At 37.7% G+C, this 144,179-nt stretch overlaps 3 protein-coding genes and 3 long non-coding RNA genes across 24 annotated transcripts; 2 read left to right on the top strand and 4 right to left on the bottom strand.

Moving 5' to 3' along the window:
- Positions 1-25,514: 25,514 nt before the first annotated feature.
- Positions 25,515-127,812, bottom strand: mtRNApol (mitochondrial RNA polymerase). Of its 8 annotated transcripts, none has more exons than XR_006882082.2 (20): positions 127,549-127,811; positions 121,809-121,925; positions 107,412-107,602; positions 95,627-95,814; positions 84,952-85,352; positions 80,503-80,855; positions 64,398-64,673; positions 63,918-64,253; positions 63,652-63,822; positions 63,354-63,479; positions 63,089-63,289; positions 62,324-62,599; positions 51,280-51,525; positions 51,041-51,200; positions 37,682-37,946; positions 36,843-37,014; positions 28,997-29,088; positions 27,595-27,770; positions 25,910-27,440; positions 25,515-25,824 (listed from the first exon to the last, which is right to left on the bottom strand). XR_006882082.2 is itself a non-coding variant. In XM_046616178.2 (19 exons), the coding sequence occupies exons 1-18, from the start codon at positions 127,676-127,678 to the stop codon at positions 27,641-27,643; spliced, it is 3,831 nt and encodes a 1,276-aa protein (XP_046472134.1). In that variant the 5' UTR covers positions 127,679-127,811; the 3' UTR covers positions 25,515-27,456; positions 27,595-27,640. The 8 variants fall into 8 exon arrangements, 3 of the variants coding, with proteins under 3 accessions (XP_046472134.1, XP_046472133.1, XP_046472135.1); XR_006882083.2 differs by having other exon boundaries at positions 25,515-26,077; positions 27,196-27,440; XM_046616178.2 differs by having other exon boundaries at positions 25,515-27,456.
- Positions 127,813-128,918: 1,106 nt separating this feature from the next.
- LOC124213853 (uncharacterized) lies at positions 128,919-130,421 on the top strand. 4 transcript variants are annotated; one of them, XM_046615547.2, is made up of 4 exons: positions 128,919-128,968; positions 129,292-129,374; positions 129,582-129,774; positions 129,852-130,421. In XM_046615547.2, the coding sequence occupies exons 2-4, from the start codon at positions 129,310-129,312 to the stop codon at positions 129,930-129,932; spliced, it is 339 nt and encodes a 112-aa protein (XP_046471503.1). In that variant the 5' UTR covers positions 128,919-128,968; positions 129,292-129,309; the 3' UTR covers positions 129,933-130,421. The 4 variants fall into 4 exon arrangements, with proteins under 4 accessions (XP_046471503.1, XP_046471502.1, XP_046471500.1 ...); XM_046615546.2 differs by lacking the exon at positions 128,919-128,968 and adding an exon at positions 128,976-129,112 and having other exon boundaries at positions 129,259-129,374; XM_046615544.2 differs by lacking the exon at positions 128,919-128,968 and adding an exon at positions 128,976-129,112 and having other exon boundaries at positions 129,256-129,374.
- Positions 130,259-132,780, bottom strand: LOC124213799 (uncharacterized). Its single transcript, XR_006881975.2, has 3 exons — positions 132,435-132,780; positions 132,099-132,264; positions 130,259-131,952 (listed from the first exon to the last, which is right to left on the bottom strand). It is a non-coding gene; the product is annotated as an uncharacterized lncRNA (long non-coding RNA).
- LOC124213798 (uncharacterized) lies at positions 131,230-133,338 on the top strand. The gene is made up of 3 exons (XR_006881974.2): positions 131,230-131,428; positions 131,565-131,762; positions 132,025-133,338. It is a non-coding gene; the product is annotated as an uncharacterized lncRNA (long non-coding RNA).
- A 2,364-nt stretch (positions 133,339-135,702) lies between these two features.
- On the bottom strand, positions 135,703-141,086 carry LOC124214521 (THAP domain-containing protein 2-like). Of its 7 annotated transcripts, none has more exons than XR_006882135.2 (5): positions 140,862-141,085; positions 140,611-140,776; positions 140,356-140,539; positions 139,222-140,256; positions 135,703-135,868 (listed from the first exon to the last, which is right to left on the bottom strand). XR_006882135.2 is itself a non-coding variant. In XM_046616855.2 (5 exons), exons 1-5 carry the CDS (start codon positions 140,957-140,959, stop codon positions 135,858-135,860), a joined length of 750 nt encoding a protein of 249 aa, XP_046472811.1. In that variant the 5' UTR covers positions 140,960-141,085; the 3' UTR covers positions 135,703-135,857. The 7 variants fall into 7 exon arrangements, 3 of the variants coding, with proteins under 3 accessions (XP_046472811.1, XP_046472812.1, XP_046472810.1); XR_006882137.2 differs by having other exon boundaries at positions 139,620-140,256; XM_046616855.2 differs by having other exon boundaries at positions 139,966-140,256.
- Positions 141,087-141,421: 335 nt separating this feature from the next.
- On the bottom strand, positions 141,422-143,136 carry LOC124214522 (uncharacterized). 3 transcript variants are annotated; one of them, XR_011176681.1, is made up of 5 exons: positions 143,076-143,136; positions 142,438-142,680; positions 142,195-142,370; positions 141,881-141,991; positions 141,422-141,648 (listed from the first exon to the last, which is right to left on the bottom strand). It is a non-coding gene; the product is annotated as an uncharacterized lncRNA (long non-coding RNA). The 3 variants fall into 3 exon arrangements; XR_006882139.2 differs by lacking the exon at positions 143,076-143,136 and adding an exon at positions 142,788-143,046 and having other exon boundaries at positions 141,423-141,648; XR_006882138.2 differs by lacking the exon at positions 143,076-143,136 and adding an exon at positions 142,897-143,045 and having other exon boundaries at positions 141,423-141,648.
- Between the last annotated feature and the right edge of the window lie 1,043 nt (positions 143,137-144,179).

Genomic DNA, 144,179 nt, shown 5'->3' with positions numbered 1-144,179 from the left:
TTCAGTCCACCAAAGCAATCTGAAATTGACTATTCTCTCTAGAGTTTTATGATTGAGGAGCGGGAGATTGGTCTATATCCCTTAGATCCAGGTTTAGGCAAGAAACATACTATATAGTGAGACCAACCGTCTGGGAATTCACCCAACTTAAAAATTGGGTTGAAGAGGTAGAGCAGATAACTCAGTCCTTCCGGGGGGAAGTCGTCTGAGAACCTCGCTTGTGACTAAATCTATTCCCGGAGACGATCCAATTTTAGCAGCCTGTACTGACCAAGACAGCTCCTCTTGAGTAATGTCTGTGTCTAGTGTGTGATTGTGGTTTCCGAACTCTGCAAGAAAGTAGTTTTCGGATGCAAAAGGGACGGAGACCTTGCTGAATGCTGATGCTATATCTTTATCGTCTGGATTCTAAGTGAGGACCGTCTTGGGAAGGTAGAATTTCCTTTTAAAGGCCTTGATTGACCCCCAGACCCTATCAAGGTCAGTCTGCGGGCCAATCGAGGAGCAAAATTTTCTAAAACTGTTTCCTTTAGTTTCCCTAAGAAAATTTTTGACCTCTTTATCTATTTTATTGTATGCTTCTAGATTCTCCTCAGAGGAGTTGTTCCTGAAGCGCTTGGCCGCCAATCTTCTAGACGCCACCTTATTGGAGCAATCCTCAGTCCACTAGGAGGCAGCAGGAGGTGATCCTTTCCTCAAAGGAAAATCATGTGGGTACCTCCCTCCGGATGCCTGGAGGGAATCGTACATACATAGATTCAAGAAATTGATTATATAGCGAGTCTAAGTTGTTTGTCTCCCTGGATATACCTTTAAGCTTAAGGGTGAGGGATTTACTAAAGGTAGTCCATTCGACTTTGTTGAGGTCAAGTTTTTTCCTTCCTTGAAATCTATGGAGACTGACTCCGCCCCAGCAAGTGTGGGTGGGGATATGGTTGCTGCCTAATGGGTCTTCCGTTACTTGCTAGGAGATATCCGTAAAAAGCGATACTGGGACAAAACTCAGGCCCGGGACACTGCGTTTGTTGGGTTCTGCGTGGATTCTAGTAGGTGATCTATCATTTAAGATGATGAGATCGTTATTTTGTAACGCGTCCAGTAAGAATTTCCCATCTTGATTCAGAAGTTTACTCTCCCATGCAGAATGATGTGTGTTAAAGTCTCCGCAAACAAGGAGGTTTTCGAATTGAGTGAGGATTTGGAGAAGTTCCTTTCATTCTGCGCGCGTAAGGAATTTGTTAGGAGGTCTGTATATGTTTAGGATATGCAAGTGTGTACCTGAAAGTTTAATTTGGACCATGTCCCATTCCAGTTTTTCGGGCAGAGGGAGATGGTCCAGTCTTTGGTAGAATATTTGTTTTGAGATGAGGAAGGCCATACCACCACCCGAAGTGGGGGGCGGCCTGTCCCTCCTCAGCGTATTGAAGCCTTTACATATATACTAGTAATTAGTTGTCTGTCAGCCAAGTTTCTGTAAGGCAGATAATGTCGAAATCATAAATAAAACCTTCAAGCTCATTGACCTTGCTAGTGATACTACGGCAATTCCACTGTAAAATGTTTAGAAAGAGTACAATTTCTAAAATTTTCAGGTGAGTCAAAAAATTAACGACGGAGCCAGGAATCGAACCTGGTATCTGGAGATGCTTACTCCACTAGACCACCTAGCCGCCATAATGTAATGTATGATAATACACACACATTAATAGCCACATATAGATGTCTCATGTGCACATATCAACAAGTCACATACACAAGTCTTTAGATGTGCCTCTCGCGACGAATTTCAAATATATATGTAAAATGTTTAGTTTGTTATTCATGTTGGCTGTGGCATTGTCGCCTAAATAGCTCCTCTGAAGCTTTGATATTTGCTATAATTTGGTCGGAGATTGGGAATTCGTCTGCGATTCTTTTACACACGAAGTTGGTGAAATCGCCCAGGGAGTTTCGAATTTCGATCTTCACCTAATCCCTCATTCTCATTTCGGATTCTGAGATAAATGGGATGTCCTGAGATATGTCGAGTAGGTACTCTATGGGGGAGTCAAAGTCGTCAATTATCTCAACAGGAGTTAGTGTGGTTAAAATTTCACTCTCGACTGAGGAGGAGGTGAAGTTCCATATAGGCGTTACTCGGAGGAAGAGTGTTGGTCTGCTTGGCTATACTTTTCGTTGCAGCCGCGCTGCTCCTATGTGCAGTTGTGGACTGACATCTGTTTGGATCGGATGTGGAGTGGAGAAAAAAGGGAGATACTCTTTACTGTTGAAGAGATTGGACTGAGCGGGGGGATGATTGAGTAGTTTGGATGTCATTACCAATTTGTCGAATTTGTCATGGACAACCTTTTTTCCCCTAATAAAGACTGGGCCATTTCTGTCCAAAGCCCTGTGTCTTCCCTCACAGTTCACGCATCGAACATTCTGGGGGGACCCAGTAAATTCACACTGTTTCTGGTTGTGTAAGCCGCCGCAATTCACACATCTGCTCTTCCCCGGCACTGGGCTTCGACATGACCAAATCTCAGGCACTTCCTACACATTTTGACTGACGGTACATATGGTACCACGTCTCTGATATTTAAGAAGATCGCTTGTCGGGAATGGTGACGCCACGAAAAAAAACTTCAATACGGGACGAATGTTCACGTCTAGTACCGCCATCTTCGTCCCTGAATATCCAGTGGATTCTCTCTGTGTGCAGAAATTCTGCGCCTGTGTCTCCCAGAATGTCAAGGTTTTCAAGGATTTGGTCCTCTGTGAGGGATGGGTCCACGCCCCTGACTAAACCAACTTTGTAAATACATCCATCGAGTATATAAGCCCCAAGAGATGGATAACAGATTAATCCCTCGGTCGAAAAAAAATTAGCATCCTCGACATTGTTGAAGAAGACAAGTTGAAGAAGACAAGTTATGACAGATAATTCCGGAAGATTTGATGCTGGAGACGCCTTTTAGAAGGCCACTGCGCTTAATTGCTTTTGCGAAGCTCATAGGATGTATTTTACCAGCGTTGCCCCCTTGCCTGTCAAAAACTTAAACGAGAAGTGGGAAGCAATCTCCCTGTCTGTATGGTCAGAGCCCACAGGTAGCGGGGGGTCCTAGGGACATTTTCTGACAGTTACGATTGGTATTGCGTCGGCTGCTCAATTAGGCGGTAACTGCCAGCTGATAAAATTCGAACGACTTGACGCACGCGCATAAGGTGCGCACCTTCCTCATGGACACACAGTATATGTACGCGCGGACACAGCCTTATTACCCCGCCAAGCGCTGTTAGCGTGCTCCTTCACTCTCGCTAGCTTGCGTGGTTCGCACCTTAAAATCATAAACTTTGGCTTAAAATTACTCTGAAACGGTACGGTGGAGCGTACTAAACTTGTCAGCCAGGGTGGTTTCAGTCACCGTGTCCTTTATAACACACTCGGTTTTCATAATGATTCTAAGAAGCATGTTCAAGAAATTTACCAAAATGTCAATCTTGAGTATGTTGCCGGAGAATAAAGGATGAGAATCACGTGTTGAGAGTTGAAACATTGACGAGGAGTTTTTCGAGATTGGCATGGCCAAGCTCACTTGGAGTTCCAAGTAAAATAATGTAATTGAATAGAATATATTTTTTTAGAAGGATTGTAAGGATACGCATTTGGGGTAGAACTATCTTAAACATAAATTCCTATAGTACATAATATACGAGCTGATGTTTGAAGCGTTATTGCACATACGTAATTTAGCCCCCGTCGACGAAAAAATACACGTATTAGTCCAGTCATCTTAGTCAAAATAAGGTAAGAATCACGGGATTCGAGCTACCCAGCTGTATACTTGTATAAACTTTTATTTTGACATCCTAAAACCTGTCTCAAAACCTACATATTGTAAGGTGTCCGCGTCTGTCAAAAATTAAGGTCAAAGGTCACAAAAATCGATTTTTTGGACATTTTCTGCAAATATCTCGTTTCCTTTGGGGTTTACGCTATTTGTATTCCTTACAGAGATAGAGGGCACTGAGCGCGCAGTGTTTAACTATGTAGCGTATCATTTAAGGTCAACCGGTAGTCCCGATCAAAAACACGCCTCATAAAGTTTATAAATTATTGAGAAATATATAATTATTAATAATTTTAATTTTTTTTAAATATTACATTATAATTAATAACTTTTTTCATTAATTCATAAGCTATCTATTCAATAACATTTATAACTTATAACCTATTCATGTTATTAAAAAATTATCAAGGCAAATACTTTAATTACATTTTAATTATATTCTCATTTACACTAATTACATTTTAAGCAGAAAATAATTTAGTACATCTTCTTTAAAACCGCAAACTTTTAAATTCTTTCATAACGTTAAAAATTGTACCTGGGAATTATACGGACCCCTATTATATAGTACAAACCTTTCTATTTATAGCCAGTAGGGACAGATGTTCAACTGTATTGTATAGTTACGACCGTCTTCTTTTTCAAGGACCCACTTTCTACCAACTTCGGTTATTCGTTAGTTTAGAATCGTATCTTGGTAACTACGGACGTACTATTTCAAGAATTATGGCTGATTTGTGTTTTATTTCTATTTGTAATAACTCAGATTCGGAAGGTGAATTATTAGTTGAAGTAGTGCACGGTTTAAAGACTTTGAGAAATGCAAGTATCGAAAGAAACGATGGTCTCAGTGATCATTTAAAATCTGTAACCTCTGTAAAAGTGCATGAAAACTCCCGAAGTGTTTACATTAGTAAATACTGTATTCAAGCGGCAAAACATCTGTACCACGTAAAAGACGAAGTGAAGCGTTTGATTTGAAGAATCTGTGTTTATTTTGTCGTGAAACAGCTGATGAGGCTGCAGAGATAATGAAAAAAGAAAAGTACAAAAGCAAAATAAAAAAATTGCGCACTCTTGACTTTAAAGAATCTATTATCAAAAAAGCAGAAGAACGTGGTGATGATTTCGGAGAAATAGTAAAAAGTCGTGTACTTTTTCATCATGATTTGATTGCTGTTGAAGCTAAATACCATGCTCCTTGCTTCACAAATTTCTCAAATAAAGTATCATCATCATCGCCTCATCAGAAACCTCGTCAAGATAATCAAGTTACAGAAGCTATGCTTGAGATTTTTAATTACGTAGAAAATAATAACGATTCACAATTCACACTAAAAGAGCTTAAAGATGTCTTGACAGGGTATGTACCACATGATAAAGCTATTATTTCAAGACTACAACAGAAGTACTTGACCGATATAATAATTACGAAGAAAGTAGGTGCTTTTACTATCATTTCTTTTCGTGATGCACACGCCAATATTTTATCGAAAGCTTGGTACAATAGTAAAAAAATTGATCCCAAAGCAGAAAGGCTGAGAATTGTAGAAGCTGCTGCCGCTATTATCAGAGAAGATATCCGATCATCCGTAGTTGAGACCAAAACTTATCCACCTCCCAGTAAGATGTTGGATGATGTTAATCAAGAAATACCAAAAACTTTATTGCATTTATTAGAAGAAGTCATCGTCAAAAACAGGAAGGGAAAGGTTGATCATCTGAAAACAAAATGCACTTTAATAAGTCATGCAATAATGGCTGCCATACGGGAACGTTCTTGACAAAGAAGAAAATCAAAATTTGAACTTATAAATGGCTGGAATTTAATTTTTTTAATAAAAACATTGATTTGAAATTTATTTCTTTTTTATTTAGTTATTTAAGTTATTAGTATAGCTTTTATTAGAATTAAAATATAATTTAAGTATTTCCCTTAATAACTTTCTGAGTACACAAGCAGGTAAGTGTGATCAAATACATTGATACTTAATTAACAATAGATACGCAATTAAAAAAGTTATTAATTATAATGTAATATTTAAAAAAAATTAAAATTATTAATAATTATATATTTCTCAATAATTTATAAACTTTATGAGGCGTGTTTTTGATGGGGACTACCGGTTGACCTTAAATGATACTCTACATAGTTAAACACTGCGCGCTCAGTGCCCTCTATCTCGAAAACGATTCAACGTATAAAAAAACTTTTGAGACAAAAGTTGTAGAAAATTTTATTTTCTATAATATTGGTAATGAATACAAATAGCGTAAACCCCAAAAGAAACGAGATATTTGCAAAAAATGTCCAAAAAATCGATTTTTGTGACCTTTGACCTTAATTTTTAACAGACGCGGACACCTTACAATATGTAGGTTTTGAGACAAGTATTAGGATGTCAAAACAAAAGTTTATACAAGTATACAGCTGGGTAGCTCAAATTCTATGGTGAAACTATTAAAATGACTGGACTATATGTTCGTTGTGTTGGTTACGTAACGTGTTGTCTGATTAAGATTGTCAAGCAGTTAAACTATTGAAATCTATTAATTACATTTTATTTCTGCAATCTTAAAAACTACTTATCATTACGACATCAATTTTGCACAATTTACTGCAAAACTGTTGTTTTTATATAATGATTGTAGCAAATATAATTATTTCGATACTTATGGCAATTTTTGTATGTATCAAATCAATTTGTTTTATTTAATTCTGCAAAACATTTTGGCGACAATACAGAGAAATAAGTGCAGGCGATTTTAGGAAAATTATGTCACATTGAAAAGGCGAATCCGTATTATTGGAATAACGACTGTGCAGATAAAGATACGGTACCAACATTTACAGTCGATACGTAGTTTCACGTATTCACATCGTACCGACTCGGTCTCGAACTTCTATACCGACGCTACTTCGGTTGATATGAATGTCAGTACGAGCTCGTTAGGTAGAGTCAATAGAGCAGAAGCCTCCTACGCTCCCAGGCCAACGTTGACCCACTTACCCGCTGAAAACTGGTCACTATTTACCAAAGAGTAACCGTCTTTATATTCTTCAGTCGATGACTGAGGGGATTTTGCGTAATGGAAAATCATCGAGATAAATTCATCGTCAAGCGGCGCTGTCTGTATCCTTTCTTGCACGCGCAAGTCAATCCCGCAAGCGGTCGGTATGTAGAGGTAACAAGAACTGATGATAATGCGGAGTCGAATATTCTTATGGATAACATTATAGTGACGAACGGGAACAGACTGAAATTTTCATATAACCCCGTAAGAACACCGTATACTTTTCGACTGTGCAAATTCATTTGACAATGAGCCAAATTCAGAAATGTTAATACAACTCCATCAGATAGACAAAAATAATGCCATCCGAATAGATGCATAATAAACATACATCTGATCCATTGCAAATATGGTTAGAAATCGTTTCTTGATATAGTTGTTCCTATATGTTGTACCTTGTGTAATGTGTACATATGTTTAATACATAACTCATACCATTCATTGAAGATATATCATATCTTCAATCGCGCTCATACCTTCATTGCGAACACAGATGCAGATGACATATAAAAATAATTTCTCGAGTTACGTTAGATATATGTGGTTTTTTAAAAAAACAGTTCATTTGCATTGGAAAACTGAGACCACTCCACGAAAGCACTACTTGTAAATATTTTTTGGAAATTAGGCAACACTCGATGGTTACTAATGTTCAAGCCCATGATGTAAGAAATCCCGATGAACCTCATGCAATCATTATCTCAAGTGTAATGAAAAACGAAGTAAAGATGATCAAGGTTGCTTTTTTGAATTTCTACTTATATTACTTACAATTAGTTAGATTGCGACTCTGTCTGTTGACCCCCAAACACGAGATTGTTCAGAAGGTTATTACCAAGTAGCCCAGATTATAATTGTCCATATCTGTCCGCTCCATAGTACATTTGTGACAGTGCCCGTATTGATTATTGCGAATTTCGAGTTTGAGTATACGTATTCCCGACAAAGTCGATATTATTTTATCCCGGAATTACAGTTCTTTTCCGGTAACCTCTAATAATAATATTACTCAGAGGATACAATTGTGTAATAATTTCAAATCCTGAATTATGCCTGTGAGATAGTGGGTAATTTTTGAATTTTAATTCTTAAAGAAAATTAACTACATTATCATTGAGACTCTATTTGTAATAAGAATCCCCATACTGACTGGTAATTTGCGGACACCGAGTAAACTTTGACGAAATTTTTTAGTTTGAATAACAGGTAATCATTTTCTTCGGATGTTATTCATGAGAAAATATTTATTTTCTTCTATTTACACCAAGAAATATGGTCAAAATGTACGGAGTGTCGAGAAATTACCAGAAAGTACTGGAATTTTTGTTACAAGAAGTTTCTCCGTATATTAATAATGATATAATTAGCAATTCCGTTGTTGAGGACGAAAGTTGAAAGAGTACTGAGCGTTGTAGTGTAGAGGTTAAATTTATCAATTATTATGAATATACGTCAATGAAAATCATTCATTGACCAATTCGGTAGACAATTATTTAATTACTAGTTAAATGTTGAAAGTCTGAGAGACGGAAGTTACATTATCAATCTAATAGTTGGAACATGCAATCCAAATATACATAGACAAAAAGTTACATTGATAAATAGTATTCAAATAAGGTTTCGCCGATGAAAAGCAAATTAATAAGAATTGAACTTGTTTTAATGCTCGTCAATCCTTCGTTCCACTTGTAAAACTTTCTTGAAAAGGGATGTTCATTATTCACAATTTTAAATTGAATATAAGAAACAAACGACTAATATCACCCAAAGATGGATTTTCCAAATTTTTTTGCAATCAAATCTTGATGGATTATATACGAATGGTTTCATGTTGAACAGTTTATCGCTCGAATGAATGCGTCAAAGGTCGATGCAAGTAGTTTGGACACGTGCAGAGTTTGATATCTCTGTAAAAAAAAACAGAGAACAGGACGTAAGACCCTTCGGAAATTTCAAGAGTGTTCTGCTTTCAATATTGGTCTTTTCTGGCGTTATCACCAGCAATAAGTTGAGAATCGTATTTTTCGATTTTTCAATTATTTTTCAGTCATTTGCCGTAATTGGAGAATGGTGTGGCAACCCTCCGTTTCAAAAATCATAGCCTTGCTCTAGAAATTACTCATTCTTGAAATAATGTGGTTCGAAATTATGAGGAACTTCGAAACTTGCTTCGAAAAACCAAGTCCTCAGAAGATTGAAAATGAAAGGGTACAATCTTGGGATCGTATAGAGCTATCAGACGAAGCTGAATATTTAGAAGAATGAAATAAAGATGAACACCTTATTTAGTTCATTGAGATTTTAGTAAACAGTACTGCACGTGCACAATACTTATCTCCTTCGGAGGATATGTTTATATTGAATAAAGGAAGAGCGCTCGCGTGTAAGAATGGCGAATCTCGATCCAGAGATAAGGTATTAGACCCCTGTACTCAGACCCGAATCCAGGACAGATTTCGGGGGGGGGGGGGGGGGGGGGGGGCAGCTAAGTGTGGTAAAAGGGGGGGGGGGGGGGGGTACAAATGAAAAGAATAATCATGAACGTTTAAGCTCATGATAATTTTGAAACTTCATTTCACAAAAGTAATATAATATACGTAACATAGTGATTTTCAGAGGTATATTTTATTTACATAGGTATATTATTCAATAATAATACCATTTTTAAGGTAATCAGGTACAATATATTATAACACTTTGAATGTTTTGTACTTGCACAGCATACATATAACAAAGATTATTCATCAAGAAAATAAAATGTATTATGTTATATGAAAATAGAATATTTTAAACATTTAACTTTTAAAATTATACATAAAGATGTGTATAATAAAATCACCAGTTCATTTTATTTACAACTTAAATTCTAGTCTGTGTTCTCTAATCTGAGCATACACATCAATAACATTTTTCATGTCTATTATGTGGTCATAGTTAATGCCATGTGCATCAGTGCAACTCCTGTTAAGCGATCTTGGCCCATTGTAGATCTCAACCATGATTTTAGTAATCGAAGGCAACTAAAATACGCTCTGCAGTGGCATTAGAAATCGGAATTGTTGCAAAAAGTCGTTAAAAAAAAGTGTATGTAAGGGTGAGAGTGTTTATCACACATGGATAGCAAATCTAATATTGTTTGCAACCCTGAGTTATTTTTATTCTCTTGATATATTAATTTCCCAACATTCCAATTCTGTTGCGAGCTTCCTTTTAAGCTTATCAGCGGACTGATTGAAAAATTAAACGTACGTTGATGAAATGCATGGAAATTCCGGTTGATTTTGATTGATTGAGATTAATTCTGATTAATTCAGAATAATTTCCGCCCATTCTGCTTAATTCAAATCAATTCAAATTACTTTGAATTCTTCAAATATTTGTTTTAATTTTATTCAATACAATTAAACCATGTAATGCAATTCACTTCCAGTAAATTCTTATTAATCCGTGTTAATTTGAGATAAATTGACATGCCATTAACAATTCGCTTTTATTCATTAACGTTATTTTTTTTATAATTAAAACAAGTTGAATGGTTATTTCTTGTAATGAACTTACGAAAAAGTAATGCCAGCATTCATGCTATTTAAATTGAAAATTAAAATAAAAAAAGGAAAGTTTTTTTCTATACTTAATTAATCATTTGAATGAAAAATCGATTATTATGGAAGCCTAAAAAAACTATTACTCACCTAAAATTTTCGAATTTGCATTCTCTACGAATTTTTCTCGCGTAAAAATATGACTTCTTTATATCTATTTGATATTCGGCCGGGTCCGGTCTAAATGACTTGATACAGGAGTGTAATGAGTTATACTTACAAACAAGCCACGATTACACACTGTCTCCAAATATGCCTCTTGCGACGAATCCTTTAACTTCTACAGATACACGGCACACGAACCAAAACAAATTTCGAATACAGGTGATGAGAGAAATTAATGACATTGTAGTCAGGCGGCTAGGTGTTCTAGTGGAGTAAGTCTCCGGTAAAACAACTCTAGACACCAGGTTCGATTCCTGGCTCCGTCCTTAATTTTTCAAGTCACCTAAAATATTCGAATTTGCATTCTACATCAATCACTGTTGAATATGGAATTTTTGCTGTGCTTAGTGGGGGTATAGCGTGAGTCAGTTAGGATTGAGTGCTCGAATAGGTAAGATGTGTTATGTTTTACGCTTTTCTTTCTACTGGCGCGTTGCGATTGCACCATCTTTTCCGCGTTCGTTCGTGTGTGTCGAATTTCTTTGTCCGCGTAGTTTTAAGGTTCGGGCGGGTCTAGGTTGGTTGTGGGGGCACGGTTCAGCCTCCGGTGATCTGAGGTCATCCGTTCCCGGGGCGAGCATCGACGCGGTGACAGATCTTTTACCCGAGCACCTCAGCGTTGGATCCCCGAGACGTCGGGACCGCTGTTTGCAAGGCTGTGGGCCATCTGGGACGCTCCCCGTTACCCCGCTTCCACGTGACCGTCGGAAGTTGCGGCGTTTTTACTTATCTATATTTGGTAAGCTAGTTTTATGTTGTTGAATGATCATTCAATTTAATTGATAAGCAACGCACCTGCTAATTTATTGCTCTGTACTCTATCCATTTGATTTGTGTCTAATAAATATTTGACTTGCTTCGGCTTTTCCCTCTATCCCGCGAGGATTTTTATGCCGAAGCAAGCATCCTTTATTTCTCGTGAAATTGTGGGCTTTATTCATTCGCCCTCTCACTCACTCATCCCATCCCGATTAGTGTTAGAGAGAACTCTTATTAATGATTAAACATCCACCATCAGCCAGTGATAGTCTTGACGTTCTTGTGATACGTATAAGATACGTATCCCATATACATTAACAACCGGGTTACTATTATACGTGAATCGGAGTGACGTACTTACAACCTATAAATATGACTGATATACTCATACAAATATCCGTCTCAAAAACCTTCCGACAATACCTACTAGACTCGGTTAATAAACGTCAAAAATAACGTTTACGTGGCGAACATTCTGAAGAGTGTTATCAGTGCTTGATGAACGTTTTCTGAACTTATGGTTTATACTCTTTCTCACCGTTTATCATACTATCGTGTGTTTATTGGGATCAACCTCCTACTTTCAGTCCACCTTAGTCTCGTTGTCACGAACACTCCGCTTTCGCAAATAACCTAGAAAGCAAGTATTCCGATTGAATCTACGGGATAAGCCGATATTTCGGGTTTCCTAAATATCTGTACTCCAGGTTATTGATTATAAGAGTTGACGAGATATGAGTGGAAAAATCAATTAACGCGTAGTTATACGTATTCGTACGCCAAATGCGGTGAGCGTTACAGAAACAGGCCAGCAGGATTGCTATTTTATAGTCTGCCATTAAATGACCCTGCCCGTGTGTTAACATGGCCAATAAATATCGGTGTGTCTCATTTAGCTGAGAAAACCGAGGGATTCGATCGAATTCGAATCTGCAGTATGCATTTTGATCGCGATGCTTTCTTGCCAACCGGTCGACTGAAAAGTTACGCAATCCCGATTCCGTTCAAGCCACGTCCGACCGCGAGTAGCAGCACGAAATCTGCTGCTGTCTTCCGCGCAAAACGGTGGGCACGTCGGGCCAAGTCTTACCTTCAGGACATAAAAGACCAGGATCGCAAAATCGCTCAGCGTCGGAAAAAGAATGAGACGCTGTAAGCTAAGTTAATCGCGACCAAAACTAATTGTAAGTTTCGGCGTTGCGAAGATAAGTTGCAGGAAGGCAAACTTTCTGATAATAATCTTATTGTCGCCATAAGACAAAGGCTCGAAGGTCTCGTGCTGACCTTCGTACTGATGCAGTTGTTTCATGTATCAGGCGCGTCCTATTCAAGTGTTACGTCCGGCGTATGACTTCGGCGTACCTTTTTCGAAATCACAATATAACTAGGACTCTCAACACGTGAAGTGTTTTTTTTCAAAATTCCCGTTCAACGCTGTAACGAAAGCTACGGCCATAGATAACATTAAAATCTCGTATAGCCTAAACCGGCGAGTTCCACCCCTCCTGGCAAAAGTCACGTAGAGACCAACAATGATCCCTAGTATAATGTTCAACTTTGTTTCTTATAACTGGTATCAAGAACTGAGACGAGGGACTGCTGAATTAGCATCAGCAGCGCTCAGCCTGGAAATACCTCTCTTTTTAAGCCAAAATTATCATCAATAATTAGGATAAACCATTAACTTTAGAACCACCAAATTAAAACAGATTATCTGTTAAGATGTACGGATGAATGCGTGAGGATTATACTAATATACTTTTTGTCAACATCTTAAACGTATGGGCGACGAGATTGAGAATAGTCGGAACACCGTCGAAGCACTCGGAGTAACGCTGACCATGTGGATTCTCGCACTGGGAGGTCGCCCTCGCACCTCATTGGCTAATTACCGTTACAACTTACTGCAACTGCAGCTTCTTGGATCCTCAGATCCAAGAAGCCTTGTCTTTTGTCTGTCAAGTCGCGAAGTGCGTGGACGTCAACCCGTATTAGCCGTCTCGAGCAATAGTAGTGTTGGAAAATCTTCATTGGACCGGCCTAAAGTCTCGCACTAATTCGTTAAAACCAAGCATTCAGTTTATTCTTTCAACTGCAAGGACTCACTACCTCCTACGTTTCAATCTTTACTGTTCTTTACTAAATCTCATTATTTCGCAGTAGTATACCAAGGGGGGTTCTGAGAACAAACACCTTCTTTACCGACCGAGCCGCTCCATGCTCGGCCGACGAAGAAGCGATCGAGTACGGTGGAAAGATTTGGAATCAGCTTTCGAGAGGAAAATTCGTAATCCGTCACCCACTTTTTGAAATTGTTGAAATTTGACTGTCAACGATTTCAGAATTCCAATTGTAGTCAAAATTCTTGTCTTCTCCCCGATCGTTGAGGCGTTGTTGTTGCGTAAGATTCTATTCAAAAGCCTGATATTTTGGATTCCGAATCGAATCCATTTCTGAATCTCTGCTGTTGATGATGATTTGTCCAAGATCTTGTACGCCGATTCCATAATATCGATCAATCTCAAACACTTCGCGGATTCCATCTTGAGCTTTTTCCTCGCGTATACTTGACAAGTTGTGACTTAATGATCGTTTGCAGTGATGAGCGTCCTTTTTATAGGGCAGCTGTACGTATGTTTGTGTATGCGCGCGCACCTTTTGGCATTCCCAGAGCGATAGTAACCCAACACCGCAGATCCATGGCTTTGAATGTACCGCGGCTATCGGTCGACCTTGTATATCAAACCGACATCCGATTTTGGAATGTCACGTGGTTGATAACGTGGGAAAGCAATGTGGGGGTGGTTGATGTTACACATCAGCAGTCCTACCGTGGGAAAAGGATGCGGGACAGTAAAAAAGTTTTCACCCCTGCTGCGCCCTCAAGCCGGTACGGCAGACTGTGACGTCATCGCGGAAAAGGGTTTGAGTCTGGGGAGAATGTCGCAAGTCGGTACGGCAGACTGTGGCGTCATCGCGGAAAAGGGTTTGCGTCTGGGCTGCGCGGAGCGGCTCGGTCGGTAAAGAAGGTATTTGTACTCAGAACCCCCCTTGGTATACTACTTTTCGCGAATAGACATTTTTATAATTATTCCATTTTCGCTGATTAAATCAAGTTCTGCCCTGATTCGAAACAAAATCAGGTAATACTAAGTACTTATAATAATAATCATATAAATTATCATTCTAATTAATCGTTTCAATCATTTTCAATCTATAATATGGGGCTTTCCACGTCAGATCGACCTACCCAAAAACCTGACTCTCTTCGAATTTGTTTAAACTTCGTGAAAACTTTCTGTAACTCGAGATGGTTTGTGATTTTTTTAGATTTTTACTCGCCGACGTTAGCATTCGGTATAATGTGTGCGGAAATTGGAAACGTCCGAAGTGTAATTAAGTATTACTCGAAAACTATTGATTGTATAAAAAAAAGTTGCGTACGAAAAAGTTTTAGTTTTGAGTGAACCTCAACAACAAATTATGCAAAAAGTTGTCGGGATCGCCGATAGCCCGTAAAAGCTCAAAGAATATTAGTTTTTGAGATTTGTTAAAAGCGGCATATTTTTTCCGACCAAAATTTCAGAAGATGTTCGTTTCTTACTGTTCGAAAACTTCTGTAAACTTCATCATAGGCCGGGATCTGGTTTCCAATCTATAGCTTTGTTACGTCTGTGGATGTCGTTTATTCCCGAGCGGTAAGGAACAAACGGGTTCGCCTTCGCCTTTACGTCCGAAGACAATCAGAACTTGGGATAGGGTTAAATAATTTACAATTGGTGAGAAAAGTTATACGTAAGGTTGTTGAGTGTTGGAAAAAGACTTGATCGTATCGAACGCTGAAATAGGAATGCCATGAGGTCAAGAGGATTAGATGTAAGGTGTGCAAAATGGTGAAGAATAGAAGTAGTACAGTCGGCAAAAGGCGAGTGGCATGAGCCAGAATGGAAATAGGAGGACAGGAATGAGATCATAGGGTTACTGTAAGGATTGTGTGAGAGTGACGAGATGAGGGAGACGTGTGGCGATACACCGGACGTAACAGCCCCCCCCCCCCCCCCCCACCCCCCCGCCCTCCTTGAAGGAAACATTCGTTGAGGTATGGCGAGCGAATGTTTAGAATGAGAAGAAGAAGGGGATCGGATAGCCGGAAAGGATTGACGTCACTGATTATAATGTGTTGTACATAACTTTGTAATATGTTTGCTTTATAGTGAGTGAGTGAAGCTTACACTTGCGTGTGTCATCGTATTATTATAGATAATTAAGATGATTCACGATATGCATATGTGAAAGATGTGAATAAAATAGTTTGAGAATGTATGATTATAAAGTGAATATGTTTATAGCGATTCAGTTTGAAACGTTGGATATTGAATGATACCTGGATATGACAATAGATGTGTTCTTATGAGTATGTAGTTACATTGTGAATTAAACTTAAAGATTATTCGAAATATTTACCAGTACGAATTAGATATTTGAGAATTAATTCATGTGTGTTTACAAATTGGGTTTATACTAAAGGAAAGCAATGCAAATATTTATTGAACATGAGCTTAACCTAGGTATAGGTTGTGTGACATGGTACTACCAAATGCACGTCACAATAAGCCCCAAATAAGCGGAGCGGGGCCGAACAGTGCCGCGCTCCCACGAAATAACCCGAAACCGTGTGGCTTGATCACGCGGGCGAACACTCTAATATCGGCGACGAAAGAGAACGGACAACCCCTACGAAAGCGAGAATCGAGAGAGAGAGAAAAAGACACGAGGAGAACGACGACTTGAAACTACAACCGGACTACGACGCAACACCTAGGTGCATCCACGAGCTGAAAAAGCGTTAGACGCAGCCTTTGAAAAACGATCTGCCGATCCAGTCGACACTCCTTTTCCCAAGAACCATTCCTTTCCACACCCACACACACCTACACACCCCCGATAATTGTAGGTATAATTAATCTTAAGCGTTGAACGCTAATCGACCAGGGTGTGACTGGTTGCCACGCGGGATTATACATTTTGTGACCCTAGATTTAAGCTCGCTTGTTCTACAATATTCTACAAGATGATTCTACAATGAACAATGATTCTACAAGATTCACAAAGTTTTACCTCTAAACATCGAGTCTCACTCTCGCTCACAACCCCGTGTCTCGTCTTCCTCATCCTCATTCCCTACACTCGTTTCGTGCAAGGCTTACGCCCCGTCACAAATTGGTTGGATTGTCATTTTAGCGTTATTATGATGATGAATATTCGGTATAGAAGGTAGTATACCGGGACAATCTCTTGAAACTATACATATAACGCGCATGCGCCAAATAATTTAATCTCATTGGTCGGTGAAATCGCGCCGCGGTGATGTTTTCATCTGCTGAGCAAGGCGCCAACGTACACAAAATGAAACAAAAGCTGTAATTCTCTCGCGCGTAAAGCCGTGGATTGAGGTTATGCTGCTGTTTATTTTTACGTAGCGTGAATCGTCTAAGAAGAATAGTATCGTTCAGCAATACCGTGGTTGATTTCGGAAGATATTCAACCGACGCAATAAAGAATTTAACGGAAAAGCAAATATCAAATGATACAGAAATTGGGTGTTATTTATTGAAAGAAGAAATCTGAAATTCAACGTGAAATGTCATTAACAAGTGGGAGTCTGGACAAACAGAGGTAGGTAAGTAAAAACAATGTTTATTGTGAACAGATTCTTTATTTACATAAAATTAAAAATAAATGAATGGTTGAGACTCAGTAGAAGGTATTTCCAGAGTAGATTCGTTACGGTGCAGTGCTCCAGAAGTCAGTAATTAGTGCCGATGAACATGAAATAAATAAAAGAAATGAGTAACAAGGAATAAAGAAATTATTCATCTTAAACACGAAGCTTAGGAGGACAAAGAGTAGCAATTAACAGAAAACGTACTCGACGCAATACTCACAAAAACCCTCGCCGACATCATCGATTAGTTGACAAAGTTTTTGCAGCTCCACTGTACAACAATCAATGTTCCGTTAACAAAGAGGGTTCACCAGATATCCAAGAATAAAAAGAGAAAAAGAACAACAGTTAATATTACAGTGTAAATCATGCTATTAATGAAAAATTAGAAAACAAAACAATAACTTACAAGACAATCGTCCGATAACACTGGGAGACCAATCTCCACTCTTCTGATCACTCCTCGTCTGGCCATTGGTTGCCTTTCAAAAAGTGCTGCCTTTTTTTTTGCCTTCAAAAATACCGAAAGATCCTGTTTGATAATAATAGCTTCTAATATTTTCAGGTACGAAATAATTCATTGTCAAAGCGGGAATAAATTTGTCAGGCATGGAAGCATGTAAGTAAATTTCCAATTACGTGATCTTTGACAATGACAATATTTTAACATGGATTCAATGATAAAATTCCTTTTTTTTCAGCAGGCTCGAAGTTTAAACTTTAATTAACACGAGGAAAATTATGCCTTACCTGATGGTCAAAACGTTTAGGTGGCAAGGATCCTGGTTTCTCGAGCGGTGCAATCATTAGAACCATCGAACCTGGTTGTTTCGTCAGACATCAGGTGCCAGAGTGAATTTTATCAGGCCATCGCCACCTTCTTAACATCAGTTGAGGCAAAATTGAAGAGCGGGATATACTACAGATCATAATGGCTGAATATCCCATCATTTTACTTTGATCGAGCCAATAGCGATAAGTTTGTTACTTAACCGTTGCTGCCAATTCATTCTACCGAGGAATCATTCTGTGCACCATTGTAATTTAAGCATTATTATTGACCAGCATTGTTTTTCAAACTTTATACCATTTGATTTGGTATCTTATTTTGAAGCTTACTTTTACTCTCTTTGGCATTGAATTCAGATAAATAGTTTTTCAAGTCCTCAATTAGATTGTAGGGTTGAATTTTGCTAGGCAAACTGAATCAATCTAAATCTAGAACTGTTAAATAAGTTCAATTAAAAATGTCTTTAAATTTAATCTTAGTTGACGGTGTCATCTGGCTAGCTAGTTGCACGATAACTTGAAACCAAATTCAATTTTACACTCTTTCTAGGGTCCTACGCTAAGACTGAAAGCTTGTGAATCTCCATGTACCGCAATTATTTCTGCATTTCATGTTAGCATTATCTGGAGCAAAAAAAATCCCATTTTGAGATTGAAAATGGAACCTGAAACACAGAGTTATTCAGTAGCACGAATTGAAAACCAAGAATTTTATAATGGTTTCTGCAACAAAGGGACTCTTTCCGAATATCCTTGTTAGAAGGTGATGTTCGGAGGACTATGAACAAGATATTGTATTGGATTACATTATTTGGAAAAAAATCTTCATAAACTTCGTTAAAAATTAGATATTCATTTATTTTGATGGAACACGGGACACAATCTTGAATCCGATAAGTCAAGATCCTCGTAATAATGTTCTGACATTACTCTAAAACATGATTGTCCTTGAAGCTAATTGTGACATTGAGGCGCATTTTGAGAAACTTGATTTTCAACTTGTGTCACAGGATGTGATTTACGTTCCTGAGTTCTACGCTTTCGATTAGATTTTCTTTGTTTCGAACCGCACTGACATGAAATACAGAAATCATTTTAATAAATCTAATATTACTTGAATTTTCAATTTGAGTATTAGGTTCCCTTCATTTATTTAATCGAAAATCATTGAAAATTTGCGAAATGAGCTCTGATAATCATTAGAAAATTTTTAATAGTAGTAGCAATAATTTATTGATCGGAAAAAATACATTGACTATCGACTATTTGTGAATTTTGTTGAACCATTTTCGAGAAAAAAAAAGATTCACCATTCTGTTACAGATAGTGAGATATTTAAATTTCTTGAACGCTCGGTTTAATGTCTTATTTTCAAAAAGTGATAAAATTCAATATTACCACCTGAAATCACAAGAGAGTGAAAAAGTTCCTTAGTTGCTTGAAAGTGGCGATGATCTTTGTACGTGTGATAAATTGAATAGGCAGATAACAGTAAATATTAGAGATGTAATTATTTTGGCCGTATCACCTGTTGATAGAAAAAAATTTCATTGTTATTTCTAATGTACAAAATAATAAAAGTGATCAAATAAAATGTTCCCACCTACCTGCTGCGTTTCTTCCAAGCACCCAACATTTAAACAGATTTCTCATTTCAGTCGAATAAAGCCAATTTTCAAAGGGCATTAGCATCAACTTTCCGAGTCACTACCTCGACTGTTTGAGATTCTAACCTCAAAAATTCGTATGAACTACAACGCCGCCAGAAACAGAGTTTGACAGCTGAAACTCGGAGTGGCCAGCCTGCCCGAGCAGCCGATAAAACTCGCGCATGCGCATTATATGTATAGTTTCAAGAGATTGTCCCGGTATATCTAACAAAACACCATAAACCTTTCTCCGAATCGTTACAAAGAAATGTGAAACATCTTTCGACTCGTATGTAAAAATATTAATATGTAAAACTTCATATAAGGTTAATTTGTACGGATATTAATACTGAACGTAATCATAAAGATCTGATTAAAACTACAATAACACAATATATTTCTTCAATATCATTATCAGCTGTCTTTCGATTACCATATGATTTGCAACATTTCACATTAAACTAAAAGTATCGCCGTACAGGCATTTCAAACAACAACAACCCCGTATAAAAAATCCGATACAGACTGTCGGATCTCTGTCGGATTCGCCACAATTCGACACAGATCCGCTACATTTTGTACGTGTGCCGGATTTTTTATACAGCGAAACAGCTTGACGTTACGAAGAAAAAACACGCACATTGTTTATTATGTTCGGCGACACTTTCGCATATTTCCTGTACCGACGCGTCCAGCATTGTTGTGACTAACGCAACAACGCCTGTAACGGCACGCTCGACCGCCTTTTGTACCGTCCTTGTTGACTGATCGTCGTCGGCCATTTTGTGATGTACCCACGCCGCGCATACCCGAAAACGAATCCTAATTTATCTCGGCAATCCTTGTGAAATTGCTGATATACTTTATCGTATTGCGCGCATACACCTCTTAGCTTGTTAACAATCTAAACCGTGTTTTTTTATGTTCAATCACAAATCACACCGAAACCAAGATAATAACCGCCGCGTTCCCCACGCGCTACACCACGCCACGCCGTACCGTACGAATCTCGATAATAAGCCTTTGCAACGGCCGGCGTGATGCCAGCGTGACAAATACACCGTAAATAACCCGCCCGCACCGGTTTACAGAACGATTGATCAAGTTTTTCTACAAACACTCGCAATTTTTTGCAAAATCACCGCTGTATGTAACCGGCCACTGCCGCCGACGCACGACGCGAAGTATGTCTAGACGCAGCCGCTCATGTTTCGATCGCCACGCCTCAAACAGGCTACTTGCGTACCGTGGCCAGAGAGCCTGCAGCGCGTATGTACCGCGCCCGGTAAAGGCACAAAATGGCGGTTGAGCGGTACGTGGTGTACGTTAAGCGTTCGAGCATGGAGACTAGAGTAAAGTCTCCATGTGTACGGGGTTAACATTCGTGCGGCCATTTCAAAGGCGGATGCTTACGCAATTTTGTAATATAGATGTAGTGACTCGCGTATTTGTAAGAGAGCATTTTTCACTCGACCTGTTTACGTTTGGTATTAGCGACAGAAGTGTGTGCGGTGTCGTTATATATTGACTGTTGTTTGCTGTTTCTTCCCTGCTGACGGTATCCGACAGAAATGTGTCTGATCTGTGTCTAAATCGACACATTTCAGACACAATTTCCGAAGCGGTCCGGAATACGCTAGACAAGGACAGAAGATCGTGTACGGATCCTAGTCGGACCTGTCGTGAACGAAGTCGGCACGCGGCTCGACGCCCGAAATTTTTTAAAGACCAAATCATCAAGTCTGTCGGACCGTGTCCGGTTTCTGTTTCCGCGCCCTTATTATTCTCAAGTTCTTAGTCCAAATCATCGAGTCTGTCGGAACGTGTCAGGTTTCCACTCCCGCGTCTCGATTATTTTCAACTTTTTAGTCCAGATCGTTCAGTCTGTCGGAACGTGTCCGGTTTCCGTTTCCGCGGCTCGACGACCCTAAATTTCTATAAGTCCAAATCATCGAGTCTGTCGGAACGTGTCCGGTTTCCATTTCCGCGCCCCTATTATTCTCAAGTTTTTAGTCCAGATCGTCCAGTCTGTCGGAACGTGTCCGGTTTCCGTTACCGCGGCTCGATGACCCTAAATTTTTCCAAGTCCAAATTATTGAGTCTGTCGGAACGTGTTCGGTTTCAGTTTCCGCGTATCGACGACCACAATTTTCTAAGTCCGAATTGTCGAGTCAGTCGGAACGTGTCCGGTTTCCGTTTCCGCGTCTCGTCGACTAAATTTTTCCAAGTCCGAATCATCGAGTCTGTCAGAACGTGTCGGGTGGGTGCAAGTTAGATTGAGGGAATAGGTCGTTTATTAACACACATCATAATTAAACAAATCAGATCATACGTTTATTATCGTTATACTAGGCTTGTTACAATAAGTATCGGTGTCATTCATTAAATATACATATGTTTACGCACAAGAACCAATTGGTATATAATGATGTTTTAAGAAACAATAAGCAACAGTCAATATATAACGACACCGAAAACACTCCTGTCGCCAATACCAAACGTAAACGGATACACGCTGGAATCGTCTGTGTGAATGCCTTTGTCAGCAGCTGCCTCCTTCGAATCAATTGTAACCGTCCGCACGAGTTTTCACTTTCACTTCGCTTTGTTTGCGCTGTATGGACGCGCCGACGTACCGATCAACCGCCATTTTGTGTCCTTACCGGGAGCGATACATACGCGCTGCAGGCTCTCTGGCCACGGTACGCAAGTAGCCCGTTTGAGGCGTGGCGATCGAAACACGAGCGGCTGCGTCTAGACATACTTCGCGTCGTGCGTCAGCGGCAGTCGCCGGTTACATACAGCGGTGATTTTGCAGAAAATTGCGAGTGTTTGTAGAAAAACTTGATCAATCGTTCTGTAAACCGGTGCGGGCGGGTTATTTACGGTGTATTTGTCACGCTGGCATCACGCCGGCCGTTGCAAAGGCTTATTATCGAGATTCGTACGGTACGGCGTGGCGTGGTGTAGCGCGTGGGGAACGCGGCGGTTATTATCTTGGTTTCGGTGTGATTTGTGATTGAACATAAAAAAACACGGTTTAGATTGTTAACAAGCTAAGAGGTGTATGCGCGCAATACGATAAAGTATATCAGCAATTTCACAAGGATTGCCGAGATAAATTAGGATTCGTTTTCGGGTACGCGCGGCGTGGGTACATCACAAGATGGCCGACGACGATCAGTCAACAAGGACGGTACAAAAGGCGGTCGAGCGTGCCGTTACAGGCGTTGTTGCGTTAGTCACAACAATGCTGGACGCGTCGGTACAGGAAATACGCGAAAGTGTCGCCGAAGATAATAAACAATGTGCGTGTTTGAGACTTTTTCAAGTGATGATTTTGATACGAAATTAATGATTAAAGTTCAACATATTTGATTTCATTATTCGTAACGTCGAGTTGTTTGTTGTTTGAAATGCCTGCATAGAGTAAAAAAAATCCGACACAATCTGTCGGATCTCTGTCGGATACGACACAATAGGACACAGATCCGCAACAAAACGTCGTATCCGACAGAGATCCGACAGATTTCTGTCGGATTTTTTTAGCAGGGTTACTCCATTGTCGACGGTGAAAGACTTATCCGAGTTGGCTGACAATAGTCAAAGGCCGATATTCCGAAAACTCGAAAACATCCGATAATATTGCCATCTCGACACCACATAAGGATCATTAAGAAGCTGATCATTAAGAAAGGACACATCCGGCTGCAGCACTGTGGTTCGGAGAACTTATTGTGTTCGCTACGATCCAAATACTGGCTATTGAGTGGTAGAAGAGAAGCAAGGAAGGTCAAGAGTAGTTACTTTCAATGCTTCCGAAGTAAACCAAAGATTCCAGAAGTCATGATGGGAGATCGACCGAGCGAGCGTGTTCATAGATACCTAAGACCGTTCACTACGTCAGGCGTAGATTATGTAAGGCCACTGCAAGTACGAGAAAATCGTCGACGTGGTAGAGATCCTCTCTCCTCTCTCCTCTTCAAAGGAGAGGATCGCTGTGTTCACCTATTTCGCTATAAAGGCAATTCATTTGGAACTCCTCACAGAGTTAATGACAGAAGCGTTTTTGGCAGGTCCACGGAGGTTTGTTGCTCGCAGAGACATTTGCTCGAAAATTATCTCCGACAACGGTAGTAATTTTGTTGGAGCAGCGCAACAATTGAAAAAAGTATTCGAGTTTTTAAAAAACGAAAACAATGTGATATCAAAGCATCTCTCTCGTCAAAAAACTGACTGGAAGTTCATTCCACCCAAAACACCGCATTTTGGTGGTTTGTGGAGGACGTCCGTCAAAGCGACAAAACGATGTTTAAAGACGGTTACGAAGGGCATGGTTCCCACGTTCAAGGAATATTACACTCTCTTAGTCGAAATTGAATCAATCTCTAGCTTCTGACCATCGACTCCAATATCCAATGATCCTAACGACTTGACAGCTGTAACTCCAACCCATTTCCTCATAGGGGACACACTCGTTTTACCCGCACAGCATAACTTGTTGAGCGCGTGGGTTGTTGCAATGGGAACACCTGAAAAAAGTACGTCAGCACTTATGGAAGCGTTGGCACTAAGAGTATTATTAGCAACAACTGCAAAAACAAAACAAATGGTGGACAAATGGCGGAAACTTCGAGATTGTAACACTATTCCTACTAAAAGAGAACCATGTCCCACCACTTCGATGGACCACTTCTAATTTTCATTTAATTTTATACTTGTACGTTTGTGGCCTGGTCACCCAAACTTATCCGCGGAAACAACAGACACGCCGAACGGGTTGCGGGAGGGGGAGTTAATAGTGGACACCGCGGAGCCCTCGCCTCGGACAGAGAATGGAGTGGGCTACAGGCGCTCGGGACATTCACTAGCATTATACTGAATGCTCCGTAGTGTATATTATATTGTATATTGTTGTTCATTGTTGTAAAATTTATTAAGCCTGTATTTTCAATCATCAAAACCGACATTGTTGTTGATTTACGTAATTAAGAATTGCACAATAAGTGTTATTATTATTTATGTAATTATTTGTGATTGGTGGTAATATAATGTTTTAGTATCGTTTTCTACCTCAACACAAGTCGTTGGGACTCCGGAATTATTATTTCCGCACCCTTTTTTAAGTTATAAGAACTACGCTTATAACTTAAATACTTATCTAAGTCAGCCTAGTAGCTTTAGTATGTTTTGCTCTATGAAGGAATCGTTTATTTTCATGTTTATGCTAACGAGGTTGAAGTTTTGTTTGTTTTAAAGACGCTTAGCTTGGTTGAAGAAGACAAAATTGATATAACACTTGTTTCAATTAATGTGCATTACTATTGAAAGAGTATCTTTGAAGGGGGGCGGCGTATCGGCGAGTCCAGCGCCTCTCCTGGGAAAAAAGGTAGTGTAAGAACAAGATGACAAGAAGGAGGATGTAATTGATTAAAGTCTCTTATATATTTAATCAAAATTCAGTGTACATCAACCCGAACAGTTGTTCTGAGGCAGTATAGGTACGAAACGCAAAACAATACTTTCAGGGGTTCAAGAAGACAATGATATGAACTCAAAAATATGGAAAGAAACTTTTTTTTGAAATGGCTTTGCAAATTTGAGATTATTCAGGGAGTCTTTAGACGGGTATTTTCAATACGAATTGAGAGATTTAAAATAAGCTAGTACTTTGCTCGGTGTTTCTCGGCTTGTTCCTGGAAATACGAAAATAAATTGCGTTTTAACTACGGTTCGAAGTTGCAAAATACATAAAGGCGTGGTGTCCACGCCTTCGGACCGTGGACAAATTTATTTTATTTATTTTATTTTATTTAATAATTACTTACATTTAAGCACAGAACTTGTGGCTAGTTAATTTTGCACGAAGGAGAGGATTCTAATTCTACGGAACGGGCGGAAAAATGGTAAGCTCGTGTTGAATGTGAACAATAATTTTTATTATTTGCGTATATACAACGTGTGTACGCATCGACGATTGTGTATACAATACCCACGAGTCAAGCTCGCGACCGGGGCATATCGTCGATGATACGGGGTTTACATCATTAGGTTCACATTGTGTGGTCGAAGGCTTCGACGCTGAGCGCGATGTTTAAATTAAAGAATAAATTTACATTTTATCACGCATATAGAATACCACGGAGATCCTTAAGGCGTGAACACGTGGGGAAATTATTCATAGAGCTCAAACTCCAGAAACCGTCGATTCTCATTATACCAGACAGCTGTACAAAATATTACGTTTTTATACACAAAACCTACAGGTATCATGTAAACTGTTCAAAATAGCGACTTAACTGTAATAATTACTTTTTTGTAGCTGAAGAGGAAACCAATATTGCACCTTGTATAGTTGAAGGAAATCATACTTGGATGATCAACAATCATCACCAAAATCAGATCCAACACTAAATTGTGTTTGTTCTGCGGGATACGGAGGTTCGTAAAAGGATACAATTCACATTTTGTTTCATTAACCTGGTATAAAAAATAAGCGTGTTTAAGGATGTTTGGTGAGACAACAATAGACTGGATCGTTGACGTAGAATCCGCGAATTAGTGATGAATGACTATAGCGAGGAAGCGGGATGACGATTGAAATGGATTGTGTTTAATTATCAATAAAGGATACTTTATTTGAGGAAGATACAAAGCGATACGATCTGTATCGCAAGAGAACAGAACGAACACTCAGGATTTACAAAGCGAGAATATACATAGATGATATGCAGACATGATTTCGCAACAGTAGATAATAGGACAAAAGATACAGAGCTGATTTGTTTTGAGTCGCGACACGGGCAAGCGGCTCGATTTGAGGTAGAGAGGACAGGTAAACATTGCACGCAAGGGTGAGTACATATGTGAGGATGATTTCAAATGGCAAGTGAAATGCAAATATGATGAGTGCGAAATACTTTGGTGTAAACTTATACGTTGCTACTTTGCCGAAACAAAGGATTATGGTTTATTCAGTATTCATAAATGGAAACTATAGTTGTAGATTACTAATATTACCCTCCTTCTGAATTTATGGATCACTTATTAATATATTAATTTTGTATTGCGATGTTCTGCACATAAATTTGCCCTTGTTATAGTGGTGAAAAATATCGTAGAAAACTGTTTTTCCGGTTTATTTTCAGATATTTAAATGATTCCGTCACAAAAGTCGCAACTAATCCTTAACAATCCTTATCAATCAGTATGTAGGTACCCATACCAATCAATATAATGATTTTCGATATTTCAGAATATAAAAATGATATAGTATTAGTAACTGAAGGTGCAACTGTAACTGCTGGGATTTCAACCTCAGGTGCAGGTAAATTTATAGATTAAAAAAATATATATATATTAAATAGATACTGATATAATTGCTCCTATCAATTTGTGTACATGAGTTGCTCACCTCGCCCAACCCTCAGTGTATAACCACATTATATGGTCTGATTTGGATTGCTTCTCAAATAGTGGGTGTTTCAGTACTCCAAAATGTTGAATATGATGAAGTACAAACAATTATTGTCGTGATTAATTTTATTAAAGTATCATATAGGATTACAATATTTATTTGGACTACAACAAAAAGTCACATTTCTTCGTCCATAAATCTGCAATCTTGCAGAACTGTGTCACGATTACTATTCTGTTTTTCGATTCCACCTGCAAATTTAGACTTGAGAATGATCGTTGGAGATCAACTGAACTCGGGAACAGGATATAACGCAGTTTGCATCAACTGCGTTTGCGAAGTACCGCCAATTCATGCGTGTAAACGACTCACCGATAGCGAGTGTGACGTTACTGTGCACGCTACTTCGATTAATTTTTGTTGCAACTGAAAATTCATGTTACTATTGATCATTCAAATGGAAATTATCGTTTGAGATTTTCAACAATATTGAAAATAGTGAGACTAAAGTACAGATGCTATCTTTTATGTTTACCTAGATTCTTTTATCAATAAAGTAAGTGATCAATTGAAATATTACCTTTCACGTTCATTTTGTATGCTCTTTTCGCATAGGTGTATCATGTCTAACTGAAGAAGTACACAGAGGCCAAAACGCTTTTCAGATCGAACGTACCTTGTACCGGGACTTGTTTTAAGACATTGTTCAATTTTAATTTCTCAGATGCTGGTACGGACTCGTCATCACGTAACTCGCTAAAAATATGAAAAAAGTTTACGGTTTCGTATTTGTATAATATTTGAAACGAATTGAAACATTTTTTCTCTATGATGGTGGTCAATTCTAAGGTCATAGCTATAATTATCTGTTCGGAGGTGTTGACTATAAGGTTTTGTTACTTACTACAGAAGTTAACTATTGAAGGATTACATGAAATTTGGTGAGGGGTTTTTGGTATTTCACCTGTGTTTACGATATATATTTTTGGAAATTGAGATTGAAGACTATTATCACTAGAGGCAAACTTTGAGATTCATGCATATTTGTTGGTAGAAATTTCTAAAATAAATTAAATTGATAGATTTTACGAACGTGTAACAAAATCACCAGTAATAAACCATAGTAGAACAAATATTGAAAAATGAATTTTTTTTTCAAGCCTGTGTATTGCTGAATAAGTTCCAACTAGCGGCTAAATTTACCGCCGAAACGTGCTAAACTTTGTTCAAATAAAAGTATACGGTATAATTCAATGCTCATAATTCTATAAAAGTGTTAGAATATGATAAGATTTATCCAAATTATCAATTTTAGAGTTGATTGCTCTTGTCTAAAAACATTAGTGCGTGTGGCTACTACTATGGATAGAAAAAGGATGTGTTTATATGTAAACATGGCGATAAAGAATGGTTGAAGAAATTTTTTTTGAATTAATGAAATCTTATGTAATTCAACAAAAAAAAAGTTATTAGAACAACTATACCGGTTATTGAGTGCAAACACATTCATTTGAATCGACAAGATATTTTGTTCGTCATCTTAACACACCACAGTTGGTAAATTCAACAAATTTTTTTTGCATTCAACTGCTAGTTTCAGTAGCTGTTTTTAAGGTTTATTCAAATAATCCACTTTCAAGTTATTTGACTATAGCTTGGCCAGTATACTGGCCATGCGGCGGCCTAAAGGTTAAAAAAAAACCTATTGTATGTATGAGAATAATGTCAAAATATATGCAATACTGTATAATGTTCTGTACTGCATCGTATTATCTAATAGTACTGTACCGTTATCCAAACTTTCGTTAAAGTAATTATGGTTATACTTTGCAATTATGCATAAGAGGAGCCGAGTATCCAACGTCAGGGTGGCCACTCAATTTGGTTTAAAAAATTACCCAACTTTTCCACTTTATCCGAAAGAAAACGTTTGCATGGCCGACTACTGGTACAGTTACTCAACAATACAAGATCATACAAACCTTTCTTTGTAACCGAATCTTTCAACAAGGAAATTTGAAAGATTATGTAGAATTGGTTCAGAGTGCAGTGCCACAAACTGTTCACGACAAATCTGAAATCAAATTATTTTTCGTATGTATCAAACAGTCAGTAACAATGTAACGCGCTCAAGGCAATTGATACACAGGTTTTAAATCACTCTCAACACACAAAATACTTAATCACTCTGAGAACGTTACTTCGATTTTTTTTTTTATAACACCGAAAAAATGATTACTTTTGTAATACCACTAGAGTTCAGCAACTCATAAATGATCCTGTAGAAATGTCACTACATAACGCATTCCTAGAATCTATTGCTTGCCATCATCATAATGTAGACCAGTGTTTTTCAACCCTATTGAATTCTCGACCCCTTTACAAGTACAAAAAATCTGGCAACCCCCAAGCTCCATAAAAAAAACTATGTTAGTGACTTCAGAAGCGACGCATTTAATTTTCCATGGTAAACATAAAAACTACGAAGAGAAATAGGCTCCAATTAGAAAAAGATTTGATTATTTACGTCTCAAAAATACAGCCATGATTCGACAATTTATTGAAAAATGTTGTATTTTTATTGTAGTGTAAGACCTACAACCCTTGCCTTTTACTTTTACCTGGCTTGCAACCGCGACCTCTCTAGGACGCGCGACCCACAGGTTGAAAAACACTGAATATAGATATTGGGAATGTTTTGACTACATTTTTGAAATTATAACTGTGCGATTGATCAATTAATCGTAGTCTTCTGTTAATTATTTTTCCAATTAGTCGATTGATAAAAATTTGGCTTAATCGATTAGGGGAAAAAATAAATAACTGAAGTCTACGAGTAATCACACAGGCGTACTAGAAATATTTCGGAACATTGTGTACGATCCATAAAATTTGTTGACTTCATTACTTTCCGCAACGAAGAATGGAGGCCTATAGAAGCGTACGGCTTATGGGCCGCTTGAAGCAAAACTTTCTGCGACTCGTAAATCCGTATGATGGCCCTACCGTCGGTCGACAGTAGAGCCATCCGACGCTCGCCTTACGAAGCTCGTGCTCTCGGCGATTTGTGCTCGGCGTGGAGCCATGGCGGGGAGCCGCGCTGCTACATCGACTCTCCCCGTATTTCTCCGCTTCTCCTACCGCACCGGTTTTTTTTTCTTTTTTTTAATACATCAAACGATAGTATCTACACGCAATTAATAAATTGTGTGCAGATACTGACATTCGATTGAATAAAAGAAAAGTTTAAATAAAAAAAAAAAAAATAAACAACGAAGAAAAGTCTATAAAGAAATACCAGGAGATTAGAACTCACAAAACGCCGTATGGTTTCATGAGTTCGAGCAAGGTTCACGAAATCCATAAAAATATAGTACTATCTCTATTATGTATTCAGAAAATCTGAAGGAAAAATTGCAGTGCATGAATCGGCTGTCTCGGATATAAGAGTCTCATAGCCCTCGAGAATGTACTTGTCTCTCTATCTAATAAAAAAGTTTCAAACAAATGAACAGGTAGAAAAAGATTATAATAACAATAGTAAAAAAAAGACTATAATAAAAATAGTATAAAAAAGATTATAATAACAATAGTATACGCATGAAGTTGGCGGTGGGGTGAGATCCCGAAAACAAAACGAAAAGCATCTGGCAAACCCTTTGACAGCTGTCATCGGCTGTTTATGACAGTCTTTGACAAATATCTTTATAGGTATCTGTTTCTGACGCGCAAAAAATGAACATGCAAACGAAAATTATCAAGATGATTCCCGACGGGAATTGTCTTTTTCGCGCGTTGGCATATTGTGTATACGGCACTCAAGATCGACACGCAGAGGTGAGACTGAGTATCGTTTCAAATATAGTGGATGATTGGTCTACATTTGCGGGTTTCATTACAGGTAATGAGTCAAACGGTGCTGTGATTAGGTCACCTGGTGATTACAAATCACATATGAATAAAAATGGAATATACGGGGGAGAAGCAAAATTAGCTGCAGCTGCGGACATTTTTAAGATATGTTTAATCGTGTATCGCGAAGAACAAATTCATCCACACCGGATCGGATCACAAAATGAAACACAATTCTCGCTACTCTTCACCGGCGACGGAGACAGTGGAGACTTTGATGTCTTGCAGAACCAAAATAAAATTCAGATAGTGAGTAATAAGTATGAAAAGTAACAATCAAATAATAGTAAATCTAAATATATCACCAAACAGTCAAAAGGACAGCCAGGATTTATGATGACAATGGAGAAAGGAGGAGTTTCAAGCAGCAGACAAGGCGATGAAGACGGTGGATGGTCGGACGTATCACAAAGAAAAAGGAAAATAAAATTGTAAGTGCGAATAACCAAATAAGCCATAGAATAATAATAAACAAATATTCCTATAACCAGGCAAGAGGACGACCAGGATCTATGTTAACCACAAGAGAAAGAGGTGTTTTGCGGAGTGAACAGCAACACAAATATAGAGAAAAAAATAATATAAAGAAGGTGATTTTGGAGAATAACGGGCAGAGCGGTAGCAAAAATAATTCAGCAAGTCAAGGAGATAGATCGATATCAATAGAGAAGGAACACCAATTTTCAACCAACGAATGGAAGCTTAGATTGATGAAAAAAAGAAAAGTAAGCACAGAAGGAATTGAAGTGGACAGCAAGTGCAGACCTGTCATCTAATCAACATGAAGGAATTCGCCTGTCTACTAGACAATGCGTAAGGATATAGTGAGGCGCGAAGCGCCGAACAACGAGGCGCGTAGCGCCGAGATGGGGTTGGCGCGCGAAGCGCGCAAGGGCGAAGCCCCTAGTTCATACAAATTTTTAGTTCAGTGTACCGTTCAGAGAAATTATGCAAATTGTTAACTAACAAAATGCGATCTCTTTGAACGCTTGACATATTCATAGTTCAAAGCGAGGTGGAGAAGTTGCTATTTGCAAAAGATAAAAACCGTGATTGGTTGATTATGTTGATCAAAGCGTGATGGGTGCAAAATATAACATAAATTCATTATTCGGAACACAAAAATGTGTTTACTTATAATAAACACTACAGTCTCCTTCAGGTGAGTGTAAAGTTCTAAGGCTCATGCAAGTTAAAAAGAGTTTATTTACATTAGTTCCTTAGTAAAATGATTCGAAGATATTTCAAAACTGATTTAAAAAAATCTGACATCCAAATTGTTAACGGTGTCTTTCGGATAGTCGTATATGCGATAGAAAAAGATGCAATGTGACCGGAAGCTTGCACTTTTTTCTTCTAACCAGCAGTCTCGTGAACAATGGGTAAGATCAGTTCTGATTCACAATCCATTCTGTAGATCATTGGTAGCAATGGTATTACATAAGTATAGTATTGTTTAGAATTGAGGAAAGGTGGGAGAAGGAGAGACTACTCATCCGTATTTCGTCGGCTAAAAGGAAGAAGATGCTTCGGCTTTGATTTGAAATAAACTGATGTTTTGCGAGCGACTTTATTTTCCATAATTTTGATTTAGCAGCACGCGCGGAAAATATGAATTGTTAGTTTAATTACATGAAGAAATCGCTTTCAAATAACTGTATATTTTCATTTTGTGTATTAATTAAATTCTTATTCTTCGACTAAGTTATAGGATGGAATCATTGAAATGAGATCACGTGCGATTCAGGATGTTATCGCAAAAAAGTCAAATTGATTTGTTGACATTTTTATTTTTATTATTATATATGTATTGTAACGTGGCATTTCGATAGTCCGTTACAAACAGCTCTCTGAACCCTAGACGCTACCAACATTTCGGGGTTTCCGGTATCAAGTAGCGAGGCATTAACAAAAGAGCGCCAGAACTGAAGTCACGCATCCGAAATTCCGAGAGGCGACACTGTACCGAGTAGCGAATAAGATATTTTAGGCTTCTTGTTTTTTTGTTTCCGAGAACGGCATCAAGCAGGAAGTCAACAACGAATTCGAGGAAATTACGGAGTGGAGGAATAGCGACGATTCCGAAGGAAGGATGTCAAGGCTGCGGAGGGGAACCAACGAAGATCCCTACATCGCGAGAATCCAAGACGAACGCGATTCCCGCTAACGGCCGGCGCGCAGCAGCTTCCCCCGCTCACCCCGCCAACAGTTGACCCGCTGATTTGTGATGGACCGACTAACGACGAGGGAGCACCACCCAGCTTACCCCTGGGATATCATGGAGCTGCGCGGAGGTGGAAATTGCGATCTAGCGTTAAGTTCTGCGCCGCTATGCTACGACAGGTGCGTGTCGAGTTGCGCAATCTACGAAATCGATGACGGATCAATTATTGCGTATTGTGGTGGGTATGACGTCACGTAGGGCATAGCGTACCGAGATTTGAAATCATTCTATTTCTGGTGATTGTGCGAGGTAGTCTCTTTTTGGAGTTCTGCGAAGCAATGGAGATGCCTAAAAATCACGATGGGATTGGAGAATTTGTTGCGTGGATGTAGAACGGTAAACGCTGCTTATATTTTCGCCACTGAATTTCAAGAGTAATCGAGTAACGGCTTACTGAATAACGAATAGCCATTTTGGATTTGCATTTTCGAAAAGTACTCGACATTCGTTTGCCGATTCTTTCGCTTCGCGACCGTAGCCTGAGTTGTGCATTATGGAGTTGTGTAAATTTTGCTGTGTTGAGAATATTGAGTAGTCACTGTTTTGAGTTGCGTCGTTTTCGTTTTAAATTTTCGTACAGCCCGAATTCCGCTGTACAGGGTCGAGTCGCGGTATCGTGTTTTTCAGTGTCACCTCTCGTGTAGGTCGCGAATTGCCGAAATGGAGTGTTGAAATTAACGAATATCGTTTTTGAGGACGTTGAGAAAATTTGAGTTCGGATGCGTTGCGATTGCGTTTAGTCGAGTTGACGTTTAGTTGAGTTTGAGTTGAATTAAGATTGCGTTTTGGTTGTCTGGAGTTGCGTATCGTGCAGATTTCGTTCAAGTTGATTTGAGTACCACTGAGATTGTGTTTAATCTCATTATGATTTCGTGATGTTGAATCGAGTACAGGATAATATTTAGGACAGTTTAGATTGAGTAAAGAATAAAATAAGGTTCATCTTAATTCAAGTTGTCGAATTTAGATTTAAGTCATCCCGCAGTCATCCCGAAGCTCCGAGTCGCGGGTGATAGTGACAACGTCGTCTGTTTGGTAACCTGGCGACGCACCGTCAAGAAATCAGTTATAGTTTCGGTTTCGTAGCAATTATTGCGGTAGCTTGCGTATGTCTAGGTTTCGAATTGGAAGTTGCGCATTTGAGGTTTACCCCTCCCCTTTCCGCGGTACTGAGCTACCGAGCATATTAACCGAGGTTTAGCGAAGGTGAAAATTTCGAGGCGTGTTGACCACGCCAGGCACCGAACAAAATCTCGCGATATATTTTGTAAGATCTAATTTTTTCCAGCTTACATCGCGGGCCGCCGAATTATTGTGCGCGCAGTAAGTTCTCGGTCACTTCGCTGGGTGGCTGCGGTGCAGCAAAAATCAGTATGTGCGGTTCATTCTCTACGACTATGAGCATAGCACAACATGCCAAGATATTGAATTGAATTAAATGGTAGTTACAGGCAGCTTTGGGATTTAAAAATTTACACAGAACTTGAGAATTGACAGAATGTAACATAACTTGAGAAAATATTCATGCAATACAGAATCGTAACTGTCATCTGTTGTCGTCGAGCTTATACACGCATTGGAAGCATTCCAATGCTCGCATGCCTGAGTGGCAAAGACAGTAAAGGTAATACCAGTACACCCTGTCTCTCTTGCTCTGTGCCGTGATTGGTTAAGGGTGCGCCCTCTACCAGTTGGTGAGTTCTGATGTTGCCCATTCGCACGTGTTTCACAAATTATACTTTTGAGACAACTGTGAACGAAAATTTGATTTTAGAAGCACTGAAGGTGCTACTAATGGCGCATAAAATTGTGGCTGGGTCTTAAGCTCAATGGCACAGTGCGAAAAACAGATAGAGTTTCCAATTGGTTACACTAATAGACACTGATTGTGACTATACACGGAAAACGTGCACTGTTATACTTGTGTGCTGTGCTACTTGTGATGTCGGATACACTTCGGTTGCATCATGTTTTGCTGGTAATACTGGTAAAAGAATCGTGCCAGATTTTTGCCCTGAGTATAGGAGCTCATGTCAGTGCTGTGTAAATACGGTAACTTTCATGACCAAAGTTCCGATTGAATTTGAAGTATACTGCAAGGTAGTAGAGTTTAGTTATTGTAGAACAAATTGTTGTATACTAAATTAATTGTATTTTTTAGGTCTTTATAGAAGTAAATGCGACAAAAAATGCTACCGTACTAAAATCGTTACTACCTAGCAATACACCACGAGTTCCATCGTGACTTCAGTCATAGGGGTCGCCGTATACACCGTACTGATCCAAGCTCCTGCACTAGGAGCAAAAATCTTGCACCGTTCTTGCACCAATCTTTTCAGCGAAACGTGGTGCGTACAAAGTGTATCCAGCACTACAAATAACACAAAATACGAATAAAAATTAGCGGACAACTTCAGTGTACACCTGTTGTACACTGGTGTAACCAGTTGAAAACGGTACGAGTTATTTGAAAGCGAGTATGCACACAATTGAAATGCTATATTTCACACATTTAAGTTTCCTTTGGCGTATGCGCACTTCCAAATTAAGTTACCTAACCCTAATCTAACGCGATGTCAATGGTATTCTTTATCCCTCCTCAAATCAAACGTTTCTTTAAAATTATTGGGAAAAGTAGCGTATGTCACACGTGCGGGAAGTGATTACAGCGCTTGCCTTGGCTCATGCTGTGTTCATACGAGAACTCGTGTGATAGCAACACTTTCCTTCGCCTCGTGCCACGTACTTCGCACTCATATCCGTGTCGACATAACTTTCGCGGCCCACGCTGCGAACTTTACACTCATCGGAATTTTTTAATACCCATGAAGCGAGCATGAAGTACCACTTACCAACCTGGGCCACGTGAGCAGGAGTAGAAGTGAGCTGACACCAAACTTTTTGTCCCTGTGACGTCATGCCTTTTACTCCTTCGGGAGTAGAAGTGAGACTTTACGCCCGCTCAATAGGTTTAAAAAACGTCATATTTATAGCAACCATTCAAATATTACGCCTCGCCGTTTTTAGTCTGGACCCCCCACTTCACATAGCACCGCGCAGTTTTTTTTTACATCTCTCTCGATGTAATGTGATTTATTTCGTTCTCGTCCGCCCCTCTTCCCTCCTTCGTACAATTTGAAATTGGTTAAGAGTATTACAGACAATATTAATTGTCCGATCTAAAAACCAATAAATGTGCATAAAAAAGAGTGTGACATGACCCTAAAAATGTAACTCTCTCCCAACCCCCTGAGAGCACGACGTAATATTTGAATGTCCCCGTACCTGAGTTATATAAATTGTCGATGATCTCTCTCCCTAGCAGTATAATATACTATTTTAAACTAATAACTTTTTTTTCAGTGATTAAAAAATATTTTTGTTTTTTGCGTTATCGTATTGATTCTCTAAATGAAAATGAAAAAATTTCATCTTTAATAGAGATAATTGCATGGTAAACTATCTTTCGCCTTATCGAGATGACTTTGTACAGGAATCTTATCTTCATTTAAATAATAATACTTGTAATCTTGTACAACACTGAGGACCACATTTGCAACTGCATTGGACAATTGAAAGCTGCCATTGAAGAGTTTCTACTATTATTTTTTCAACATGGAATCTAATGTTGCGAGAATGCAGCATCATTTATAATTCTTCCGTGATTGCATATACATTTTATTTGTCCATACCTTATTCATTACAGGGACTGTGCAAGCATGAGTCCAGAAACAGTCATGCACAGACACGAAAGTGATTCCAGCGTGTTCACAATGCACACTTGTCAACATCATGTGACAAGAGTCTAGCGAATGAATGAAATTAGGTGGAAATGCGTTCTTTTGTTTCATTACATTCGGTTTACTGCAACACACAAAAAAACGTTATTAGCAAGTTTCAGGTTCAACATTCGTTTTCTCACATTAAGTAATGTTCATAGATGTCAAAATAAATGTATGTGTATGTAATAGGTTCTGATGGTTTTATGAATAACCTACGAAAGTAACTTTCCTTTTTTTGTTCTATTTGAATTTGCAATAATTGAATTGGCAGACAATGCATTTACAACAAAAATAGTTTACTGTCTACAAACTTTACTAGCAACAACATTAGATTTACTGTCTACAGTAATGAAATTTGACGTAAATCAATCCAGCTTTTCAATGAAATTGTCAGCATAATGTTTTTGCTGTTGCTGAAGCTCCATTCAAAAATGAAGTTCGCATGTGAAAGAATCAGACTTTTTTGCACGAAAAATGATGAATTATTTTTTTCAAGAAAGGTACTGCTGCAAATACAAAGGTAAAAATTAGATCAAAAAATTGATCAATGTGTGTCTCGTAAGCGGTGATGTCAAGAAGTCTGAAATTCGGAATGTTTTCACATCTTAAGTTGTTTGGTAATATGATAACTTATTAAAATTGCAGACAAATCGAAGTGATAGTAATTGATTGTTTGCTTATGATTGGAGGAAGTCATTCTGATCGTAGGTAGTTATTCGGCGATTGACATAATGAATTATTTCACTTACGTGAACATATCCATAATTAAATGTGCATCAGGTCTCTGGGCTTGATAATTTGTGTAGCCTTTACTGTAAGGTTGTACAACGGGAAGCCCCAAAGGTGTAACCCACTCCACATTCTCTGCGCATACAAGGGCGATATAACGGGCACAATCCGTCAACCAATCTTGAATTAATTTTGTGCTAGTAAACATTTCTCTCAAGCTGTTAAACGTCTTGATCACTAAATAACTACTTCCTCGCCACAAATATTCTTCGGAGAATTCAATTTCTGTAAAAAAGCAATTAAAGTAATGAATAAAATCAGGAAAGGTAAATGAATTTTCTATACAAATATACATGATTTACGTACGCAAAAATTGTTCATTTGTGACAAAACTTAAAATTCTATATCTTTGAAATCGAAAGGTGATATGTGGTTTTTACGATTTACCGTTTTATCCATTTCTCAAGTGTATAAAACCTAAATCTTACGAATGGAGGTTCATTTTCTTTCAATTCTTGAAGCACTTGTATACCTAATCACAAGAATCCCGCAATAATTTTGTGGAAATTGGGTTTCAATGAAACCGTCTGGATTGTTTATATGTTGTAGATCGTGCAATTCTGGAAAAAAGTCTTCATAGGCTCAACTCTCCGCTATGAATAGTTTGGGCGTTAAAAAAATCTTCATCCTATGCCTAGTATTCCTTTTTGCAAAAAACAAAAAAACTAAAAGAAAAAAAAAAAATAGTTATTTCTAATAAATGAAACTTATGCACGTAACCGGACATTGCCACTTCAAGTCTATGGACTCATCCCCTCCTCCAACCTCAATGATTTTACCTGTAGATGACGTTATCTGGTGGGACCTGGTGCAATTTTGACTCTCCGATAAGAAAATGGAGATGAACCCCCCCCCCTCAATTTATTTAAAACGCGGTGACGTTTTTTATGCTCTTTGATCTCCACTTTCCCATCTGAAAACGAAAAACACCTATTTGCATCAGGTCCCCCCAGATAACGTTATCTATAGGTAAGATCATTGGGGTGAGAGGAAGGAATGAGTCCATAGACGTAAAGTGGCCATATCCGGTTACGTGCATAAGTTTCATTTATTAGAAGTAACTACTTTTTTCACGTTTTTTTTTTTTTTTGAAAAGAGGAATACTGGATATCGGATGAAGATTTTTCTAACGCCCAAATTATTCATAGCCGAGAGTCGAGCCTATGGAGAATTTTTTCCAGAATTCCACGATCTACAACATATAAACAATCCAGAAGATTTCACTAAAACCCAATTCCCAAAAGATTATTGCAGGGTTCTCTGATAGACGCTTGCGCTCAATAAGTTACAAATATATCACGAGTCCACTAAGGAATCCTGATTACTACATGACGTAAGCTATGTAAAAGACTAGACCAATTACTTTATTCATACATATTTTTCTAAAGCACAGAATGTAAGAACTTCGATTGAAGTCTTGTATCAATACGATTGGTATACAGATTGCTGTAATATGACAAATTGAAAAATTTCAGATGCTCAGTTTGTGATTAAGGGGGTACATACACCTAGGTTGGTTAAAAAAAAATCGATATTTTAAAAAGGGACTTATTCGAAAGTACTATCCTCTGAGTGTCTAGCCTGGAGATTTTATAATTAAATTCGCAGTAATGTCAAAGTTATTGCGTTTTGTAACGGAACAGGTCAGCATCGACGACGGCACCAAAATACGGAAGAATGAAGTTGACACACCAAAAAAAAAAAAAGATCTCATGAAGCGTCGACATCTTCGGAAAATCCGTCATATGGCGCAGGAATCGACTATTTCATGAAAGTTTGAAATAATCCAGTTATTTCATTGTAGTCGTACTGTGGAAACTGTATTCAAAACTTCAAATGCGCTCTTCTCGAAACAGCGTTTTAAAACCGGTACCAGAAATATCTCCACGACTACTGGACTGATCGGGATCTAATTTTGCACAATTATGTTTCATACAATAATCTATCACTTGTCGAACCGTTTTTCAATGCCTGGCATAGATTTTTTTTCGTCATAAGTAGTGAACAATTTTGAGGCGAAACGTCCTCTTTTTTATTACAAAGACGACCATTATCCGAAAAATAGAATTTTTTTCTTTTTCAGATAAAATATAGCGAAGGCACATCTGGTACCGCAGTCGCTAGCAACAAAAACACGTCCCAGAAAAACGACTGCAACTTGTTTACCGTTTGAAATTTTCGAACCAAATTTTCACACAATATAGATAAACTCATACTTCAAAAGATATATAAATGGTTGTTCAATAAAACTGAGTTATAAAACGTATAAAATGTATAAGCACGAAACAAATTTTTAAAAATAATCCTAGCTTTAGGCATCCCAGGTGTATGTAACCCATTTTTTGGCCATTACTATGTAAAAAATATGTGCGACTATAAAATGTATCTATACAGTTTCAAGACAGCGAACAACTCACTAGTTACTAATTGTTAGATGGTGCTCCGTAGCGATTCTTTATGAAAATTAGCAGACCACTTCCTTGCCTTTACGCTTTATACGTATTATAATATGGCATTTTTCATGCTCGTTATAAACGGCTCTCCGAACCCTAGGCGAAACCCAAAATTAGAGAACTAGCGGTAATAATTGTAAAATAATTAAAAAAGAGACACATGGCGGAGACACCATCACGCCTATGAGGGATTCTTTATGAACCGGGCCACTTTTATTTTTCAATCTCTCCAATTTTTTTCAGAATCCTCAAGTTTGAAATATTAGTCAAAAGGAACGTTTATGATTTTTTATGGGGTCCGTTCAGGATTTTCAATTTTTCATTATGAACACTATATCTCAAAAAATATTCATCGAACAAAAAACACATAAAAATAAAAACTTTTTTTTTCCGCTTTATCGAAAAAAATCAACATCATAATTTTTTTGCATAAGGAAAATTGAAATTTGGCAAAAAAATGAGAATAACATTTTTTTAAACCTAATAACATACTTTCGATTTCGGTAGAAATTTTACAGGATGTCTGTCATCGGGTAAAGAGTCTGCGAAAAAAATTTCAGAATGGTACCTGTAATGGTTAGGATAAAAAAAAATAGAAACCCTGCGAAATCTCATAATAATCTCATTGTATACATGATCACTTGATGTGGGTTCTGGATGTCTTCATTTCAGTCTTCCTATATCTATGATTTCAATTTCTGACTTACAGCCTTCTGTTACTTCTTTGATAGAAGTCAGTTGGAATGTTTGTCGCTATCGCTTTTCTACACTGAAAGAAATTTTATTGTAATATTTGCTTTTCCCCATACACAAAAGTACAATAAAATATAGCATTTTACGGACAATCGCGGTACAGTCGTGAAAAGTACAATAGTGAGTAACGAAATGCACAACATTTATAACAATGTTTCAAAGATCATATAGTAATTCTTGCTTGTCAAGATAATATTAATATATGCGCGAAACCGCCAAATCGAGACAACGTTTTGGATAACCCATTCATGGAACTTTTTGAAATAATTCCAGGATGTAGTCCTCGATAATTGACATGTGCATGATTTTTTTTAGATTTTTTCCTCCATTATTTCGGCTGCAATTATACGGGACATTTCATCACATTTAATTTTTTTTTTTCTTCGTTCAACTTTTCGGTATTTTATAAGAAAATAAAAATATTATTAAGAATGCTTGTTTTTAGGAAATTTTCTCAGCTTTTCGAAAACAATATTGATTTTTTTCTCGAACTTGCATAAAGCTCTCAAAATTGAGTTTCAAATGTGAAAAGTTGCTTTTATGGTATTGCGTGTTACGTCCTCCGGACTTCTTATTCCTTTCCCACACTCTTAGTTACCTTACGCTCTGTAGTCTACTCTTATCGTCCGCGAGTCAGCAGATTCTTCTGTAACTCGCGGCTAGCTTGCCTTCTACATCCCACTAAACTCGGCAGATCCATCCTAGCGCTCAAGCAAGACACCTATCCCTCTAAACTAAAATCATACCTTTTTCCCTCGACCGACTTCGTTGCATTGACTACTAATAAACAATCATATACTTCAAATCGTTTACCTTCCCTTAATACCGATCCCGTTCTATTCCATTCGCTTCCTGCATTGGGAGTAGTAGCACGCGAGTGCATAGTCCACGTGAACGGACCCTATAATAGCCAAATAACACCTTGGCTGGGCGTGGAGTAAGCTCCGATTACCGCTCATCGGAGCCTACGCATTCTACTACGTGCGCATGGATTGACATTTTTTTCAATATTTTTTTCCGAAAGCTGAGAAAATTTCACTTAACATATGTCAAATTCAAGTTGGGTTCTCTGTAAATACGGCGAAAATCAATAAAAATGCAGAAATTGAATTATTTAGAAGTTTTATTTTTATGCATATTTGAAAATTGAAAATTAATGGATTCTTTTACAATCCACATAAGCTGTTAATCATTCAAGGTTTTTTCCGTCTGTTACATAGAAATACAATTTGATCATATGTTACCAATAACCCGCATCGGAAAATTGTTATTTGATTATTTATAAAATTTAAAAAAAATTACAATTTTTAAGAATACAGTTTTGAATTATTTAAAAATCAATTTTCTATTAACGTATCATAATATTCTCGTTCGTTTGTTATTTCTGTTGAATTTATTTCGTTTTCTTGATAAAAAAAATTCCCTTTAGTCAAAAAGATTTATTACTTTAGTGATGGAGCGCCTCAGCAGTTTAAGAATAAAAACGCATTTACAAATTTGTGTTATCATCAGAATGACTTTGATATCGAGGCTGTTTGGAATTTTTTTGCGACCTCGCATGGCAAGGGACCGTGTGATGGTTTGGCAGGGACAATCAAGCAAAATGCGAGAAAAAAATCGTTACAAATGGGCACGGAAGAACAAATTCTTACACCATATGGCTTGTTTAAGTGGGCAACTCAAGGTCTGCCACATATTGATTTTGTGTTTATCGACAATACGGAATATTTGAATTCAAAACCTTTATTAGATAAACGAGCATCTTACTCAAAAACAGTGAAAGGGACTCATGCGCTGCATTATGTTTCACCGATTCCTAACAACCTAGGTTCCGTTACAGTTAAGGACGTTGCCTATGCCTCGAAGAGCGCGCGCAAACAGAGACTCACGATTTTCCTTCTCATTTCCTCATTTTTGAAGATAATTAGGTTCTTAGGGGGTCATTTTGAAGGTAAAGGATAGATCTGTGTCGCCTTTTTTGCCGAATTTTCGATTTCGCTTTCAGATTTGCGTAAAACGTACTTGAAAGTACGTTATGTTTGAAGTGAAACACAGCGGACAGTGAATTTTTTTTCGCAATTCGGCGAAAAAGGCGACACAGATCTATTCTTTATCTTCAAAATGACTCCCTAAGAACCTAAGTATCTTCAAAAATGAGGAAATGAGAAGGAAAATCACGAAGCATAAAACAGCAAATTTTTCGCGCAAAAGGCGGGCGGCTGCTAGCGCCACGACTGCGTTGGCCGGCGACCATGCGAATTATAGGCGAGGAGAGTAGACTCAACACCCCCCACTACAATTCCCCTCCTTCGAATTCTCGTCGCTCGGCACGTGGATAGTGTTCCGCGCTTTTATTTTTGCTTGTGTTTTTCTACAGTGTTTTTTATTATTTCGAATCAGTATTTATTCCCGCGATGGCTAAGAAGAGAGGGAATGTGTCTTTGGAGAAGAAGAAACGACCCGGCATAAAGATTTTGGCTAAATTTCAGGAAAAAATGAGGTAAATCGAATTATTTATATGATTGATGGTGCACCCTCTCTGACTTCGAGATTCAATCACTTGAGTACGAACAATCGCAGGGCTTTAATTTAAGAAGGTACTTTCAAGAGCCGATAGTGCTGTTCATAATAGCAGTATACATTCATTCTCTAGTTTTTTTATACATACGAAAATATAAACTAGAATGCATTGTGACGTGTGGTACTAGCCCGGTTTGCATTAGTCGCTAAAATATGTCATCAATTTGTTACGTGTTCAGGTTAAATGATCGAAATCGATATTCGGCAATTAGCATGAGTGTTTACACTTTGTCGATCATAAGGAATATTCTTATCACTTATTGTGACTACCTAAGTATCCAAGGTAAAATTACAATGTACCTGACAGAATTTTCCATACAAAGTAAATACGGCGCGTACGTATTAGGCCACTAAAATACGCGCGTTTTGTTTTTAGAAATAAACTTGACGTAATTCTGGGGTAATCATACATGCACACATTACTTACAAATCAGCCACCTACAAAACTGTCATCAAATCAGATACTACTGCCAAGTATAATTTATTTAGAAACTAATGATGATTTGGATATACTATAACTAATGATGACAAAAAAAAAAAAAATTGAAATCAAAATTGAAATTCTAAAAAAAAAACATAAATTTGGATAAAAAAAAAAAAAAAAATTGGAGTACGTGGTACTTGGCGGGCCCATGCTTATATTGCCATTACAACATTGATATAGCTCGACTTGTATTTTCTTGTGCTTGTTTTAAAAAAGCCCGCCTTTACCACTATCTCCAGTTTTTTTTTTTTCAATAAAAATTATTTTTTTTTTCAATTTCAATTTTGATTTCAATTTTTTTTTTTGTCGTTATAGTATATCAAAATCATCATTAGCTTCTAAATAAATTATACTTGGCAGCAGTATCTGATTTTATGACAGTTTTGTAGGTGGCTGTTTTGTGGGTGGCTGTCAAATTAATATACTTGGCGAAAGGTTTTTGCAACAGAGGTGCTTTTTGGGGATATCAGTACTTTTTGTGGGATTTCGCTTGAACATTTAAAAATTTTGCTCGCTCGCTGCGCTCGCTCGATAGATTTTTGGGATACAGAATTAATATTTGAGACGAAAATAATCGGTGGAAAAGCCAAGTTAGAGCTTTCTCATAATTACATGTATCAGGTCCAAGGTTTTCTACACATTACGAATAGGAAGTGGTGCTATTTTATAGTTTGGACGTCAAAGGGATTGATTTTTGATAAAATAAAACGTGACGATAAATTCTGGACCGAAAAAATGGAGAATAAATGAGTAGATTTCTTTTACTTTTGTTTGTAACCCGAAATCGTAGATTCTAGACGCGCCCGACAACGCTCAATCCGCGAACCCCCTCAAATCATCGAAGCCCAGATAAGGCCGCGCGTAAGAAACAGTAAATTCACGACCGACAGACGACAAAACACTGTAATCTAAATATATGTACATATGTACATAAATATAATAGCTTTGTATATAGCTTACGTGCAATATTTCTGTGATTTATGTTTAGTTAGTTATATGTATTACTGTGCTAAAAATTTGCTAGTCATATCGTTATAATTATATATCTGATTATTCATTCCAGGAATACTTTCTACTTTCCGTACTACTTTCCATAGTTTGCGCTTTCTATAGAATTTATTTAGCCATATAATGTATACAATGCTCGATGCTTTGTTATATCAATTTTCTTTATCAAGATTACTGTCATGTTTCACTTATACTGTTTCAATTTAATTTCTATGAGATCCTTCTCATACAGATTTCGTGATTATGTTTATTAAGTTTAAACGAGTTCAATTTTACTTTTACCATTTTATATTATTTTTCATCATTTTGTATTTGTTTGGTGCAAACCCGATCATGGTTGGGAGGTAGGGACGGATTAGGCGGGTCTCTGTTTGATAGCGACCTCCACGTGGTGAGACCTGGGAGATTGATGATATTTTCGTTGCTATATCATGAATTTGCTCACAGCTATTCGTTGCATTTTCAATTTAAAATGACCTGTGACGACGTCTGGCCGGTATTCGTAAATAGTTACGTATTATTTTCGAGACTGTATTAGGAACAGCTCTCAGCCGATCAAGCTATGCTTTGAGCTGCCTCAAGACAGTCCTGCAAATCGAACCTGACTATGAATACCGGCTATTAGACTATTACCAGTCACGTGATCGCATAGCGTAGAAATACGGACGCCGGTGAATATAATTTTCGTTGAAATATGAAGAATGTATATCTATATCAACATACGTATAAGGAATTCTACGTCACGTCAATCAAAAAATGACCTCGTATTTTTTCAATCTATTCATACTTTTTTTCACATGAAATAAAGGTAAAAAGAATCGACACGCATTTTGGTGTTCGTCCGAATTATGTTTGTTTTCGAAAGTTACAAGACAATCATTCAATTTTGATCCAAAAGGAGCTCGGATATATCCGGTTCTATTCGACGTAAAGACATCATTTACAGTGCATTCGGAAGGTGAACGAATAAGCTTTCATAAAAAAAATGCAATGTTGAACATTATTGAAAATCCCAATTTTTATAAACAATTCAAATATTTGACGATTTTTACCTTATTAATGACAAGTTTTCGAATTATAAAAAAAATAGTTTCGGGTTCCTTATTAAATTCTGTATTACTAGTAAATTTTTCAAGCGGAATCGGAAAGGAGTCTACTTTTTTTTTCTATTATTCATTAGGCGCTGCGTCGTGCCGAGCGCGATACACTGGGCTGTTTAAAAGTATTTGAAACCGAATGCCCGTGAGGGGTGGAAGAGGATAGCCGCGTCACCCGCCCCACTCCGGGGACAGCTCGGCTGCTCCGTCTCACTTGTTTCTTTACCCTCTCTCTCGCCACGGTTAACGCGGGAAGCGGAGTAGCCCGCGCTTTCTAGCTAGGCAACGCCCTTAAGCCTATATCGAATTCGTCAAATTCTTCAATCGTGCAAGTTTTCAAGATGTAAATGAAAATTGTTTTGCTCACCGCAAAATTAAAAAGCTTCGATTTAACTGAACGAATATGTTTAAAAATATTAAAGCCTTATTTCTGATGTTATTATCCACGTGTGTAAATTGATTGAGAAATGATGATACTATATCTTAGAACTACAAAAAATAATTTTTTTTTGAATGTTGTAAATAATCGAATAACTATTTTCCGATGCGGGTTATTGGTAACATATGATCACATTGTATTTCTATGTAAAAGACGGAAAAAACCTTGAATGATCAATAGTTTTCAATTTTTAAATATGCATAAAAATAAAAATTCTAAATAATTGAATTTCTGCATTTTTATTGATTTTCGCCGTATTTACAGAGAACCCAACTTGAATTTGACATATGTTTAGTGAAATTTTCTCAGCTTTCGGAAAAAAATGTCAATCCATGCGCAATACCATAAAAACAGCTTTTCACATTTGAAACTCAACTTTGAGAACTTTATGCAAGTTCGAGAAAAAGATCAATATTGTTTTCGAAAAGCTGAGAAAATTTCCTAAAAACAAGCATTCTTAATAATATTTTTATTTTCTTATAAAATACCGAAAAGTTGAACGATGAAAAAAAAAAAAAAACAACTAAATGTGATGAAATGTCCCGTATAATTGCAGCCGAAATAATGGAGGAAAAAATCTAAAAAAAATTATGTACATGTCAATTATCGAGGACTACATCCTGGAATTATTTCAAAAAGTTCCATGAATGGGTTATCCAAAATGTCGTCTCCATTTGGCGCTTTCGCTCATATATAGAAATAGTATAATGTCATATTATTCTAGGAATATTTATGATTGTACCTTGTTTGTCCCTAAAATGCTATGCGGAAAACCAAATATTGCAATAAAATTTCTTTCAGTGTATGCCAGCGAAAGTAGGGGAGAAACGTTTCAAGGTTATGCTTCTACAGCTGCCTGTCAGTCAAAAGTCTATTAGCTTCGGTAGAGCTTTTGAACACAACCTCGACTCTGTTTATACCTTTTTTTCTAATTTCTAGTATAGATTTGTATAAATAGCATGCTCCCTAGTTTGTATTGGTTCAGTTCGTATTGTTCATTTTGATTTTTCTTACTCATATTCCGTACGGACCTTTGTTGTTGTCCTCATAGCAGTCTATTTATTGGCGTTCGTTTATTTTTAGATCTCGACCTTGACTTTGTTTCTCTGAATCTGCTATGGCGGGAAACTGGCTATTTGGCTTAGTATGGGATTTCCATGGGTAAAATTACTTTCCAAGGGTACATTTTTAAATAATTTTTTGCATCGTTACTGTTCAAGTCGCTTGCCGAGTGTTTCGTTTTATTTTGTGTCATATCTACTTCCATTTCTTCTGACGGTCATTCCCCGTTCGCTGGCTGTTCTCCCTCCATGATTCCCTCTCCACCTGTTAGAATGTTAGAAGTTCGCAGGTTTGTTTTCTTAAATTATACAGCACTCTTTCACCAAGCAAACAAGTAGACAATTGTAATTTAAATTCACCTCACCACTTTAAAGAACGGGATGAAAAGGAAAAAATCTATCTCTATACACTCCATTTTCTTTTCAATATTTTTCTGAAAGAATCGAAGAACTTCTCATCGTCAATCTCCTAGTGTTTAATGTTCGTACTCGAGTTAATTATTAAGATATGTAGCACCATGTGGCGCCATCTATCGACCTGGTTGGTAGCTAGCGGGCTCTAGAGAGCCGTCTCCGCGAGAGACGCCAGTTACTCCGGCTTCGCGCGAAGAGAACACTGACATATGTACTCAAGTTTTCTAAGTAAATTGTATTTATTATTAAATCTCAATAAAACACAGCATTTTCGCAATCCACCTCATTATTGACAAACCTACTCGAAGTAGTCGTTACAGATACTCTTTGTTGCGAATAGCAAGCTTCTTTCGTAGAAGCAACGAAGACGGAGTCCTGCAAGCTATTTGAAGCAACAACAGTTGGGATGCTCGATCGAGCTATCACTCTAACAACTAGTCGTCGCTAGTGGCGCCGCTGCTTGTGTGGCTTACGTACAGCACTCTGTGGGGCATTCCACGTTAAGTTAGCCACCTTCAGACCTCAATACCTTCGATTTTATTTTTCTTCTAGAATTTTATTATACTATGTGAGAGTAATGTCCCTGTTTTATTTCCCAGTTTTTCGAGCCGCCGTTTCCGAGTTCTTGCACGCCCACATTTTACAATATTCGAAATCCACGAATTTTTGATTTACGATATCTCCAAATTGAAAAGTCGCATCAACAAAAACAAGGAGGTGTTTGGATTTGTCTTGGATCTAACTTTTTGAAAAAAAAATGTTCCGAAAATTTTTCGCAACGTTTAGGCTGTCGTAACTAAGGTTCAAAGAAAAATATCAAAATTTTGTGAATTATGGAATTTTTCAAAATTTTCAATAATTTTTTTTTGGATTCTACGTATTTTTTTTTTTTTACATATAACAATGTTCCGTCCAAGATGGAAAATTCGATTCCCAGTTTCTATAAAATAAATAAACAACAAATGTGTACGAGTAATTCTACTACATCTACGAAACAACTAAATCTATGGAATTACTTGGGGCATTGTAAGCAAGAAAATAGAAACTAATATGCTAAAATAATATTCTCGTAATTATACTTGGTCGATAAGAGCCCCAATTATGTTTCTTCTTTTATATATTAGTATCCAGTCCGTAGTCTAAAGAGTGGTTCGAATTCAAACCGCAAGGTAGCGGATCATACGATATATATTTGCACGCAACCATGAAGATGAAGTCCTATAGAAATTGGGATGCTCGGACCTGTTATCACCCCAACAGCCAGGTGCCCCTAGCAGTACCTTTAATGAACTTTGTAAGGGAAGCGTCGGATGGCTCTACTGTCGACCAACGGTATTGTTTAATTAGGAAAACGGTCCGTCAACGAAGATGGAGTGCTATGAAAACGTACGACTTATAGGCCGCATGAAGCAAAGCTATCCGCGATTTCCAAGTCCGTAAGATGGCTCTACCTATGGACTCTTTTTTTTAAATAAGTTTTATTAAGAATAGAAACACTTCAGCGTTGGTTTCATTCAAATCCACCAAGCGCAGCAAGAAATCAGGAGGGTTGTTTTCACCACTCTAAACCGTTTATTAGCAGATAAGATAATTTTATTCCGTATTTCTCCCAAGATCTTTCGAACTTCCGTTATGTGTGACCTGACATTTGTCTTCGTGGTTTGCCAGCCTTTCTTTATATTCTTGAATGCTAGAATGAGTTTCCCATTGTTTGCAAGCAGCACATTTGAGTGATTTTATGATAATATCAACCAGTTGTCCTATGTTGGACCCAATGCGCGATGCGATATATTCACACTTCTGATAAGAAATTTTGATTTGGAAGCCGATCCACGTGTATTGTATCTTTCGAAATCGACGTTGTCTTCGCACTCTTTTTACATTTCGCAAGTGAGGAAATAGCAGTAAAATCGATAATAAAGTTTATCATCTCATATCCAATTTCGTTATTCACTACAAAAAATCAGCAATGCTCGTCAATTTGTTTCATGATGCAAAAGTTTACCATCGCTATCCTGACTCGTTATGTTCGTTTCTAACTTCACTTTCTGCAATTACATGCTGATTGCCAACAAATTTTCGTTTTCGAAGACTCTCCCCTGGAATTTTCATGCCAATCCTGGTTTCTCGTTCACGCACTTCAAAAATAAATTTCACTCCGTACTGTTTGCAGTTCAAACGCCTACTTTAAACTAATGGAAACTCCAAAATTTCGATGCATTTATGTGCATAAGGAAAAACTTCTATTTCATATGCACTACGATACCTGTTCATTGCAAGTGGTAAATAAGTTTCAATTCTTGGAATTACTTAGGTAATTTAATAAGCCGAATTTTAATCGGAGGATGAGTCACTGTAATTTAATTAAGAATTAAAAGAGAACTAATTTAGTTAAGAAACAAAAATTAAAAACGGGTCAAATTTCATTTTTATAGTTTTTCTTTTATCGCCATTATATTCCTCGCAAAAAATTGCTTACGAAATAAATTTACCCTCCTACTAACACTAAGGCGTCGCGTACCTGAAAACTTCAGTGTGCACGCTCCTTTTACAGGGCTTTAAAAGCAGCCAAAATACCAGAAATGCTTCAGCTTACGGTCAAAGTGCGACGTGATCGTACCTCAAACACGTACCACAAAGTGGCTGTAGATCGTCATAACACCAAATAGTTTACTTTGTTTTCCTATTCTTAATTATCATACCCCATTGTTTTTGTTAAAAGCTTTGCTGCGTGTTCGATTGATAAATTTTGTCACGTTTCGATGGAATCGTGTCGATCAATTGTGGATTAATCTTTACCCACGGACCCCGATAATCCGATATATCAAATTAAATTTTACTTAGTGATTCCAATGTTCTCGGTTCAAATTGTTTACTAAGATTTAAAGTTACGTAATAGGTAGTTAAAGAGATAGGTATTTGCATCTTGCAAGGGTTGGTTGATTATTGTTACAACCACACGAGTCAGTTACCGTTACGGTTCTTCGTATTCAAATGTTATGTGCAAGTAGTAAAATATAATTGACGCACCTTTCAGTTGTCTAGCGATTTGTAGTCTGGCACCAAATCGTGTTACACCATACACAGTAGTCATGACAGTTTGTTTGATGACTTTTCTTTTAATTAACCCATCTAGAACTTGTGCTATTTTCACTCCATTTTCCGCATCTTTTTGTCTCTCTTTTTCAACCTAAGCAAATGTATAACTAATGAAAAATATCTTAGATTATTATTGTAGTAATTAAACTACAATCAATAAATATTATTACCAGGGCAGCAACGGAGCTGTAGACATCTTGAGGTTTCGGCCGTGGAACAAGGTTAACACTTTCAGCTCCTTGTTCATCTCTTCCAAGTGCTGCATAATGTTGCAATCCGTTACAACTGCCATCTTGATGTACGGGAAAGTGACTAATATATTCAGACGGCTTTGGCGACTTCACAGCATTTGCTATTTCAAAACAAGCAGCTAACGTTTGCCACGGCTCTTCAGATTCTTGCCACCACTTCTCACCCTAAGATGAAGTGATATTGTCAATATGAGTCTCAGATTATTATAAAATAACTCAGGTATTCGAAGTGAAGTCAGTCACACTTGGATTCATTGGTCCATTCATATTCCATTGAATTGAACCTCACGAGAAACTAGCGTCATTACTTCTAAAAGAAGCCAGAGCTGCTAACGAAAATGAAAATCGACGACAGAACATCTTTTCGATTTGAAACAGATAAAAGAATACTTTACAGTCCAGGGTAGACTGTTGAACGGAAGTATTATAAATATACAGATTTTAGAAATAAAATCAATTATTGACTTTTGTGTCCACTGTATTAGATCCATTACTTTAAACTTTGAATTTTTAACCTTAGATTTGAAATAAACGACCCAACAAACAGTTATCGCACGAGTACATAACTCACAGAAAATATTTTAATGTGGTGAGGGGGCCTTATCAAAACGGTATGAAAAAAATATTTTTTTGTTTTATTCAAGACATCAATAATAATATACAAAAACGTTGTGATTTGTTTTCTTTTTCGCAAAATAAAAAAAAAAAAAAGCTTGAAAGTTCAGCTGTCACATCGAAATACCCCTTTAAAGATAACTAATGGATCGTTTGACTTAAAAAATGTTATGCACTGTTACATCCGGTGTACTGCAACACGTCTTTTCCATCTTTTGTAACCCCCTCTTACCTCTACTTGCTAACTCGTCTACATTCCTCGTAATAACGTCATAGTCTTTACCCTGTTGTATTACTTCTATTTAACCTCACGCCACCTGTAATCGCGCCTACTGCACTATTTCTATTTTCCATCATTCTAGATTCCTCCACCTTAACTCTGCTAATTATATTTTCCAGTATTCTGGATTCTCCCACGTTTTTTACAATCATACTCTTTGTCCTAAGACCACTTGAATTTTAACTTTCATTACGTAGACTTCTAATACATCTTTCATCAAGTATACGTCTAATCCATTCCCAACAAGTCAACTTCCATTCCAACATTCATAACTAATTCCAATAAACCATCATACATTCGAATATAATTTTCCTCGCGTCAATTTTTACTCTTTTCTACATTCCCTAACTCGAGAGCAGCGACGAGATCAAACTCAAAGCTATCCAAAATAACATCTTGGTTGAGTATAGAGACGCATTGACTTACTAAATTCTAATAATTTCTTACCCATTCAGAATTTTGTTACTTTGTTCTATTTTATATTTTTTGTAGCTAAACGAAACGCTTGCAGATTTGCCTGCCAATAACAGAAATTTTTTATACGGTAGTCTGCAGGAAGGTATAGAATACACACAATACATATATGAATTTTGTTTACAATTCAAGAATTTTGAAGCTCCTTCATAGGTAAATGCATTAAGCAGTTTATAACAGAAACTCGAATAGTTATTTTTAAATTCCAAGAACGACGTCCAAAACAGTGTTCCAAACAGGATTACGGGTACGATCGGTTACAGTGCAGAAACTATACGCGCATACTTTATGCGCGCGACACTTATCGCGCAAGTACAATTCAGCGACTTATAGAAATAGACTGTGCGGTTTTACGGGGCTGCTGAAGCCCAAACCAAAGGACAGAGATAGCTCTGGGACCGGCCCGCTCTATATTATACGATCGAATTAGTGTGGAGCAGATGCCAGGCGAGGAATGCGGTAAAGCAAGCGGGGAAGTATATTTTTATAAGTCTACGTGTTTCCCGCACCAAGTCACCGATTAGAATGTGAGGGCCAGCCCCAGCAGTTGCCCTCTCTCTCTCTTATACCGTTTCATTGTCAGCTCGGTGCATAGACCGCGCAGTCTGTCACTATAGTATTTCGTATTTCTGCTTTAAAAATGTACTTATACTTTCACAATCAATTATTTATAATAACAATAAAAAAAATAATGAATAATAATAATAACAATAATAATTATGAATAATACTTAAAAATACATATGCTCACCCTGCTATATAACAATATAATGAAATAAAATTCTGGTAATCGAAAATAACTATAGCGCCCGCTTCCAAATCTGCGCGGATTTACCGGTCTTTTTCGTTGTCTGCCACGGTGTTCGGGTCAAGATATTTGTCTGCCTTTCGTATATAGAATTTGGATGACTTCCTGTAGAAGTTTATTTTTGTTCCAACCCTTATAGTATGACGTAAGTTGGATACATTTTCGCGCGTCTTTATTGTTGTCTGCCGCCATTTTTCCAGCGACCGAGGTGTCTGCCATTTTTACTATTCAACTCAAAATATCATTCCCTGCTACCACACAAAAAATTAGCGCTATGAAATGACGTTTTTCAATTGATTTTTTTAACCCTTTTGCGCCCCTCCCACCGCGTTTTCCAGTACTGGAGGCCAGGCAGACTTCCGAATCAATTATCAGCTATGTTAAGAGAGTACGACAAGATGGAAAATATTGTTTATAAAATGACGTAACTAAAAAGTTCACCCGCTCTCCGTCTACTATAAGGCTATGGTACAATTACAGCGCAGCTTTTATCCGCCCTGAATCATCACGCGCAATTCATATTCCGCGCAAAAGCAATTACAACACAAATCATACAACTTTGTCGATAGTCATACAAATTAGTGGATAACAAAATGCCTTGGTAAATTCAGCAAAAAAGAATCAATATATTATTATAACGCAAAATTTTACTCGGTATTGTGGCAGATTCCCCGCAGGTAACTGATCGCGATTTCGTTGTATCGCATAACAACTTTCAATCGTGCGGAAAAAGATCAAATTTTTTTTTTATGCACTTCTTTACTGCGAACATGTACCAGACGAAGACCAGTAAGAATTTACTGTTGCTTCAACCCATCGCTAAATTTCCAAATTGTTGAATGCGCTGCGCCTGGTAACCGATTGAACGTGTTGTTCCATGGTTCCGCGAAATTATTTGTCTTATGAAGATCGGCTTCGACAGTTTGATACTGAGTACCCCAACACCGCGCTGTTATTCCGGTTTTACTATGGCCGACATAGTAATACCGGATTTAAAAATGCATGTAAATTTGTTATATCCGGTGTAATTCGCCATTTACACGCATTTTTAAATCCGACATTACTATGTCGACCACAGCAAAACCGGAATAACAGCGCCGTGTAAGCGTACTCACTGATTCCAGATGTTTGTAGGGTATAATGGCTGATGGTGTCACCCACTACCCATCGAGTGTCCAATCCACATGTTATCGATATAATAGTGGATGTCATACAACTCTTCGACATGTATAACGTAGAAATTAGAGTTTACTAATTCGATAACTTTCCGATAACGACTGCATTGACATTACTACAGAAATTTGCAACAACGTTCTATGGTAATTCCGTTGTTTCACAAGCAACCTTTTTAATATTGTCCAATACTTTGCACGCAGCCGCATCAGCAGTGTTTAGAAGTTGATTCTGAGTGCTCTATGAGTGATGATGCTATAGTTAAGGAGCTGGCTGCCAAAATTTCTAAATGATTTGTTCGTCTGGCAGACATTATTAATGTCAATTTTTGTACCATCAGAAACATTGAGGACCGCGTCTGCCACCTTGACAGGCCTGCGTTGTCTATTGACAGGGCTTAAAAAAATTGAAAAAAAAAGGTTTGCTAAATCATTTGTTCGTGTCTGCCTCTTGGACTGATGGTCAGAATCATCCTGAAAACGATCAAAATCCAGAGGCAGACATCCAGACCTCTGACTTTTGTAGTAGTAAATTTTTGAAGTTTTTTTTATGATTTAAAAAAGTGTACATGAACTTGTTACGGGGTAAAATGCGTAGGCTCCGATGAGTGGTAATCGGAGCTTACTCCACGCCCAGCCAAGGTGTTATTTGGCTATTATAGGGTCCGTTCACGTCGACTATGCACTCGCGTGCTACTACTCCCAATGCAAGAAGTGAATGGAATAGAACGGGATCGGTATTAAGGGAAGGTAAACGATTTAAAGTATATGATTGTTTATTACTAGTCAATGCAACGGAGTCGGTCGAGGGAAAAAGGTATGGTTTTGGTTTAGAGGGAGAGGTGTCTTGCTTGAGCGCTAGGATGGATCTGCCGAGTTTAGCGGGATGTAGAAGGCAAGCTAGCCGCGAGTTACAGAAGAATCTGCTGACTCGCGGACGATAAGAGTAGACTACAGAGCGTAAGGTAACTAAGAGTGTGGGAAAGGAATATGAAGTCTGGAGGAGGTAACAAAATGTTCGCTCGGCAGACTTGAATTGTTCGATTAAAAACAATGTGAAGGGCCACAGAAAAATGGTCTGCCACCATGGTAGCGCGAGTTGTCAATTGACAGCGCTTTAAAAATGTAAAAAAAAGGTGTGCTGGATCATTTGTTCGTGTCTGCCTCTTGGACTGATGCTCAGAATCGTCCTCAAAACGTTGAAAATCCAGAGGCAGACATCCAGACCCCTGATTTTCCAAAGGCAGACCATTTGAATATAATTTTTTTTTTAACTCTACGCTCGCGCCAAGCCACAAGTAAAAAATTCTGCGCCTACAAAATGTTAATGAAAATAATTAATGTTACATACAAGCAACTGATAGGAACAATTTTAAAAACGTATTTCAAATATTCGCGTTCTAAATCTGTTACCTGCCGTCCCGCAGGTATAAAATGAACTGTATAGTTTGTCTTTCTTTCTTAGAGAGAAGAAAGTGAGAACGTTATAACTCCGTAGAGAGTTAGGGCGTACCTATACATTATAGATATATGTGTAGGTATACACCTATACATATATAATAAATTTTTGAATAATTATTTGTTTAAACAATTTCTTAATTACTTTTGGGCAATATTATTATTGATGGTTGTTGTTCATAGCATGCCGAATGTTGCTGAATTTTTTCAGATTTTTATTAAGTAACAAAGTACAAAAAGTCTGATCGTATACAATTTTTGGCTTGGACGATCCATGACATACAACCTTAAATTTATTTGCGTCTTCTGACGTTGTAATAAACTGTTTTTTTTCTTCTTTTTATTGGATCCAATAAAAAACACTGAACAATATAATAATACTAAAACTATTATTATCAACAATAAATAGCCGTAATACCCACTTTCCCTTGATTCTGCGTGGACTTCAAAAAATGGTACACCTCAAAATCAGTGACCAAAATGTCTGCCAACTTTTTTTTGTATTCGGGTAGTCCTATTGAATCGAATGGACGCAACTAGAACGACGAACAAATCATTTAGTAGAGCTTTTACATTTTTACAACTACGTCCCGTGATAATGCAGGGCCCTGCATGTCTGCCTCTGGATTTTCAACGTTTTGAGGATGATTCTGACCATCAGTCTTAGAGGCAGACACGAACACATGATTTAGTGCCCTTTTTTTTCATTTTTGAAGCGCTGTAACTCAAAAATGCAGGGACGTAGGACCTTAATTGACTGAACCAAATCGATTTGTATTGATCTGAACTTTCATCCATATCGATATGAAAGACAAACAAATCATTTACTAAAATGGCAGCCAGCTCCTTAACTACTAAGTTTGCTTCTGCGGGCGCACGAATACACATCATATTTAATGCACTGACATACCGTTTACCTTCGTATTCTTTGTCTCAACGATACAGATATCCTTCGAAACTGGTTAAAATGTTGCCAAAGGCATTGCGGTGTATTGATCAGACACTTCCGTATTCAAGTGCTTGTCTTCGAACGTATCCGAGTGAACAATTTCATGACAATATGAGATTATACATGATTAAGAACATACGAAAACAACATATATGTCGTAGATACATGTTTGAAATTTACGTTGACCAATGAGTTTGAGAATTTCAATCAACGGGAAAAGTTGCGCGATTTATAATTATTTAGCAATAGTAAATATTTTTATATATTTATTGAAATTGTATTGTGAGTACGAATTGTAAAACTATAATCTTATTATTGAGTTTTTGGTGACCGTATTATCTATCATGCTCGTGTGAACTGTACAATGCATTAATAATCAAATGAAGTACATAGTTTAGTGTAGTACGTACGTTGTTCCACTAGTAATCCGAAAGTTGCGAGCAAACAACGGGGTTTGAGCCCGGGTTAGGAAAAAATAATGCGGTAGGTTTTCTAATCGATCTAAAATGCGCTTTCATCGATTGTAAGGAATGATAAGTTGTTAAGATGTTGTCTGTGCTCACAAAAAATTAATAACCAATTATACAGCCGTTTCACATCTATTTTTTCCTCATCCATTAAATTTGCAATCCATAATTGTAAGACTAATACCCAGATTTATTGAAATTACGGCACTAATACTAGTAAGTTTGCGGTAATGTTACAGTCGATTCAAAAAATTAGTTTTCGAAGAATACTTGAAAAAAGTAGAGTAAATTTACTCTTCCATAAGAGGATAAAACTTCTATTATAATTTTAGCACATTTCCATCAAACATTTTTAACAGTGTAGATTGTAGGTAATTGCTGTTGCGTGGTTGAATTTTGCGCGTTAAACGGACTTGCGCGGTGATGGCTGCAGCTCGGAAACCGTTTTCGCGATCGCGTCATCACGCTAAAAATGAATATTATACGCCCGGTAAATTTTTGCACGATAAAAGTCGGTCCCCAGAAATACCGCATTTATTATCTCTCAGCCCGAATCAGGAGGTGGCTAAATTATCATTCAGTTTTTAAATACTATTTCTAAACCTGACCAAATATTAAGATTACTTCAAGCACTCTCTCAATAGTGCCGCTACGGTACAAAAGGAGAAGCGGTTTTCCGCTAATTGGAGGACCCGCGAGCGTGCGAGATATTGCATTTTATGCGCCCCACCATTGAGAGTTACGCTTGACAGAAAAAATTGGTCTAGGGAGGGGTGGGGGACCGCAACCAAGTATGAAAGTAGAAAAGTGGTACTGTTGAGGGAGTGCACTGTACCTATGCATTTTACAAGGTTCATATTTGTTCTCACCAAACCAGGGGCGGTTTATGCACTAGGCTCGCTAGGCCCGAGCCTAGGGCGCCGTGGGCGCCGTGGCAGAAGGGGGCGCCCCGGGCCGGCGAAATTCGCAAGCTTGCGCGCCCCCTTCTCTTATGCACCAATACTAATCGTATGCCCATTGCGACACATCCTGGCGCCGTGGCAGAAGGGGGTGCCCCGGGCCGGCGAAATTCGCAAGTTTGCGCGCCCCCTTCTCTTATGCACCAATACCAATCGTACGCCCACTGCGACACATCCTGACAAGCGAATTTAAGTTTTTTCGTGCTCAATTCATTTTTGTTGTCAAACATTTCTGCGAACAAATTTCCCAACCTACAGTCCCTACATTGTAGTACAACGGACAGCTGGACAAATGAGCGTCAATAAAATGAGTGGCGCCAAGCGCCGTAAATTGACAAAAGAGAAAGAGGAGAAAGAGTCGCTCATAACCCAAAAAATTCCGCGAATTGATACTTTTTTCATCAATCGGGAAACAGTTCAAGAAACGGCGCAAACATCAAGTTCTGCTACAACTGAAGATTCGACGGGCGAGGTAAATATCGACGTACCCTGATAATTTAATATACGTATTAGACTGTTATTTGAAATTATTTTTTATTTTTCTTTCGTCAACGTTTGAATAAAATTTGAAATAATTAATTATCATCACTTGTAAAAGATGAATCTGGGAAAAAAATCCCGTGGATCCCAAACGCAAAAATGGCCAAAATAACGAGGCAACCATTCTAGTTGGTTCCAAAACCCTCATCAATGTATATTTCCTGTCTTACCATATCCTGCAATTTTTTCCCGCATTCTCCTGATTTCAGCAAATATCGCGTTTGCAAGTAGAATCTATTGTCGAAAATGAGAAGGAGGCTGAGGAGGAGAAAATAATCGACGAAGTTACGAATTCAGTGACTTCTGCAGCTGAAACTCGTGCCGATGGTCACGATCGTGATTTTTCTCTTGCTGACCCTGGTTTGTGGCCAAAAAGAAATTCAGAAATGATTGATTTCATTTTACGAAATTCGTTGGAGCAAGAGGATCCGAGATTGAAGAATTTTCGGGCTTCAAATCGCGTTTATGGGTCTAAAACAAGATACTGTACTGCGCAAATATTTTTTCAAAAAACATCAAATGGTGAAATGCACCGACGAGAATGGTTAGCATATTCGCACTCGAAAGGTTGCGTGTATTGCATACCTTGTATGCTATTCTCGACATCAGTAAACGCGTTTGCAGAAGGCTTCAACGACTGGAAGAATGATGTGCGAATAGCTGAGCATGAGAGAAGTCTTGGTCATCGAGAAAATACACAAAAGCATGTACTGCGAGGAAATTTATTGGGAAAGATTGATAGCAAGTTACATGTGCAATACATTCAAGAATGTAATTACTGGCGACAAGTACTGACTCGCGTTATAATTGCGATAAAGTTTCTTGCAACCCAAGGCTTGGCTTTCCGAGGAACAGAAGAGAAATTTGGATCAGTCAGCAATGGCAATTATTTGGGTATTCTTGAAGTGATGGCTCGTAACGATCCATTTCTCCAAAATCACATCGATCGGTTCGGAAATCCAGGAAAAGGAAACGTATCGTATTTTTCTAAGGATATTTGCGAAGAATTCATTGCGATGATATATGTTGATCTACTCAAAAAATTGATTTCGGATGTAAAAGCCTCCAAGTATTATGCGATAAGTGTAGATTCGACTCCCGACATTTCACATTCGGATCAGTTGACGTTCATTATCCGGTACGTGTGCAAAAACGGAGAGCCCGTAGAACGTTTTTTGCAATTTATACCTATTGAAGGTCACCGCGCGTCTGAGATAGAGCAGGCGATTATGCAGGTATTGTTCAACAAAGATATCGACATAAAGGACTGCCGTGGACAATCATACGACAATGCGAGCAATATGTCAGGCTGTTACGGTGGGGTACAAGCCAAAATTATCGAACGTAATCCTTTGGCGATTTACGTCCCGTGCGCAGCGCATTCCCTTAATTTAGTAGGTCAAGCAGCTGCTGATTGTTGTTCGAGAGCGACCAGATTTTTTATGTTCGTGCAACACGTCTACACATTCTTGAGTGCATCTACGTCCAGGTGGGGACAAATAAAATCGAAGGTCGAAAATCAGCCTGGAATGCTCTTGCCCAAAAGTTTGTATGGCACAAGATGGTCAGCTAGAGCGGAAGCATGTCGAGCACTCGTAAGATCGTGGAAGAGTCTGCGAGACGCCCTCGACGATATTGCGGAAAATGGTTCCGAAAAGCCATCCACAAAAGCCGAAGCCGAAGGATTGTCGCAACAATTTGGTTTGCTGGAGACCGCCATAATGGCTGTGACTTGGAGCGATATCTTGGAGCGTTTCGAAAAAACGAATAAAAGTCTCCAGCGCGTTAACATCGATTTGACAACAGTTGTACAACTGTATGATGCCCTCCAAGCATTTGTTGTCGGTTTGCGTGATCGTTTCGACGATTATGAAGAGAAAGCAAAGGAGCTATCTCAATGCAACGAATATGCGCATGAGAATCAACGACGCAGAAGAAGGACCGCTCGATTTGACGAGGTAAGCGGTAATGAAGCGATATTGGACGGAAAACAAAACATGCGTATAAAAACGTTTCTCATCATACTCGATCGATTGTCAGGCGAATTAGAAAAAAGAAGTCTCGCCTACAAAAATGTCAACGCTCGCTTTGGCTTTCTCAGTCGTTTGCCATCACTCACGGATGCAGAGATCATCACACAATGTGAAGATTTACGAACGACATACTCCACCGATCTCGACAACGATTTTGGTGAAGAATGCATACATTTCCGGAATTTTATCCGGGAAATCAGATTGACGGAGGATGAAATCAACATTGGGAAATGTTTGATGATCATTCGCGAGAAGAATATTGTTGCTACATTCCCCAATATGGATATCGTTTTTCGAATGTATCTCACGCTTTTCTCCAGTAATGCTACAGGGGAACGTTCCTTTTCGACGTTGAAAAGAGTGAAATATTATTTACGGAATACGATGGGTCAGAATCGTCTCTCTAGTCTCGCGTTTTTATCGTCGAATTCAGAGCTTGTTGATATGGCAGAGACCGATGCAATCATCGATAAATTTGCAAGATTAAAAGCGAGAAAGCGAACGTTTTAATCGGGTCCACTCAAACGTCAATATCGCCAATATAAAATATATATGTGCTCCATTCCTACCCACAAACCTACATAATATATGTATGATTGAAATTCTGTTTCCGTTAAATTATTTTTGAAATATAAAAATTATTTATTCTAGCCTATGCTTTTTCAACTATTTTATAGAGAGGGGAGAGGGGGCGCTAATTTCGTCAGGTCTAGGGCGCCCGTTTTCGTAAACCGCCCCTGCACCAAACATAAACGCATGGCACGGAAAATTGATGTTTCGAATAACAACAGCTCTGACAAACCAAAATACTGGGTTTGAAACTACTCAAAACCAAAACTCGAAACGTTTCGGAAATTCAAAAGTGCAACTGTCACAAATACGCAACTTCCAGAATAGAATCTTGAATTGTCTAAACCCTAACTAACAGCTCTACTGTACCACAAAATTCTAAAAATACCTTCATATTATAGCCACTAAATACAGGCTGGCTATTTCAGAATTTGACTTTTCGAGACTAAGTGATATCAGAGCTAAATTTTTCGAAAATTTGCACATTTGGGATTTCGCACCTTCAGGGCTTGGGGGGTCGGTGTTTCAGAGAACTGACGTTTGGGAACGTCGCTATTAGTAAATTCAAACTTTATTTTATAGAACTTGAATCTCACCACTGCTGGTCTAAAATTTTTATAGGAAATTAATATAACTTACCGTAAACGGGTTTTCTGCACTGTCTAAAATTTTTGGTAACAGCTCATTTGCATATTTCAGTCGCTCGTTATTAGATTCTCTTTTCTTAAGTCCTGTTATGTTGATAATATGGATCTTTAGCCAATCAAGCCCATCTGGACCTAAGGGTTTTCCTAAAGCAAAGACCATCAAGGAACGTGCCAAGTCAGAACCCAAATGATTCAGATGTGGAGGGACTGGATATACACGTCCTCTGAAATCTAAACTGTGTGGTAACCAAAATACTTGGCCCCTGAACTGCAACAGAGTAAAACGTTCAAATTTAAGTGAACAATAAGTAGTAATGCAGCACATAGCAAATGTGTTGCGCATTTCTCTCCAGGATTGATCACATTATCAAACAAAACAGTCCAGTTTCGAATATACATTTATTCAACTTTTTTTTATTTAGAGGAAGTGCAATTCCTATAGTTTGCCTGATATGGTGTGTATTTTTTTTGAGATAGTAGCACTAATTCGAACTAAAACTTCGTAGTTACAGATTTTTTGTTAACATTATCACTCTGGCAATAAAATATATAGTGAGCATGTTGGCCTACTCAATTAGTCTTTGTTCAAGTCAATTACGTTTTTTTCTCAGCATGTGTTTTTAATAGCTATTTCAAATGACACCGTTTTCATTTAATTCTCATTGCGCTATCCAACCTTTTTGGAATCTCCAGGGAAGGGGTGCTCCCCCCCCCCCCCCCCCTGCCGATGCCCTTAAAAGAGAAAATAGTTTCTTACGTGATTAGCCAAGGACAGTTTGTAAAGAGTATCACACCAGAGAGAGTACATATCTGATCTTTTCTGCCTTTCCTTCAGTCGGGCTTTCGAAGCCTTGACTCGTTCTTCCTTTGATGCATTCGCATCAACCGTTACAGTTGGGACTACGGGAGACTGTGGTTCTGGAATATCTAATTTTTTTGATCCGCCATTCTGGAATACCTGGAAAAATTGGGCAATTGAATGCGAACGCGTTGAAACTGCAAATATATCAATAAACGCTTACCTTCACAGCGATGTCCAAAACAGGTTGGTTTATTCTCCAGGGTATACTACCCAGTTGATTCAAACAATCTAGAACAGGGTATATCTGCTGTTGTGGTATACTTTGGAGTATTCGCCATTGCTGAACCTAAACTCAGAACCAATTATATTCCTTATTTTTATTACTTTATTTACAGTCCGAATGTCGCCTTGTCCATAGGACAAATACTATCATAATCGCATTTCTTAATGAAAGATATTTAACAATTTTGTGCTCAAGATATAAAAAATTAAGTGGCCTGTGAAAATCTACAACTTACAGCTTGGTAAGGCAGTCTTATAATTTTTTGACCAGCTACCAAGTATCCTCCATGGTGGACAGTATGCCAGGGTACTGGTGGAATCACTGATGGTACATCTGTGGTATCAAAATCCAAGGTATCGAGCTGCGCTTGTTTGTATATTCGTGACAAGACTGGATGCGGTTTTATCTACAGTATTAAATGTTTTATTTATAAACATGATCAAGCTTCGTAGGATTCTCTGTACAACGTAAGTTATATGAATATTCAGTAGATTCACTTACCTCTTGCGTAATTACGTATCGAGTGTTTCTAAAGACAGTGTAAAACGCAGGCAAATATCTTTCAGTTTTACTTTTGTTTTTTATACAATTGACATCAATTTTGATATCCCTCAAAATGATGTCATACAAAAATCGACCGAGACTTCCAAAAACAGTTGATGGCCACTCTGTAATTTGTATGTCTGTGGTCGGGCCACTGTGTATTTCTTCATGGAGGAGATTTTGCCAGATAGATCGTGTATTCATTCCGTTGTATCCGTTTAAATACCGATCACAATATTTTCCGTATATTCGGAATATCTTTTTACTCACGCCGTATCTTGACTTCATTTCAATCTAATACGAGATTAATCACAAATTTAATTAGTGATTTATGCGTCAAAAATAATTTGATGCTACGCACTATTGATGAAAATTTTTAGTTGGAACAATACAACTTATACGTTGAAAGCACAAGCCAGGTAATAGGAATATCATTACCTCATATTTTCTAAATATATTGTGGCCAAGATTTCGAGTCAGCGTGTTTAAAGAAGGGCTGAACATTTCGGAACCAGTAGCTAATCGTTTAATTTCTTTTGCAATAACATCAATGTAATGATGCTCATCCAAAACTTTTAGGTAGGGATATATATTTATTGGCCGTTGCAGACTTTCTCCTGTGGTGCATTGCTTTTTCAAAATATCCAGATCTCTTTGAAAGGATTCTGCAATGATACGTCTCCACATCTTCTCAGACTCCATGACTTTCTTTCTCTGTCCATAAAAATACAAAGAAATATTATATAAATTTTCATGGAAGTGATTGTTACAGGAAGCTAGAATACCTTTAATTATAAAATTGAACTAGAATTATCGGATGTGCTACAGCTGAGATGAAAGCAGACCATTAAAAGGATTGTCTTCAACTCAATGTCCGAGATTTGATTTTTCATACCTGTTGGTAGTGTGCGAAGTGCCTGATTCACGCATTTCGACGCGCAGTGTACGAAGCGAAAATGGGGGTACGAAAATCCGCACAAAGAGCAGATCGAGGATAGGGGATCTCTACGTGACGAATATTGTTGCATCAAAAACTTTACACTTACACGGACCGAGCGTGAGTACAACTAGCGCTACGAATGGTCAAATTTATCCCTATTGATGGGACTTACACGTCCGGTAGTTACTTATCGTAATTTAAAAAAAAAAAATCAAAAATTTATGTATAAAAAATGCTTTCTCCCAGTGTAAGAAAAGTGAAGGTTAATTGTTGCGCTACCAGTTGTTATAATAGTCTCAGAAATACCGAGTAAACCGTTATTTAATATCCCTATGCGATAGGGCGATTCATAACGATTGATCACTTTCGTGCCATGGCGTAGCAACGGTAATTTATAATTTTGCTGAGCCATTGGATTGGACAGGGCAAAATGCCCATCGGTTGGGATTAAATACGGCCGATTTGGCGCTGTCGTCAATTTCGCGCACAGTCTCTATACCGATCTTTCGAGTTTAGTCTCAGTAGTCAAGTTATTCTGTCCGAAAAGAGACAAAAAAATGTGAGTGAACAGAACAGGCTGATCGTTATATATTGTGTAGAGGGGGCTTAGAAAGATTCCCAAGATGTCCTGTGTGCTTTCACCACCATATTGAAAAAAAGGTAAATTTTCTTTTCTTGCGATAACTCGATCCCCGTCGTGATACAATAATTTACACCGGATACTTTTTGGTTACTTTTTTACGCTCTACAATTAGAGCGTAAAATTGAGAGATTGAAATTTAGCATTCCATTTTTTCTCCTTTCTCGTGATACATATCGAAAAAATGTTTCTTATCAAATTTGTACAGCAAGCTAAGTTCTACAATGTCATTTTTTTCTTCTAGATCAGTATTACCACTTTTAGCGTACTGCAAAGTCGGCAAGTTTTATAGCTCGCACGATGATCTGAATCGCCGACCATTTCATGGCGACCACCTTCGGTAGATTTGTAACTTTAGCATGTCAATCTTCATGCAATTTTATGAGACACGTAGCCTTGCGTTTTGACGAAAAACGAATTCTTACTTCTGTTTCGTCATTTTGAAATTTGGGAGTACCATTGGGAGTACCATTGGGAGTTCTGTTTGCCTGGTTGTATAAGCTTTGGAATATTCTAAAGAATTTCACACTCACTCCTATCTTGAACAGTTTCATCCATAACAGCTTGTGCTTGACCGAATCGTATGCTCTAATTCTGGCTACGAAAAAACAGAAGAATTCTTCGCTTGCCTGGCTTAGGCTTATTTGAATAATCGAGTTTACGGGGAAGACGTTGTGGATACAACATAGTCTTATACAGATGGATTGTGCGCTCTGTTCTCCGAGCTGAACTCTGAAGACGTGACAAAACGGAGAGAACAATAGCTGCGGGAATTTCCTCTCACTGAAATCGATGAGTTTGCAGGGGAAACACATAATTATACAAATATACCCTGCTTGCCTTATCGCTTTGGCCGCCTGGCTGCTGCTCCCTACTTTTTTGATCATTCAACAGAAAGAGGACTCCGACAGAACTAGCTCTGTCTTTCGGTCTTGGCTTTTGGTAAATGGTAAGTACGGTGTTGCCGTCTGGTGGTAGAAATTGAAACTACTCAAATTGGGTCAGCTGTCACGAACAGCTTATGCATAATAAAAAAATACTGAACTTGTATTTAATTATTTAAACCTTATTAGGTATTATTTGCACTTATTATTGATTTTGTATTTTTTCTATTAAGTGAACAAATTCGATACCACGATGGAAAATACCGTAGATACTACGGGAGCACGATTTTCTCCAAAAGAAAATAAAAGCAACATGTTTTGCTGTGTTTATGGGTGTAGTAGTAAGTCTTGTAAAAACTCAGATGTTCGGTTTCATTATTTTCAAAAACAAAATAAAAATTTTGTCAAGATTAAAAATGCTTTTGGAGTTGACGAAAAAATTGACTGTAGAAAAATATGGCAACGAGTTTTAAAAATAGACAAAGACATTACAGATTGCATGCAAGTTTGTTCATTGCATTTTAAAAAGTCTGATTATTTTTTACCAGGTAATTATATTTATTTTTCGGCTACATTATTTGATATTAATTTTTTTATTTCTTAAAATAAACTCAAAACATTATTTTGCTATGCAGATTTAGGTTCTAAAGGTAAAAGACGTTTTGAAACAAAATGCAGTACATTCTTGCAATTTGCGTCGTAATGATAAAAAAACAGAATGGATTGAAATTAAAAATAATGACAGAGAGGCAAGAAGATTACGAAGAGATAAAATATTTTCAACCAATCAACCTGCTTGTTTTACAAAATCGGATGCATCAACTAATTCAACTAATCTTTATTCGACTTATGAATCCGATGATCAGAGAAATCTTTGCCAGTTTTAGCTATCGCTGTAGTTATTTCATGAGGGTTTCCTCGAGTTTTTGATGATTGCAAACAATAAAACAGTAATTCATAGTATTCATTATTTTCATTTAATATTCCCGTATAAATTAAATGATTAGAATTAACGATTTGCTCTCCTTCAATAAAGTTCCGCCTTTTCGGTGTAGAACCCAAATGAACCAAAATTTCACACAACGACAAAAACATTGTACTTATTGTTCTTGTAAAAATATGCTGTAAATTTTTTTACATTATTCGACTCACTGAATTATAGGTCAGTGTATAAATGCATTTGTATCTTGATGGCTACTTCGTGACCACTGGTCCATCAAGTGACCCGAATTCACTAGTTCAATCTTTCGCCACCACTTGGCGTAGGTACAACTCCCAGTTACCATTAGCCGCCCCGCAAGACCATACAGTCTATCTCTATAAGTCTATACTATACAAGTTCTTCCTTTGCGGAACACAGTAGGACGAAGTCCTGAAAAACCGGATTAACTTCTATTTTCAAATATAAACTACCATTTGGCACCATTTTGTGCAACGACCCAGTTTGAGGGTTTTAGGTCTATTTTTTTAGTCTAGTCTATTAGCTTATGAAATTTACAAAATTCGGCTGCTCCCACCTGCTCCTTTGGCTGTAACGATTTTTGTTCGTAATTCGTGCACAGCTTGAGGGGGTACGCAGCATGTTACGGCAGGTTTTCAGTACGTACAATAGGAGACTAAAAACCAGCTCGGTTATTTTATATTCACATTGTTTATAGTAAATGTTATTAATAATTTGTGTTCAAGGTTTCTTGAGAAGCAGCATATGTATTATTGTTTTATCTGTCAAAAATTATATGAATAAATATTACGGCCACGTGTTTTTGTGACCTTAATATTGGAGAACAAACTTACAAATCGAATGAAAATCGCTATAGAAAAGCGTAGTTTATCAAATGAGTTAGATGGTACTTTATTCACTATGGCTTACGTTAAATATTTGAAGTTTTCATATGGAAATCAGTTTTAAATTCTCTGTGGATTTGCTAGAAGGTCTAGTATGGAAGCATTACTCTATATACGGAAAGAGGTTTCGAACATGGTGAAAGAACATTTGAAGGATGGATTGCCGCTTTATTGGAACATCTTGAGTTGCAAGTCGCGAGGAGAGGGGACGTTCGGTTTTTATATCGAACGATATAAAGCAATCCTTTTTAATGCTATTTAACACAATGAAAACAATGTGGCAATCGGTCTGTAGAGAAAAAAATAAGTTTTACAAGAAATATAAGTCGTGGCTTAATGTGCACGTGTCCTTTCCCGTATCTCCTACTTCTCAGGAGACATCGACCAATAAGAGTGATTGCCCTTCCAAAGAGTTTGAGTTACCAAGTGAGAGATGGAAACGGACGAGAACTGAAGCAGTCCGTGCAATGTTGACTACAAACGAGTCTCCATATGCTATTCAATGAGCCTTCGCTCCTCCGGACAATTAAATACTTCAAACGTTATGAAGAATGCAACACTGACGAGTCGAACAAGAGCTTCAAGTACCGAAAGACTTTGGAAACAACATCCGAAGTTACATCATCCACAGATGTTACACTTTTCTATTTGGTGGACCGTAAAATGTCAAAGAGTGACTATCGAGAACTGAGATCTCTGACGCATTGGGTAGCATCACGAAAATTTCCGTGGCAAAAGGAAAAAATCTGTGTTATTCACCCCGTACGGCTATGAGTATTACAGAGAGCGAAGCAGAGGTTGTGCGTGCAATTACAACTCGTATCTGTCGATGACAAATCGAATGCAAAAATTGTGATGTCGCAGAATCCTAGGCCTTCGTCTCCTCCATTCTGTAGACCGCTAAGATTACAGCTTTTGCACGAAAACATAGAATCGATTGTAAACGAAGAACGCTACATTAAAGATCAGATAAAGACACTTGTCCCTTGTGAAACAGTACTAAATTAGAACGGAATTTCAGTTGAATATAAATTGGGTTAACGATGACCGATGGGAAACTTTGCACCGCATTGACATCTTCGAGTTCTTCTTCTTCACTCTATGTTGCTACTTATGTGGAGCTACATCTTAAGATTTTATTAAGATTGACGCTTTTATACAAAGAAAACTCAACGAGGCCAATTTCAGGTTTGGACTATATATGTTACATGGGTGGATACGGTTTTTCGAATTTCGTTTGCAATTGTCCTAGAAACCGAAAATTTAAAAATCGCAAGCACATACTAAAGAAGAAAAACGAATTGTACAAGAGACCAAGAGCATTATTAAAAAGGCCTTCCGTACCAAATTAGGACTAATCGTTGATTATTTGAAGCCTGGATTCGGCAGTACCAATGATAGTAATGTACAGCTCGGCGCTTTTTAGAAAATTTAACTGTGTTTGCCATGATAACGGGGGTCAACGAAAATTTAATCAAACGATTTTACGTTATTCTGCAAGCTATTTCAAGCGGCCATGAGATGAATAATGACAAATTTTAAGAATATGCGGATGAAACTGCGCGACTATTTGCTGAACTATAATCCGTGGTATTCTCGGTGTACAAAGTTCTAATTCATGGTGCATAAATAATAGATAATCCATTATTATCCATCGGCCAACTATCCAAACATGTTCAAAAAACTGAAAACAAAGACATCAGAAGTATTCGAGAAAATTTATCACGAAAGTGTTCGAGATCCGAAGCAATAGAAGATGTTTTCAACTGGCTCATGATATAACATCTTATCCGTACATTTCAAGTTTCCGTAAATTACCCGAGAAAAAATACGCAGTTTATCTATGGCAGTTGTAGAATTGTTAATCCCAATGTTACGTCTTTCAGACCATAGATTCTTTTCCCACACTCTTACAATCACATCACCTCAGTGCTTTAGTTTGCATAACGCATCAGCGGAATGCTTCCTACTTCTGCACTGCAGCTAGCCACTGCTTCGCACGCTTCCCCCCATATACGCACACTCAAGTCATCCTTCATTCGGCCAACTTCTGAATTTACCTCTCTTCCCTTTTTCCTCCTTCACGTCTTCTCATTGCAGTTTCCATTGCTTTGACAATGAATCAATTATACACTCAATCATTCAACTTCTTAATGCAAGTTCCTCACATTTTCTCTGATCCTCGGATGCGGTCATCGATGGCCGCTCGTCGTGATCACTATTATAAACCTCGTAACACCAACGTCAATTACTACAAAAACTGATTCTGGTTTTGACGACGATTTTGACGAGGAAATTGTATTGAATTAATTAACTTAATAATAATTGTAACTTTTCACGATGTTTTTGCTAAAAGAGAAATGCTTTTTTCGTTTGTGTATCTAAATTTTTTTCAAGTATTGACGAATTGAATTGACCGCTACGGTCCCACCTTTTAAAAAATCACCTCAGAGCTCTGATATTGAACCAAGGCCTCTGAAAATACGTATCTAGGGGTTTTTTGAGTCGCTGATCACGAATATGAAGTCAGATTTTGAAAATTCAAAATGGTGGGTCCGCTATAATCGATCCAATTGGGCAATGTGACAATAAAATTTTCAATCACGTAAAATCTTACTTTATCAGGAATATTCCTTCAAATATACATTAGAAACGAATATTTCAGTTAATTTGAGATGAAATTTCAGATAATTAAAATCCGTTGTTCCTTATTATTATCATTGATAGATATATGTACGTGCGTGCGTCATAATAGGGATATTGAAAAAAAAACAATAAAAAAACACAAAAAACAGAAAAAGAAACAAAAAAACAAACAAAAAAGTGGAACTAGATGCTCTCCACGTCCTCGTCGTTAGTTCCGGGTAGGACTAAGAAAGAGACACGAATATAGACAAAGAAAAATAAGATGGCATTTGCCATCTTGGATTTAGAAATCATAAAGTTATGATTTCAGATTCGTGATCAGCCATTCGAAAATCCCCCAAATGACTAAATTCAGGCCAAAATATTGAGCAGAAAGATATAAGATATAAAATTTGACGTCCACCATATCGGATCCGCCATTTCGAGTTTTGAAAATCTAATGTCAGATTCGTAATCAGCGACCCCGAAAACTCCTGAGTACAAAGTTTTAGAAGAATTGATAAGTATTTGGAATTTCGCGTCCGCCATATTGGATCCGCCATTTTGAATTTTGAAAATCTAATGCTGGATTCGTAATTAGCGACCCCGAAAGCCTCCGAGTACCAATTTTCATCGAAATCGGTGCAGATGAAAAATGCATGACTGAAAGGGTTAAGCCACATAACATTCGTCATTATCTTGGTAATAAGATTTTGGAAAATGTTGACCTTGAATTTGCAATCATTAACCTCAATAACACCCTTATACCTATCATCATTGAAATCTGACGTAATTCTTTCGGATATGTACACTACATTAGGTCTACTATTTTATTTGCAGTATTTTTGACTTCGGATTCATTATCACCGACCTCGAAAGCCCCTGTAAACTAGATTTTGTTTGAATCGTAGTTCATTTGAGGTTTCCTCTCCTTTTTCAGGATTTCGTTCCATTTTGCGGAAGCCTGCTTGGACTTCTGATATTGCTTCGGTATTTTCGGCCCATTTCTCCAAACGGACCTGTATCTATTCTGAGTCAAAAGATCACTGCACCTACGAACGTTGATTGGAATGAGGCGAAACGATGCGTACGATACTTGAAGAAAACAGTGGATTATGAATTAAAATTGAGCAACGGGGATCAAAATTCTAAAGAACTGATCGGATTTGCGGATGCAAACTGGGCAGAAGACAGAGATGATCGCAAATCAAATAGTGGACACATCTTCAAACTCAACGGTGGAATCATCAGCTAGAATTGCAGAACACAGAGTTGTGTGGCGTTATCATCCACAGAAGCTGAGTTCGTGGCACTAGCCGAAGCATGTCAGCAGGTAACTTGGATTCGCAGAATACTAACGGATTTTGGAGAGCCTCAAAAGAATCCGACAATTATAAACGAAGATAACCAAAGTTGCCTGAATAATCGGAGAATTCCCACTGAATCACAGTGAATCCTAGAAACGAGCTTAAAGCTTCTAAAATACAGTAAATTTTTATAAAAAATCGTTGTAAATGTATGATTGAAAATGGCGACAGTTTGAGGTGAACATATATTTTTTATGCTCGGAAAAACACAACTTTCATGAAAATTTCAAAATGGCGAAACAAAGGTAAAAATTCGTTTTTCGTCAAAACGCATGAATAAGTGTCTCATGAAATCGCTTCAAGATTGAAATGCCAGTTACAAATCGATCGAAGGCGGTCACCATAGAAGGATTGGTGAATGCATTTTGGGCTTTCAACGTCAGATCGACCTGACCAAAAGCCTGACCCTCTTCGAATTTTTTTAAACTCCGCGAAAACTTCTGTTACTTGTCGAGAGTGTTTGTGATTTTTTAAAGATTTTTATTCGACGAAGCTTAGACATCAGCATTCGGTATAATATGTGCGGAAATCGGAAACGTCCGAAGTGTAATGAGGTATTACTCGAAAACTATTGATAACCGAATGATAACGTCTAAGCATCGTCGAATAAAAATCTAAAAAAAGAATCACAAACACTCTCGACAAGTACCTAACAGAAAGTTTTCATGAAGTTTAATAAGATTCGAAGAGGGTCAGGCTTTTGGTCAGGTCGATCTGACGTGGAAAGCCCCATATGCACTGGGCCAGAGGTATGTTGTAACAGGTTTAACGTTCTAGATAAAATTATTAAAATCTCATCTCTCTATCTAATAAAAAAGTTCTGAACAAATGAAACAGAAGTAGCAACAGGTGAAAAAGATTGTAATAACAATAGTATAAAAAATATTATAATAACAATAGTATAAAAAGATTATTATAACAATAGTATACGCATGAAGTTGGCGGTGGAGTGAGATGCCGAAAACAAAACAAAAAGCATCTAGCAAACAAAACTTCCTTTGACAGCTGCCATCGGCTGTTTATGACAGTCTTGGACAAACATCTTTACAGGTATCTGTTTCTGACACGCAAAAAATAAACATGCAAACGAGAATTATCAAGATGATTCCCAACAGGAATTGCCTTTTTCGCGCGCTTGCGTATTGTGTATACGACACTCAAGATCGACACGCAGAGGTGAGACTGAGTATGGTTTCAAATATATCATACTGGCAAACATGTCAGTAGAAGTAATGAAACAGAACTCGAGGAGAGTTATATCAGAGAAGAAATAGGTTTTTTCGGATCCTGTAAATCCTTGATTCGGTTAACCACTAAGTAAGGGCCTTCCCAGTTTCTTTGTAGTTTCGGACATCGTCCTTTCTGTCTTCGAGGTTGAAAGAGCCAGACAGAATCTCTGGGATTAAATTTCATATCCCTGGCTCGAATATCATAACGAGTTTATAATTTGTCTGAAGCCATAGAAATTCTACTTATAGCAAAGCTATGAATTTCTTCTACTATGGGGAAAATAATAACTATAGCAAAATAAGTCGCCAAATGCAATTGGGGATGCATGGCATCGGGGGTTTTGTACATGTGAGTGGATTCGTTTACGAAAACAATCTGAGCAGACCTGCATAGAGAGCCAATAGCAATGTCGGGTTGATCGGAAACAACCGATCAACAGTTGCAGACCTGTCATCAAATCAGCATAAATAAATTCACCTGTCTAACAGACACTGTATAAGGAAATAGTGAGGCGCGTAGTGCCGAGGTGGGGTTGGCGCGCGAAGCGCGCAGGGGCGAAGCCCCTAGTCTCTCTATCTAATAAAAAAGTTTCAAACAAATGAACGTAGAAAAAGATTATAATAACAATAGTAAAAAAAGATTATAATAACAATAGTAAAAAAAGATTATAATAACAATAGTAAAAAAAGATTATAATAACAATAGTATACGCATGAAGTTGGCGGTACTTTAGGATGTAAGGCGACTCAAAGAATTAATTACGCAACAAAAACCTTGAATATTGATTGAACTTTTTTTTATTCCATATTTTGAGAGCCAAGAAATACAGAAAAGTCTTGTTGGACATTTGAGTTTCCGAATTATATTTTCTATGTTATGGCTGACCAAAAATTGTAAGTGCAGATGTTGAAATTTTAGGGATTATACAATTGTGATCTTTTAAATTGTGTTTCCCAATCGGGTATGAAGGTGGAACGTTGTAATTTGATGTGTTTTGAAAAATAAAAATGATATAATGAATGTTCAGATTGAGACAACATTCGCTACCTAGCTTGTTGATATATCTCTTCTCCACGACTCTAATACTGAACGACTAGATTCTGCAAATACGATGCACTATTAGTGGTAATTGTCATCTAACAAAAACAAAAAAAAAAAATTGTAGGTATCAGCACACTCTATAAGTTTGATAAAAGCATTGTTCCGATATGTATCACGAGAAAGTTGAAAAAATGGAAAAACCAGTTCTCTTAATTTTTCTCAATTTCTTTCGATATTTCAACAATCAACAGTAAATGAAAAATGTATAGAACCTCAATTGTATAACGTAAAAAAAGCAATAAAAAAGTATGTAGTGAAAATTCTTGCATCACCTCGGGGTGCCGAGTTATAGCAAAAAAAAAAATGTAGCCACTTTTTCAAGATGACGGAGACAGCACATAGGAAATGTTGGTCGACAATTTGAGTCTAAGCACCCCCCCCCCCCCCCCCCCCCAAATCCCATATGTTATATAATAATCAGCCTGTTCGGTTCATTTGGTTTTAGAAATGTATATAAATTACTGGAATTTTGGACTACATGGAGATATGAGCTGTGCCAGGCTTCAAGGTCATCCGGACAGACACTGCAATCGCTAGAAAAACAAAGACGTCAGTTCGACTCTGCAAGTGATACACGCGACACATCGTATTTTTGTAAACACGTGCGTATAGGTCTGTTTTGTGAGTGGTCAGAGATAAAAGCCATGACAAGCCCTAAAAATTAGCTTTTGAAATCGAAGCTATTATACCGGAAGACGTGCTCGAAGTAGTAAATGATACACACTGGAGTCATTTCCGGCGAAATCTAAGCGTCCGCGTCCAAACAGTGAATTTAAAAGTTGGAAGAAACGAAAAAAGACGTCTCCACTCTCTAAAAACAATTGGAAAAATTTTGTAGTAATTTTAATAGTATTTTTTTGCGACCGGACCCCCAACGGGGGTTCTGCCTCCTGCGCCCTCACCAGGGGCGACACCCCTAAACCCCTACCGCACCCCGCCTCTCTTATACTTATATATACATTACACTTATATCACAATATTTCTTTCATGGAGACTAGAGGTAAGAAGGCCGAACGCATATGGCGGAATTGTCGAAAAGTGGATCGTGAAAGTGATGAAAGATCTTGTAGTTCGGGATGTATCCGCAAGCGATACCAGCGCCTGGTTACGAATAGGATACATACGTATTAAATCGACGATTCAAAATCACCGCGCTGACGGAGCCCGCAGTGGTAGCGCCGCCAGGCGGGTACAATCCGTGGATCGTTCATCACTTTCACAGTCCATTTTGCCAGCATTGCGTTCGGCCTCCTTACCTCTAGTCGCCATGATTTCTTTTTTGACTCTAGCTTCCTACCGATTACAATTTTGCACACTGAGTTAAAAAAAAGTAGTATACGATACATGTGTGTACACGTAATCTTCGTGCAATAATCAATTCACGTACTTCGCGCACTTGTATTGTAGTGTACTATGTTATTTTATCGAATAACTTTACGATTATATTAAACATAGAAAATGAATTTCTCACAATCACATAACTATGTATCACGAGTTTTCAGTGAAGGATCTCGACGCGAACGTTGTTTTACCGACAATCTACCGGCAACAGATAGATAACCGAAATTACAGCTAATGTATTTTTTTTATCACCTGCATAGGAAGTTCGACTCGAGAAAATTCAAAGCGTAGAAGTCTAAACTAAACGTAGACGTGTTGCTGCAATACAGCAGACGCGATCGTAGTCACGACTCATCACGTCAGATGGTGCTAGTTACACCGGTTTATAGTCTAGTCGAGAAGTGAGTTTTCTGCGAAAATTAGTTACAGGTCTCGTAAAAATATGAGCGATAGCTCATTCGATCCGGAATCACAACCCGAAAAAGGAGTTTTTTGGATTTTTTCTGCCGATAAAAATTACGATTGTTATTAACAATAAACTAAAAAAAAAAAACGCCCTTTCGTTTTTTGGCTATAACTCAAAAATTATAAGTGATAGCGAAATTTAAAAAAAAGATCCTAAAAGAGGAGGAAATTTCCGATGAAAAACTCCGTACTTCCGGAATTCTAGCTCCATTATTTATAATTTTAATTTAACGCTGAAAGTAGGCTTCCGCGCGGCAGTTTCAGCATGCGCGCGCCGCCACTATAGAGAGTACTGCACATATAATAATTTTTTTATGTCATTTAATGTTTTTTTAAAAATTTGAAAAAATTCAGGGGTCATCTAGAGACTTCAAAGAATACGGTCCCGTTGAAATTTTATGTCTATCTCAATTTTTCAAAAAGTTATGCAATTGTTAAGTAACTAACTTTTTCCGGGTTTCCGTTATTAAAGAACCCGGTATAAAAGTTTAAATAATAAACCTAAAAATATTTTGCTTCTTGGAGCCTTTTTTTATAAGCATGCTGAATAAGATGACGTCATAAAACTTTTATAAAATTTTTTATTTTGTTAATTATGAATTTTCACAGTAACAAAAAATGGAAAATTCAAAATATTGTTGTTAAAAAAATTTTTTTTTTAATATGTTAAGCTATCACTGATTTCAACTCTACTTCAGACATCAATCAATACCAGTTTTAATTTTTTTATGTCATTTGTTTATAAATTGTTTATAAACAAACTTATAAATTTACAATTTTTCAAAAATTTTTTTTCACCATATGGTTGTAATGTAGAAATAATGATTTTTAAAAAAAAAATTTTTTCTTAAAAACATTATCTTATTGTTGTTAATCGTTTGTCTCATTTTTTCATTACTTAAATAAATTATTAAGAAATCGTTTTTTTTCTAAAAATCATCATTAACATTTCTCAATAGAATAGCAAAAAAATTTTTTTTTTTAATCAACAATTTGTTCATTTATTTATTTAAAAATTTATTATAAACTATTTTTTTTATTTGTTATAATTTTTTTCTAGAAGATCGAAAAATTACAAAAACAGCTACCTGCAACAATATGGCAAAAAAAATTTTCTTCTATTTTTAAAAAAATATCTTGGTTTTTTTAACACGGCTAAGTCCAGCGCTGACTCGATTTGTTAACTAACAACTTGCTGTAACTTTGCAACTATTGCAGATACAGTTTTCGACCTTCAAGTCATTTTTGTGCAGCATGAGTTAAGCTTCCTAATAAAATTTTAACCTAACGTTTATCAATTATAGTTTACTAATTACACGCTTTTATTTACAAAAGTTTACATTGTCTATTCCTTACAACCCTTATATCTCATAAACAATTAATGTTACGACAAATATGCTTCAAGGCATTCTTATCACCCGATTATTAAACTATTCGAATATATTTTTTTTATATTTTTAATCTTATTTGTTTATGAGATTTTGGAATTTTTCTTAAATTATAACCTATTTTATGGTCTTCTTTTTGGGAAGAAAATTGGATAGAGGAGATGAGGAATAAATCGTCAAAATAATAAGCAATAGTTACGTGAAAAATCATCAATTTTTTTTATTACAGATGATAAATGTGTCAAGTTGTAAAATAATTGGATTAATCACTAATTATTTCTTCCTTCTGCGCTTTGATGAAGGTTGGTCGCCTGATGTGGATGTGGAAGGGGTTGATTTTTTGTGAACATCGCGAGATTGTTGATCAGTCAACGAGTTATTTTCTTCATTATTATCGGAGGTCTTATCTTATTTAATTAGTAAACTATAATTGATAAACGTTAGGTTAAAATTTTATTAGGAAGCTTAACTCATGCTGCACAAAAATGACTTGAAGGTCGAAAACTGTATCTGCAATAGTTGCAAAGTTACAGCAAGTTGTTAGTTAACAAATCGAGTCAGCGCTGGACTTAGCCGTGTTAAAAAAACCAAGATATTTTTTTAAAAATAGAAGAAAATTTTTTTTGCCATATTGTTGCAGGTAGCTGTTTTTGTAATTTTTCGATCTTCTAGAAAAAAATTATAACAAATAAAAAAAATAGTTTATAATAAATTTTTAAATAAATAAATGAACAAATTGTTGATTAAAAAAAAAAATTTTTTTGCTATTCTATTGAGAAATGTTAATGATGATTTTTAGAAAAAAAACGATTTCTTAATAATTTATTTAAGTAATGAAAAAATGAGACAAACGATTAACAACAATAAGATAATGTTTTTAAGAAAAAATTTTTTTTTTAAAAATCATTATTTCTACATTACAACCATATGGTGAAAAAAAATTTTTGAAAAATTGTAAATTTATAAGTTTGTTTATAAACAATTTATAAACAAATGACATAAAAAAATTAAAACTGGTATTGATTGATGTCTGAAGTAGAGTTGAAATCAGTGATAGCTTAACATATTAAAAAAAAAATTTTTTTAACAACAATATTTTGAATTTTCCATTTTTTGTTACTGTGAAAATTCATAATTAACAAAATAAAAAATTTTATAAAAGTTTTATGACGTCATCTTATTCAGCATGCTTATAAAAAAAGGCTCCAAGAAGCAAAATATTTTTAGGTTTATTATTTAAACTTTTATACCGGGTTCTTTAATAACGGAAACCCGGAAAAAGTTAGTTACTTAACAATTGCATAACTTTTTGAAAAATTGAGATAGACATAAAATTTCAACGGGACCGTATTCTTTGAAGTCTCTAGATGACCCCTGAATTTTTTCAAATTTTTAAAAAAACATTAAATGACATAAAAAAATTATTATATGTGCAGTACTCTCTATAGTGGCGGCGCGCGCATGCTGAAACTGCCGCGCGGAAGCCTACTTTCAGCGTTAAATTAAAATTATAAATAATGGAGCTAGAATTCCGGAAGTACGGAGTTTTTCATCGGAAATTTCCTCCTCTTTTAGGATCTTTTTTTTAAATTTCGCTATCACTTATAATTTTTGAGTTATAGCCAAAAAACGAAAGGGCGTTTTTTTTTTTAGTTTATTGTTAATAACAATCGTAATTTTTATCGGCAGAAAAAATCCAAAAAACTCCTTTTTCGGGTTGTGATTCCGGATCGAATGAGCTATCGCTCATATTTTTACGAGACCTGTAACTAATTTTCGCAGAAAACTCACTTCTCGACTAGACTATTAGCTGAGAAAACTGTTAGGAAAATACCATTTACTAACAGTTGTGTGATATCTCTGAACAGTTTGTGAACTGTGGGAAATCGTGTATTTCGCGCGTCCGCCACAGCGCGCGAAGACGAACTTCCCCGGAAGTATTACACAAAATAGAATACGATATGCGTGCACGTATGTGACCTTCGCACTTGCTTTTTGTTACCCTCGCTTCGCTCTGTCGACAAACTATACTTGTGCAAGAATCACATACTTTGCGCACTTTTATCGTAACATACTGTACTCATTGTGAAATTTACCGAAAACTCCTTGTATGCATCAATATACATATGTAGACGTTCAAGGAAAATTCTCCATTCGTTTATACAGTACTGTAATATTGTAGCAAGTGGTGCTGTGTAGAATAGAGTATATATTCGGATCAGAAAGGGAAAAAATATCAAAAACGCCAGGTAGCGTTAAAGGGGAACGCACAGCATTAAGATAACAAAAGCTGCAGTGCCCTAGATAAAAACCCTGGTCGATTTCGACATTGACGACGTATATATCTCCAAATACCGAACTCCACGTATCTCAAACACAAAAACCGGGAAGTAACGGTCCCATTCTACACACAATTCTGAACAAAAACTCTCAAATGCATTTTCATTTGAGGCAGGAATAAAGAAATGGCACGGATTCTACGAAATCGCAACAGTAAATTCGTAGAATTAATGCCATTTCTTTATTGCTGTGCCAAATGAAAATATATTGGAGTGTTCTTGTTCAGAATTGCGTATAGAATGAGGTTGTTAAGCCCTTTTTGCGTTTGAGATATATCGACTTCGATATTTGGAGATATGTAAATCAACGTCGAAATGGACTAGGACACCCCTTAATATTATTTCATGTAAAATAAATATGTTTAATAACTGACTTACACAAAGTAAAACTGTTGGTGAGGGTTCGGCATTTGTGGCGATGCTTTTCAGAGTAACATGACCAAGTGATTCAAGTTCCATTTGACGTCTAGCCATTTCAGACAATTCCGGTACTGAAAACAATCCTTTGGCTGGCGTAGTCTGCTGACTATCAGTCTTTGATATTTCATCGAGTAGATGGTTTGCGTAAGAAGTATTTGATTTTGTATATATTGGTTCGAAATCTGGGTTCAAGATGCGAATTCCTCGAAGAACCATTTCTCGTTGATCGTTTATGAATACTGATTTGTCCAAAACATCGTTGAAACTAATATGCCGTGTTGCCATATCTGATGAGATAGACTCCAGGTAACCTAAAGTGACATGTAATTGTTATATCAGCGGTAAGGACAATGCAACAATTGAGAAGATTCATTTCATACTGCTGTGAATTTCGTCATAAACTTCGATAATTTCAAAAGAAATCGTCGATCCAATCATACTCTAAAATGTTTTCTCTAGCAATTACATTATTTTTTAGTTAAGGATGAATGAGCCCAACTGTTGGAATGAAAATTGGGAAAAGACATAAGGCACCGTTCAAATATTAAGTAACGCCAATTTTTTAAAGTAATTACGCATCGTTAGTGATATCAGCAATTTACTGTCTACCGAAACATAAAATCGATCAAAATAAGTTCAGCACATTTTTCAATACACTGGGAGATATATTTATAGATGGTAGAGATTATAATGCCAAACATGCATGGTAGGGGTCAAGGTCAAATACTCCAACGCCAAGGGGTAAATAACTTTACGTATCTATTGAAGCTAATAATCGCAAAGCAATATCAACCGGAGAACCAACGTACTGGCCATCTGACTTAGGTAAAAAACCATACTTGATCGACTTTGCAATAATTGGAGGTATCAAATGTAATTATATCACGGCTGAATCTTGTTTGGAATGGTAAGATGACATTCACCGGTTATCATTGAGTTGAATCGTAAATACTGGAAATAAGGAAATCAAATCAACTTTATAATAAAAAACGGGCTCGATAAAATACAGGGAAATTATAGATAATAACCTTTTATGTAATATTCCACTCAACACAGCCGATGATATAGGAAATGCTATCGACCATTTTAACATATTATTACACACAGCTGTTTCTGAAGCTACACCAACCCTCGAACAACGATATTATACCCAAAAAATACAAAAATTCATAAGGGATACAATACAAGAGAAGAGAGAATTGAAAAAGATTTGGCAAGAAACAAGATCAAAACATGCAAAAACTGATCTCGTTAGAGCAATCAAAAATTTTAAAATACTATTTCATAGAGGTAAGAATAACAGTATTCAAGAATATCTGAGTAAATTATCGCCAACAAAAGCAGCAGATTATTCGTTATGGAGAGCAACTAAAAAACTCAGTAGACCACAAAAATTTATGGAGCCAATAAAATGCCGTAATGGTAAATGATCTGGATCAAATGAAGATAAGGCATAATGTTTCGCTGAAAATCTATCTCAGGTCTTTGAGGCACCAATCCAGGAAGATACAGATGAAGAAGAAGAAAATCCATTACACGAATATACTACTTATAGGTACTCAAGATGAGACACCAATAAAAAGCGTCAAAGTTGAGGAAGTAATCAATATTATAAAAACACTTACATAAGTACAGGAAGTTTCCTGATTATGACCAAATAAATGGAATAATGTGAAAAGTCGTGCCACTAAAATCGATGGGATTCATAACTATACTAGTCAATGTTTGTTTTCGATTGTATGACTTTCCTAATCAATATAAAGTTGTTCAAATAATTGTTGTTCCTACACCGGGTAAGGAGCCTGGATCGATAACACCTTATCGACCTATAAGCTTCTAACCTATATTGGCAAAAGTCATAAGATAAAATATTTTTAAAAAGATTAAACGAAGTTATTACTGGTAAAAAATTGATTCCTGATCACCAATTTGGTTTTCGCAACTATTGAACAGAATTACTGCAAAAATAAGAGATGCATTAGAAAACAAAATGTACTGCAATGCTGCTTTTCTAGATGTGGCTCAGGCATTCGGTAAAGTTTGGCACAAAGGTTTATTAATTAAGAAAGAATGTAAATTCGAAAAATTGGTGGTTTCGAAAAATTAACGACGAAGCCAGGACTCGAACCTGGCGTCTAGAGATGCTTGACCGGAGCCTTACTCCACTAGACCACCTAGCCGCCCTGACTCTGTTATCGTTAATTTCTCTCATCACCAGTGAATTCGAATTTGTTTTCCTGTGCCCGGTTTATGTGTGAATAAGAAGTTTCTTCTCTTCAAGCACTGTGTATATGGAGGACTATAATGTGTAGATGTTGTGTTTACCCTTTTGAATCCTTGCTTCCGATGAGAAGCCACGTAAGACAAGCAAAGCCGTCTAATGAATGATATGCGGATGTGCAAATCATTTTTTTACGAGAAGAATATTGTTGAAAGAATGTAAATTCGAAAAATTGGTGATTTCGAAAAATTATTTTATTAATTAAGCTTAAAAAATATTATTCGGAGCCTTTCTTTCTCTTTCTTGAATTCTATCTATTAAATCGAACATTCTAAGTGAAGATAAACAATGAAATAACTGAACTATTTCAAATCAAGGCAAGAATACCCCAATGTAGTGTTCTTGGTCCAATATTGTATTTATTATATACTGCAGACATACCAACTTCAGATGATATAAACACTGCTACGTACGCAGATGACACAGCAGTACTCTGTTGCCAGCAAACTGAAATTTTAGCTACAAACAAAATGCAAGGCTAGCTGAATAAACTAGAAGACTGACTGAAATTATGGAGAACCAGAGTAAACGAAGAAAAATCAAACCATATCATATTCACAATAAGGAAAACAATAAAACTGTCAATATTTATTAGTAAAAAAATCATTCCACATTAAATATCTGGGAATCTACGTGGATCAGAAATTAACATGGAGACCTCATATACCTATGGACTAAACGAAAACAATTGAATTCGAAATTTCGAAAAATATATTGGCTACTAGGTAGAAGATCAGAAATCACACTTAAAAAGAAAATCTTACTGTATAAAAGTGTACTCAAGCCAGTTTGGACGTATGTCATTCAACTGTGGGAATCTACATATAATTCAAATATTGAAATCTTGGAAAGATTTCAAGCGAAAGTACCGAGAGTACCAGTAAATGGTCCATGGTTCCTGACGAATCAGATAATCAGAAAAGACTTGGGAATACCTACAGTAAAAGAAGCGAGTAAGATATTTCGAGAAATATAAGGAGAAACTAGAAATACATCCGAACGAATTAGCAACATATCTACTTACTGAAATAATCAATGTTACAAAACTGAAGAAATACAAGATATTGAAATAATTAAATAATTATTCCTTGAAAATTCAACTGATAACTCAATATTTAAATAAAATTATATGTATATAAATTTTGAAGGAACACGGACCACTGGGAAAGAGTTCACATGATACCATGTCATTATTTTATACATACTTCTTATTGTCAACAGAGACAGATTGTAGTAAAATAAAGGATAGAAAAAGAAAACATTGAAAGTTTATAATAATACAGAGAGATGTACTTCAAAATGGAAAATAAGGGAAAGCCAAAATAACTGAAAAAGTAATTGCAAATATGGGAGAAAAGTGCTACTTTTGTCTTAAAGATGAGGGAAACAAATAAAGAGGGAATAATATGCCACTTTCGTTCCGTTTTCAGGTAAAAAAAAGTGAACATTATGGTTGTGTCGAAAATAAATACATTTTGAGCGTATATATCACCGCAAATTCCATGTAACTTTAAAGCAACGTACGATTGGTATCCTCGGATTGCGAGGGTTACGTAATATTTTAACGGCGCCATTTCCCCGTTCAAAAAATCTTCACCAGTGCCGTTTACGTCAATAATATTGAACGCAAAAGAAAAAACATTCTTACCATGTGACAGAAATGCATATAAGTAAATTCTAATAACACAAACTTAGGTATCAACAATATCAGGAAAGTATTTATTATTAGCACATTCGAAATTAGTAAACTCTGGTGTTTTTGATCCAATTTCAATATTTCTTTCTCTCGAAAAATTCTCAAGTACTCTTTAGAATGATCTGTCACCGAAGAATACAACTCAGCAATAAAAAGTCAAGCTATTATTCATATTTTTTATTTTCTGAGTTCAATTTTCAGAAAATCATAGTATATAATTGTATTATTTTAAGGGAACCCAACAAATTTTAAGATCTTGTGATTTTCCATGATACATTGTTAGATGTGCACTAAATACAGGTACCTGTAAAGTTTGAATAAAAAAAATTTTAACATCTCCCTGATTTAGGGATATACCCTATATATGTCTTCCACCCTGTATAACGGTGGAATACAGCGAGTCAAACTTGTGAAACGATTGAGTAATTACCTTGGTGATTTTGATGGTCTGCGATACGCCCCACACATTCGAATACAGCAGCGTACGTTTGTGAATTGGTCTTCAACGAATCCTGAGCTATGATTCGCAAAAACACTTTCAACTTCTCTAGGTTACCGACTGACGCAAATCCATGTAATATAGTGTTGTAGTGAACAATATTAAGACCTCTAAGTACATACTTCAAGTACTTTCCTCGTTTTCTATACCATAATAATGTGCGTGATGCTTCGGATGTCAATCCACAGTTGACGCAAACGTTCAGATATGCATGCAGGTTGCGTTCAAAACTCGTTTTTTTACCCAGCTCTTCTAATTCCTTAATTTTCATTTTCATATTCTCGTCTTTGTTGTGTCCATCGGTGTGAGCTTTTGATTTTTTCTCTTTCTTCCTGTTATTTAAACGAATTTCGAGTGAAACAGAACATACTTATCAAAACACGAATATAGAATAGATTAAATAAACATTCAATATTTAGAGTAAAGAGTATAAATCTTTGCTTTTATGAATAGTAGTATATAATGCAAATATATGAGAATAATACACTTATTAGGGTGGTCCTTGAAAAGGTCATTTTTCAATTTCGACTGTCCTATTCCCCAAGTCGGTTTCAAATCATTCAAAAAAAATTCCCAAATCATTTCAGATTTTTACCTCAACTCTAACCCTTCCCGCCAACGGGATGGCTTTCCCCATTTAAAATACACGTGTTTCTGACACATTCTCAGTACATATTTTGATGTATTAGTAATAATGTTCGAAAAAATCTGTAACTGCGAGGTTTTAGTGGGCATTAGTGCTACTACCTGAGAAAAAAGTCTCATCATTATACCAGGCAATCTCAACAAATAATTCAAGAATAATTTTTCAATTTTTCCAGATTTTTACCTCAACTCTAACCCCTGCCACCAACAGGATGGATTTCCTCATTTAAAGAAAGTTTTTCTGTAAAAAACCGAAAGTCAATTTTTCGGTTATTTTTTACGAATATTTCACCGAACGCTGCCCTCAAAATATACATGTTTCGGACACATTCTCCGTATATATTTCATCGTGAGAGTAATAATGTTCAAAAAAATCTGTAACTGCGAAGTTCTAGTGGGCGATAGTGCTAATATCTGAGAAAAAAGTCACATCATCATATCAGGCAATCGCGACCAATTGTACACCCATGAAATGTGATTTGTTTTTATAATTATTTAGAGGAAGTGCAATTCGTCTAGATTGTCTGGTAGGGTGATTTGAATTTTTCTCAGATAGTAGCACTTATACTCAGTATTTATATAATTTATATAAACCTCGCAGTCACAGATTTTTTTGAACATTATTACTCTTGCAATGAAATATGTATGAAGGATGTATCTGAAACATGTGTATTTTAAATGAGGAAATCCATCCCGATGGCGGCAGGGATAAAAGTTGAGGTGAAAATCTGAAAAAATGGAGGAATTATTTGGAACCGAATTGGGAGGTACGACAGTCAAAATTCAATCATGACCTTTCCAAGGACCACTCTAATATGTATAACATAGGGTGGTTCAAAAAATATGACAATCTGATTTTTTTCGTGCACGCGTTTTGAGAGTTTCAAGATGTAAAATGAATGCCGGGGTCGCAAGGAAGACGTATACAATCAACTTTTAGAGGTCGTGAGTGAGAAGTTCGTCGGGGAAGGTCAATTATTGATGGAAGTAAAACCGTTAGGATTCTTTTGGTGATGCTTAATACTTTTTTTTAATGTAAGTTTCCTTTCTTCAACTTTGATTATAAAATTAAATATAAATTCTCAATATATTTATACTCTATGAACACCTACTAAAGTCTTTGTAATTATATAAATTGTTTCTTCCAATAAATAGCCTGATGATGGCTGGCTGGGCCCAGCCGTAAAGTCGCCAAAGAATCTTAACGGTTTTACTCACATCAAAAACTGGCATTCCCCGACCAGCTTCTCACTCATGAAAAATGACATTTAATGCATTTCATATTTTATCTCAAGACTCGATTGACGGATCCTTATGAAGAAAATTATGAATATCCATTACCAAAAGACCATTTACGTGAATTAATTTGGACGCGAAGGACCACTCCCAAGGTGCCGAAAAACATTAATTTGAGTTAGAAATTGTTATATTTTGAAATCGAGTGGGTGTAACAAACATTTTTTTTTCTTCATTTCATTGCTTTAGGTGTAGGTATAGTACCCCCACGAATTATTACAGATTTTTGTGAGTGGTGCGCCACGTCGGAAATTGCGATTTTTGCACATTTTTGCCATTCTTTTACTATTTTGACCATGTCTTCAGGAAAAGTTGACTGAATATCCTTGGAATTTCGAGATTACACTTTCAAGTAATAATATGCTCAACATCCAGCCTCGTCACCTTGCATTTATATGAGAGGTTTGAGTCGGTGAAATGTCTTATGTCTAAGGTGAAAATTACATTTTTGTTCCAGTTTATTAACAACTCAAAGTAAATTAAGATGGGAATACCGATATTTCTTTTCTACTTGCACTTATTAACACCATTAATCGCAGCAGCTTGTCCCTACGTGCACCCGCTCCTTGAGAAATCGATACAATGTAAATAACATTTATCAAGGAAAATCCTATTCTAGACAAGAAAAAAAAAGAAGAAGAAGAAGAAGAAGAAGAAGAAGAAGAAGAAATAACGTCTCTATGCAAACCGTTCACAATCTGTTCCACGAATGGATTTGTTATAGATGTTCCGCGGAGTTTATGAACTTTGGGTCTATTATGCAAACTATGTCCTTTGCCTCTCCACCGCCGATTTGACGAGCTGTCCTATGTCGTTGGGTTTTCAGCGTATTCGAACCGTCCTTTCTTTCGTAGTATCGCCTTAGGCACTTGCTCGCAAAGAGCAGGACTATGGCCGGGCTGCGTGTAGGCCGTGTCCACGAAGAAAACCTTTGGAGCTCGGGCAGTCCAGCAGCCGGGCTTTCGACACAGCAGCCAATAAACTCCGATACTATGGTTCTTGTTTCAGGTTTTTTCTCTTCCGAAGCTGGTATTTGCGCATCAGCTTCGTCTACTGATGTTTGCTTCGGTCCATGTTCAGGCGGCATTTCGGCAGGCGGTGTGAGACGACAGCTTGGTATTAGTACGCGAATCTCTTTCGACTCTGTATGGTGATTTCCAATTCATTTTGAACCACGGTCGTCAACCGGCCAGCTATTAGCGCGGCCTGTAGCTCTAGACGTGGAATGGAGAGCACCTTTATCGTAGAGACAAGATCTTCGCTTGCCACTGATTTAACGTCCACGCGGCTATTGACGTATTGAATCCTAGGGTAAATCATGGCTGCGTAGGCTAATTTGCTAGCATCACAAAACACGTGGAGATTGTTCTTGCATACCTCCACATTACAGATCAGGTAGCAACGCGGTATTTCCACCTTTTTAATGGATGGAAGGTCATCAATCCACCTTTTCCAACTTGCGAAATCGGCGTCACCCAAATCCTCTTCTAATTTAATTCTACTGCGACAGACAGCCTAGCGGGTTGAAGACAGACATGAAGATTTGTAGCATCTCGCGTTTTGTGGGCCTCTTTTCAGTTGTGAATAATTTAGTGGGTATCATCGTAAAATCGGTCTCGAAACCGAACATATCCGTTCGTGGGTCCCAAGTTAAGCTTGGCACTCTTTCACAATGATACCGGTGTTCCTTTGCCGTGAGATTGACCGTCTTCTTTACGCGATCATGTGGCGATATGTTTTTCGAGACTACCTCACGGTTACTCACGTCCTGGTAGCTGCAACAGCCAAATCGTCCCACTAAAAAAAACCGAACGGGAGATTTTCTTACTTTTTTATCACTAATTTATTACTACAATACTAAATTTATTATCCCTACTAGTTCAGCGTAAGCGTCTTGTGGCGTGGCATTGGTCGAAGCTGCACCAGCCATATCGTAACTTGCCTATATTTCACACCATCAAGGTGTACCTTACGTCAAAATATTTTACTTTTTTATTACTTTTTGAGAATATCAACCTAACATAAGGAATGCTAACCCATAAGGGGGTCAAGAACCCTTATTCCCTAATTCCATAAATAAATCATCTTTCAGGCTAAGTACTGACAGAAATTGATTGCTCTTAAGATCTTTCAAGTTTCAAAAACCAAAGCACCTTTTGCCTAGGAGTACGTAGTTGTGTCGGGATGCATTTTCGGCCGTTTGGGGTGCAGTGGGTTGTGGTAATAAAATGACTGACCTCAAAAACTTCCGTTTTCACCCAATTCGTTTAACATCTTGCACGACTGATACATTTTACCCACCTATAGAGATCTTCCAAGTTTCAGAAACCTAAGCACCCTTTTCCTACGAGTGCCAGGAAGCATTTCTGCAAGTTTGGGGTGCAGTGGATTGTGCTAATACAATGACTGACCCCAATAACATCCATTTTCACCCGATTCCGTAGACATCTAGCGCAACTGATATTTTTTACCCACCTATGGAGATTTCTCAAGTTTCAGAAACCAAAGCACCTCTTTCCCAGGAGTACTCAGTTGTGCCGGAAAGCATTTTTGCATGTTTGGGGTGCAGCGGGTTGTGGTAATAAAATGACTGACCCCAGTAACATCCGTTTTCACCCGATTCCGTTCGCAAAGGGTACTTTGGTTTTTGAAACTGGAAAGATCTTCAGAGGTGGGTAAAATATATCAGTCGCGCGAGATGTCGACGGAATTCGGTGAAACCGGACATTGTCGGGGCACGTTTTTTATTACCGCATCCTGCTGCACCCCCAATAACTCAAAATGTCTCAGTGCACATAACTGTATGCCTGCAGGTGCGAACAAACGTCGAATGCAATCAATTGATTTACTCATGGAATTAGGGAATAAGGGTTGTTTACCTCCTTATGGGTTCGCATTCCTTATGTTAGATTGATATCCTCAAAAAGTAATGAAAAAGTAAAAAATTGTGACAGGGTACACCTTGATGGTGTGAAATATAGGTAAGTTACGATATGGCTGATGCAGCTTCGACCAATGCCACGCCACAAGACGATTACGCTGAACTAGTAGGGGTAATAAATTTAGTATTGTGGTAATAAATTAGTCATAAAAAAGTAAGAAAATCTTCAGCCTGGTTTTTTTTAATGGGCTGATTAGGCTGGTGCAGCTACCAGGACATCGGTTACTCGCCCAGCTATGCATTTTAAACCGGGCTGAGTCGTTGATTTTGATGACGTCCCTGGCCAATGCGATCGTCTCTTCTATCGTGTCAACGCTGTCCAAATAGTCGTCCATGTAAAGTTTCGCTTCAACAGCTGCTGTCCCCTTTGGTCTTTCATTCGCGAATTCGTCCGCATTTTTATTGTTGACGTAAAGTGCTGTTGACGGAGAAGATTTTACTCCGAAGATCAGCGACTTCATACGGTTATGAGCTTGCCATAGGAATCGTTGGACGTGTTGATCCTCTGGTCGTATTTTTACATGTAAAAACATATCTCGCACGTCTCCCTTTAGCGCTACTGATCTTTGCTTGAATCGTAGCAGCACGCTAAAGAGAGACGGGTGTAAGTTTGGGCCCGGCAGCAGCCGGTCGTTTATCCATACGCCCTGTGATCGGGCGGTAGCGTCGAGCACTAATCTAAGTTTGCCTGATTTATTCGGATTCTTGACCCCGAAATGTAGCAGATACCAGGTTGTCTTCGGGTCACCCTCCAGCTTGTCTACCAATAGAGCGTACGCACGGTCGATGAGTTTCTGCATTTCAGTGTAGTACGTCTCCGCGTAAGTCTTATCTTTGCCCAGTTTCCTCTCTAAGGTCATGAGCCTGTTATACGCGTTTTATCTGCTGGGCGGTAGCGAGGTAAAATCGCTTTTTCATAGTAGCCCGGTTTCCCAGCCGTTCGGTACACCGCGTGTCAAAGTTTCTATTAGCTGGATCACGCGTTCGTCTCGTCGGTTGATTCTGTCTAACCGCATTATTCCCAGCGATTTCAATTGAAAACTTGACTTTACTAATTCGTGTACGCGGTTATCATCCATGTTGTTTGACGCAAGGGAATCTGTTCGCAAGCCCGCCTAGCGTCATTACGCACCCGGATGGTGCTCCTCTGTTGCGTCTATGGGAGGCTCCGTGTAGCGTCCAACTCAATAGTGTCTAGGAGAGCCCCAATGAGTTGTTCCTCGAAACTTGAATATCTCTGGTGACTGTAAGAGGCCAATTATCTTGGCCTATAAGTATTGCCAGGGTGACGTTATCGTAAAAGTCTAGTATGACGCCGCCCAGGGTAATATCCTTTGCATCTTCCGATAGTAGGCTTTGACGCGGTAACGAGAGATTGGTGACTGTTCTCGCTCCCTTCAACGTGTAAATTTCTTTCTGCCATTTACCACGGACGTCCAGGCTCACGGACTCACTTGTGGGATCTCTTGTTTGTACTTCAACCACTCCACTTAGCGTTATTCTAATTCGTCGACCGTTCATCCATAAGCGCGTAAGTCAGTTTTTTTATTGATAGGGCCGATCAATGTTACTGGGAGTATTTTTAATAATTCTCTTCCTGACTCCATCACGTACGTGTTGCGTACGCGTTCTAGTCACATGTCCTGTGCCTCCCCAACTCTGGAACTTGTCGACCTTGCCCTCCTTACTGTCTACCGCTCGAGTAGCCTTTTTATGCAATAGGTTGCGGTCTGGTTTTCGGCAGTTACTTATGTTGCATCTTACCTTTGCAATTTTTTTTAGCATGGCCGCTCGATGGGCACCTGAAGCAGAGTTTCACGACCCATTTTCACCTATCCCCGACCGATACTCTCGCGGAATTTCTGCAGTTTGCTATGCCATGCCCCAATTTATCGCAAACCACACATGGGCTCGTCGGAATCGCAATTCCTCGTGATTCGACGGTATTGGATCCATGCGCGTCGCTTTTGCTCGCTTCTAAATTTAAGTGCAATACCAATAGCGCGCATCGCATCGGGCCTTTACGCCCACAACTTGCCCTTGTTGCCCTGTTTTCTTTGACATTTCGACTCGCAATGCTTCTCGAAACTCTCGTGCCAGCTCTGTACGCCAGCTCTGTACGCCATCTCTACCTCCCGCCGTAGGAACTGAGATATTGTAATGAGTCAGGGCTTCTCTAACGGTGAAGTACTCACATATCGATTGTAAAATAGCGTCAACGGGTGTAGCATTTTATCAACTATTTTCTGCGCTAGCTCGGGGCTATGAAAATAACCGATGTAATTGACAGCCCTGATAGACACCACACAGTCTTCTACCCTGGTCGACAACTCGAAGATATCTCCAGATTTCGTTCCAATTTTGGGTACGGCCCTCATATCCTCAATGACCTGTTGCACTATCCTGTCCGGGTTCCCGTATTTCATCTCCAAGAGCTTCATTAAGGGCTTGGCGCTCGCGGCCGTCAACATAAGCAACGAAGATCGAGTCACATAGAAGCGTACGGCCTGCAGGCTTTTTGAAGCAAGAAAAGTTGGGGTGCTCGGACGAGCTATCACCCCAACAGCTAGGTGTCGCTAGTGGCGCCTTTGCTTGTGTGGCTCACGTACAGCGCTCTATACTAATGCGTACAGTGTCGGTGTGTTGGCTCCGACCGGCGAGTTGGGGTGATCGTGATAACTCTCTATTGTCGACCGACGGTAGAGCCATCTTACGGATTTACGAGTCGCGGGAAGTTTTGCTTCAAGCGGCCCATAAGCCGTACGCTTCTATGTGACTCGATCTTCGTTGACATAAGCGAGTTTACTGTTGTCATCGCTGTTCCCTTCAAGCAATCGTATGATCGGATGATGTTTTCGGCATCGGTATATCCGCCGAGTTGGATCGACAAATCGAAGGTGTGTTTGAATCTGAGCCTCTCGCGAATCTCAACTGAAGATCGGTGGCGATTTAACGGTTGACAATCTGTGTATAGCTTGGTCCGAAATCGTGGGATTCGTATACTGATCCCGCTTTTCCCCACCGTTGCTGGCGCGCTTTGCTCCGATACAGCCGGTGTCCCTGCCTTGCTATGGCGGTCGTCTTCGTTCGCGTCGTCTAAGGTCATATACAGTGGGCTCGAGCTCGCATGATTGCCCGTCGGACCCCGCGTTGCTAGGTTTCCGCTACAACTTGACTTAGCATCTCCCTCCAACTGCTCCGCCAAGCCTCTATCATCCAGCTCGAGCTTAAGTCGTTCTCTCTTATCGATGGCTCTGCGTTTGATAGATAAGCGTTGTTCTGATGCGTCTAGCTTCAGCCGTCGTTTACAAGCCATTTCTGGAATCACACTTGTAGCGCGCAATTCACGTGGTGTAACGACAATAAGCGGTTGATGTGCGATCTAGGGGTTGCTCCCTTCTCGATGAAGTTGGTTCTGGCCTAAACGATGCTCGACGACCTCGTTATGCCCTTCTATTGACAGGTCCATGGGCGCTGGATTTATTTCCTCCGCCGCTATGCTGTCCCGCTCGTTGTCTTCCCTGTCTCGAGCGCGCCTTTGAGAGTGAAGCTGTGCCGGGTCAGTCACGTTTTCCCAGTTTCTTTTGTCCATTTCGCGAGCTGGGAGTCGTCGCACCATTCGGCCGCACGGCCATACGCGCACTCGCACAGGTGGTCGGTCATGCGGACGTCCACGCACCATGGTGTATCCGAGAACTTAGTGCTGGTCTCGTTTGAAGCACTGCACAATTATCCGACTTACACGCTTCGCACCCTTACCGTTCTGAATTATTTCTATAATTTCCCGGGTTTCGACACCACTTTGTTAATGGGTGTATCTGCTGCTCCGAGTACCGCGCACAGCAACTTGTTGCGCAGGGTGATAATTGTGCAATGCTCTCTCGCGCCGAGCGCTCCGATCTTCACTTTGATCGCTTCGATTGCCGGTGGCGCCCTCTAAGTACGAGACAGAATTGTCGCGCGTTTACCACATTTCGATAGTGTATGTATGTAGTTTATTCTTCCGACATATCGATCGAGGCAATCTCGCTCTTTATGATACAAAGTTGATTGTATACGTCTTCCTTACGGCTGTGGCAAACATTTTACATCTTGAAAATTTCAAAAGGCATTCGCGAAAAAAAATTGGAAGGTGGTGCTTTTTTCAAACAGCCTAATATACTCGTAAGATTTTCTTGCTGCAGTTGTAAGTATGAATCGTAAAATTTGAAGTTGCAATCATCTTATAACTAATTTTATGCCTACGTCTATGTACAATAGACCTGTTCTTAAGAAGGGCAAAATCGAATTTTAATGGTCTTACCCCCCAAATTGGTTCGAAATAATTCAAAAAAAATGTTCGAATTTTTGAAAATTTTTCCCTCCATATGTACCCACGCCTAGGAAGCCTTACTTTTTCCAATAAGAAAAGCATTGGTTTTTTGGAATTTTTAATGGTTTTTTTACCGCCGCCGTAATTATCAGCTAAAAAATCGCAAATTCTCAGAAAATGTTGACAGTTATGCTGCATTTTGTTCAGTTTTTTGGAATTCGATACAAGCATTTTTGGGCTAGATCGATCGACTCTTTTCCGCGTTTTTAGAGAATAAAGATGTGATCGATCTAGCCCAAAAATGCTTGTATCAAATTCCAAAAAATTGGACAAAAAGGTAACATAACTGTCAAGATTTTCTGAGAATTTGCGATTTTTCAGCTGATAATTACGGCAGCGGTAAAAAAACTATTAAAAATCCCAAAAAACCAATGCTTTTCTTATGGGAAAAAGAAAGGCTTCCTAGGCGTGGGTAAATATGGAGGGAAAATTTTTTAAAAATTCGGACATTTTTTTTTTAAATTATTTCGAACCAATTTGGGGGGTAAGGCCATTAAAATGCGATTTTGCCCTTCTTAAGGACAGGTCTAATATACAACCTCCTTTCTTGAGAAGGTTTGGCTTGGCTAGTCGCGATCAGCATGAACTTTTTGAGTTCGCTTGGATCTGGGTTTCACAGAACATTTAGTGTATTGAAGTTTTCGTTTGTGACTTTCCTATGAATAAAACTCAAATTTTTTTTGTGTGTAAATCGCATTTCACGATGACCGGCAATAAATTGTTGATCTTATTACAGAATTCACAGTGGTTCTCATTCTGTACCGCATATTTTTCCGCATTTATAATTATCCGAAAGTTTGTAATATTCAGCAAGCTAAATTGAGTAGCAGGTCTGTACGCATCAAACGGTATTATTTGCTTTGAGTCGTTCCGGGTGTCCTCTATTAGTCATGAATCTGGGTAAAGTATTAGAGAAGTGGAGTGAGTCCCTAGGGTTTTCTCCGTCGATTTCGTACAGGTGATTCGCATACGACTTACACAAAACATCTTTATGCACTTTTAGTAGATTGTCAAAAATGTCTGCTTTTCATAACGGTTCGAAGAAGGTTGGCTTGATTTGTTGATAGCAGTTATATTTTATTAACTTTGAATCATTATTCCTAATGGACATTGTTTTATAAAACCAATATTAGGGTATCGAACATCAGGTATTTTCAAAATATTAATTACCCAGTTTATGACTTGCTTGAGGACTGTGACAATAATTTATTATTCACAGCAATTATTAAACAACTAGAGGCAATTCTTGAATAACAAAAACGAGTGAATTGTGTGTGACGAAAAGGAGATCCCAGTGAAAATTAAGTGAACAAAAGTTGATATACTCTCTTCCACTATATATTCATACTTACTTTTTCGATTTCGTCGCATTGCTAGGTTGAGAATCGGTAGTGCTTCTGTCTACTGCATCTTGAGAATAATCTTCTAATGTGGTTAACACCAATGCATTCTTGATCAGCATAGTTTGATCCGAGGAACCGTATACCATATGGTCCTCTTCAATATCGTCGTTATGCAAATTACTTTGATAGCCTGAATCCTGTGGTGTAGATCAGATATGTTTGTAAATTTCATAAGTAAGACACTGGTAAATAACAGAAGGTATCGTCAAAAATAGTCTGACACATGAATAATTAGACAAAAGAAACCTAGTGAATTACTTGGATTGATTTTCATCCTTTAGACGGTGTAAAACTATTGTAGACACTCCGATTTCAATTTTACTGATGCATATTTTTGTGGACGTAAAACATTACTAGTGTTAGTGTTTGCGATTTGAGGTCGATAAAGTGGACTGTGATGAATCGATATGATGTGGAAAAGTTTCGAAAATTAAAATCTAAAGTTGAATTTGAAAACAAAAGGACTATCATGTTTCACTCGAAATGAGCAACAAAATTAAAAACAGATTGTGGAAGCTACGTTAATTTTGATCAATAGTTCATTTGATGTGACATAAAAGTTGTTAGTCAAAGACTAGAATATTAATTACAGACTTAACCCTTACTTGCCACACTTTTGTAGAATCACGTACTTGCCAGACTGAGGTGCTTCACACCCCGCCGACAAAAATTGTTATAAAAAAACTGTTGAACAGTTGGCTGGGGATTTTATCACGAGATAATTGTACACTGAGTATTTATCAAAGTATCATATTAATAAGCTACGAAGATCTCTTTGAAAATTCAAAAACAGAAAATAATGGAATCATCATTAAGAGCTTACTTATTTGCGTCTCATTTTAAATCGCTTTGAGCAATGGATCCAATTATTCAGAAGACCATTTTGTAAACGGTTAAATATAGTAGAGTGTCGATTAGATTATCTGATTGGGACCGGGTACCATTTGGATAACCGAACAGCGATATTCCGTGTGAAAGAGGTGCGCAAGAATATGAGGTTTGCTCTTCGAATTCGAAAAACTGAACGTCGAACTCATTAACCTTTAGACCGCCGGTGATTTTATTGTATATTCAAATATGTATACCTACATTTATATTATTTGACTACAGCTTATCCAGTATACTAGCCAAGAGGCGGCTTCAAAGTTAAGAACGTAAATTAAGAAATAAAATGTAAAATTCAATGCCGGGGCGCGTTCTTTTACGGCTTTGTGACGTGAAGAAATAAAACAGAAGAGTGAAGACTAGATGGTAAATGCAAGCGAGCGTGTACGTCGGGCATATCGGAAATCATTACATTACAAGATGTAAGGTGTCAGTTTGCCTATTCCAATTTTCCAAAATTCTAACTTTCACCGACAGCCTAAACCGAATAAAAAATCCATATGTTCGAATAACTAATCACTTCGAAAAACGGGATAAGCCAAGTCATCATGCCGATAACACCAATTAACATGAAAGAGTCTGGATTCTAAATGTAAAATTTTGACTTCTTCCACATAACTTATAGAAGAATAAATAGTTCCATTAGAAGATGTTTGCTTTTATAGAAAACCGAAACGATATTTTGGGTTTTACGAAAATTGAACAATTGAACAAAATTCAGTTTCGCATTTAAATATTTCAATTAAAGTGATTTAAGTGCGAAACTGAAGTTTGTTCATTTGTTATTTACAATAAATGTTTGAGAAAATAGATAATTTTTCTTAAACTCTGAAATATTGTTCTGGTTTATATTATACAAAAGCAAACTATATAATAAAACTATTTCGTCTTTTATTAGTTGGGTCGAAGAAATTAGACATCTAGAACCCAGACTCAAAATTCCTGTTGACCAGTGTTATTTACATCAATGTAAAAAAGACAAAAGCAAACTTTTTAAGTCATAAATGAAGATTTTGGTGATTATTCGATGTGTAGAATCATAATTTATTTATTTAAATATTAATTGAATTTTTTTTTCGACCTATGTAATCGATGTTGGGATAATCGACGTTCTATTGTATGTTTCGGTATTTGTTGATCATAACACAGTTCAACAAAATAAAAAAAAAATTTTAGCCGCCGTTGTTTTTTCCATGAATTTTAGTGTTTTTGAGAACGTAGAATGTACTAATAAAATCATGGTAATATAAGATTGGCTCTAGTTTATATGTTATTGTAGTATTGTAGGGGGGGAGGGGGTAGTTTCTGTAAGTTTTGCAAATAAAAAACGGAAGGTAGATAACGGAAGGACAAACGATATCAGGGTCGATGTGATAGTCACATGATGGCAGATTACTGCACCTCCGTTAAGCTGGTTATGCCAATATAGCATAACAGGTACATATAAATTGGAAAATTAGTTGTTAATTAAACGCTTTTTAACTACAGAAAAAAATGTTTCGCTTCACCCCTTTTTGAAACAACCGCGACAGATCCAGTTTACTTTTAAGGTAGCAGCGCCACGTAGTGAAAATAGTGCAGGTTAAGCTGAATTCAAAAAATTCCAACACAAGCTTTATTCGCTAATTAATAGCTGTGCTGTTAATTCAGATCAGTTTCGTCTCCCTAAAACCACCCTTACCCCTGATGTTCTACCACCCGCAACCAATCCATTACGCAAAACTTTTTGTACGTACGTAAATTTGTTGATATATCCACGCTTAAATTATTCGTTGATTAATCGCTGCGAATAGACGTTAGTCCCATTTTCCAGGAACCACCCCGTCGCCGAATATTTCACCCCCAGCCTCGAAAAATCAAACTGTTCACACGACGACCAGAAATTCAAAATTTTATCCACGCGTGAATTATTCACTGATTAGTCGGTGCTAATAGATGTTAGTTCCACTTGCCTGAAATCACCCCCTCCCCGAATGTTCCGCCCCTGACGTCGAACAACCAAACTGATCACGTGACGGTCAAAAATTTTTAATTTTATCGATATAGCCGATCAAACAGTACTTACACTGAGAGACCATCTGTGTGAATAAACGGTAAAAATACATTAAAGTTTAGTATGTTTTCAGTAGAACGTAGAGAAATCCAGATTTTTGTTCGAAAAATGCGTGTGCTGCATACTAATGGGTAAAATTGACATCTTCCTTTGAATTAATGAAAAAACCGTTTCAATGTTTAATATAAAATGTGGTAATATTTGACACGCGGCATATCAAAGTTACATAGCCACTGGAAAACACAAGTGATGTAGTAAATATAAATTAAACAGCGTTTAATTAGCGACTAACTTTCCGATTTGTATCTACTTGTTATGCTATATTGGCATAACCAGCTTAACGGACGAGATTACAGCTATATCAAGCTGGAACCGAAACGCCAAAAACAACGGACGCGGAGAATAATTTCGAAAAAATGTTGAGGTCGGAATTAGAGACTAATTAAAAGCTCATTAAGTGCCCTATCTTCAAATTAATTGTTCCACGTTTTTTAAAAAAGACCTGTGGCGGTGCCAACTCGAGATAAACCTGGAACCCCCACGCTAAAAACGAAGAGAAATTTTGAAAAACTGTTCGCGCCAAAATTAAAAGTTCATTAAAGACTCTAGGAATCCCTGTTGAAAACATTTTTTGAAAGCCAAGTCCTAGGGGGAAACCACTCCCGAACTCAAAAAATCGGTATACCTCTTTCACGGAACAAGTTACAGGATTCCTAGGTGCGTTAAATTAATTTCACAATCATAGGCTCTCTGCTGTACAGTTCAAAAGGCTGTGTTCCAGAGAATCCATTCAAATTTTAAAGTAATTCTATATTAATTTTTAAATTTCTCTAAACCAATGAATTGTTGAATTGTCTCGGATAACAGAAGAATTTCCAAAATCACAAGCGTCAGAATAGTTTACTATTTTGACGCCATCAGAAATCATGAAACCCCTATTCAATTCATGATCTCCGAGAATAATTGACATGGAGTGATTTCTGGTTTTGTCCGTAACTTTATTCCGGTGCATCAATATGGAGTGCTATTTGAATAGGTGTCAACATTATTGAAAACTGTTCGTCTCTCATAAATTTGTTGCAATAATATATTCCACCTGTATAAATCAGTCACCGTCATCCTAACCATATTTCACTCTACGTTAACTCGGTTAATTCCCGACGTAATCCCCCTGATCCATTGAATCGAATCCATTCACGAATCAGAATCATGAATCAGTGATAACTTATATTAAATATGTTAATAATAACATATCATTTATTAATGATCATAAAAATGCAGGTGAACGAAGGGTACTTCGATAATTCATTCGAATGACCTGTATTAAATTTCATTATGTATCAAAAACTCACCAATTTTACTCCACATCAATTGCTAATATTACACATTGACAATACTAAATTTCACAATAGGAAAGAATCAATTTTATTTATTCAACAGTTATATTAGAGAATCATAGAAGAATACCTATTTGTACACACCGCGTGTATAATTTCAGTAGACTGAGGATTGTGTGGAGGCGGCCGTGATTTTGGCTACCACGGCACCGCACACCCCAGGAAATATTTCAATCGAAAGATTTTTCCAAATAACCAAAACTGCTATTTTATAACTTTTCTTCTGTGGTGTGCACATTAAACGAAAATACGTCGACATAGATTCACAGCATGTGCTGTAAAACGATGGAAGCCATTACCCTGAAATCATACTCTGTTTTTTTTTGTGCTTCACAACAGGTAAGCATGAGCCGTTTGCATTTGCGGCATATTAAACAACTTAAAACTTTATAATACCCAAAATACTGAAAAATATCTCCTCGTTTCTTGAGCTCTCAGCTATAACTGAAAGTCGTAATAGTATTAAACAATCAATTTTACAATGATTTTCGAGTTTAGGGGTGGTTTCCCCCTCTTGGAGGTGGAGCATTTAATTCGCACGGGCAGTATACCAAGAGCCTTGAACCCTTTGAGGGGTACTAGGAGTATACTTCCTACCTATTTTATTTTCGTTTTCTTTTATTTCTTCGATGTTTCGTGGCTTTAACCTGTAGGTACTAAATCATTTTTTAGACTTAGGTTGGTAAATAATCTAACTATTATGAAGAATTACGCCACTGACTAGTTTTTTTGATGCTTATAGACAATCAATTAAAAAAAATCAATATCTTCTGAAAAAATCGGCTATTGGAAAACGGATAGAGCTAGAGCTCTGAAAATTTATAAGTCTTTTCTATGCCTAGTACTATTATACATATTTTTTTCAAATTTTTTGATAGGCCGAATTTTTCTAAAAAAAAAAAAATTCAATTTTGCTTAACCCCAAAACTCAATAATCAAATTTGACATACCCATGTTTTACGGTTCGCTGAGTACGTAAATAATATAATTGGCAAAACACAAGGCAAATGACGAATGATTCCATATTCCACCACTAGGTGGTGAATACGAACCCGCAATCAAAAATTAACTCTTGAATACTTACAACTAGAGCTATTGTCGCACAGAACTTTGTCTTTTCTTTACATTTTTTCCATTTGAGTGGAAAAATGAGAAATCATCACAAAACAAAAAAATTACAGAAATAAAAAAAAAAACAAGAAAAAAAATATTTAAAAAAAAACCAAACAAAAACCTAGTTTCTTCCCACGTCCACGTCGTTAGTTCTGGGTCACGCTGAGAGGGAGAGTAAGCGCCATATTTCATTTTTTATTTAGGACTTTGAAAATAATAGGCGCTATCTTGGATCCAACATCTTGAATGTTGCTGCTAATTTCATGTCAGATTTGTAATTAGCGACTCCAAAAACCCCCGCATATAAAATATCGCATAAATCGGTTCATTTTTTTAAATTTTGTCCGCCATCTTGGATCCGCCATCTCGAATTTCGCAAATCTAACGTCAGATTCGCAATCAGCGGTCCCAATAACCCCCGTGTATCAAATTTGGCATATACCGGTTGGTTTTGTAAAATTTCGTCTGCAATCTTTAATTTCGCAAATCCAACCTCAGATTCGTAATCAGCGACTCCAAAAGCCCTTTAGATCACTTTGACTTTGATGATTGGATTTTTTTGTTAAATGTGCCCCTCAAAGGGTTAACTTTCGAGTAATTTTGACGTCTATAGAAACTTGTTCCGTCAAAGAGTTGCGCCGATTTTTCGAGTTCGAGAGATGGTCTCACCCAGGGGTGCCTTACAAAAAATGTTTTAAACATGGATTCTTTGCGCCTTTAATTCTGGCGTGAAGAGTTTTTAGAAATTTCTCTTAGGTCGCGTGGTTTTTGGCGTAACGGTTTCAGGTTTATCTAGAGCTGGTACCACCACAGGTTTTTTAAAATAAATGGAGAGCATTTAATTCGAAAATAGAGCATTTAATTAGACATTAATTAAACCATAATTATTCCGTAGGAGATTTATCGGTTTTCGAATGAGGCAGTTCCAGCTTGATATAGCTGGACTCTACAGAGACATAGTTCCCAAAAATCTTAGAGAGCAGTGTTGGGCGTTTTTTTTTAATTCATTATATTCTAATTACAAATTACAAATATAATTAGTATCGATTTTTCTTCTAATTGCAAATATAATTACTCTCGCTTTTGTTCGAATTAAAAATTACAAATGTAATTGATATCGACTTCCCTTCTAATGACAAATTACAAATGCAAATAACAACGATTTTGCTTCTAATTACAAATTAGAAATGTAATTATTGTTACGTCCGGCATATCGCCACACGTCACCCTCATCTCATCACACTCCCACGATCCTTATCAACATCTCATTCTTGTCCTCCAATTTCTATTCTGACTTATGCCACTCGCTTTTTGTCGACTCTGCTACTTCTATTCCCCAACATTTGCGCACCTTCCGTCTACTTTGCTCTTACCTCAGTATTGTTCCTATTCCAACGTTCGACACGATTAAGTCTATTTCAACACTCAACAACCTCACGTATAACTTTTCTTCCCGATATTGTGAACTACACACTGCGTTTAAACTATTCCACAAATTCTTGAAACTAATATATAGTTGATAGCTCAAACATCCCAACCGTTATTCAACCCTATCCCAAGTTCTGGTTGTCCCCGGATGTAAAGGCGAAGGCGAACCCGTTTGTTCCTTACCGCTCGGGAATAAACGACGTCCACGGAAGTAACATTAGTATCGATTTTTCTTCTAATTACACATCCTAAATGTAATTAGAATAGTTTTTTTTCTGATTACAAATATATTAGCATTGATTTTTCTCACAATAACAAATTACCAATGCAATTAGTAATTTCGATGTAATTAATTGCACAAAGTAATCAGTAGGGCCTAACACTGTATAAGAGAAGTACCTGAAAAGTGTCATATATTATATATTTATTTCACTTTTGTCTGAATAAATTAAGCATAACTAAAGCCAATGATACTATTTTTTTTTAACTTGAGATATTTAAAAAATTTGACTTTTTCATCTAAGTATCGCGTTTTTGAGTCATACATGAAAATATCGATAAAATAAATAACTAGAGCCAATTTCGAAAAAATACGCCTACTCCTAAGGTCGTTGACATCAAATCTTCCTAAGACCAACTCAAATATCAAAGACAACAAAATCACTGTTGATCAGTGTAATGAAAATCGATGCAATGTTGTAAGACTAATTTTTCCACGATGCCAATCCATCTAAAGAAAAAAAAAATGTTTCAGTGAATTTGTAGACTATACGTGTTGTTGTAGGATCTTGGAAATGTAGGTCATTAATTTAACAACAAGTTTTTGCTGTTAACGTTTCGACTCTGATTGGAGTCATCCTCAGGATAATTTAATGCATCTATTGAAAACATCTGATTGTAATACATTGTTGGTACCGGGTCGGAACAACATTATGATATATAATAAGAAATTACAATAATAATAAAATTAACAATGAACTATGTATATAGAAACAAAGGGACACTAACCTTATATAAAGTAGTCAAATTTTATAAACAGTGAGAAGTAATTTGATGAAATAATAACGCAGTTATAATGTTTATTGTCACTTTTTTCTTACATTCTTTATCTCCTGTCTCCATGTTTTATTGATAGTTAAAAGGCGATCTGGTCAAAAGTAGTTGCCACAGAGAAAGATGGGCTTTGTTCATAACATTTCTTTGATTCATGGCGTTACCACGACGAAATTACTCAGAAGATGGATGTCCACTTCAAAGAAACTAATAGAAATGAAGAATAGAAGGATCTTTTTACCTACGTGTAAGAAAAAAGACCTGTTGCCTACACATTTGAAATTCTCAAAATTTAATCCTATTAGGTTAGGTTTCATTTCATCTATTTATAAACATAAATTCAAATGCAATCTACGTAGTTTTCAATTAAGTATTTTAAATCTAGAAATAAGCGACACTCACTCCACTATCATTAAAACACAAAGAACACTTGACAACCTAGATAAAACAATTAGAGGAAAAAAATTACCGTTAGACATGATCAATGAGTTCTATAGTTCACAAAATCGCAGCTTAGAAAAACAATTCCAAAGAATGAAAGCTTCTAACATTAAAAAGTTGAAAAATCTCTTACAGTCAAAATCAAACTCAGAAAGAAAACTAAACAGCTCTGACAAATCAAAATGGTTCGTAAACTTAACGAATGTCACTATACCTCCACAAGTTATTGAAACTATAAGTTTGGGACCAAAACATGGAATTTCCATAAAAATCAATGCAATACCTACATCTAATCTCATAGCTGATTTTGAATCTTACGCTCATAAAATTTCTTTGATGTCACGCAATCGAGCTAGAATTGATTTTTCTAATAAAATTTCCAACTTTAAACACAATCCACGAATAACAGGTAAATTCAACACCAAAGCACTCAACGCTATTAAAGACTTCCGAGCTTCTCACCCTGGTCTGTTGGTCTTAAAAGCTGACAAAGGTAACGCAACCGTTTGTATTACTCGTAATGACTACCGAACGAAAATGTCACAAGAACTATCAGAGGAAAACACGTATAAAATTGTCAAACATGACCTCACGTACACATTACAACAACGGGTTAACACACTAATGAATAGTTGGCAACAAAAAAATTTAATCACCAGACAAGTCAAACGTAGTATCTATACCAACAACAGTGTGCCACCTAGAGCTTATGGCTTACCTAAAATTCACAAAATTGATGTCCCGGTGAGAGTTATAGTGTCTTTTTTAGATAGTCCAACTTACAAATTATCCAAAACTTTAAACTCATGGATAAAAATGGGCCTAAAAAGACCACCTTCACATGTAATAAACAGCTTTAATATGGTCAACTCCATCAAGGGATTCAAATTACCACCAAATTACAGTTTAGTGTCCCTAGATGTAATATCACTCTACACTAATATACCGTTGAACTTGGTTATTGATTTGATAAAAAAACGTTGGCGTGAACTATCACCGAACATCCCTGTACCACTTGAACAATTTCTTTTAGCTTTAAACATATGTTTCGATGCTTCTATTTTCAAATTCGACGATAAGATATTTTCTCAAATTTTTGGATTACCAGTGGGCTCTCCCTTATTCCCAATACTAGCAGACATGGTCATGGATGAACTTGAAGACCACTGCACAAAAAAACTGCCGTTCTCGTTACCGTTTTACCTTAGATATGTGGATGACATATTAACAGCAGTTCCTAAAGATTACATCCCACAACTATTGAAAATCTTCAACAGCTTTCATCCAAGATTACAATTCACAATAGAAATTGAACTTAATAACAAAATCAACTTCTTGGATGTAACAATGATCAACAACTCGTACATCATTGAAACCGATTGGTTCCATAAAATCACGTGGTCCGAACGATATTTGAACTTCTATTCACATTATCCCAGATCGTACAAAATCGGCACAATAATTAATCTAGTTGATAGGGGAATAAGATTAGCCAACAGTTGTTATCACGAAAAAAATCTCAAATTAATCAAAGATGTCTTAATTAGGAATGGTTATCCGCCGGGCCTTTTACATAGAATCACCAATCAAAGGTACAAAAAAATCTGTGAACAAGACAACAATAACTCCTTAAACCCAACAGATAAAGACAACTTAACCTTCATTTCTATCCCATACGTTAAAGGTTTGTTTGAATCACTAAACAGAACGTTTAAAAAATATAACGTACAATTTGTAGGAGAAAATGTCAACGACTCAAGCTTGTTTTTTGATACAGGGAAAGATAAATTACCACTGGAAAAACAATCAAACTTAGTATATAAAATCTGTTGCAAAGATTGCAAAAAGCCATACATTGGACAAACTAGCCGTTGCTTAAATGTAAGAATCAATGAACTTAAAAACAACTTCAAAGATTCAGACGACCACTATACGGCTTTAACAAAACATGCAATGTCCTTAAGCGACCATTTTGACTTTGATAATGCTAAGATATTACATAAAGAACCTCGATATTATAATAGACTAGTGTTAGAAATGTATAACATCGCCAATCATACCAATTTTGTCAATCTTAGACAAGACATTGAAAATTTAAGCGAAATTTATATTAAATTAATCAAGGATATGAAGGCTTAGGCAGTTCAACGACCTCTTCATCATATAGTTAAGAACGACCTTCTCAATTATCTCACACGGTTACACATCTAATCACTCCTCTGTCTTATCTATGTTCAATCGGCGTAAGAAACGGTTTATTTTATTTACTCATATCCTTCAACTTTCTGTCGTCAATATTTATAACAGAATGTTATTGTATTTGAAAAATTGATTGTTTATATTTTAATCATCAACAAGGTATTCGTACGACCTTCTTATTTGTGTGATGTGAACGACCTCCCACTTAGCTCACACGTTTATATACATATTTGTTTACTTTCTTCTTTTCATCCACACTCATTCTCCACAAGCAAAGGGTTTATATTCCACCCACCCACTGTCTCCAACCCCTCTCAGTAACGATCTTTAGACAGAGTAGTTGCCTTTTGACCAGATCGCCTTTTAACTATCAATAAAATATAGAGACAGGACATAAAGAAAGTGAGAAAAAAGTGACAATAAACATCATAACTGCGTTATTATTTTATCAAATTACTTCTCACTGTTTATAACATTTGACTACTTTATATAAGGTTAGTGTCCCTTTGTTTCTATATACATAGTTCATTGTTAATTTTATTATTATTGTAATTTCTTATTATATATCATAATGTTGTTCCGACCCGGTACCAACAATGTATTACAATTAGATGTTTTCAATAGATGCATTAAATTATCCTGAGGATGACTCCAATCAAAGTCGAAACGTTGACAGCAAAAACTTGTTAAATTAATGACCTACATTTCCAAGATCCTACAAAAACACGAATACTACAAGGTCAAGATCATTTTTTCAAATTTGTAGACTATAGTCTTCGAAATGAAACCAGCCATCGTAGTTTGTAACTCAACGACCGTATTGAGTTTTTAACAATTTTGAAGCGACTTGAAATCGACTCAGCATCGACAGCTGAAATTTTAATTATAATTTTAGTATTTTTTATTTTTTTTATATTGAATGAGATCGTTTTAGCTTAAAATTATAATAATTTAACGAGTACTCAATGTGCGACTAACTCGTAAAGAAAATTAATAAAATGTATCGATTTTTAAACAGCCATCCTTCATAATGAAGACATGATTGATCATCTGCCCAAAAAGTTTTTTGCGTAGACATAGACAGTTTTCATTTGTTTGGAATCAACGGAGGAGTTACTTTCTGACAACTAATTGCTATATGCAGGTGTATAAAAAGTGGAAATACCTCAGATTCTTTTTGCTCCATGTCTTGCTTACATTCTGCATCAACTGTCTTGGAACTCGGTAGTTTATTTAAACTGTTGATTTTGTGAACTTGATCCAATCTGATCTCAGGCTCATTAGCAAGTTTTGATACACTGACAGCGTTCAACTTTTGGACGGTAGCTTTTGTATTCGTTGTTTTCTGACCGGATACTGCAATAATAAAATCATGTAAATCATTATCTGATTCCTCTAGAACAAGTTCTGAAAATTCACACTCGTGAGTTTAATCAAAATTTCAATTAATTGATTGATTGGTACTTTGAATTAATAGTTTTTTTCAACGAATTGATTAATCGACCCTTTCAACTTATCATTTCTATATCGATAGCTAAATCGGTTGATTAGATAAACAGTTAATGATGAACAGACCTAACGCGAAATATAGCTCACGTCTGTAATGTTAGCAGAACCATGTTGGAAAAATCGAGCATTACAGATACCATAATTAGGTGCTCTTTAGGTGCTAATTATTTGCCGTAATAAAAAAATAGGTGCTCGATTCGTTACCTATAAGAAAAGAATTTTCACTCTTAAAAATTAGGTGCTCGATTCCGTTACCGATGAAAAAGAATTTTCATTCTGAGCTGCTGACGAAATGTCATGCTGGCGGCGCATATTCTAAAAACGCGGAATATTGGCTATGGCAAAAATTGCTTTACGCAAGAATTAGGTGCTCTTTAGATGCTAATTAGGTGTCCTATTCAAAAATTAAGTGCCCGAATTCATTATCTTAAAAAATATATATCCACTTCGAAAAATCGTTAAATAATGACGGTAGAAAAAAATTGGTCTACTCAGGAATTGGGTGCCCTTTAGGTTCTGATTGGGTATACTATTAAAAAATTAGGTGCCCCATTTTCTATCAATTGCAATTGTTGTTTACGTACGGTTGCTAACGTAGAGTCACCCGCCTTGTGTTTTTTTTTTTTTTTTTTGGGTGACTTTTCACACAGAAAACTGCTGTGAAAAATATTCAATTTTTAGACAGTTTTAAATTATTTAATTTCGAAATAATGAAGGTATCTCAATATCCATATTTTCGTTTCTTCGAATGATCATTTGAAGCTTAGGTAAAAAGTTGTAAATCTCAAACTCAATTTTCATAACTTTTAAAACGTTTTTTGACAGATTAAAGTTTGTTTCAGACCAGTCATCCAAGCAGCTTCTTACTAATGATTTGACCAAATCGGAGAACTCATTGTTTGTTTGTTTTGTTGAATATTTCCCAAAAAATATAAAATTTGAGAATATTGATGTGCGCTGGGCTGAATCCGACGGCAAGTTATTAAATAAATTCCACTAGTACAAAACTAAAGTTTTCCAATCAGTTTAATTGAAATAATTCCGAAATAAGGGCTGTTAGCATAAAAATGTACACGTTTCTTGTTTGCTACGAAATTTCCTACAAGATGAAATGATTTCCAAACTTATAATTTCAAAATTAGAGATAAAAAATCGTTATTTTAGCGGCTTTGAAACAATATACAATTTCAAGAGATGGTTTTGAAAATCGTGGATTGAATGGTTCATTCCATCCCTAATCTATTTCCAAACCCCCATCCTTCTGCGTTTATTAGGTTGTGCAAGATGGGTGTTTGAACAAAAAAATTCAAATTTTCCAATCCGAGGTCCAGCATGAACGGGCACCTCCGTATAGGTCCTAATTTCTTGACCTAGAGTAAAACATCCAAATTTTTACAAATCGCCATGAAAATGATTTTTTCTGATATGTATTAACATTTTTGATTTTTTGAAAAATTTAATTTTTGTAAATCCTTGAATATTTCTGTTGCCTTTAGGAGTACAGAAATTTGAGGGTCAGATATGGATAGTGTTCGGTCGAACGAATAATCAGAGGTGCCCAGGCACGAATGGTCGCTCGCGCGTGTATACGAACACATGCGTCGCGCGGCCATAGACTTATAAGATAAACTGCGCGCTCTTATGAGCCGTTTGAAGACTCTCTCTGTTTTGTCTTGCATGTGTTTAGACGAGCATGAAGGAGGAGGGAATAGCGCGGGCCCGGCCGCGTCAGTCAAGTAGTCGAGCGACTCGGGGTCAGTCGTTCATTCTTTTTGGTTTTCTTTTCTCTGTGCGTTTCCGGAGAGATGGATAAATCTAAGGGGTCTCACTGCAATTCGATCGGTACTCGGATCTTGTGGTGTCTTGTATCTTCAAATCCTTCCTGATTGTTGCATGCTGGGGAGCCGGAATAACCTCGTAAGTACACTAACAACAAGCGCGGTACGTCCCGCCAGGCACACCGGCGCAGCCCGGTTGTACCAATGAGCAAGCGCAATGCTTGACGCAAGTAATCTACCGATTGCTTGTACATACTTGGATTCACACAAGGTAATCCTTCCGGTACACCGAATCAAGCGGTGATACCTGAGCACAAGCGCAATGCTTATACGAAGTCGCCAGCGACTTCATTTACCACGATTATACTGCACGAAACTGTCAAGACGCCCAGCGCAACTATATATAAATATAGAGATTCAATTCGGATGTTTCAAACGAAACCAGCAACCAATACAACTACACACACATATATATATATATATATAATGTCTCATAATCGTAGATTTCACCTCCGAAATAATTCAGTGTGCGAAATATATTTCATATGATAAATATCCTATACACATTGTAAATTCAACATTTGCGAGGGGTTTTTTCTCTGAGGTTCATACCTCAAAGATTTTTCTCTCTGAGCCATAATAAAACATAGAACTGATGGCTCAAAATACGTGTTTATTTCATTTATTCCTATTCCCTAGATCCTTGTTTTCTAGAGTTGGAAATCGTGACCAAATTAAAAAATACGATGCCTCGTTTTTATTAAAGAGGACGCGCCCCACGAAACAGATAGAGTTCAGAATCCCGCTTATTTTGAGAACAATACAAACATTATACCTCCGTAAAGCTGGCCTCTCCCACTTACTCAAAAGAATTTGAAAAACTCATAGATTAAAGAGTTATTTACTAGCTCTGCAATGCCTCAAACCGCGGTTTTTAAACTTGATCCTGTTACGAGAAAATCAATTTCGGAAAATGGGGGGACCAGCTTACCGGAAAGCTTGCCCCCCTCCCCCCAAGAGTAAAAAAATGTTGTCAATAATTTTGGCCACGTGAGAATGAGGACGTAATTAGGAGCTCCTGATATACGTTGGATACAATGTCGTGGATACAACCCCTATAGATGTATCCACGCCCAATCGCGATGGTAGGAGAGAAAAAAGATATTCAAAATGATGAGTACTAGCATGTTGTGCGACTTGTAAAAAAGAATTCACTGCGTTGAATTTTCAGGTTAGTTTTTTGATGATTGGAAACAAATCGGAACAGGGGGTGTTTCGGGGGCAGTAGGTCAAAAATCAAATCATACATATCCTGTTAGCTCTTGATTCGCTGAACATTTTGCCGTAAAAAAAAATTCACTGCGATGAATTTGAAGGATTTTTTTGTTATTATTTACTAAGGATTGAAAATCAAAAATTGTTAGGCGCTGGTATTTAAAAGCTCTAAATAACACAATCAGCACCCAAAGAGCACCTAATTCTTGCGTAAGGCAATTTTTTCCAGAGCCAATATTCCGCGTTTTTAGATCCTGCGCTGTTAGTATGACATTGCATCAGCAGCTCAGAGTGTAAATTCTTTCTTATCGGTAACAGAATCGAGCACCTAATTTTTAAATAGGGCACCTAATTAGTTCCTAAAGACCAACTAATTCCTGCGTAAGGTTCGATTGACAAAAAATTCGAAAACAACCTAATAGGAAATATGTTTAGTCATCCATGAAGACGATTGCAGGTATTTGCACAAACGAATGTATATGTGTATTTGTGCGAGGACGAGTTTTTTGTAAGCACGAATCCAGGTGAATGACTTGACCGATTTGACGAAAACTGGAGACAGAAAATTGAAGTATTCTAATCATAAGCTGACCACCTCAGAAAAATTGATTCGGATTAAAATAGGGATTTAGCGCTCATTAGCTGCTGATATGTTTCCCCATTCCCGAGTTTGTTCCTCGAACCACTTCGACAGAATCGATGACGATGCCAGGTAAGATAAATCGAGCATAGCATTATGAATTTTGCACCAATATTTTTTATGTCTGACACTGTATTTTTGGGAATTTTTTCAGATTTTTCGATTACGGCCATCGAGGTGTTCCAAAAAAAAAAATTTTTAAATTCATGACGCGCTCAAATTTATTTTAAAAAATCTGAAAAACATTGTAATTGCTTGATAGAGTGAAAGTAATGATAGGAAAAATCGGGAACCAGATTTGAGGGGTCGAGGGTCAGACCCAGGTCGAAATGGTATGGAATACCTCGTATATGTATATGTCAGAGAAAGACCGGATGACACTCTCAAACTACGTGTTTGGCGTGTGGAACGCATTTTGAACCACCGTTTATTAACAAGACAAAACTGGAAACTTCAACTAACAGAACTTTTGAAAGAGATTCAATATTTTAAATATTTGATCGACACGTCACCCTACTGTGCCGGCATCACCATCATCATTTTCTTTTAAATTATAAAAATAGGGTATTTTACGATTTCCGGGATCTCGCCTATTCATAGCAGTTTCGGATAGGAAATTTCCTCAGGATTACGGCAGTTTCAGCCGGGCGCGTCTCCACCTAGCGAATCGAAGAATGCTCGCTGTTCTTAGTTCTCTAGGAGCAGAGGGTAGGAGTGAAATAAAATATCTCCCGCGGACAAAACTCCCCTGTAAAGGGTGTGTCATTTCTAACTGACCCGACACGATGATCGGTCTCTGCTGTAACCCACTGGGAGTGTCCGTGCCCTGTGTCGATTATTTCCGACGATGCAGGCCACGGCTGATGTGAGCTTGCTCTACCGACGTGTGAATTACAGCAGCAGATCAGGAGCCAGTCACCTCGGACCTTGATCAGGAAGTACGCAGTGAGTGCAGACATCGAAATCTGCACCGCCCCGAGCGAGTCCAGTCCGTACGTGTGTCCCGGGACTGGCTAAGTGTTGACTAGGCCCCAGAATACTGAGGTCTGAGTAATATCTCCGAGGGTGTACCCGTTCCTAGTTATAGCAACCCGCTCCTCTCCGTACGATGCGCTGGTAAAAATAAAGTGTAAGCACATTAAAGGAAATATATAAGAGTCAAAACGGGCCTCATGTCCAACAAGCAGCGATTGAAACAAGCGCTGAGATGAAGAGGAAGCAAGCGCTGGAACGCTTTGAAAAGCTGACCAACGAGTTACAGGAGTTCGTCCAATCAAAGGTCAATATCCACAAGGAGATAAAGACCAAAACAACCGGTGTAGCTAACGCCCTTTAAAGGTTCATTAATCTTGATGATGATTGGCAGGAAGTACAACGGCGCGCTTCCCGTGTTACACCGGAGAGAAAAGACGCCTCAGCACTACCACCCAGCCAATTAGCCATTGGCGTAGTAGAAAAAATGGATACTAGAGCTGAAGGCGATGACAGTGAATCCAACGCCGGAGATACAAGCGATACCAGGTCTGGAAAAAGGAAAGAGCGAAATTCTCCTGATTCAACAGACAAGCAGGCGAAAAAAAAGAAGTACTCAGGAAAAAATCCTCCTCAAAACGAGGTTCTGAAAAACGTTGGACAGCAGAAGGCGTTTGCCTGGCAAGTAGTCCAAACAAGGAAGGTCAAGAAAAAACAAAACAAGGAACAGGCTCCAAAGCAGCACACCTAGCGACCACCAAAGGAGGACCCGCCGGTGTATATGCCGAGAACACCGCGGAAATTCACCCGACCTGATGCACTGATCATCCGTCCAGTTGAAAAGGATAAGTGTACCGAGATACTCCGCCGGATCAAAAAGGAAGTTCATGGTGACGAGGTCTGTTCCACGGTAGAGAAGATCAACAGGACCAGGACTGGAGACGTGCTTATCACGCTTTCAAAGAAGAGCACCGACAAAGGCAGAGGGCTATTGAAGGGGTCCTAAAACAGGATGCCAAAGTCATAAGGCAGGGGCCTCGAGACGATCTTGATATCCGGGACCTGGACGACACTATGACAAGGGAGGACATACAGACAGCCTTGCAAAAGATAGGTGGAGAGAACTGCGAGATACCACTTGCGGCAATCAAGATCCGTAAGGCCTATAGAGGTACTCAAACTGCCTTAGTAACACTGGCAGTACCAACAGCTCAGAAGGTACTTGGCGAGCATGGCAAGATCAGGATTGGTTGGGTCAATTGCCGAGTGAGATCAGTGAAGAGACCCACGCAATGCTACAAATGGTGCCACTTCAGGCATATTGGGGCCCAATGTAACAGCAAAGCAGACAGGTCAAGAATGCATTAAATGCGGACAAGATGGTCACAAAGTAGCTGATTGTAAGAACTCAGCTAGATGTGCACTATGTGCTGAACATCACGGCATAGAGAATACCGCCCACCATGCCGGCACTAGTAGATGCCCGGTATTCAAAGAGGCACATCTGAAGATGCAAAACAGACGAGCATGAAGATATTACAGCTAAACCTCAATCACTGTGAGGCTGCGCACGACTTGCCCACGCAGACTATGCGCGAACTAAAGCTAGATCTAGTACTTATAGCAGAGCCATACGAACACCTGAGCACCCAACCTTGGGAATCGGACAGCACCGCAAAGGCTGTCATCTGGTCTTGTGAAAAATTTCCATTCCAGAGTGCGGTCAATAATGGAGAAGCTGGTTTTGTAGCAGCATGGGTGGACGGTATTTGTTTCTACAATTGCTATGCACCGCCTAGTCTCACGGCTGAACAATATGCAGATTTCCTTGATCGACTAACGGAAGATGCGAGACAGTACTCTCCCGTAGCAATAGCCGGCGATTTCAATTCCTGGGCGGCAGACTGGGGAAGCAAGGTCACTGATGCACGGGGAAAAGCACTACTCGAGGCTATGGCTACACTTGATGTGGTCCTACTCAACATCGGAGATACACCAACGTACACTAAAGGAGAAGCAAGCTCAATTGTCGATCTTACATTTATTAGCAGCAGTTTAACTAGAGGAAGCTATTCTTGGAAAGTAATGGACACCTATACAGCCAGCGACCATAGGTCAATACTCTAGGAAATATCGACTGGCCAGAATCCCAGAAGAGCAAATAGGCAAACCAACACAGTTAGGTGGAAAGTGAAATCTTTTGACTCAGGTGCCTTGGTAGTGGCCTTAGACAGCGACCCGATCACCACTGGAAGTGCTGAGGAGAAGACGAAGGAACTAATGAGAAGAGTTTCCCAGGCTTGCGACGCTACCATGCCTCGGAAACGTGGCATGAATCAAAGACCTTCGGTGCACTGGTGGAACGACACCATTAGCGTTCTTCACTCAGAGTATCTCAAAAAAAAAAGACTATCCCAGCGTGGCTATCGACGACCTAGCTCTGCAAAGCTGGTTGCAGAGTACATAAAGGCACGTCGGAATTTTAACAAGGCCATCAAAGACAGCAAGAGACATTGCTGGAAGGAGCTCATCGACGAAGTGGAAAAGGACCCATGGGGAAGACCGTATAAAGTGGTAATTACCCACCTGAAACGCCAGCCAATACCGTCACCTACATGCCCGATACTCTTACAGAGGATCGTTTCTGCGTTGTTTCTACAACAACGTGAGTTTAGCTATCCACTAGTGCAGTGTGAGGAAGAAGACATTCCACCTGTCACTTATGAAAAACTGACGGAAGCCTGTAATCGTGGTGGGAATAACAAAGCGCCGGAATTGGACGGAATCCCAAATATAGCGCTGAAAACAGCTATCAAAGCAGCGCCAGCATTATTCCTAGACACTTACAACTCATGTCTTGATGAAGGAACCTACCCCAGAAAGTGAAAGCAACAAAGACTTGTACTGCTTCCTAAAGGGAAGAAGCCACCAGATGAACCGTCATCTTACCGACCACTCTGCATGTTGGACACAGCAGGTAAGATACTAGAATGCATAATCCACCAGAGAATCGAAGCAGTGGTCGAGCCTCTCCTGGCGTCTAACCAATGTGGATTCCGAAAAGGACGATCAACCCTAGACGCTATCAATCTTGCCGCCAACAGAGCCAGGGATGCGATCGGAGGGAAAAGATGGAAAGGAGGTACGAAGAAGTACTGCTTCGTGGCTACACTTGACATCAAGAAAGCCTTCAACTCCGCTAACTGGGACTGCATCATGCGGGCCCTCGAAGAGAAGAACCTACCGGGATACCTGCGCAGGATAGTAGCTAGCTACTTTGGAAATAGGGTCCTGAAATATGACACGGAGAATGGCCCAAAGCAGTATGATATTACTGGAGGTGTACCATAGGGCTCAGTTCTGGGACTTTTGTTATGGAACATTATGTATGATGGCCTACTGAGACTGACATTACCAACGAATGTCGAGCTGGTGGCATATGCAGATGACGTAGCTGTGGTGATCGTCGCTAAGCACTTTAAGGAAATAAACCTGGCATTCGACATCACGTTCAGACGAATAAACCAATGGATGGACACGGTGAAGTTGCAACTAGCCAAACACAAGACCGAAGCAGTGCTCATCACCAGTAGAAAAACAGTGGAAACGATCAGTTTGGAAGTTGGAGAGCAAGAAATCACATCGCAACCGTACATCCGGTACCTGGGAGTGATGCTTAATGCCCGACTCAACTTCAAGCAGCAAGTAGAACACGTGAGTTCCAAAGCATCAGTCGTAAGAGCAAGCTTATCACGGTTGATGCCGAATGTTGGAGGTCCGAAGCAGAGTAAGAGGTTATTGCTGTCATCAGTGATCACATCAGTGCTGACCTATGGGATACCTATTTGGGCGGATGCCTTAGGAACCCAAGAATCGTGAAGGAAAGCAACACCAATACATCGCTTGAGTGCTCTGAGAGTCGCCAGTGCTTTCCGCACAGTTTTTGAGGATGCGGTGTGCGTTATTGCTGGAGCTCTGCCTATTAAAGTCCTAGCGGAGGAAAGACGGACCCTTTACCAACGAAGGGGGTCAACTACACTGAGCCCTGATGAACTAAGAACAAAAGAACGGCAACATAGCATCGCTCGACGGCATTCGCAGTGGGCTGCCGCAATAAACGGTAGGTGGACGCACCGTCTCATTCCAAGGATCGACGCTTGGCTGAATCGGAATCACGGTGAGGTCAACTACTATCTAACGCAGATGTTGTCAGGATACGGCTGCTTTCGAGCATATCTTCACTGCTTTAAGCACGATGATTTTCCGGAGTGCCCGACCTGTTCAGGAGTCCCTGAAGACGCGCAGCATGTGTTTTTTGTGTGCTCCTGTTTCACTATGCTGCGAGATGACTTGGGACCTGTCCTCGAACAGTGAATTCAACCTGAGACATTAGTAAGTGCGATGCTTACATCGAAGGACGCCTGGAACGCGACCAGCGCATTTGTGACGGAAGTGCTCAAAGACCTGCGCTCCACGGAAAGAGAGAGAGCCAAAACAGTTATGCCTAGAAGATAGAATCAATGACTTCAACAATTAGGAGAAAGAGCGAGAGCTAGATCCTCTCCATGTGAAGTAATGCCTAACGGCGGTTTCCGCGGGGATTGAGAGGCCAGAGAAAGAGGAGGGTTTTAGTCGGTATTAATATCTTGGTCCGACATACCGGACGAAACACTTAGCCTGATGATACGTAAAAGTATTTTCCAAACCTCTATATTAAAAAAAAAAAAAAACACACACACACGCACGCCCCCGCCCGCAGGCACGCACACACACACATACACACACAATAATGTCACCGTCGCTGAATCCATAACTATCCGAGATTCTATTATTTTTCCGAGTTTATAACGCGCCGAATGTACGACGAATAATAATTATACATTCTACAAAATAATATGGAGTTGTTTTGACTAACAAAAATTGATACAAAAGAGAAATAACATAAAAATAAATTTGGTTCAAACGTTAAGCTGTCCTGGCTTATTTATTATCGCCTTTTTTCCCGCTTTTTTTAATCTATTGATGAATTTGGTCGCTTTGACTCGAAATTATCGTGTATACTATTCTCCTCTTTAGTCAGGCGGGTGCTTTACCTCGGCTGCTCTACTCTTGCAACTATATCTGAGTCAGGCGGCGCTATGCTCGACACTGCTCCTAACGTCCGTCTATTGAGCCAGGTCCGGTCTTTACTGGAACGCTGCTGATCGGTACTGCTCAGCGTGGTCCTTATACCGTGTGTCCATGAGGAAAGTGCGCACCTTATGCGCGTGCGTCAAGTCGTTCGACTTTTATTGACTAACAGTTACCGCCTGATTGAGCAGCCGACGCAATACCAATAGCAACTCTCAGAAAATGGTCAGAGCCCACAGGTAGTGGGGGGTCCTAGGGACATTTTCTGACAGTCGCGATTGGTATTGCGTCGGCTGCTCAATCATGCGGTAACTATCAGTCAATAAAATTTGAACGACTTGACGCACGCGCATACCTTATGCGCACTTTCCTCATGGACACACGGTGTACTCGGTCTATTATTCCGATGTTGTCGCCTCGTCGTGTGTAGAAGTTATCCCGCTCATGTTAGGTTGGTTCTGCTATGTTGATCTATCATGCGTGTATTCGGTTACGTATACGAGTATGTCGTGTAACCGGTACGTTGCAGTATATATAATATGTAGATGCAGCCGTGATGGTATTACAGCCTATATTCGGTTCGTAACCTGTCGACCACGCATACGTAGGAAAGATAAGAGAAATGAAGGGAACTAATATTGAGGAGTTGAATAATTATTGAGATAATTGATTGATTGTGAAAGATCTGAAGAGTACAATGAGAAGATGTGGAGAAATTAATTGTAGAAGGAAAAAGGCGAGAGATCAGTATAGATTCGGAACGAAAGATGAAATTTAGATGTTGGTCGAATAAAAGATGACTTGAGAGTGCGTATATGGACGAAAGGATATAAGAGGTTGACTAAGTTGGTTGGCTAGATGAAGTTACCTAACTAATGTTACTATAACCAAACATGCTTAGAAAAAATCGTTACTTCGAACCTTTAGTAATGTCTGAAATTTAGTAAGCCGTGATAAACATACCATACTGTTATTCTGAAAAAACCGACTTCTTGAAGTAAATTCAGCAGTAAAGGGAGCATTCTACTAACTTGGTATGGGACCCGAAGTAGTGAGGTAATAATCAGAAGAGAATGCAGGATATGAGATAGCTGTGAGAGTGTGGGAACAAAATCTGAGGTCTGGAGAACTAACATGTATGATAGAGACAAAAAAAAGTTTGAAATTTTTTTTTGTAACTGCATGGGAAGTTCGACATCGTGCAAAATAAAGGGTGCGCGCTATGATACGCAAGTCGACAGATTCCACAACAGTTCCAAAACTGTTAGGTAATGTTGAAAAACTATGTGATAATGTTTATTCCCGCACACTAACCTGAGCAAATCAAACGTAAATCGGACATGATAAATCGTGACTACCATCACGTCTGCTGTAACTACGTTTACAATTTTCTCGAACTTCCCATTACAGGTGTTACAAAAAATAGTACACAATACGCGTGCGAGTACACGACCCTCGCACTCGTGTTTTTGTTACCCTCGCTTCGCTCGGCCAGCAAATTATACTCGTGCAAGAATCACGTACTTCAATTCTGAGTACATAACTAGTTAGCACAAATTCAGCACAACTCAGCACGATCAGCACGATCGTAACAATTGTGAAATTTTGGAAGTGCTTGGCTGGGTGCTGATTATTTCGTTTTTTCTTATATTTTTTTCAATATTTTTCCGGTACGTTCCGATTTTTTATAATTTTTTCGAATACACAGGGTACAGCACAAGTGCTGGGCTTATCAAATTATCAATTTCCTCGATTTTTTGATAAACCGTTGAAGTTAGGAGAGGCGGATCCACGGCACAAGTAAGCACAAGTCTAACATAACTCAGCACAATATTTATAATTATTATTTTCAAAAAGTGCTGGGCCTCACACACATTCTAACCTCGCGTTCATCTGCATCAGTGGAAAATAAAAGAAACACTGATGGATGTTTAATTTTTTTTTTTTTGCCGAGCCCCCCTAAGCCCTCCACCGAGGGCTTCGCTTCCTGGACCCTTTTGGTTGCATTTTCAAACTTTCCTACCTATACTATTGAATTCTCCATATTCTATTCGCTCCGAGTTCGCTACGTAGCATAACCTAACAATATGTAATTCGTAATTTCAAACATGCGTTTTCACTCGTTTTCAATACATTTGTCGTAGAAAATATCGTATGCACCATGGGAAGGAAGTATTTCTTGTTTCGCACGATATTCGCAGAACGAGTTGTGAGTCGAGGACGCGATCAGCGCTCGACAAAAAACGCCCTCTTCCTTCCCTAGACGCATAATATACTATTATATTATTTTCATGAAAAACAAAAGTTATAATTTTTTTTTTTTAATTAATAAATAAAATCAAAGCAATATGATCCTTTATTCAGAAAAAGTAATAAAGAGGAAAAAGTATAGGTTTTTCGGTGAAACATTGAGAATCGATTCATTTTCTGTAGAATCGCAAGTTCAAATTAAATGGGACGTGACAATTTTTCATGCCCATCATTTGGTTGTAAAAGCTTGTAAGTTTCAGACTTTTTCATCTTACATTTCCGAAATCATCGCGGGAGCTTGGCGAACAGACCGATAGACCGACAGACACACGGACATTTCTCTAAAAACCTGTTTTTCGGATTCTAGAGGTTCGAAAACGTAAAGATTCGGCGAAATTAGAAAAAGTGATTTTAGACCGAAACCAATACTTTTCTTACATCACAAAGGTGATGAAAGGTAAAAACCGTCATATATATCGCTAATATTTGTCGCATTTCTTTGTTTATTACAACGATTTTTTCCTCATTACCATAAAACAACAAGGCAGCTAATTTAATTGTAATTTAAACTACTAATTTTCAACTCAACAGCCATTTTATAAATGTAAATATACACAATAACAATTTGATGATATCGTTTTCATGATTTAAGGGGGGAGACCCAGTAAGCATTTTGAAAAAATCGATTTTTTTCCATTTTCTAAAAGTACAATATTTCAAGAGTATTTTCCGAATAATTACATGCAAATCGGACCGTTATTCGCGAAGATATATAAATTTGAAGGGCGCCGTGTCTGACAAAGCTAACCGGCGCTCCCTCGAAAATACTCGAGAGGCAAGGGTAGCTCGTCATCAACGAAAAATTGCTGCAGATGCAGCTAACAAAGCGGAGGAATGCGCAGTGTATGGCCCAGAAATAGACGATTCAATGAAAGTCACAAAATAAATTTTTATATCTGCATGCAAATCGTACTCAAGACTTTAAACGCGTTTTTCTCGAAACCATGTTTTCGACGTCGATGATCACTGTAACTCGAGAACGACTTTACCGATCGGTTTGAAATTTGTCTCACTTATTATATACATAGTTGTCCTTCGGATGAACGAAGGATTTTTTTTTTCTGGACAATTATTTTTTTTTATAGCCAAAAATGTGAGTGAAGTTTTGTTCAAAACAACACTTTTGACTTTCAACGTCCGCTATTTTCTGAAAAATTGAAATTTTTCGAAACCATTCGTTCATGTGGAGCATTATATCATTAACTAAAGATCCCCCCCTCTTTTGTTGGATTCAGATGATCCATTGTAGCGCGAGAGTGATCACCGCAATGCCCTTTTTTTTGCAGACGTCTCGCCCATTGCCTTCTACCGGCTTATTTTTAAATATTTGTCTTTGAAACAATTGTAATGTGTACTTTAAATATATATCTTTCATATGAAAAAACTGTTGTTAGAAATTATTTTGTCGTTTGGCCAAAAAAAAATTCGGAAACAAAGCCTTTTTTTGGGGCGTTCCAACTGGGTCTCCCCCCTTAACGTACTCATTAAGAAACTGAAAAGGTTTATCCAGTCAAACAACACTATCATTTTATGATTATTAATTAATCAATTCTTCATTTCTTTTTGATTTCGATAAGTTCTTTTATCATAAGCGGCGTTTTTCAACGAGAATAGTTCAAAACATAACGTTGAAGTTCGCAACGTTAAAATAACGAAATATTGAAGAAAAATCATTATTCACAGATTCAGAAATATTTTAAAGCAGACAAGTTAGCAAATTATGAGTATTTTTTACTTCAGTGTAGCAAAATAATAATGTTTCCCAAAAATACATCGTTACACAAGTGTTACAAACTTCACTATCATTTAAACACATGGTTCTTTTGAAACGTTTCTTTGGCTTGACGAGTGGAAATTTTTGAAGTCATAACAAATTTTCATAGTAGCGATAAAATTATTAATTCAGAAAAGGCTATGAATAGGAATGAAGGTCCAATAGGAAACTTACCTTCCAGGAGCTCTGCATACTTTTTCTTCTTATGTTTAATCTTCTTTGGCGTTGTTTTATCCGCAGTTGCCGTATTTGTACTTGTCGTTCGACGATGAAGAGAACCATTTCTGAAATCTGTCCAAAAAATATTCAAATGTTTTACATATGTAGCATTTCAAGTTTAGTAGACTACGTTTTCGAATGATCACCACCGATTTCAACCTTTACGGATGATCAGCTATTAAATGCCACTTGTGTATGTAAGTCTCAGAACCAAGCTAACGAACACTGCGATTTCGCTGGCTGTCTACCGAGGGTAACAGAAATGCCTGTATTCCTTCAGAATATCCAGGACATACGTTATGCACATTTTTAGATTTCTTTAAAAATTAAAAGAAAAAATTTCAGAGTGGGTTGACTACTTAAAGAAAGAAAACTTTAAAGACAGCATTTTTGAGTATCACTTTGATGTTAGGTAGAAATATGAATAATGGGTTCAAAGTCTGTAAAATTAACTACAAGAATTATTGTAAACAATTGAGCATTCCACAATGAACAACTGAGAAGACGTGATAGCTGCGGAAGAAAATTGTTAAATATGAATGATCAAAAATCTAGTTTGAATATATGCACCAAAAAAGAGCAAGTTTAGCCTTGTGCGATACATATCGATCGAGTACCTGCTTACCCTCACTTTTCGATCTAATTGTAAGTAGCAGCGTCGCCAACCCTAAAGAAATTTCCTTGGATCGAAAAAAATTAGAGTCCGTTCAAAGATAAAATAAAATTTGTTTTCTTATTAAAAAATATTGTAGTTTAGGCCGAAATCTAGATAAAAACAGAAGATCTATGACGAAATCTCAAGACTGATAGCAAAATATCTAGAAATCAAAACAACAGACTAAAAGTCAACCAATTGTGAGGTTCCTCAGAAAATATTCACCAATTAGATAGCGCCTGCAATTTTCAAACGCACTTATTTGACAAGTTGGTAATTGAAAATAAAAACATATTATACAAGTAAAAGTTCCTAATATCGGTATATTTACAATTCAGATTGTTGTAGGATATAAACCTTTCTGTGTTACCTCGTTCGGTAATTATCATTATATATTTATAGCAAAGTTCTCTACGTTATAAAGCGAAAAAATGAAGTATATCATGTATTTCTGTATTTATTGAGTTTCAATACCGTCGAACATCACTGTTGAAAATGTGAAATATGAAGAGTTATTGTGGCACCAAGTAGACATCTGAAGAATTATTGTAGTGCCATCTAAATAAGGAATCTAAAGAAATGTTTGGGAGCCATTTAAAGAAATATTCGTCTGATAGGTTGGCTAGGCTGCCAAGTAGTAGCGTTTCGATATACCGTTAAAAGAAAAAGAAATGTAAAAGACTGCTCGTTCTGAGTTTAATAAAGTAATCTGTTAATAATAATCTTGACATCCTGCAAGATTTGTTCTCAAAATATCCACGGACCTACAACAGGTTATGGGCCCAGCCTCGCAGTGTGATATTTTCGGGATTGCGTTCTGTTTTGCACCTAAATTTCGAGAAAATACTTTTTGAGGTTATCTGGCCGCGTCTAAGAGGAGATGATCGAAGAAAAAAATGGAGAACGAATCAACTAGAATAACTGAATTAAAAGGCGTCGAGAACTGGTCAACCTTGAAACTTCAAGTCTCTTTATTGCTTAAAGCTACTGGAGCTTATGAAGTAGCTTATAGAAGTCTAGCTCAACCTCAAGCTGAGGGAGAACGATCTACACGGATCAAAAAGGAATTATCAGCTCAGAAGATTATTGCTACCAGTGTTGAGGATTCGCCATTGCTGCATATCATGAAAAGTAGATTGCCGGCAGAAATGTGGAGCAAACTTCATAGTATATGTATATGAACAACAGAATCAGACCGGCATACATATGATGCACCAGAAGTAGTATCAAACAACGAAAGATCCGTCAGATAATATGGCAGTCCATATAGCAAAAATTGAAGTTTTGTTGCATAAACTCAAAGCATTAGGTGAAATCATTTCTGATTAAATGCTCATGACCAAAATTTTCATGACTTTACGTGCGTCTTTCAACTACTTCCTCACAGTGTGGGAGTCGACGGCTGAAGAACATCGCACGCTCAGTAATATGGCTCAAAGGCTGTTGGCAGAAGAGATCAGAATGAACACTCAAGAGGAATCTGAGAGTCGAGCATTCGCTGCGTCAAAGCAGACAGGCGGATCTGAAAGGTACCAATAACCTCGCCCCGAAAACGAAAGGACCAACAGAGATCGGAGCACAACCGCTTCAAAACGCAAACCAGGTACTTTTAATTATTGCAAAAAACCAGGACATAGGAAACAAGACTTTTTTAAATTGAAGAAAATAAATGAAATAACAGAAAAAGAAGAAGCTTTAATTGGCATGTCTTTTACTACGTTGCAAGCTGAGAGCTCGAGAATATCGATCTGGTTTATAGACTCTAATGCGACTGATCATACGTGTAAACAGAAAACTTGGTTTGGTGAATACGAAGCATTTCAGGATCCATGGCCTATAAATCTAGGAAACGGGCAAACTATACAGGCGAATGGTAGAGAAACTATCAGTCTTAGCTTTTGATGGAAATTACTGGAATCCCTAGCACCCCAGGCTGGAGTGCCTCTTGTTCTAGAATAACATTTTAACCTTTTTTCGACTGGAGCAGCTCTGGATAAAGAAATGCGACAAGTATCAGACGCAGAAAGCTGTGAGGGGTCTAACCGAATAAGCATGTCAAAAATGCCCCCGAAACTTTTCAGCTGGGAATAGGGGCAAAAGATATGTCATCCAAAGGAACACATTTCAGCGAAATTTGAACCTTCTAATGTTCCTATTTATTGCAGACTGTCAAGTAGTGCATTTTGGCGTTTTTCCTTTTTTTCTTCGACCTCATTGGAGCTATCGTACTAAAAAAAAATCACAAACGCGGAACTGGTCAGAATACGTAAACAAAGTATTTTTTTAACCCATCTTCGCGTTAATTCCGAGTAGAAAAAAATGAAGAAGTTTTCTTTTCCTGTTTTCACTATGATAAAATAAACTTGCACCAATCATTATTTTTTAGAAAGAATATGAGCTCAAAGTACAGAACCTCTAATTTTTTCAGATTTTTCGCATTGGTGCGCCATTGTCAACAAAAATAAGAACGGCATTTTTTACTATTTTTCCGGGGTTGTTCAGTATCTGGGTATTCTATGGTTGATTTATTTCACTTCCAGGCATGCTCCTCCAAATTTCCGGGATGAATTTTCGATTCAGAATCCTACGGCTTTGGAGCAATGCAGAGCAAGTTTTCACCTGTCAAAAATAAGCTCCCCGTCAAGTTTTGGTTTACGTTTGAGCACTATTCATTTGACAGCATTGTGGTTCTGGAGCAATGTTCGGAACAACTAGAGCAGCTGAGAGCAACCGCGAAAAAATCACTTTTTTAAAAACGGGGGCTGGTGTGAAAAATGGTTTTTTTATGTTTATTTGTTCAATTTTGGGTTTGCCGAAATACTTTTGTGGAGCAATATAGAGCAACTTCGGAGCAAACCAGTACAACTCTTTAAATTCGAAAATTTTGAAAATGGGCGGCTAACATCCCTTACTTGCCCAGAGGACTCCATGAAATGCAGGGCTCTAGGCTCAGCCCAACGAGCCCATGCGAAAAAAGACCCTGTGCGACTTTTTGATACTTTGCATACATCTAAAATAGCATTAGAGAGAGCACTGTTCTCAGTATTCATTGAGACAGCAGTACCCGCGAAACACTACAGTTTTTCCATGCTTCTTGACTAAAAAAATGAGTAAATGATTTAATGAGAAGAATTTCACACACATGGGGGCCATTCAAGAATTAGCTAACTCATTTTTTGCAAATTTTTGCATTCTATCTTTAGTGATAACGATTGGTAAAATTTACTTGTTTTGCGCCTACGTAAAGCTGCCCCCCCCCCCCCCCTACTTGCTCAGAAAAATTTGAAGAAATGGTCGATTGAAGAGCTATTTATGAGCTCTGTAATGCCGTGAATCGCGATTTTTTAACTCGTTTCTGTTACGAGAAAACCAATTTTGAAAAGTGGGGAGGCTTACCGAAAAGTTAGCCTCCCCAGAGTGAAAAAATTTTTTAGAATTATTTTGACCACGTCAGAATTAGGAACTAATTAGAAGCTCTTGATGTACGTTGGAAACAAAGTCGTAACAACAACCCCTATGGATATATCCATGCCCAATCGCGATGAGAGGCAAGACGAGAAAAAAAAAATCGAAATGATGAGTACTGGCATTTTGCTTCATTTATTCATAGCTTTTAAATACCAACAGTGACAATTTCTGATTTTCAATCCGCCCCCCTTTCAAAATTGATTTTCTCGTAACAGAAACGAGCTCAATAATCGCGGTTTGCGGCATTGCAGAGCTTATAAATAGCTCTTTAATCTATGATTTTTTCAAATTTTCTTCAGCAGGTAGGGAGGCCAGCTTTATGGAGGTTTGTTTTGCCCACTACTGTTTTTTAACGTTAGGTAACGCTTCTGGAAAAGTTTATTGGTCACATCCTGATCAATTTATCCCTACTTTATTAAATATTAATTATTATTAATTATTAATACACATTAATATGTTCAGTAAAACGTGAATTTTTTACTCATTGAGTATCAAATACATTATGTATTACCTTTCTTCGTAAATGCATGCAATAAACATTATATTTGCTAACATATTATTGAGTCATTCGGGATTTTTTTTCGTTGATACATGCCTACTTTGGTGGGATACTTCCATATAATCATCCCCCAATGTTCCCCGGATATGTTCGAATCATGGCAACACCACTATAGTGGTGTTGCCGGCCGTCTAAATGTTAATAACATCTCCTTTTAGGGAAAATTTTTTATTTTTCTCAAGCTTTAAGTACGTACATCCAATTTCCTAGGTTAGCTAACGCTTGCCTGGAATGCCTACTACTATCGGGTAACATTTCATAACATTTCTCTAAATGGCCTACCTCTGTTTTATCGTTACCCAATACTTGAATGGCCTTTAGTACGTATTATTAAAGAACGATATTGCATCGCAGTTGGATCTTTTGGATGAAATTTCTCTAGTACTGTTAATGCTTAAAAAACAATGATTTTGCATTTTTGAATAGCTGCTTGTAAATTAAAACTTTTAGTGCCTAAAGTTAATGACGTTCGTTTCTCAGTTATTTTTTTCAGGCATATATAACAAGTCAACATTACGAAACATTGACACGTTATAACCCAGATTTTATAAAGTCAATTGTAGTTTTGTAAACATTATATACAAAGTGAAACAAAGGAAGCACAGTGGGCCATATTTGCTTCGACATTGAATAGTACTCAATACCTTAGTTGAAACAGATTCATCAAACTGAACTTGACTCCAGTTACTATGTAATTACATGTCTCTACCTATTAGTGCACTCTGATGTGTCTAAGAATCTCAAACAAAGCACCTGATAATGAACGATCAAATTTTGTATACAAATTAAAATCAAAGACAATTCAACACACCGGGTGAATATTAAACTTATGATAAAAAAAAAGCGCGAGGTCTAATCAGGTAGTTAGGTTAGAATCGGTTGGTACATTCGGGAACTTTACAGATTCAAAGAGGGGTGAAAATACATTTCGAAATAGTTATTCAATTTAAATGTGAGTTAAAGAATGTGAAAATTGAAACATATATGCATGGAAACTCCAGGTTTATACGTACACGTGATTGGCTTCAGGTGATGAAAATTGCAGAACGAACAAACGTGATTATTTTGTTGTAAATTTATTTGCACTGTCGTGAGTGACAAGTTCTGTACAGGTATCGCATAACATCTCAAAAGCCTCAACATCTTACTACTGTGTGTTTAATTGTGTTTATTATTTATCAAATGAATAAACTGTTCATTATTAAAATCCACGTAGCAAACCGATCGACAACACGCACTGGTTACACACGTGCAGTAACCATTTTGAATCGTCCATAAACACCATCCCTAGCCATACGGAGATAGACTACGAGCTCTATGCACTAAGCTCAAGCGGTCATAAAACAGAGAGATCAACAACTCCAAGCATCCTTCTCACTCTAATCGGTGACTTGGCGGGGAAAACACAAAGCTCCGATCCGACGGAGAGGACGAAGCGTAAGCTAGGCTTGATGGCGAGGGGTATGCGCCACAATCTTATATACAGGTCTGGCAACTTCTATGCTGGGAGCCACGATTATTCGCGTCGCTCAGCCAGGCCAAATTTCGATTCTAGCGGCACCACCAGTTGTCTAGTTACCAGGATAACAAAAACCTCAATAAATACGATGAGTGAGCGTGAGTAAGCGAATACCCATATACATATATGCGAATAACACGGTCTTGTCTGGACCTCCCCGGCTCCGCCGCGGCTGTTGATAAGTTCGCAACGAAACTTGTGGCGACTAGTGAACACAAAAATTGCTTGAATAAGCGACCTACCCCCTCCAATGGAGTTGCCAGACCTGTATATAAGACCGTGGTATGCGCCTTGGGGAGTGTACATGTCATGGAGCCTAGAGTAAAGAAGCCCAAAGGCTTATAGTAAAAGCAGCCCCCTGACACACGCTGCTAAAAGTGGTTCGTAAAATGTCCCTCGATTCTGCCGCCAATTTCCAACACTAGTGGCGCTAGTAGTTGTCTGACAAGCTTGCGCGCTGTCAGCGAGGGCAGCGAACGTGTCAGAAGTCTACTAGCTCCACGTAGAGGAACTAAAAAACGAGGACAAAACGCGTATGTCCCTCGATTCTGCCTCCAATTTCCACCACTAGTGGCGCTAGTAGTTGTCTGACAAGCTTGCGCGCGCTCAGCGAGGGCAGCGAGCGTGTCAGAAGTCTACTAGCGCCACGTAGAGGAACTAAAAAACAGGGACAAAACGCGTACAATTTTTTAGTATGCGAGCAGTGGCGAGTGTCAGGGGACTGGTTTGCCCTGATGCCGAACGACGCATGCACGGAACGAGTGCCCCCTGTTCGAGCCAGTGCGCACTCAGTGCAACCAGTGGAGAACGCTATATTATAAACGTGGACCCTTTGCGTGGACCCTGAAAGTGGTGAAAATTTGGGTTCGAAATGGAGCCACGGGAAGCGCTAGTGCTGCGAAGATAGGAGATGGGTTTGCATTTACACGTCATTCTTGGCTTTTCGTCTTTGCCCGTTTAAACGAGTTTTTCAAAGATTTTTTTATTGTCATAAAAATCAGCGTCGTAAGGTGTAGTGAGTAATTGCCCCACACTGTATCTAAACACGTGAGAAAATGGTATTTTTTAAATACATATGCTATTTTCAATACTTTATCAAATTGTAATTTACGGATTGAATAAAACGAGCATGAAAGTGAGGTAAAAATTCATATATTGTCATGTGTAATCACAAATTTTATTTTGAGTTTATTTCTGGTAGCAGAGTCCACAATGGGGAAATATTGTTCTTACCTAGGCTGCCCAACTGGGCGAGATGCCAGTAGAGAAAACTGCAAGCGCTTCGGACGACGGCAGCTGTCTGGCTTCAAGGTACCAAAGGTAAATCTCCGGTCACAATTTTTTCTCCTTGTGAAATGAGTCAACGCGTATAATTTGTTGACGAAATATTAAGTTATTGCATACCAATTTTTGCCAATAGAAGAAAATATGTTTGTTCAATGACTTGGCGTATATAAAATTTTGATCCGCTTTGTTTTTACCTGTATCTTCATATTAATTACAATAAAATTTTTGTTTTGTCTGTAGAATATGCAACAACGATGAAGCGAAGTCCTTGGACAGTGTCTCGACTGATCATCTGTGCATCCTGTGGTGCAACCAATTAGTTGAGATGGACCTTCGGGCGCTTTTTGACTGTGTGGGTACAAAAACTCGTCCGCCTAATATAACTTACGACTTGGAACGGGAAATTCTTGCCCTCGATTGTTATTTCCAAAGCGTAAGTTGATAGTTGAGAATTTTTAGGGATTCTTTACAAGCTTTTACAATCATAACGTGATGTTACAATGTTTCCAGCATACATTCAAAAAAAAGTCTTCCATACGAGGACAAGACGAAACTCGAGCCCGGAAGCGAATAGATCGAAGACATCATTAGACAATACACTTGGAGTCAGAAAGCCGTTTTTCAATTAGAACATATCACTGATTGAATTGGGTTTCATAGATATTTTCAAAAAATTGTCACTCGAGAACGGGATGGAACAAAAAATGTAAAAAAAAAATATGCTAGCCTCTATTAATGCGAGTGAACGACATACAAAATTTCGAGTCAAATCGAAAACGGTGAGGGTCGGAGCCTGGTCAAATTCGGGTGGAATGCTCCATATAAATTATTCACCGAGGAAACATTAGTTTTATCGCGTCGGCTAGAAGAACAATTGAGTTCGTCGGGCCATCCGGAGCTGGACAACTCTTTATGATAATGCGGTAATTGTCGAGGGTCTACGATGAAAATTTCGCTCGCGGATGAACTTCGATTTAGGTAAAAATCGATTTATTTCCAAATGTTCCGCAGTTTATCGCATTAATAATATTATTTATTGTTAAAAAATGTTTGTTTTATTGTTGGAAAATGTTTGTTTCCTATCTGTACGAAAAAAATACATTCCTATTGTGCAGTAAATAATAATGTTTTAATAAAATTGTAATGTTTTGTTGTTTAAAAATTTTTGTTTCCTTTCTGTATGAAAAAGCACGTTCCTATTGTGCACTAAATAATAAATATTCGCACTTTTTGTTGTTGTTTTTTAATTCGTTTGGATTTGACGCGTATTGTATAAAAATAATGTTTATTAATAAATATTTCTAGGCTGTAGGTCAACTCGACTTTGAATTATGCCCAAAAATATTATCTAGTAACAAATGCATGATGACAGAATTAATCGACAAACTAACAATTTACTGCTTTTCTAATCTGTTTACGTATAAATGCGCTACGAATATGAATATTCTCTACTCTCTCTTTTTTCATTCCGTCTCTGTCATCCTCTCTTGGGTACAGCAGCGCCAGCGGGTATTTCAGTAAAAATTTTCACTGCTTTCATGGTCCACGTCCGCAGTACAGCGTTCGGGCAACCTCCGTGAAGTTGGCCCCCCGAAGTTGTTATTTTTAAATCTAATTAATGCAATTTATTTGAGAATCGTTTGAGAGGGTTTGAGAGTAAAGAAAAATCGTTTGAGAGTTAGTGGTTTTTCCGGAAAATTGATTTTAATTTTGGGTGTGAAGTTGGCCCCCATATTTTCAATCTCCTCAAAAAATGGACTTAGACGTTTAATTTTTTTTTAATCGTTTGAGAATCGTTTGAAAGGATTTGAGAGTAGAAAATAAATGTTAGAGAGTTAATATTTTAATTGATATTAAATAATTATTCAATGTGCGATTTCCCCTAGGATTAGAGCACTTCCGGTGTGCGCATTGTGTGTGCGCACTGTATATGCGCAACATGTCTGCGCAGTGTGTCTGAAATCAGCTGTAGCGACCGAGATTGACGAAGAAATACGAGTTTCGAGGATGCGGATTATCGTAAATCGAACGAGTACGAGATGGACATGGAGACGAAGCTGAGCAATTTTCTCTCAATGACACCAATGGTAAGAGAAGAATTGGATGAAACTATTGGAAAAAGACACGAGCGTCTAAAACGGGAAACTTGACGAAATCTTTTCAACGCAGTGCAACAGAAAGTGGAATCTTTTATAGAACGCCAAAATTGATATTTACTTGCAGATAAGGAATAATGCACTCATAATTGGAAGAAACGTAGAATGTCGATGGGCTTATAATATATGTCAGTGATGTTCCTGTTCGTCTATCCCAAGATTTCTGTGTTCTCAGATCTTGTAAATCTGGGACCGTGCTTGCAACGATCTTGCGAACGATCCATGTTACTCGGCTAGGCGTCCCATCCCTTGTCGCATTTACAAGGTAAATAAACTGTGTAGCTGTAGCTGTGTAGCTTTTGCGCAGCGAAAAAAATTGTGGGACAAATACAAGGCGAAATCTCGCAAACACAGACCCTCGATGGTCGTCTAAACGGACATCAGTTACGGGACGCACGTTTGCATGAAAAACAGTCCAATATACCAACCGGGAGCGATCGGTCATTCGCAATTTTCTAAAAAAAAACCATTTTAATCGTTTTTTCGACATTTTCTTTCAATTTTATCGCTGGCTCGATCATTTTCAGGCTTCACCATCGCCAACGGCGTTTCCAAAGTCAGTCAGCTGCTCTTGGCCGCCTGGAACCTCGATTCAACTTACCGTTTTAAAATTTTGCCCACTGGGTCTCCACACCGGAGAATATTCGAGTAGAGACCAGCAGTCCTTGTATAGACATGCTTGTGCTATAAAACTCTCTCTCCGCCTTTTATCCCTTCTGTTACTGCACTTTTTCCTCATACACATTCATTGAGAGCTATATATATACCTGTAAGAAAATTAATATTTATATCTATGTATAAACACGCAGATTACGTGTCTCTATAAGCACGGTTGAATTCCTCAACCTACTGAACGAACCGTAACAATGACAGTGGACCATGACTAAAAATTTCACAACAAAGCTATAAAATCAACGTCATTTTTTTTAGTTCTCACCATATCACGTATCGTTTCCCTGTGTTTATAACCCCTGAATTCCCACAAGCTTCAATATTTGTTCACAACTCGACGATGTGTGGCAAGATCATTGAAAAAACGTCGGATAAATTTATTATACGACTTTATTCCAAAAGTTCTTTCGCTCTTTGAACATTATTGCTCTCGTTAGAATGTTGCTCAATTTTTTGAAGGATTAATTGATTTTGTTACTGGAGAACACACGATGAAACAGAAACGTCAGTTTCTTCGGCGCAGAACACTCACGACCAGCCTCCAGCTGATTTGAGATACACTGCACATGTACACCGCGCATATCCATTGCGCAGGCCGGAAGTGCTCGGAAACTAGGGGAAATCAATCACTCAATAATTATGGAATATCAATTAAAATATTAACTCTCTAACAGTTTTTTTCTACTCTCAAATCCTCTCAAACGATTCTCCAAAGATTAAAAAAAAAATTGAACGTCTAAGTCCATTTTTTGAGGAGACAGAAAATATGGGGGCCAACTTCACACCCAAAATTAAAATAAATTTTCCGGAAAAACTATTAACTCTCAAACGATTTTTCTTTACTCTCAAACCCTCTCAAACGATTCTCACACGAATTGCATTAATTAGATTTAAAAATAATAACTTCGGGGGGCCAACTTCACGGAGGTTTTTTTGGTATAACCATCATGTAGACTAGAGTACAGGAGTCCAATCTCTAAGGCGGAGAGGCGGAAAAGGCGTCCGTGAAACTACGAGATTCAATAGTGCACGGTTTTGTCACCAGCGTAGCTCCGGACGTTCTGATCCTATAAATATAGTAATACAGTGATGTAATGACCAAAATTATAATAATTATAATAAACGTAAATATGTGCGGCATCATGGAGACCATTATATTTAACATACATATAGCTATCGGTCCAGAGTGACGACAGCGCCGCTGTAGCGGAACCCTTATTTCTCATGATTTCGCGGACACATCTTCAATACAGAGATTGGACTCTGTACTCTAGTCTCTATGATAATCACGAAGTAAGAGGGAATGATAACCATGTTCAAATAGAGTAGGAAGCAGGTTATGTTTGTGTCAACAACCTTCGGCACGCCAACGTATGCGTGATTAGACAAAACAACCAGACTCCCTAGTTGCTCTCTCTTTTCCTATCACGTGCTGGTTTTCACTTATGTGCGCTCCTGTGGCTCACGCACTCTATTCTTATAGTAGGGGAGCCCAAGAGGGGATTTTGGGTTTTATTTAAGCCCGACAGAACAATATAAGGGAGGAAACCTTGCACCCTGTTATGAACGACCACCATATATGAACCCTTAATATACAAGGGTGTGTCTAGGGTAGCCAATCAGATTAGTAAAAAAAAATCGACCCTCAAATTAATTCGAGCTCGTCAGATTAATAGAAGGTAAGTTAATTACATGGAAAAAAGCGTCAATTTCAATATTCTGACGATTTGATCATGATATAAGAGAATAAGCGAGTAATTAGTTTGCAAAAAAAAAACGTCACCTGGAAGTATTCGAGCGCGGTTATTTTTTTTTTTTAATTTGAAGGAAATCATGTAAAAATTACGGATATAATATAATCTGACGGTTTCTACAACGTAAAAAAGCTAAAATTATTGATAAAGTGAGGTACGTGCAAGTGCTGAGAACTATGTATTTCCCACTCCGCGCCTCTTTCCCCTTCTCGCTCTTTCTCTATTTCTCACTCTCTCGCACCGTCCCCCCACTACTTTCTGCGGCCATGATGCCATCTCAGCTGATCACAATACAACGCGGTCGTGTTCGTAGATTTGTGGCGCTTTGGTTTGTTTATTGTGTTTTTTAAAAAAGTTAAAAGTTATTTTATTTAATAACAGCCATATTTTTCTTAGGATTGTTTTCAAAAACTGAGAATTATTAATTGAGGATATAACAAGTAATTTTTTTCGAAAAAAACATAAACAAGCAGTATTTATTTTTTTGTAAATAATTTTTAAAGTTGGTGACTTGCGATGATTCACGTGAATGGAAGTAAGTGAGCGATAGTCGGTAAAGAAAGATAGCACTAGTGAGTGAGAAAGAAAACAATAGCCATTGACTATTGGTATCCTTTACATGTCACGGTACTACCTTAAACTGTCAGAACAATGAAATTCCTCCACATAATTATCAGATTATAGGTTAGCACAACAAGGACATCGAGCTGAACTGTCTGCATATAAATCTGATGAGCTTGAGTATTTCAAGGTCACTATTTTTTTTTTACATTTTCAAAAATCGGCTGTGAGTTCTGACTGCATCCAAATCGTCAGTCTTTTGAACAGGATACCTTTTAGAGGTCACTTAACATTCCCCCTGAATATCTGATGAGCTTAAATAATTTTTTTTTTTTTTCATTTTCCACCCCTTCGTGCTGCCACCCCCGACTTGTAAGCCGGCAGATTAATACTTCTCTGTTACCGGAAGCACATAGGGCGTATACGATATTAATGTCTAACGCACTCGAGTATTTCTTTATAATAAATTTTTTTTACATTTTTGAAAATTAGTATCTACTTCCCCCGGCAGTAAAAGAGCATATATCATATGAACTTTTTTTCTTTTTAGTATCTAATCTTTATGACCCAATAGGTTCTCGCAGCGCTCAAGTGACTTACCATTTAGCCTCTTGGGCTCCCCTACTATTATATCTCTATGGGTAGCACGTCGATATTGATGAGCTAAGTTTTGGGCGCCACGTTTAAATGATTCACTTTAGGCAGTATTAGTTTTTCGGTCAGATCGTTGCCATAAACTACTTCCTCGAACTGTATAGGTATGTACGAACACAGTTTCAATTCTTTTTGTATAAGAAACTGTACAGATAAGCACATTTTTTTTAAATCCAATTTTAATTCCGGAGTACATTCTATAGAGGTGCAAAGCACCTGTACATAGAACCAGAATAATACTGAGTATAAATGTATATAAAGAAAAAACAAAAAAAAAAAAAATAAAGATAATACAATGACAGAATGAACAGAAAACATCGCGTTGAATAATTCGTAAATTATTATATATAGAACGAGTGTCGGTTTTAGCAATCATGAATAATATCGCTTTTTTTGGAGGAATGTAATTTACTGGATGAAAATATTAATTATCAATTGAATAGGTGCTGAATTGTTGCTATTTGTCGTTCGATGGAATGGAAAATATTCAATTTCGTTCATTGAATATAATTTTCCGAAGAATCACGGTATTCAGAGTTGGTAAAACTGGCCCTTGAAAGCAGATTCAGCTTCAAATTAATAATTCATTATGTTAAATAATGAGACATGGTACATTCAAATATACAAATCGATTACGCCTTTTACACAGAACATGAAAACAGTTTCTGTTGTGTACAGCAAATTCCCTCGTTCAACAGCTCCAGTTCAACCTGCTCCCGTTACGAAATACCTATAAAACATGTATGGTTAGAGGAATTAATTATTAGGTTTGGGTAACTGAAATTATTGGAACAAAAAAATTATACTGCAAACGTTTGCCTTATGCGAAAGAAAGAAACAACTACAATGAAGGAAAATACTAAAACATGACATTTAATACGTACACGGAGGGAAAAAATTCGTTGATTCAACTAAATGAACGGTCACGGGGGTGAAATGAATATGTAATTATGTGAATTAAAAATCTGTTGGTCTAAGAAAATATTTAGTTGGACTATTTAAATCAACTACACATTTTGTTAGACCAACAAATTTTGAATTGACACAATTAAATATTTATTTTGCCCCATGTCATTGCTCATTTAGTTGAATTAACGACTTTTTTCTCTCTGTGTACCTACTTTAAATAATATTTTGAAACATTTAAAGATGTGTGACAAAATTAACAACAATATGAACAACACCTTATGAACTCGAAATGACTAGGCATCTGTCTAACGAAATGTCAAGACAACAAATATAATAATATTATGACCAGCATCTTATACTACATGACTAAATATATTTCTTAAATAATGTTCTGTTCGAATAAACAAATAGCAATACTTAGATTAGTAACAGAGACAAAACCATCCATATCAAATAAAAGAAGAAGTGTTAGTTGGTAGTCTTGGGTATCGATCGATAGCTTCCTACTGCCTTCTAAAGAGCGTGAGCTTATTCAACTTATGCCTGTCGCTATGTGCAGCGTTTACAGATTGCTTCCCGATATAAAAAAAGTTTGATTTTGACGTATTTACGTGCAACTGCGGTTGTTAAATGCACCAAATGGTTTTCCAGAGCCATTTGATCATGGCAGTGATCATTGAGATAACGGAATAAAATATTCGTTTCTGTTAAATTAAAGAGAATGCAAGTTGTAAGGTAATCTTATGAAAAAAATCTTTAAAAATTTCCACCGCTCTCTTTCAACGCAAAGCGGATAACTCTTTCCGCTACACGACAAATCGTTGTTACGCTATCAGATGGATAGTGTAACACAACTCGACTTTTTAATGCAATCAGCTCACTTTGCGGATTAAAAACACTGCCGGACAGAGCACCCACGCAAAACTCGCAGATTATGACTTTGCTCAAATATTTAACCACAAAACCAGCTATATACACAATAATCCTGTCAGAAAATTCGGATATTGCTCTTATGTCTGGTAAATAAGAATGGTCATCAAACACGTTTGCTGTACTTTCTAGGTTTGAGATTGCGAGGTTACCGACCAGTTGAGCAATGGGATGGATGAATTAATTATATTCTCCGGCTTACAGGCAAATGGAACGTGCAAGATAGCGACGTTTTCCAATGGTATACAGTTTCCTGAATCCATTTCGTACATTTCGAAGTGTATCAGTATTTTTTTAAATGCTGCCTTAAATTGTTGAACGGTCGGGTTGTTATTATGCCCCCCATGCGATCGTATGCACCCAAAAAACAATTCCACGTGGTCCTGGCTCAACTTGTAAATGGGTATATGTGTCAGCACTTTAGCCTCTTCACACAGTTCGTAGAACATACCTTTCAGGCTTTCAATGCAAATCAAAAAGCCCAAGAAGCCGGTTCGACATTGTGTTTTAACAATACTGAGTCCGGTGCCTTCTTCTTTCAAATTCAAGATATAATTTCGACATTCATCCAGTTTGTTTACCACTTCGACTTTATTTTCTAAATGGATTGGTTTCTTGAAATTATACTGTGCCAAATTCTTCGCATTAAATATATTGAAAAGATCATTGAACAGTTTCAGAAATTCTTCTGTGGCTGCTGATTTTTGAAAATAATCGAGCTTTAAAATAGTTCTACAAAATTCTATGCTATGAGCAAGAGATATGCTGAGAACTTGGGTGGCAAATTTGACTTTCATCTTTTGTTTGTAATACTCGATGTGACTTGATCGTAATTTATTTCCCAGATGAAAAGGCCTTGTTCCTGAATTTCATAAATTTTGGCAATGTAACCCCATAATATGGATTCACCGTTTCCGTTTAAGATTGTTATTCTCGAATCCCCGAGTACATTACGTATGAGCTTTATCATATGACAAGGATCAGGAATGATGTAAATTTTCTCCGAGGTCACGGGATGCGAAAAAACTGGTTGCAGGGAAGCTGGATCTAATCCGCATCCAAGTAGTTTTGCGATTGAAATATTTGCAGAAGCTCCGTCGAACTTTATCGATTTCACAGTGACATTACACTCTTGCAATAGAGTTAGGCACTCATTGATTAAGGTGGCCTTTTGATTTCGTAACAGTTGAATTTAGCCGCCAAAGCAGTGACTACGGGACTCAGTAATAGGTAGGTCCGTAGGGAGGGGGGCTTTCACCTAAGCAGTTATATGACAGATGTATAGAATCGATCGGGAAGTGTAAGCGAGAGACGACGGATGGGCAATCGATCGAGAAGTGTAAGCGAGAGACGATGGATGAGCAATCGATCGAGAAGTGTAAGCGAGAGACGACGGGTGAGCAATCGATCGTCATCAGAGTGCGCTCTAAAATAAAGAAATCATAACGAACGAATTGATCCAACCGACGAAAAATGAAGTAAAACGCATACGGATTCTATTGCGAGAACGAAGGACTCTTAGCAGCGACCCATCTTTTACGGATTCCCGATCAAGGAAAAACCACCTAGATATGACGGACGAGGGGAGTCAAATTGGCCGGGCACGGAATTAGCGAGCGCAACTGAGGAAATGGAAACTGGGATTTGAAGAATATCCCCAAAGACACGCTTATGATAAATTTTATATTCTGACCTGTACTATTTTATCTGTAATTTTACGAGTATGCCGTTTATGGAATTGTTATTGTCCTAGATGTCCGCCGTGCCCATTTTATTTATACAATTTATTCTCTCATATTTATACTTTTCTTTTATTCGGTTTCCATTTATAGATGCATGTCATTCGGTCATACCGACATCCGAAATTCCGTTTTGAATAAAAAAAAAAATAAAAAACAATAAAAAGAAAATTGATAGCGGATAATTTTTGTTAATTGCGAGAGGCTCCGCAGTTGGAGTTAATCCTGGTCGAAGCAAACCGCGAAAACGAAAAGACCGTTACAATTTCCACTAATGTGATGAATAAGAATTCTCGACCTCGTATATAATCTATTATAGAATCTTGGTGATCGGTCAATTAAGTAAATAGGTTTTATTCATTGATTTCTAAATTCAGTAGCGATATTTGGAAATAAGTTGTAAGTTGTTTGGCTTTGGTTTTTGATCTTGACAAGTTAAAATTAATACTATCAAAGGTAGTCTTTGAGAAATTTAAATGTTTAGGCATTATTCCTTGTTTCTTACATCGAAGAAGAAAGATCCTGTGGTTCTTCATCCTCGACATTTTTTCAGCTGTCCGGATCCAACGGCGTATGTAATCAGCTGTAGTTTTCCCGTGTGTAAGCTCGATGTTGTGAATAAAGCCCATGTTCTCAGAAGTAATCCAATTTTAAACTGATGAATAAGAATTCTCAACCTCGTATATAATCTATTATAGAATCTTGGTGATCGGTCAATTAAGTAAACTTTACTCAATTGACCGATCACCAAGATTCTATAATAAATTTCCACTAATACCATTGGTTGGAAAAAAGTCAACAGGTAACTTCCACGAACTATTTACACCAACGAAGAGAAACTCTAGAGCATCTTTTGCAACAGTCCCATGATCGGTAGTAATATTTAGTTCCATATCTACATACCCGCTAAACTTTTGTCCATCGTACTCTACGTGTTGACGTATGGACATCTCGGCCAAAACAAGAGAGCCAATCAAAACATCATCGACTATTTTTGCACGTACTTCGATAGCGTTCAGGCATTCGGTATTAAAGCCATGTTCACAATTGACAGATCGATACCACATTGATCAGGTTTTTGGATGCGGCAAGCAGGAGTCAAATTTTTTACATACGTAATTGTACACGCATGCAGAGTAATAATGAAGAGTTAGAGCGAATGCTCTTAGCTCAGGTGTGAATTATTTGGGTACTGTGGCATGCGTTGACTTTTTAACCACTCGTTTAAGCAGATCTGCATTTGATTTACCAATATCAATTAAAACATCCAGCTCCTGAAGATTGAGATCTTTTCGTTTTCCTAATTCACCTATCACATATGGTAAAGTAGCAATGCGTTTCTTTGTCCGTTGTGCTGTTACTTTTAGATGTTTGATCTCGTTTCGATGTGATTCCATCAGCTCTTTGATGATGTGACGTAGGCGTTCCTTTGTGGGAGAAGTTGCAATCAACGATTTCGATACCCACGTACCTTTATCGATACATCTTGGCGGTTGTGGCGTTTGACAAGATACATTTTTTTGCTTAAAATCCTTTGATGCTGAAAAGATGAAAGTTATGGAACGAATATTTGTATTAACAACGGCCCCATACATCTCAACAATTAGATATTGTCAGCATAGAATTCATATCAACTCACGGCTATCAATTCTCGGCCTTTTATTTGCCGATTCACAAACTTGATCAATTGAAGATGAAGGTTCCGCTGCATCAAGGTACAATGTGACTTCATCTGCGAGAAAAAATTCTATGCATTCAGAGCATTCGCGTTCTCTATCAACACTGCATGTCTCTTGCAAGACAGCATTGTCCTGAATGCAAACCTACATTAATAAATTATTTATATTCACATGCTGAAATATATTTGTATTCAAAAACTATGAATTGAACTCACATTTGGAACAGCATCATCTTTCAGCCTAACTTTGAAGGCAGATGTTCGATCGAATGATTCCGGTGAAAAATGACATGAACATAAGTAAGCATACTTTGGCACACTTGTGTTCGTCAACCCTATCGTATCAAGCCATATCCTACGCCTCTCAATATTTTTCGGAAAACTTGAATGAAGATAGGTACAGATACATTACTTGGTATCACAGCATTCACATTATTTACAGTTCCAGAAGCGTTACTTATACTTACAGGTGAAATGTAACCTTATTCTCTACTTCGACCTCACATTGTTTTTGTGATTTTGAGAAAGATCTGTTTTTGCAGTTAGACGCTACACAATAAGGCATGTTGTATTATTCTGAATTCTCAGTGCGTGATCGGCTACCTTCTGACCTAACCTATACAATTATAATAAACAACTGCACGTGCGTACACATCCGCGTGCGTCCGCGGTCCGTGGTGTAAGAATAAGAGGTGGTCCGACTGGCACTCGATTACTGTGATTTTGTCTTAGTACGACGGAAATCCGCCAGAGGTCTCATGCGTCGGTGAGGATAAGCACTGATATATATATACACTGGATTGGATATTACCGTATACTCTACGTGTAAGCTCGTGCGTCCAATTGAACAATTGAATTTCCGCCATCTTGTACAGAAAGTTGTCACAAAATGCGCGCTAGATTTGAACTGCGTAATATATGCTATTTAGATCTAACGATATATTCGTCACACAAAAAAGTTTTTGACGAGTAAAATAATGTTTGACACATTAAATGAAGAACAAATCATTTTTTCGAAAGTATATTATTATTTACAATTATATGGTGTAAAAGATCATTAAATAATATGACGAAAAACTTGTATTTAAGCGTGATTTTTCTTTATGTTCAAAAGTCCTCAATTCTAAGAAGTTTCCGTCCATTATCCTTCATCCTATGGTGGGCTGAATTCCATACGGATTATTCAAAAATTTGTATAACACTAATTCAACCGTTAGGGAATCCATTTACCATCCATTGATCATCAAAGTGGAGCTTAAGACATGTAAAAAAAAGTTTTGAATTAAATTATATCGAATTGGGTGAGTAAAAACTTTATTCAAAAATATGGAGAATAAAACATTCCTTGCAAACGTTAAGGCATTTTTATAGAGTTGCGTGCGATAAACCACAACCGTAATATAATTAGTAGTATCAATCCACATTCCATTCACATGAAGAAAAAGTTACAAGCACAATCAAAAGAAAATAAAAAAGATGTACATACCTGAGCATGCAAATCAGGTACAAATGTGTAGGTGATCATGTAATTTGGTTAAATTCACTGTGGTGGGCCGATCGGATTCATCCTGAAATTCGGTCTGCTGCAAGTTTTCACCTACAGATAAGTTACTAATGAATAACGACAATGGAAATACACAGAAATGTGTCACACACGATTTTTCTGTAACAGAGCACTTTATAATCTGTAGGTAATTAACCGCTTCGACGGCATTGACGCAATAGTGCATCACATCAACGTGTCTTCATGCACACTGAGTTTTCTCTGACCTAAAAGGGATTAATAGTTTCAGATCTTACCAAATAACGTTGGGATACTGCCTTTTCGTAAAGTTATATAATTTTTACTTTTCTTCTGAAAGCTAGAGGGTTCAAAGTGGTCGGAACACAGAAAGCTATCACTTGATGGAGACCACGGTCCAATGTTTATATTTGCGATCCACTGCTTCATAATATCAGGTTCATCCAATGGGAACCTACATAACAAGCAGAATTTAAATTTATTAATTCACACGTTATGTTGCATTGAGTAACGGTACTTACTTGAAGAATGAATAGCCATGTCCATATTCCCTTAATCGGTGACAAGATGAACACTCTGATTTTGGGTTGTCAAATATAGTTGGTACACTGTTCTTTTACAATGTAATTAGGAATCCTGTCCTATCAAAGCAGTCATTTGCAAAATGAGCTGAACACAATGTGCTATTTCGGTTTGTCTTCCAGTCCTTCCTCTTCATTTCTTTTAACCACTGCTGAAGGCGCAACACATCTTTCACGGGAAATCTACATATCGAATTATAATTTGATCCCTGAGTCAATAATACCCGAGTTTTCAATTTCAATTATAATAAGATCGGTTCATAATTCAAATATTGTGAATTTTTACTGACCCGATTCGTACGTTATAATACTCGTTAAATATAATTAGTAAATACTTCGTATGCTGACATAACCTCTGCAAGTTATCATTTGCAGAACGCTTCAGCGTTGTATACTCACTTGTGAAATGATCGCCCACTATATTTTGATTGCTTTGTTTTGCAAAAAACGCAGGTACTCATTGTTACCTCAATAATTGTTACTGTAATTTTCCATCGCAATCGATTATATACACATACATATATCACATATATATATATATATATCTGAAGTGACAAGAATCTGTACAAAATGGCTACCGTTCAATTGGCGTGACGGCACCACGCTTAATCCAATCCAGTGTATATATATATCAGTGAGGATAAGGGAAACAATAATGGTGGCGATCTAGCAGACCGTGGGAGCTTCAAGCAACTGTAACATCCGACCGGAACGTCTGTATGTTTTATCGACTATTATGACTGCATGTTACTTTTATCAACTAACCAAACTCGAAGTACGAGAATCTTGTAACCATAAGGAATTGAAACAACTGTCTAACTATTTGGAATATCCCTAGATGGAAATAACTATGACATTCACTAACCAAAGCTTAAAAACCATGTTACGAGATCTACGCACTACAAAGAGCTATAATATTATTATACGTTATTATATATCACTATCATATTAACACCATAATTAACTAACACGATTATATCCAATTATTATACAGGAGCTGAGAGCTATATATAAGCAACTTACGCTTTACCATATAGCCTGGAGTATAGAAGACTGTCAAACCATAGATAAATGTATAACCAATATAATGTAAAAATAGCACTGCTGCTATAACCCATAAAACCAGAGACTGCAAAGCCGTCAAAACCGTGAATACCAATTATCCAGCATGAACTATACCTTCCTCCGTAACGCCGTATTGTGGGCAACACGCGCAACGTTTTGAAGGCAATGCAGATCTCCAATGTGGAGCCATACAGAGCTTCATCTGGAGAACACATTAGGAAACTTACCGACGAAACGATTAGAGGTAAATCAACTCGCAATAAACTCAAGATGCATACGTAGCAACGCCCAATGACAGGCAACCAACAAATAGAAAGAGAACGTTGTAGAAGCTTCCAAGCCGATGTATATCAATAAAAGAATTAATAATTACGGAAGAGAATTATATACTAAAGCACATATGTAAACCTGCTCTAAAACTATGGATTATCAAATTGTTAAATACCCTAAAGCTGTTAAGATAGTTATAACACAAACACCTAAGAATATTCGCGGCAGCGCGATTGTAATAATGTTAGGCAAATAGCAACTATGTTTCATAAACAATCGCTATTGTATTCCAGGTGAATAACGACAGTAATCGATTGTATTACATATGTAATTTTATATAGATACAC

The sequence above is a fragment of the Neodiprion pinetum genome, chromosome 3, assembly GCF_021155775.2.
Source record: "Neodiprion pinetum isolate iyNeoPine1 chromosome 3, iyNeoPine1.2, whole genome shotgun sequence".
NCBI lineage: Eukaryota > Metazoa > Arthropoda > Insecta > Hymenoptera > Diprionidae > Neodiprion > Neodiprion pinetum.
Note: the sequence above shows the minus strand (reverse complement) of the source record. Positions and strands in the feature narration are given on the sequence as shown.

What these genes read in the sequence shown, in the direction of transcription:
- mtRNApol (XM_046616178.2), bottom strand. Translation starts at nt 127,678, where the DNA reads ATGTTGAGGCTTTTGAGATGTTATGCGATACCTGTACAGAACTTGTCA. An exon ending in CACCAACAGTTTTACTTTGT is followed by an intron (nt 64,674 to 80,502) that starts GTAAGTCAGTTA and finishes TTTTATGGACAG; the next exon opens with AGAAAGAAAGTCATGGAGTC. An exon ending in GATACGTAATTACGCAAGAG is followed by an intron (nt 63,823 to 63,917) that starts GTAAGTGAATCT and finishes TTAATACTGTAG; the next exon opens with ATAAAACCGCATCCAGTCTT.
- LOC124214521 (XM_046616854.2), bottom strand. Translation starts at nt 140,959, where the DNA reads ATGCCTTATTGTGTAGCGTCTAACTGCAAAAACAGATCTTTCTCAAAA. An exon ending in AATAAGGTTACATTTCACCT is followed by an intron (nt 140,777 to 140,861) that starts GTAAGTATAAGT and finishes TCTTCATTCAAG; the next exon opens with TTTTCCGAAAAATATTGAGA. An exon ending in AAGATGATGCTGTTCCAAAT is followed by an intron (nt 140,528 to 140,610) that starts GTGAGTTCAATT and finishes GTTTGCATTCAG; the next exon opens with GACAATGCTGTCTTGCAAGA.
- LOC124213853 (XM_046615547.2), top strand. Translation starts at nt 129,310, where the DNA reads ATGCCAGTAGAGAAAACTGCAAGCGCTTCGGACGACGGCAGCTGTCTG. An exon ending in CTGGCTTCAAGGTACCAAAG is followed by an intron (nt 129,375 to 129,581) that starts GTAAATCTCCGG and finishes TTTTGTCTGTAG; the next exon opens with AATATGCAACAACGATGAAG. An exon ending in TCGATTGTTATTTCCAAAGC is followed by an intron (nt 129,775 to 129,851) that starts GTAAGTTGATAG and finishes CAATGTTTCCAG; the next exon opens with CATACATTCAAAAAAAAGTC.